The 121,247-nt window shown below is 50.4% G+C and overlaps 10 protein-coding genes, 2 long non-coding RNA genes and 1 pseudogene across 15 annotated transcripts; 10 read left to right on the top strand and 3 right to left on the bottom strand.

Moving 5' to 3' along the window:
- The first annotated feature begins 4,629 nt into the window (after positions 1–4,629).
- HOXA11 (homeobox A11) lies at positions 4,630–6,971 on the top strand. The gene is made up of 2 exons (XM_004418888.3): positions 4,630–5,341; positions 6,739–6,971. Exons 1-2 carry the CDS (start codon positions 4,630–4,632, stop codon positions 6,969–6,971), a joined length of 945 nt encoding a protein of 314 aa, XP_004418945.1.
- Positions 6,972–15,468: 8,497 nt separating this feature from the next.
- HOXA10 (homeobox A10) lies at positions 15,469–17,882 on the top strand. Its single transcript, XM_004418889.3, has 2 exons — positions 15,469–16,429; positions 17,608–17,882. Exons 1-2 carry the CDS (start codon positions 15,469–15,471, stop codon positions 17,880–17,882), a joined length of 1,236 nt encoding a protein of 411 aa, XP_004418946.1.
- Positions 17,883–24,243: 6,361 nt separating this feature from the next.
- HOXA9 (homeobox A9) lies at positions 24,244–26,315 on the top strand. The gene is made up of 2 exons (XM_004418890.3): positions 24,244–24,823; positions 25,863–26,315. Exons 1-2 carry the CDS (start codon positions 24,244–24,246, stop codon positions 26,099–26,101), a joined length of 819 nt encoding a protein of 272 aa, XP_004418947.1. The 3' UTR covers positions 26,102–26,315.
- Positions 26,316–31,463: 5,148 nt separating this feature from the next.
- HOXA7 (homeobox A7) lies at positions 31,464–36,483 on the top strand. The gene is made up of 4 exons (XM_087429104.1): positions 31,464–31,704; positions 32,311–32,458; positions 32,834–33,421; positions 34,341–36,483. The coding sequence occupies exons 3-4, from the start codon at positions 33,043–33,045 to the stop codon at positions 34,664–34,666; spliced, it is 705 nt and encodes a 234-aa protein (XP_087285230.1). The 5' UTR covers positions 31,464–31,704; positions 32,311–32,458; positions 32,834–33,042; the 3' UTR covers positions 34,667–36,483.
- A 439-nt stretch (positions 36,484–36,922) lies between these two features.
- LOC147918220 (uncharacterized) lies at positions 36,923–49,206 on the bottom strand. The gene is made up of 4 exons (XR_015551714.1): positions 49,038–49,206; positions 37,962–38,068; positions 37,595–37,822; positions 36,923–37,358 (listed from the first exon to the last, which is right to left on the bottom strand). It is a non-coding gene; the product is annotated as an uncharacterized LOC147918220 (long non-coding RNA).
- On the top strand, positions 41,876–44,149 carry HOXA6 (homeobox A6). The gene is made up of 2 exons (XM_004418892.3): positions 41,876–42,356; positions 43,695–44,149. The coding sequence occupies exons 1-2, from the start codon at positions 41,915–41,917 to the stop codon at positions 43,952–43,954; spliced, it is 702 nt and encodes a 233-aa protein (XP_004418949.1). The 5' UTR covers positions 41,876–41,914; the 3' UTR covers positions 43,955–44,149.
- HOXA5 (homeobox A5) lies at positions 45,404–48,510 on the top strand. The gene is made up of 2 exons (XM_004418893.3): positions 45,404–46,515; positions 47,495–48,510. Exons 1-2 carry the CDS (start codon positions 45,621–45,623, stop codon positions 47,743–47,745), a joined length of 1,146 nt encoding a protein of 381 aa, XP_004418950.1. The 5' UTR covers positions 45,404–45,620; the 3' UTR covers positions 47,746–48,510.
- A 176-nt stretch (positions 49,207–49,382) lies between the features above and the next one.
- Positions 49,383–82,802, top strand: HOXA3 (homeobox A3). 4 transcript variants are annotated; one of them, XM_004418895.3, is made up of 5 exons: positions 49,383–49,494; positions 62,632–62,811; positions 67,109–67,191; positions 78,666–79,308; positions 81,074–82,802. In XM_004418895.3, exons 4-5 carry the CDS (start codon positions 78,786–78,788, stop codon positions 81,877–81,879), a joined length of 1,329 nt encoding a protein of 442 aa, XP_004418952.1. In that variant the 5' UTR covers positions 49,383–49,494; positions 62,632–62,811; positions 67,109–67,191; positions 78,666–78,785; the 3' UTR covers positions 81,880–82,802. The 4 variants fall into 4 exon arrangements, with proteins under 4 accessions (XP_004418952.1, XP_004418951.1, XP_014641660.1 ...); XM_004418894.3 differs by lacking the exon at positions 62,632–62,811 and having other exon boundaries at positions 49,429–49,494; XM_014786174.2 differs by lacking the exons at positions 49,383–49,494; positions 62,632–62,811 and having other exon boundaries at positions 67,043–67,191.
- Positions 58,940–61,190, top strand: HOXA4 (homeobox A4). The gene is made up of 2 exons (XM_004419205.3): positions 58,940–59,567; positions 60,101–61,190. The coding sequence occupies exons 1-2, from the start codon at positions 58,940–58,942 to the stop codon at positions 60,445–60,447; spliced, it is 975 nt and encodes a 324-aa protein (XP_004419262.2). The 3' UTR covers positions 60,448–61,190.
- Positions 82,803–86,378: 3,576 nt separating the features above from the next.
- On the top strand, positions 86,379–90,304 carry HOXA2 (homeobox A2). The gene is made up of 2 exons (XM_004418897.3): positions 86,379–87,669; positions 88,311–90,304. Exons 1-2 carry the CDS (start codon positions 87,291–87,293, stop codon positions 89,048–89,050), a joined length of 1,119 nt encoding a protein of 372 aa, XP_004418954.1. The 5' UTR covers positions 86,379–87,290; the 3' UTR covers positions 89,051–90,304.
- On the bottom strand, positions 89,529–93,515 carry LOC147918218 (uncharacterized). The gene is made up of 2 exons (XR_015551713.1): positions 93,355–93,515; positions 89,529–89,988 (listed from the first exon to the last, which is right to left on the bottom strand). It is a non-coding gene; the product is annotated as an uncharacterized LOC147918218 (long non-coding RNA).
- LOC147918219 (uncharacterized) lies at positions 90,641–92,766 on the bottom strand (annotated as a pseudogene).
- A 130-nt stretch (positions 93,516–93,645) lies between the features above and the next one.
- On the top strand, positions 93,646–96,478 carry HOXA1 (homeobox A1). The gene is made up of 2 exons (XM_004418898.2): positions 93,646–94,470; positions 94,946–96,478. The coding sequence occupies exons 1-2, from the start codon at positions 93,819–93,821 to the stop codon at positions 95,299–95,301; spliced, it is 1,008 nt and encodes a 335-aa protein (XP_004418955.1). The 5' UTR covers positions 93,646–93,818; the 3' UTR covers positions 95,302–96,478.
- Positions 96,479–121,247: the final 24,769 nt, after the last annotated feature.

Here is a 121,247-nt window from a genome sequence, read left to right as displayed (position 1 = left end):
GAAGGGGAGACTTGGCTGGAAACAGGCAGGGCGGGAGACAGGCGAGCAGGAGCTGCAGGGAGACAGGACCGGCTAGGGACGGAATGTGGTGAGCGGGCAGCCTGGTATTGGCATTCGCTCTATGGGCTACACACTGAGCAGTCAAAGGGCTGTGAGTGTAGGCACTGAGGACCTTGTATTCTCAGATTTCGCAGACAATCAGCCGTGGCCAGCGCCCAAGCTAGCCCCAGGAGAGAAGAGGGCAGCATAGTAGCAGAGCCATTGGGGCTGGGAACCCCCAATGGAGTCTGTAGGTGCACCCTGCCCACAGCTCTATCTCCCTTGGAGTTAGCCGGTGTTAGGCTGCCTATCAAGTGACAGTCTTCGGCTCATGTCTCTCGAATGACTGTGCTGGAAACGCCCCCAGCACGACAACCCCGTTGAAAAGGCTTCATATTGCCTCAGCGCGCACTGACTGCGCCAAGGCTACCCTGCCCGGGCACCGCCAGCAGGCGCCCTCCCGCTGCTGCCCAGACCCCTCGGCTGCAAGAAGACGCGGAGGCGGCAGTGCTGGGCAGAGGCACCTGGACACACTTTATTCCGATATCCCGCCTGGGAAGGCGCGTGGAGCGCAGGGCGCACGAATCCTCCCGCCAGGGCGCATTCAGCTCGCGTGAGGAGGGTCGGGAGGCGCTGCAGAACCCCCCAACCCCCACCCCACCTTTAGGGCCAAATCAAACGAAGCCTTGGAAAGGCTTGGTCTGCTTTGCTGAGCAAGTCGCTTCGTTAGCCGTTTCCGTTTAATAAGGCTGGCGCGGGCGCCAGCCTTCTCCTTTCCGGGTGGCCATCTCCAAATGCTGCGCGCGGAGCGACGAAGCCGGCCCTGCGAAGGCTGACTGGACCTTGAAATTTGGAAAAACAACAAGAGATTGAAACGGCTCCCTCCCTTCTCCGCAGAAACACACGCACCGTCAGGCTGCCGCCACTTCCTGCCTTTGTTTTTCTTCCTCCAAAACATTTTTGGCCTCTTGCATTAGCTGCCGTGGGACTCCGGGTTGACGATAAGAGGAAATACACGCTGAAGACTGTTTTCTGGAGATGGCCCTGCGCTATGGAGCTCCTGAGAAAGAACAGCTCATGGGAAACCAGTCGCCAGGGCCAATGTCACAGCCTTGCCCGTCTCAGCCTCTTCAAGAAATGCAATTCGGACTTGGCCTTCCAGGGCTGCCTTAGCCCCCCGTCGGGTCTTTCCCTGAGCCGAGTGGGCTCAGCTCGGCTGTTGGGCATCCTGTAAAGCCGAAGAGTCAATTAGGCTCAGAGCAAAGTCAAAACCAAGGACCCGCAGCTCTGCCTCCCATGCTTCCTCAAGATTTGGTCTGATCCTCAGAACTGCGGCCACCCCCGAACCCCCTCCCCCAAACTTGCACCCCGCCAGTATATTCCGGCCAAGAGGGGCAGGAGCCGGCAAAGCTGGGAACAGTGCGCAGCCTTGGGGATCTGAGCACCCCCTCCTGTCCCTGCTGGGGAACTAAAAGCATTCGCCGCTCCAGGCGTTTTCCCTTCTCCTGGCATCAAAAGCCTTTTCCCTCGTTCATCTCACGGCAGCGCCCCCACACGCCCCCTTTCAGGCTGCAATTCCCTCCTGGCACCCCGCTTCGGTACAGCCTTCCGAATTGTCCTGCCAGCCGCTCCCGGAGCGCCTTTCTCCGCCCCAGCCTTTCCTCGGGAATTCGCCTTTGTCTCCTGCAGACACCCATGGGATCCAGAACTGCCGGCACCCTCTCGGCTTGGCTCTCAAGGACATGGGAGACATTGATTATGCGGAACAGCGCACATCCCTATACCAACCTTTCTGTGGGGACCCACTCTCCCTGGCACCAAGGGGAAAACCGATCTAATTAGGAGAAGGGCTGCATGCAGCTGGGGGAGACGGCCTGGCGTCCCCCGCTGGCTGGCCACCGCAGCCAGTCTGCTCAGGCACAAGCTGAAGTTGACTGCCAAAACTGCTATAAAACCCCAGGTCTGTCTAGAACTGTTTTCGGTTGTCCTAGACGCCCCCGGGTTCAATTATAGTCTTAAAAGCCCTAATACAAGTGCAAGAATTTGTTTGCCTTCACCCAGGGGCGGGGCAAGCCCTGAAATGGTGGCGCCTTTGTTATGGCAAAGTCACTGAAACCCCTCATGCATTCCTTTTGTTCGAGGGTCGGGGTGGCAGGGACTGGGTGGGCTGCTGGGAGAGAGTTTGGGAGAACCACAATCAAACCAGGGAATGGGTCAAATATTGCTGTTCGCAAACCTCTCCTTCTTCCTTTTTATATTCTGCCTCCAAGAAAGAGATGCTGTGGAAAAATATTTTGCCTTGTTGGTCGCCGCTGGAAATCGAAGTTTTTTCGCTGCAGAGCAATCCTGTAACTGTGATTCCCAGCTTTAGGAGGTCTCAAGCTACCTTTCCCCAAAAACCTTCCTTCTCCCCCAGACGATCTCACTCACATTGCTATTGCCTGCTGCACAAGCCACAGTGGACAAATATGTCAGGCTGAAGATGCACAAATAATTTCAAGTTCAGCTCTCAGGGATTCAAGGGGCATGAAAGTTCTTGCAGCAAATCCTGAATAAAGAGTTCATTAAACCAATGTGTCCGAGGAGTTTGATTTGTGATAAGCAACCCTTGTAAACGAGGGGAGTAGGAGCCACATAAACATTAATGCTAATAAATTAGTTTACTCCACTACAGAGTAATTACTCGATATTATTGATATTTACAGAGGGTATTCAAATGCAACGGTGGGCCATCATTTGAAGAAAATACATAACGAGAATATTTCTTTTCCAGTGCAATACATGATTAGATTTGTTATTGAGTCAGTTACAGTCAGCTCAGCAATAAATAAATAAATCGATGTTGACACTTAAATACCAAAGATCTTAGAGTTTATACTCTAAATCTCCCCAAGATATATAAATACCTTCGGCTAATTCCTGGATGGGGAAAGGGAAAAGGTTATCCTTTTTCATCTTTCGACTTTCCTTCAGCGACATCCAGCTTTTTCCCGGAAGATAGGTGTGGGGAGGCCTCAGGGCTGGGCCCCTCCCGCTCCTGGCCCTGCCTGGCTGCTCTATGCCCTTTTCTTTCACTTCTCCCAAACATTGTTCATTCAATCCTGCAGGATGGCCTGTATTTTTCACCATCTCAATTTTTTTCTTTCCTCTTCCCAAGAAAGCTAGACTCATACTAGCCACTATGGCCTCTGTCTCTATCTTTAGCTCAAACCTAGCCTTTTCAAGGCATCTTGTCACCCAAGGTGCTAGGAGTTTGGGGAGCATGTCTCTTTCCTTTGGCATCGTGTTCCTTCTGTGGGATGAGCAGCAGCAGGAAAAGCGCTGAGCCTGCTGAGTTTCTGCCCTGCACATCCCTGGCTCTCACGCTTTGCAAGGAAGGAGAAGCTTGTTACCCCTTTCTCGGCCAGCTCTCTCTTGTTACCCCTCTCCTCCTCCTCACTGCCCCCACTCTCCCTACAACTCTGGAGCTCCGCTAGCAGACTGATGGGCCCCGGAAGGTGCAGCATACCCAGGAGAAGGCTCCTCGAATGTCAGCGCCTCCAAAGCAGCCCAAGGCTCGCCTCAACTGCACGGTTTCCCGAGTCCTCAGCTCCAGATCAGGCGGGTGGGCGGACCAGTGCGCAGCGGCGCAGCCCCCGCGCCTCTGGCTCTGCCGAGTGACTATGAACCCCGGCAGGGAGCGAGGAGGAGTGGGTTTCTCCAAGGGCAGGGGGTGGAGTGAGGAGGCCGGCTGGGAGGATGAAGGGGAGGTGGATCCCGGGTAAGACGAAGGCCCTTCCGGGACCTGCGGATCTCTGACAAACCGCGGGGGAAGCCGCCCTGGTTGTTGGCGGTTTAGGGACGGAAGGCACTAAAGCGCTTCGGAAGTGACCATTAATGCGAGCGTGTAATCAAGTCACCGTGCAAATCGGGCAAGTCACGAGGCAGGCACATCCACAGCTGCGAACCCTGGCCCTGAAGGGGGTCCGGCCGGGGTCGGAGGCAGAAGTGGTTCCCAGAGCAGGCCTGTGGGAGGAGGTGCGAACGCGAGCCTCCAGGAGAATAGATTCCAAGACCACGCAAGGGCCACGCAGAGACACGCTCCCACCCCGCCACCCCCAGCCTGAGGCATCCCTCACCCAGGGAGTGGTGGGTGGCAGGAGTCGAGCTCTCTCACCGCCCTCGGGGCACTCGAGGGCCAGGACCGTGCAGCTGAGCACAAGCCAGTGGCATGGGGGCGCACCCCAGCCTCGCCGCGCGCCGGGAGGCCCCCCAGCCAACATGAGTTACACCGGCGATTACGTGCTTTCGGTGAGAACACCGAGTGACGATCTGTTGCTTCCCCTGAGGTGGCTACAAAGAAAGGAAGCCGGGGAGTGAGGGAAAAAAAAAAAAAAAGGAAAGGGGAAAAAAAAAAAGGCCCGGACTAGCTCGCAGCTTGTCAATTTCAACATCGGGTCACATGACCAGCACCTCCCTGCTAAGGATGGGGATAGATTTCCACGTCAGCTTACGTCTCCAAATTTCTACTTCACGGATCCGCTTCAAAGAGGCAGCTGCAGTGGAGAATCATGTTAAGCTCGGCTACTGCGGAGAGCCCAAGGTAGCCCAATGATGGATTTTGATGAGCGTGGTCCCTGCTCCTCTAACATGTATTTGCCAAGTTGTACTTACTACGTCTCGGGTCCAGATTTCTCCAGCCTCCCTTCTTTTCTGCCCCAGACCCCGTCTTCGCGCCCAATGACATACTCCTACTCTTCCAACCTGCCCCAGGTCCAACCCGTGCGCGAAGTGACCTTCAGAGAGTACGCCATTGAGCCCGCCACTAAATGGCACCCCCGCGGCAATCTGGCCCACTGCTACTCCGCGGAGGAGCTCGTGCACAGAGACTGCCTGCAGGCGCCCAGCGCGGCCGGCGTGCCTGGCGACGTGCTGGCCAAGAGCTCGGCCAACGTCTACCACCACCCCACCCCCGCCGTCTCGTCCAATTTCTATAGCACCGTGGGCAGGAACGGCGTCCTGCCACAGGCTTTCGACCAGTTTTTCGAGACGGCCTACGGCACCCCGGAAAACCTCGCCGCCTCCGACTACCCCGGGGACAAGAGCGCCGAGAAGGGGCCCCCGGCGGCCGCGGCGACCTCCGCGGCGGCGGCGGCGGCGGCAGCGGCCACGGGCACGCCGGCAACTTCAAGTTCGGACGGCGGCGGCGGCGGCTGCCGGGAGGCGGCGGCGACGGAGGAGAAGGAGCGGCGGCGGCGCCCCGAGAGCAGCAGCAGCCCCGAGTCGTCTTCCGGCCACACTGAGGACAAGGCCGGCGGCTCCAGTACGTATAAAGGCAGCGCCCTGCGCTTTATGAAAGGGGAGTTGGAAATCTAGCGCAGCACCGCTGTTAAATTTTTATATGCTGTTTTATAAGCATATAAGGTTTATGAAGGGCCTTTAGGTTTCCCCCAACAAAACTTTGTTATAAAAGGCGGGATCACGTGGCGAGTGCTGAAATTGGCCGTGAAATACCCACCGGCCAAGGCATGCCTGCAAAAAAAAAAACAACTCCCTTTTTCCCTTTTTTCCCTTCTCGGCTCCCAAGCCCGGCAGCTCGACCCCGCTCGGGGCCAGCTCGGGCTGGGGAGCCGGAGGTGGGCGCCTGTAAATTCCCCCTGCAAGGGCTCCGGGAGCCTTTGATAGCGAGGTAATCCGGAGATTTTTATAAAAGCCATGTGTTGCGCCGGGACTCCAGTCCCGGCCGGGATTCAAAGGCATCGCTGTTTAACGATGGCGCTAGGAGCGTGTTTAACAGATAAAATAGCCCGCTTAGCTCGAGCAATATATTAAAAGAAACAAATTAACCCAAAGTTGGCCTTTTTGTCCAAAGGAAGCCATTTTCCTCTGGCGCGGTGGCAATTAAGTGCTGCCTTCTGTTGGACTGCATGTTACTCACAATTGTTATTCAATCTGTCAAAAGCGGGTTTTTTCTTTACCTGTTGTGGACTTTTATTGAAAAGGGGAGCAAGTCAAGCTTGCCCGCAGCCTTGGGAAACCCCTCTTTCCTCCACTCTGTTTAACACAGCAGCCCTGCCTTGCGGGGAGCCCAGGACGGCTGTGTGGCCTTAGTGTTCAGGGAAAGCCCAGGATGCGGGGCTTCCGCTGCCACCTCCTCACCTCGCGGGAGCCAGGAGGCTGGCCAGGGGGGCAGGTGCTGGTGGCCAGGACTCAGACTGACAAAGACCCGGCAGCTGCCCCAGATGTTAACGCGGGGCGAGTCATGACCGCAGCCGGGAAAGACCAGGGCTGGGGCCGCCTTTACTGCCTCCAGAACCCGCTCCCAGGTGCTGGAAGGTGAAATGTCCGCGGGCGGCAGTTTGTTTAGTCTGGCCGGGCTGGAGGCAGCCGGCAACCCCCACTTGGCGGCTTTGAAAGCGGCTTCCGCGGCACAACCCCGCCTGTTGCTGTGAGGAGCCCTCCTTTCTGCTCTGGGGGCAGCCTGAGCAGCTTCCCTGGGGGCCTATCTAGGGAGCTGGCTTTTATCTGGGGCTGAACCTCCGCCTGCAGCCTGTCCCAGGCCGGCAGTAGAAGCTTGAAGGCAAGGGCCTGGGGAGACCTTGATGGGGCTTGGGCCAGGCCTCCAGTCCCTGGGGCCAGCCCTTTTCCTCCACTGGGGGCTCTGGGATGGATTGCAGCCCCCACACCTGGCTCACTCCCTGCCTCTTTTGCCCTCCACAGGTGGCCAACGCACCCGAAAAAAGCGCTGCCCCTACACCAAGTACCAGATCCGGGAGCTGGAGCGGGAGTTCTTCTTCAGCGTGTACATCAACAAAGAGAAGCGCCTGCAGCTGTCTCGCATGCTCAACCTCACCGACCGTCAAGTCAAAATCTGGTTTCAGAACAGGAGAATGAAGGAAAAAAAAATTAACAGAGACCGTTTACAGTACTACTCGGCCAACCCCCTCCTCTAAGGCTCTAGCCAGCTGGAATTGGGTGGGGGGCTTCAGACACATGAGATTATATGCAGATTTTGCCCTTGACAAGGTCAAGGCACACAGTGACTTCTGAAGAAAGATGTGCAAGAGAGGGGAGGCAACACGGAGATAGCCCCAAAAGAGGTGGCCTGGGACTCTCTTGGGCATCTGTGGTTAAGATTCCCAACAGTAATTGGATTTGGAGAGTTGTGCATCAACTAGAATGAACGGTTTTGGACCCCTGGTGGTTCACTCTTGGAGACTGCAGAGCTTCGGGCTGGGTGTGGTCTCCATCAGGGGCTCAGCCCCCTGCCAGGCCCCCCGGAGATCAACTCCAGCCCTGGACCCTCCACATGGAGCCTGCCCACCCTCAGGACCCCTGCGTCAAGAAGCTATGCGATCTCCAAAACCAGTTCAGCTTGGGGACAGGAGCAGGAGGAAAGGGCAGGATTCCTAGATGTCAGGAATGGGGCTACTTTCCAAAGCCAATGTGAAAGACGCTGGACTAAGAGGTAGATATGAGGTGGGAGAGGGCTGCTGATCCTTGAGGGAAGAAAAATCTACGATTCCAGGTGGCAGTAGTGGCTCTCCACCCCTCCTAGCCACTCATCGCACCGTCCCAGGCCTGAGCTTCTAGCAGTCGCCTCCTGTAGCCCATCTAGTTTTTCCTACCGATGAGGGTCTTCATCCTGGCCTGCCACTCAGGCCTAAAGCCTGGTCGCAGAGCAGACCGTTCCCCGAGGTGGAAGACATCAAAAAGCCAAGAGGCTTCGCCCAGGCCGCTGGCTGCGAGATCTCTGCAGGAAATGCCTGTGGAGTGCGGCCGCTTGGCAAAATCTCCCCCACACTTAATTGAAGCTTGGATTTGCTCAGAGGAGCAGCAGGCCTGGCCAGCGGTCCCCAGCTATGAGGGCCTCGAGTCTCTCAAAACACCCGGTTCCAGCGCTGCACTCCGTCCTTCACCACCCCAGAACTGAGCTTGGAAGCTTCCGGCGACCTTCCAAGAGGTCGAGAGTGATTTGGAATTATTTTAAAAGATAAATATTATATTATATATATATATTTCCCTGCAGGAACCAAAGCGAATTTTAAAAGATGCAATGTAGAGGGAAGAAAAGTTGATGAAGAAATATTTAAAGGCTCTATCTGTTTACAGTGTTCCACGGTTAAACTCACTCACTGCTAAGAATATTTGAATGTACGCTTCATACAGGGATGGTGTTCAAAAGATTTGTAAATAAAGGAACCATAACCTATTTTGTTTGAATTTTTTTTTGCCATTAGTTGATTTCTTTTGGGGTGGTGCAGGGGGTGGGAAGGGTGTTGGGAATGGTCTTTTTAATTTCTTTCAATGTTTAGAAAGCATTAGGGGGATGCTCTGAGGTAGTTCAGCCCGCCAGGGTCTGGGAACCTCAGCTGAGAAAGCCAGGCACCCTCCCATTGAATCTCCTCTGCCTTCCTGTGTTAAGAAGCGTCTGGTGGCTCTGTTTGTAACAGGAGTGTTGGCCTGTCCTCCGTTCTCGCCCCCGGAGCATGTCGCAGCATGTATACAGGCGACAGGGCACAAGGAAAATAAAGACGGTGGAAACTTGAGTATTGGGTCCTGGTGTGACATTCCTCTCCCTGCTTGCCTTTTACTGCCAAATGTCGGCCCCCTCATTATCCCCCCACTAGGAAAGGGGCAAGTGACAAGGCCCCTGAGGGGGGTGGGGAGGTGACTGAGTCAGGATTTAACTACACCAGAAACCAGGCTTAGGCAGCTAAGGTCCTTTTGGGAAGTGGGGGTCCCAGGAATGGGGTATCTCAGGGACTGGAATATGGGGCTTCGTCCTTTCCGACTGACCCCAGCCCTGGGTGAAAGCCTTGGAGCTTGAGGTAGCCAGTGGGTCTGATCCCAGGCTGGGCTAGCTCACCTCAGGACTAGGAGGCCTGAAGTGGAACCACTCCAGGATGCCCTGGGGAACCCTTCAGCAAGAGGGAGGCTGGTCTGGGTACAAAGACAGAGCAGACTCTTAGGAGCCTCTAAGGGCGCTTTCTCCCCAGCTCCCAGCTGAGGCTGCCTTTTCCCTTTGGGGAAAGAAAGATGCCGGTTTCCTCTTTGTTTCCTGCCTTTGAACTTCTGCCTTAAATTTGGACATCACCCATAACCTTGAGGGGCAGGGCGGAAAGGCCAGAGCCTTTTGTTGCCCACCCCACCCCCACTCTACCCTCTCCCCAGCCACCCAGGCAGGGCCAGAGCAGCAGAGAGGATCGAATTTGGAGAGAGGCCCCAGACCCCAGACCCCAGACCCGGCTTTGGCTTTGTTTATTTGTTTGTGTGTTTGTCTAACTGGCGCGACTGGAGAAATCGGGCTCAAAGGGGAGTGGGATAGACCCCGAGATGAATGTCTAGGTTGATAGACACACAGAGGTGAACGAGGACTCTCCTGGGGGGCAGGGAGGGGGTGGGCAGGGAGGCCTAGGGTTTAAGGAAAGACTTCCTTTGGGACGGTTAAAGATTAACCAAAGTCTCACAAGTTGCTAGAGAGAGTCTAGCCAGGAGGACTGTTCGAGGGCGGGCGGCGAGCGGGCGCGGGTTTGATTTCTGAGCCCTATAAAACCCCATCCTCCGATGGCTGTGACAATGTGGTCGTAAACCCGTCCGAGGCCAGCCAATTTGCATATTTGGAATGCGCCGCTATAAACCCGGCTGGGGTTTTGCAGCAATTTCTTAGATGTAAAAATGAGATCTCTTTAGCAGCGGGCTGGGCACATTCTCTCCCTCTGTCTCTGCCTGGAGCCTGTTTCCTTCTCCCGGCTTGGGTCCCGAGCTCCGGCCGGGCCTAGGCGCTCAGTCGCCACGAGATGGCGCACTTCCGATCAATGTCAAAGCCGCCGGGGAGCGGGGAACCCCAGCGCGATTCTTGGCCTTTGTTCGCTTCTGATACTAAGAGCAGCACGTTACATTATTTCACTTGTCCCGCTCCCCTTCGTATCAAAAAAAAGGGGGGCTCACCTTCAGGAAGTGGTTGGTGGTGTAATTTAAAGCAACGCACCTTGTCTAGGCCTCGCAGGCGTCGCGGCGCGGGGAAGCCAGCTCTCCCTTGGCAGTGATTTCGGAAATGTGTCAAGGTAAGAGGCCACAGGTTTAGCAATTTCAGTCTGGCTGGGGCGGGAGTGGGGAGGCGGCCGATGTCTGAGCAGGGCTGGGGAAAGTGGCTGGGTTTGTGCGCTCCGGGGTGACGCTACAGGCGCTCAGCCCACCCCCCACCCCCCTTCTCCCATCGCTCCCTAAGGTTGGAAGGCAGGGGGAGGCCTAAGTGGAAAGTTGACGGTTTTAGCTCCCTGCGCCAGCATCTCACCCAAAGCGATCTTTCGATTTTGTAGCAATATTCAGACTGGCATGAGCCAGGGATGGGGGGCATCCAAGCGAAAGGGTCCCGGGCTGTGCTGGGATAGGGGGGTTGTGATTCGGTAAAAAAGGAGAGGGCGAGATCGCAGAAAATAGAAAGTTTCTACTCCAAACAATGAGGTGCTCAGCGACCGTGGCTGCTGGGGCGGGCTTATTCCCTGGGGCAGACGTCCCGGTTGTCTCTGGTTTCCTACTAGATTCGGTCTCTAGGTCTGCCCAGCAGCCTGGGGGAAACCTTTGTTTAGAAAACGGCCAATTCAGAAAAGTTGCATTTGATTTTTGAGGCTGCCAGACAAGGCTGTATTGTTTATTTGGAATGTACCACTACAAACCTGGCTGGGGCTTTGCAGCAATTTCTTAGATGCAAAGATGAGAGCTTTTGCATATTTTGTAAATATGCAAAAATTGTATTGGTAAACACCTGTACATTTTCAAAAGCTGGCACTGAGGATAAACTCGGATCGAACAATCCCTCCGTCAGGATTGTCATAAAACAAGTTTTAAATAATCATTTCACTTACATTTCGGAAGCCAGCTTCAACTTCCCTCTTTTCCTATATTTAAATTTTTGTTCCAATATGTTTTCATAAGTTTCTTGAAACGGTTATTTTCTTTTCACAAACATACAGTGCATGGGTGAGTGGGGGGAGTCTCAGAGAAAGTAGGGGCTTCTTGTGTGTGATTTTTGCCTGTGAAAGTCACTAGTCTTTGTTGAGCAGGGGCCCTAAAGGCTGCCAGAATAAGCCTACCACAGGAAGGAGTGAGCGCCCACACAGTGCTCTCTGCAGCCTGAGCCTTCTCTAAAATCCCAGAGCCACCTCTAGTTTTAAGACCAGATGCAGTGTATTATGAAGAAAACTAAGGATATTGCCATTTAGGCGGTGGCTGAAAAGGCCATAACACTCGTCTCATCAGGAGAGCGGGGCCAGTTCAGTGGCTGGATTTAGAAAAAATTTAAAGTGGGTTGCTTAGGGATATATTGCACCTGATATTTGATTGCACACACCAAATATCCCTGGAAATGTTGACAATCTTAAAGATGAAGGAGAAAAGAACATCATTGCTTACAAAAAAGATTTCTAACTATGCAGTAAATGCGTGAATCGGAGAAGTCCAGAATATTTGTTAAAGCCGGGCACATGGAAGTAGTGTTTATTTTCCTCTGTGGGGCCACAGCCCGGCTCCATAGCGGGTCAGAGCATTCTGAGCTCTGAGAGTACTGAGAGCGACCTTCAGATACAAATTGTTTACTGGCTATCTCCATCTCAATACCTAGTGTTTCAAAAAAGAATTTTTTTTGTGATCGTTTATTATTTCTCATCGTTTGCAAGGGCTTACTCAAGAGGACAAATCTGATATCGGGTGAACTGCATCGTAATCCTTGCCACAGGGCTTATTCCGCCCGCCTGGCGTTTGCTTCGGCTCCATAGCCATGGAGGAGCGGGGAGTGTTATTACCCAGGTAGAAATGGGCGATATTTACTCCTAAATAAAACGTGGGTCCTGGCAGCTGCCACATAACCGCTCCACAGGCCTGGTTGAAGCAAGCAAGGCACCGAGAGTTTTAAGTCAAAGTCACCCAAAGAGCAAGAGAGAAATTCAGCAGCTGGAAGGGAGGGCGAAAGGGAGAGAGAGAAAGAAGGCAAATGAGCGAGAGGGAGAGAGAGTGTCCAGAAGCCGACTAATACTGCAATTAAATCGCTTTTCTTAATCTCTCTGGGGTGGGGAATCTGAGGAAAGCCAAGGCGATCAATAAATGGAATATTCTATTGAGGAAGCTAACACCTCTGTGAGTGTGGAGCCTTGGGGGCGGTAGGGGATGCTGGAAGCTCCGGGGACTGACTGAGAGGGCAGCCTTGTTTAACTTGAGCTTCTGCTGAGTGGATATCTTCTCTCCAAAACAGCAGCGAGCGGCAGGCCAGTCTGCGTCCCATGCGCACCCACAGGCTCTCCATTTGCTCTCCGCTCAGCAAGCTGGGTGGGGTTGGGGTGGTGGTACTAGGCCAGAGAGGGGCTCCCACATGAGCTTACACACTTTTTTTAGAGCATAGAACAGCACAAACCAAACATCCTGTTTGGTTTATTACAAGGGGGAAAAGATGCTGGAGAAAAACATCCGGCTCTCTCCAAAGGTTGGTGAAGCCCCAAGTGCCAATGCCATGGTCTGGGAGTCTGCAGCGGCCCTTCCACCTCTTCTACTCTGCAGCTGCAGCCGGGGCAGCCTTCTTATAGCAGATGCAGTACCAAGCTGACTTTGGTAACCTTAGTTGGAGCATGCACGCTCTTGGATACCCTCCAGGCTAGAAGCCCATTTGGCCACCCTAGAGGGCCCTGACCAGACAGGGCCTGAGCTGCCTACAATTAGGCACCCGGCTTGTCTTACCAGTCAAATTGGCCAGATCGCTGAATTTCCAGAGAGTCCTGTAACATTCTGGAGGGCCCAAGGAGAAGGCTTTGAGGGGTCTGTGAACTCCTTGAAAATGATGGGTCAAATTGTGGGAATGCACAGATGTGCATTTCTCACAGGATAAGAGTCAGAACTTGGCCTTAGATTTTCCAAAGGGGCCTTAACTTCCAAAAAGGTTAAAAAAGACAGGTTTAGATCATTGTCTTTCACTTTATTAGCCTCCACCATCTCAAGCATTCTCTCCTGTGGTCACTGGCCCTTCCCAACCTGCGGCCTGGGAAGTTGCTTTCTGCATTTAGTCTGTGAGGCACAAAGTCCCGGCCCACTGCCCTGCTTGGGGCTCCTTCTCCTCAAGAAATCCTCTCCTGTTCTTGGGACCTACTTCCAGTCGGCAGAGCTTTCCTGAGAGGCATGGACAGTGCTGAGAGGCAAAACCCCCTTCTCAGGTAGTCCTCAGCTTCGTGGCATTTCCCAGTAGCACTGCTGAGCCCTACCGTCCTGAGTGCCTGGCGAGCCCCCGGGTAAGGACCAGGCCCATCCGGGAAAGGGTCCTAGGCTGCGGTGCTCTGTAGCTTTTCCGCACTCGAGTTCGTTGGTGTTGTGGGCCTAGCCGGGTTAAAGTTGTCCTTAGCCTTGTGCGTGGGAGCAACGTGGACAGCGAAGGACAGTTCCTGAGCTCTCCGCATAGATTCTTGACTTGATTCGGCTGCGCCACTACTGCGGCCTCAAGACCCCGTGGGGTGGAGAGAACTAGTTCTCTCATGCTCTCTCTCCTCTCATTTCTCTCCCTCTGCCCTTCTCTCCCTCTGCCCCTCTCCCTCTTTCTCTCTCTATCCCCCCCCACTCCAGATGCCCAGTCCGCCGAGCCAGTCACTGCGGAGCGCAGTGCTAAAAGTGGCTGGAGCGCAGCGCAAACGGTGGCGCGGCCTCCGGGCGCTGTGCGCGGAGTAGCCGAGGCCGGCAGAGACAGCAAATGCTCGCAACTGCTTGCATCTCAGAAGCTGGCGGCAGAGCCCTGGCTTTCCCGTGCGCTCTCTCTGGGTCCTCTCAGGCCCGGCTTCTTCCTCGGACTGGGTTCATACTGGGAGGAACAAGGCCAAGTGCCTGGCAAATCACCTGGGATGCAAGGGTCTTTCCCGCTGCACGCAGAGGCCTGAGCGGTCAGCTTCCTGGGATCCCGGCGTTCAGCAGCAACAGTCAGGGCCTCTGCTGGGGTTGGAGCTGGCCGGGCGGCAGGCCTGGGGCATCCTGGAGAGCTGTAGCCCGCAGGCCAGGGGCAAGGCAGCGACCTCTTGGGCTCCAGTGGATCCGGCCTGAAAAGGTCACATTTCCTGAGACATGTATGAGGCCCACTCTTGGGGGCTAGCGCCCTGGGCCAGCCGTTTCCAGTTGACTAAGAGCGCGTCACCACGGCCAGGGAAGAAGGAGGCCCCAGTGTCTGCTGAGCAAAGGGCCTGGCCTCCGAACGCTCCTATAACTGGGCCAGGAGCCCAACCCGGCCTCGCAGGGAACGGATTTCCTCACCGCGGGCCTCGTTAAAATGCGCACACTGCGGGAGTGAGGGCTGCCCCAGCCTCGGGTTTGGAGGGGAGGGGGGAAGAAGGGAGGGGACGGAGAGGCACGAGTGTGGTGACACTGGCTCTTGTCATAGCCTCCGGCAGCGTTCGAATGCCAAGGCTAAATGGAGAGCTGAAGAAGAGTGTGGCAGAGGTGTCTGTCGGTTGCCCCCCACCGGGTTTCCCCCTCCAGGTCTTCGCCTCTCGGCAAGCCAAAGACCCTTAAAATCAATGTTTCTTTCACTTCCTCAAGACGGCGTATGAGCTTGGAGGCTGTCAGGGTGATGGGGCTGTGGGGTGTCTGGACCTGGCTCCAGCCTCGGAGTAGGGGTGGAGGAATCTTTCAGCCAAGGTTGCCAGTCGCTTCCACCCCTCACTCCTACCAGCCCATCAAGGCCCACCGACAGGAGCTGCAGAGAAGGCAAGCCAGGTGAGCACACCAGAGGCAAAAATCCTAACTGGGTCAACCGGCTAGCAGAAGAGAAGTGTAAGGGGCTGCGAGGCCAGGGCATTGCATTTTGGGGAAAATTCTGTGTGGGATACAAGAAAGAAGTGGTAATAGCCAGCTTCCAGTCGGCTCTGGATTCGGACACTCTGAGGGTCCTGATGGCCTTAGGACCAGGTCCGCCACTTTTGCGAGACCGCTTCAGGTCCAGAGCTGAATCGGAAGAGTCTGAGGCCCGACAGGCTGCCTTAGTGGTTAGAGTGCACCAAGGGCTAGTGGCTGATTCCGAAATAAGAATAGGGAGCACCCAAGGCGGGACGGGGTGCGCGCCATAAACACTCCACTTGTTAACTGCGCGGGGCCCAAGGGCCTTTCAAACAGACCCCGGAGGAGGACTCACGTCTGGGCATGGGCGGGGCAAGCCCAGGGGCCCGGCCCCCCACCAGCCACGCTGGGGCAGCCCCCACAGCTCCTGGCCTTTGGGCTGAGGTATCGGGTGTGCGTCTTGCGGCCCATCAATACAGATTACATATTTATATCAATCGCGGGCTCGGAGGGCGCCCTCGGAGAGCGGCCCCGCGCCTACGAAACCAAACTGGGAGTGGTCGCGCGGAAACTCTGGCTCAGGATTGGCTGCGGGCGCCCGCCGCGGTGCGGGGGGATTGCTAATCGTATTCAGCATGTTTTGCACAAGAAATGTCAGCCAGAAAGAGCTATCTGCTCCCTTCGCCAAATTATCCCACAACAATGTCATGCTCGGAGAGCCCCGCCGCGAACTCTTTTTTGGTCGACTCGCTCATCAGCTCCGGCAGAGGCGAGGCTGGCGGTGGTGGCGGCGGCGCGGGGGGTGGCGGCGGCGGTGGCTACTACGCCCACGGCGGGGTCTACCTGCCACCAGCCGCCGACTTGCCCTACGGGCTGCAGAGCTGCGGGCTCTTCCCGGCTCTGGGAGGCAAGCGCAATGAGGCAGCTTCGCCAGGCGGCGGCGGCGGCAGCGGGGGCCTGGGGCCCGGGGCGCACGGCTACGCGCCCGCGCCTATAGACCTGTGGCTGGACGCGCCTCGGTCGTGCCGGATGGAGCCGCCCGAGGGGCCGCCACCGCAGCAGACCCAGCAGCAACAGCCGCCCCCGCCGCAACCACCCCAGCCCCCGCCGCAGGCCACCTCTTGCTCTTTCGCGCAGAACATCAAAGAGGAGAGCTCCTACTGCCTCTACGACTCGGCTGACAAATGCCCCAAAGGCTCGGCCGCCGCTGCCGAGCTGGCCCCCTTCCCGCGGGGCCCGCCGCCCGACGGCTGCGCCCTGGGCACCTCCAGTGGGGTGCCGGTGCCCGGCTACTTCCGCCTCTCCCAGGCCTATGGCACGACCAAGAGCTACGGCAGCGGCGGCGGCGCGCTGCAGCTTGGAGCCGGCCCGTTCCCCGCTCAGCCCCCGGGGCGCGGCTTCGACCCGCCACCCTCGCTAGCCTCCGGCTCGGCGGATGCAGCCCGGAAGGAGCGAGCCCTCGATTCGCCGCCGCCTCCCACGCTGGCTTGCGGTGGCAGCGGCGGGGGCTCGCAGGGCGACGAGGAGGCACACGCCTCGTCCTCGGCTGCGGAAGAGCTCTCCCCGGCCCCTTCCGAGAGCAGCAAAGCCTCGCCGGAGAAGGACTCCCTGGGTAAGCAGGGCACGCTGAAGGGCCGCAGTCAGGCGGGCAGACAGACAGGCAGACCCAGAGAAGGGAAGGAGCAGAGAGCCAGGAGTCCGCCTAGCAGCCGGCCGGCCTTGGCCCGAGCTGCAGGCAGGCTGACCTTGTGAACTTGCTTTTTAATATTTGGGCGTGGGGACACAGTAAAAATTCACGTCTGGCTTAGCACCCCACACCAAGACGTCCTCTGCGGTGGCCTCAGCTCACCCCTTCTGGAGGCGAGGACACCGACGAGCAGCCCCCCTCTTGTACATGCCCTTCTCCGTGGCCCAGAGCACCCTAAGCCATGGTCTGGGCCCAGCCTGCTAGGCGCGGCCCACGCGGGGGGAGGGGGAGGGAGGGAAAGTAGCTCGCCCGCAGATAGCGTGGATGTTTGTAAGGCATCCAAAATAAGCAGCCGCCAGCACCAATAAATAAGCCCATTAACCGGCGAAGTTCGAGTTTACGATCCCCCATGCTTTTTTCAAAGTTGCTGGAGGGGCGGGAATCCTCGTTTCGGGGAGAAGAAAAGGCAAATCCGGCCCGGACGCCGGGGCCCTGAGCTGTGAGTCAGAGAGGGGCCGTTTCTCTTCCCCTGAAACTCGGAATCGCCCAGACTGCACGTCCCTGGCTCCTGGAGAGACGTGAGGGAGGGCCCTTGACCCCAAATCAGCTTTTCATGCCTTCCCCAAGTCCCAACTATTCTCTTCTCCCTCTCCTCAACGGGCGTTGGGCAACCAGGGGGCTGGAGTGAAACACAGCCCCGCTGCCAGGCCCCTTTCCAAGTAAGCATCCCACATCCCAGCCTGGGGGCTAGGAAATGCTCATCTGCCTTGGGGCAAGAAGCAAAGAAAGGCGTTAAGTTCACGATATACAGCCTGGTCTCCCAGGCCACTCATTTTGCAAGCACCTGGCAGCTTTGTGCTAAAACAGGTGTTTGGAAAAAAGTGGAGGAAAACGTATATTAGGAGGATAGGTGTAGATTGGAGGCCCACTTGATTTTGCACACGCCTTTTGGAGAAACTGTTCTTCCTAGGCAAGCTAAAGGGGCATAACTGTGTGACTCAGGGCGGCATCCCTCTTATGGCAGAGACGTCCTAAATTCACCCCTGCTTGCAGCCCGCGTGGCCTCGATTTAACCTTCCCCTCTTTATTCTCTTAAATGCCAGGCAATTCCAAAGGCGAAAACGCAGCCAACTGGCTCACTGCAAAGAGCGGCCGGAAGAAGCGCTGCCCCTACACGAAGCACCAGACGCTGGAGCTGGAGAAGGAGTTTCTGTTCAACATGTACCTTACTCGAGAGCGGCGCCTAGAGATCAGCCGCAGCGTCCATCTCACGGACAGACAAGTGAAAATCTGGTTTCAGAACCGCAGGATGAAACTGAAGAAAATGAACCGAGAAAACCGGATCCGGGAGCTCACAGCCAACTTTAATTTTTCCTGATGAATCTCCAGGCAACGCCGTTTTTTCGCTTCCAGAGAGCTGTTCTCCTCCCTCTGTCTTCGGCCTCTGCCCAGGAACTCGCACCTGTGCCGGAGCCCCATTCCTCCCTCCCACACTCGCCATCTCGCTGGCCGTTACATCTGTGCAGGGCTGGTTTGTTCTGACTTCTTGTTTCTTTGTCTGTTTGCTTGGTGCTGGTTTATTTGTTGTTTTCTGGGGGAAAAAGCCATATCGCGCTCAAATTCGAGAGAGAGAGATATTGTCCTAAGTGTCAAGTGGTGACTGGGATGGTTTGCTGTCTCGGGGTTCCAATGCTCGAAATGGCCCCTGTTTTCCCGGTGGAACTGGAGCTGGTTTCCTGCGGCCCCCCGGGGCAAACCTAGCCGGAAGGCAGAGGTCCCATTGTAGGCGCTGAGGTGTCTGGCCTGAGGTCAATGGTGCAAGGAGCCGCCACCGGGCTCCCTGGCCTGGAGTGCTGGGCTGTGTTTAATCAGGGGATACAGGCCTCTGGGTTCCTCTTTTCTTTCTTCCTTTCTTCCTTGGCAAAGAGAAGGACTTACAGGCATGGACTTGCAGGTTGGCAAAAGGGCTTGACTTTGGCTGATTGGAAAACCGAAAAAGTTAGATTAATTTTTCCTTCCTCTGTAAGATATCCCAGCTTTAAAAGAAAAAAAGAATGACCAGAAGAAAAGTTCTCTTCCAGTTTGTGTAAGGTCTTGCATTGTGGGACTAAATTATTTCACTTACCCCTGAATTTCCGTATCCTTCTGGCTGTAGATAAATAACCTAATGTAGTTTTGTTTAGATATGCAGATTTTGTGGATTTTTTGTCATTAAATAATTGTTACCAGTGGTAACACATGACAAGCACACCACAGTCCTCCCTATCTTGTGGAGGTTTTCTTTTTTTCCCCACTCTTTTCTTCTTCTTCTTTTTTTTTTTTACTTTCCAAAATTCACAGAGGCGGACTCCTCCGCTGGGGGCAAGCAGAATGGCTAGAGAAGGGAGACATTGTGAATTTCCTTTATACTGTGAAGTTACATGCATAAAAGGGTCAAACCTGTAGGTGCAGAAAAAGAAAAAACTATAAATACAAATCTGTATAAATGTCTATTATTATGAAAAATTGCCAATCTTGTTTTATGCAAATGCATTCTATCGTTATTATAAATGTTAGTTCTAGTTCTATTTACTTCTAATCTTAAATCAGAATAAATTAATATTGTAATGCTGCTGTGCGTGGAAAAAAAGACGATGTTTATGTTCTTATAGAAGAATAAAAGCTGTGGAATGAAGCTTTTTAATTTTACCTCTTTTTTTTTTTTTTTTTTACTTCTTATCTTCACCTTCCACTTTATCCCGTCCACCACTTTTACAACAGGAGGACTAGCCTGCGCCCCCTGCAATTACTTTAGGCATCTATTTAAATATTACCTAGACGGTCGTAATTTGTCTGGGCCCTATAGCCCTGGTGCCGTAAGGTTTGTCGGCTTTTGTTCAGTTTTATGACTTGCTAGTATATCTGGATTGTGGCTGTCTTGGACCAGTGGTTTCAGTTGAGAGGGGAGCTGCATAGACAGAGGAAGCCAAACAGGATTTCTATCGGGAGCCCTAGGGAGGCTCGCAGAGGCCGGTTATTTTGCGGGTCCCCTGGTCCTAGATGACTCCCAGCCTAGGAATCCGGGGATCAGGCTGGGCCCACAGGGCGTCACTAGCGTCCGCGCAGCGCTTAGGTAGACCGCGGCCGGGCGGCCTGGACCCCCCCTCACCCAGCACGGCCTCCCCTACCTGGTCGCCCTCCGCGGGGCCACGCGTTTCCTGCTCGCGGGAGGTGGGAGGGGGCGACGGCAGGGGGGAGGGGGCGCGGGAGCGCGCGCCCCGGCTGGCTGGCTGGCTGGCGGTGAGGGAGAGAGGGGGAGAGGGAGCGGCGGGGAGCGAGCGCGGGAGGCCGAGACCAGACAGGGAGCCGGGCTCGGTGCTGTCCCTGGCGCTTTCCAGTCGCCCAGGGCTACCGCCGCTGGGCGCCTGCTCGCTGAGCAGCAAAATTTGGGAAACCAGCACGCCCACTGCTCCTTCTCTCTTCTCGCTTTTTCCCTCTTTTACCTTCCTTCCCTCCCTTTCCCAGGTTCACCAAACTGGGGCCGGTGGCATCTCCCTCCGTGATGCCTTAGCGGCAGCGCGGGGCACGCAGTAGCAGCGGCGGGCGCAGGTTGGCGAGGGGCCGGGCCGGGCGCGATCTCAGGGTTCTCCCTTGGCGGCGGCGGAGGCGGCGGCGGGCGAGGCAGCCCCGCGCGGGCAGCACCAGAACTGGTCGGTGATTTAGGTAGTTTCCTGTTGTTGGGATCCAGCTTTCTCTCGACAGCACGACACTGCCTTCATTACTTCAGTTGAAATCGTCTCCAGGTACCTGTGCGCGCGGGGGCCGGGCCGGGCGGGGCATCCAGACCCTGGTCGTGCCAGGCCTGCGGTGGCAACCTCGGCTTTTCCCACGCAGGAGCCTCGACCCTGCCTCCTTCTCAGAGCTCTGCCTGCCTGCTGGCCTCACCCCCCATCTCTACCTGGCCCCGAGCAGGTATGGTCAGGTTAGCTGCTCCTTAGCGGACGCCGGGGGCGTGGTAGTAATTCTGGGCCCCGAGCCATTCAAGGTCAGGGGCGCACGCTTCCATCCTGGGCCTTCCCCGCTCCAGGCCTGCGCCTGGCCAGGGACCCCGCGATTCTGCTGCAAGGCTAGGACAACACTAGCCCCAATCCAGGTACGAGATCAGGAAAGATCCCTTTGCCAGTGGAGACTCAGGCCAAACTGGGGCGAACAGGGGCTGGGATCCCGGCCTTGCCACTTACCCTTCTGTCTGTAAACCACTCTCTACTCCTGGGAGTCGCCTTTGACTCTTTTCTTCCTTCTTTCTTTCCTTCTTTACTCTTTTTTCTTTATCCCTTCTTTCTTTCCTTCTTTTTAATTTTCTTTCATCTTCAGTCTCTCTGTGTCGTTTTCTATCTTCACCTCCCATCCTCCTCAACTCTTCCTTCCAGAGGGACCCAGGGCTGGCTTGGGGAGAGCCTGGGGGGGGGGTGTTATTTTTCTCTGCGTGCTCAAGTGGAAGTCGAAATCTGCCGAGGAAGGGTACGCGTGGGGCTGCTGTTGAGGGCTGTGGATCTGGGCCTGGTGTGCCGCTGCGCAGACAAGGCCTCGGTTACGATCACGACCGGATGGCGGCGGCCTTGCGTTCCTACTCCGCGGGCCAGTAATGGCAGCCTAGGAGATCGGATTAGGGGGCATTCGCGGCGTTTTTGTGTGCCCACACCGAGGGCAAGGAGGCCTTCGACAGCCTCCCTGGGGACCTGAGGCTGGGACCTGGGCTGAGGCCCAGCCAGTCTCGGTAGAGCCTGGCAACTGCAGGGAACTCCGCGGGGAAGCTTCCTCCGCTCTCCCAGGCCTGCCGGTCCCTGCTCGGGCTTTAACCGCGATAAGGGAGCCCCGCTAGGGCAAAGATTGGCTGTTTGCTTGCCACTAGCTTCTATCAGGTTCAGAGTATGTTAGAAACGGCATCCATGTGTGGACGGGTGTTGGAGAAGGGGACCCTTCCAGCGCGAGTCTGTTTCAAAAAATAGGGGAAAGGAATCCTAAATTCCAGAACCGTTGGAATACAAACTTGAGTCCTTGTTCCAAGTTGTAGTCCACCGTTGGAAGGTAGTCGGACCATTCTCGCTACCCAGAACTGAAAACAATCTCCATCCCTCCGTACCCCCCGACACACACACACTCGCGGGCCTTCAGACTCATGCCCACCGAGCGGTGCTTCCCTTCGCAGCTCTGGCCGAGGGCCCGCCGTCCTGTTATCTGAAAGGCCGGCACAGCGCGTTCCTCTCAACTCCTGTCTGCCACTTTCTGGACCCGAGCATTGGATTTGTTTTGGAGGCCGAAGTTTTAGAACTCGCAGGCGAGAAGAAGCGGTTTGTAATTACACCAACTTATTTCTTTATGCACACGCAATTCTTTTCACTTCTAAAATAAAAGCAGACACAAAAGCCTGAATATTCTCTCCCCAAACCTCTGGGATGAAGAGGGATAATATTTGGTTTTGTAATTTTCCCCCCTTCTTGGCATCAGTAAGGACGACTAAAAACTCAACGCCTGCTAATTGTTTAGTAACCATCTTATTTTGGGGGCTAAGGCTATTTAAAGAACAGCCTTTTTATTTGGAAAAAATGCTAATAATAATTCGTGTCTTCTCTGGGTACAAAAAGTGCAAAGGCAGCCAGGCGTGTCCAATTACAATTAGGAGTGAAGGTTTTCTCCAAGGTTAATTTTTCTTAGGGAAAATCTCAGGGGCTCCGCGAAGTGCTCGAGTGTGGGACACCTTGGGCTGCGGTGGGGGTGGGGATAACGCGGAGGAATTTACAGGGAAAGGAAAATATTAGGGGGGAGGGGGCCGAGGCGGCCAGGACCAGCCACGTCGGAGTTCATTGTGCGCACCACTTCCCTCTTCCGGCGCCGGCGGAGGAAGGGGCACCCGGTTGGCCTCCTCTCGGCTTCGCAGCCTCACTCTGGTGGAGAGCCTGGCATGTAAGGATCTCCACCTGGGATCAGGGTTTTGGGGGAGATTACTGGAACCGTTAGGGCGGATGAAGGCAGCAAAGGAGATGGAAGCGCCCGAGGCCGCCCGCCCTCGCCGCTAGGGAAGTGGGCTAATGAGAAACACTCTTGCAGGCACAGTGTTCACACGTGAATTTAATTACCTCATTTTTCGGAGTCGCTGCTTTCTGTTCGGATTTGGGCTGGGTTCCCCCCCCCCCCCAATTAAGAGAGGCGAGGTCTTTTAATTTACCCCTGACTCTCAGGAGTGAGAAATACCCTCCTCAATTTGGCCAAGTTAAGGGATGGGATTAAAGTCAATGCCCCGTGCCCCTCCCCGTTTTAATTTCTAGCCCTGGACTTGAGTTGCGGCCGCCTCCGCTTTGGGCCTTGTAACTCTGCTGAGCCGCCCCGCCGGGTGGGTAACCGAGGCGGGCCCGGGGCGGTGGCCAGGAAGGATGGAAGGAAGGAAGGTACCCTGAAGGACTCATACTGAGTCCCGAGGCAAGCCGCTCCGGTGCAGGCCTCCCAGCTACTGGAGCCGCGGGGTCTCAGGCGGGGCTGCCTTTTTGCAAGCTGGACTCTCCTTCCACTGGTGCTGCCGCCCGCCTTTTTTCGCAGCTCTGGTTCGGGGAGCGTCATCAGGCTTGCAGAGCTCAGTATGAGGGCCTTAGAGGTCGGAGCACAGGGCTGGATCGCCTCCTGCGTCCGCAGGGGATCGTGCTTCTCAGCGGACGATGAACAGTGCGCGCTGAGCGCGCGTGTGCGGGGGCTCGGGCGGAACACGCGGCACAGCTAGGCTCTCAAACCCTTCGCCTCAGGGACGGCGGCCGCTCCTCGGTGGGGCCCACGCTGGAGGCGCAGGGGAGAATTTGGGAGCTGCCCCGGCGCCCCGCGCCCCAGGCTGGCAAATTCCAGGGGCCCGCGATAGGCGGTGCCCTCTCGGCGGCCTGTCTCTGCCCAGCGCGCCCGGGCAGGGGCAGTGGTGTCTCTGTTTCGGACGGATACTATGTTGAATTTGACTTTTCGCAGCCGGTCCGGAGTAAACTCGCATCTCTGGGAACCGCAGGGGTTATTTACAGGGAGCTCGCCAACCAAACACAACAGTCTAATTTAACCTTTCCAAGTCCTCGTAAATTTTTACAGCTGGGAGCCACGGCGAGGAAAACGAATCTGTTGGTGGTTCCCAACTTCCCACCAGCCTGTGTGGCTTCTGAAACAATAACTCCTTATGAAATATCATAAATATAGATTTAAATACAGTAGACGGAGAATGCGATTTGGCTGCTTTTTTATGGCTTCAATTATTGTCTAATTTTATGAGGGGCTCCGCTGGCCGCACTCGCACGCAGGACCCGCGCCTTGCTGATGGCGTGATTAATTGTGATATAAAATAGTCCGCTTAAGAAGTGTGTGTCTGGTGGTGGCGGTGGGAGGGGAGGGAGGGAGTACAGAGGCAAGGCCAGATTTGATCTTTTAATCTTCGTTGGCCACAATTAAAACAAACCCGATCGTGGAGCGCCGCGATCCCTTTGCATAAAAACATATGGCTTTTGCTATAAAAATTATGACTGCAAAACACCGGGCCATTAATAGCGTGCGGAGTGATTTACGCGTTATTGTTCTGCCGGGCGGGCACGTGACGCGCGCGGCCAATAGGGGCGCGGGCGCCGGCAACTTATTAGGTGACTGTACTTCTCCCCCTGGTGCCACCAAGTTGTTACATGAAATCTGCAGTTTCATAATTTCCGCGGGTCGGGCCGGCCGGCCGGGTGCGGGGCACGGCGATGGCCACCACCGGGGCCCTGGGCAACTACTACGTGGACTCGTTCTTGCTGGGCGCCGACGCCGCGGACGAGCTGGGCGCGGGCCGCTACGCGCCGGGGGCCCTGGGTCAGCCCCCGCGGCAGGCTGCGGCGCTGGCCGAGCACCCCGACTTCAGCCCGTGCAGCTTCCAGTCCAAGGCGGCGGTGTTCGGCGCCTCGTGGAACCCGGTGCACGCGGCGGGCGCCAACGCGGTGCCCGCGGCGGTGTATCATCACCATCACCACCACCCCTACGTGCACCCCCAGGCGCCGGTGGCTGCGGCGGCGCCGGACGGCAGGTACATGCGCTCCTGGCTGGAGCCCACGCCCGGTGCGCTCTCCTTCGCGGGCTTGCCCTCCAGCCGGCCTTACGGCATTAAACCTGAACCGCTGTCGGCCAGAAGGGGTGACTGTCCCACGCTTGACACTCACACTCTGTCCCTGACTGACTATGCTTGTGGTTCTCCTCCAGTTGATAGAGAAAAACAGCCCAGCGAAGGTGCCTTCTCCGAAAACAATGCTGAGAATGAGAGCAGCGGAGACAAGCCCCCCATCGATCCCAGTAAGTGTCTCCTCCCGCCATACCGGCCGCCGCCTCCACGCCGGCCACCTGGATCTGCCGGCCCGCCAGCTTTCTCTCAAGTCTGCCTTCGCCCGCGCTGGGAGCCTCCTAAGCAGGGGCCAGAGCCAGAAGTTGCTGTTTGGGACGCCTCGGATGGGGCCCCAAGTCCAGAGAGCAGTGACAAGTGGGCCCACAGGGCTGGGGGGAGGGGAGGCGGCTGCTGCCGAGAGAGGGGGCGGGGCGGGCGCTGCGGGCCAAGCCAAGACCAGTCGCCCCTCTCCCTGGCTGCCCGGGACCAGGACAGAGATACTTTGAGCCGTTCTTCGAAAGCAGCGCGGCAGAGAGTCTTTTGTGCGGCTAGATTGTCTGGGAGCAGCGGCAGCAACTGCAGCCGGGACACTGGGGGAGAAGGCCGATTCCCTCCAGTTCTCGCCTTCAGCCAGTGGCGGCGTAAATCCTGCCCAAGATGAGGCTGCAGGCGCCCGGGCCCCGCGAGTCCCCATGCCAGATTATTCGAATAAACTGGAGAAGTGATCAACGGCCTTGGGCCGCCCAGGGGCACCGTGCTTGCCTGCCCAGCTCCTGCGGCCTTTCAGGGAGGTCAATAAGGAGTGGGAGAGTAGAAGGAAAGGTGGGGAAGGGAAGACAGAGAGTCAGTGAGGAGCGAAGAGAAGATCAATCCTGCTACATGAACAGGGCAGCGTGGATTCTCCCTGCCTGGCAAGAAGCTCTGTTTCCACATTTCACTCGTACAGTGTGCGGAGAGTGGGAGGAAGGAGAGGAAAAGACGGGAGGACAGAGGAAGAAGAGAAAGGAGGGCCTCAGAGGGGAGGGGGAGCCGAGGTTTTACTGCGTGCAATTGTAAGTGACCGTCCCTGCGTCTGTCTGCCAGGGTTCCATTGTGTCCGTGGCTCAGCCGCCTTCCCTAACCAATTCAGCAGTGTCCTGCACTTTGGTCGAAGACCCCAGGAGGTTCCCTAGCCCCCAGCGGAGGGGGGGTGTGCTTCTCCTTCTAAATTCCGTGTCTCTCTCCCCACAGACAACCCGGCTGCCAACTGGCTCCACGCGCGCTCCACGCGGAAGAAGCGCTGCCCTTACACCAAACACCAAACGCTGGAACTGGAGAAAGAGTTTCTGTTCAACATGTACCTCACCAGGGACCGCAGGTACGAGGTGGCCCGACTGCTCAACCTCACCGAGAGGCAGGTCAAGATCTGGTTTCAGAACCGCAGGATGAAAATGAAGAAAATCAACAAGGATCGAGCGAAAGACGAGTGACGAGACTCGACTTCGTTTAGAACACAGCCAGAGAGCTAGAGAGAAAGAGAACGGACTGCCTGTCCCCTTCTCCCACCCCCATTCCACCCCAGCCTCCACCACCCCGCACAAAGCGGGTTCCAGGCCTCATCTCCCCCTGGCAGACCCTGCTCAGGCTGGCTCCTTGGCCTGCCGTTTTGATGGAGGAGGTATTGTAAGCTTTCCATTTTCTATAAGACAAAAAGGGGGGGGGGTGCATTAGCACTGATGGCTGCGTGTGCTAGCTTGTATATATTAAAAAAAAAAAATCTACCTGTTCCTGACTTAAAACAAACAAAAAAAAACTACCTTTTTATAATGCACAACTGTTGATGGAGAGCTGTATAGTTTTTAGTCTGTGTAGTTAATTTAATTTGTTCTTTGTGCGGCAGAGCGATCTGCCCAGATACTTGAACACTGTCTTTTATTGTGGTAATTATGTTTTGTGAGTCAAACTTCTGTGCTGGGTGATGCACCCGTTGTGTTTGTGAAAGCTAGAATTCAATTTGAACTCAGGTTGTTTATGAAGGGGAAAAACAGTTGCATAGAGTATAGCTCTGTAGTGGAATATGTCTTCTGTATATTAGGCTGTTAACCTTTGATTATAAACTAGCTGTAAGGATTTCCCAGTGACATAAATTTTTTTAAAAAAGAGAGAAAGGGTTCTCCGGGATACATAGATTCACGGTTTTCTCCACTTTTGAAATGTGGGCATTTTTGTCTCTACATGCTCTGTACATCTGTCTTGTCCATGGTATATATAATCCACATATTAAAGAAAAAGTAATCAGGCAAGCTTGAATATTGTTTTTGCACCAGATGAACAGTGAGCAAATTCGGAGCTATACATATGTGCAGAAGGTTACTACCTATGGTTTACTTTTGATTTTAATTGGGGGAAAATGAATGCTTATTGTAATGGAGTTAATTTTATTGATAATAAATTATACGCTATGAAACCGCCATTGGGCTACTGTAGATTTGTATCCTTGATGAATCTGGGGTTTCCATCGGGCTGAACAGACACTGTATGTTTTGCAATAGTTACCTCAAGGCCTACTGACCAAATTGTTGTGTTGAGATATTTAACTTTTTGCCAAATAAAATATATTGATTCTTTTCTATTTTTTGCGGATCAGCTCTTTGCACCATCTTCTCTAGGGTGAGGGAGCCTGGGTAGAGTGCCTGGGCGGGGGCCGGGCTGGGGTGGAGGAGGACAGAACCTCAGTTTTGCCCCTGGCGGGCTTTCGGGAGCGGGACTTGCCAGCAGCCGGCGGCGGAGAGTGGAGGCTCCGCGGTCCCTCCAGGCCCGCCGCCTGGCGGTGCGGGCAGCGGAGAAAGGCCGGGAACCAGCGGCGGCGAGACCTGGGCTCCCCGCTTTGTGTCCATTTGCAGGATGGCTGGGAGGCCTCTCAGGAGGTGGGCTGGGTCCGGGTATCGCTGGCCACTAGCAGTGAAAGGCCACTTTCTCATCTTGGTGCCCCGAGAAAATTCCCAAACCGGGGTCCACGGAAACTCCTGGGGCCTTCCCTGTCATGGGGGGACGTGGGGGGCCAGGACCCAGAGCTGAGGGCCTGCCTCCTAAGGAGTCTCTGAGGAGAGAAACACGACCCCGACCGCCCCAGCCCCAACGTGGCCGCCAGGACAGACATTTGGGGGTTCTCAGGGGACTGAAGTCTTGTGTCCCCGCACCCCCACGTCCTGTCGGGCTGGCCCGGGAGATTCTGGGTCCTGCACCGCGCGCCCCTCCGGAGCACAAGTCCTGGCAGAGGCAGAGCCCAGGCAACCGACGAGCCCGAAGCGCCATAAAAGAAAATGAGGGCTGTTACCGTTTATGGGGTGTAAAGGGCTGAGGGGGGAACGGACACAATTGCGGAGGCCCGAGCGCCTTCTAGATGTGGCCAGAGGGTTCAGCCTCATCTCCCCTCCTCTTTTCTCGCCCTTCCCCCCTACTCCCCATCTCCCACCCCCCACCCCATCCCCACCCCCTACCCACTTCGACTTCTGCCAAGTTAGCTGTGTTCGGGCGTGTAAAAGGGGAACCAGGGCGCCGGGGGATGGGGCGTCCCCTCACATCCCCACCCCCACCCCGCCGCCAGGTTGGGACGCCCTCTGTTGTTGCAGACAGAAGGAACTTCAAAGAATGGGCAGTAAGGGTGTGCCATAAAGGCCGGGTCTGCGAACTGTCTGGAATTCGGCCCTTAATGAGTTTACAACTGTCCAGCCCCAATTAAGATTTTCCACCAAAGCCCCTTCATTTGTTTGTTCTGTCTGCCGCCGATAAAGCGGCTGCGGAAACAGCTCTCTTTTATGGGCACTCTCGGCAGCGTAGATTCCCGGCTCCTCGCAGAACCCCCGGGGACTGGGCCCTCGCCCCGCTTTGGGAGTGGGGCGCAGGGCGCGCGGCGGCTGCTGACGAAGTTCAGACCGCGCTGCTGGGACTGCAGTACCAAGATGTGGCCAGCAGATGGCAGTATGGCTCCACGCAAGAGGCGCCCGCGCCGCCATCTCCCGCCGCCGCCACCCTGGGACGGTCCTAAGATGTCGACTTGACGAGAGCCTTTCTGGAACGAGAGCCTCAGATTTGAGTGAACAGCTGTGGTATATTTTCGGTGCTGCTCATGCCGAGCCGGAAGCCTCGCTGGGAACCAAGCAAGCGGGGGGAGCTCGCCTGACTTGCACCGCTCGCGTCCCCCTTTCCCCCACTCCGGGGGCCTAGCGCTGCGGGGCTGCAGCTCCAGGCGCTGTAGGGTAACCGTCCCAGCCCGGGACAAGCCTCGGGGCAGCGCGGCGCTCGGAGAACCCGGCTGACCAGCGGACAGACACAAGAACTAAGGCCTACAGCCCCCGGACCTGGTGACACCCCAGAGGGTGTGCCGAGGGTGCATACCGTGGCCAGGAGTCCTCCGGTAGCCCGGGAGGCCCCCGAAGGCTGCGCTCCGGTACAGAACCGGCGAGCCAGCACCCGCGGGCCGCCCCGAATCCGTGACACAATTAGGCGGCTGAAAATTGGACGTAAAGGCACTCTTGGTGACTGTCTAGTGTGGGTCTGACGCCTGAGTTCGTGGGATGGGGAATCCTTGGGGACAGACCAGGAACTGCTTTGGTTATTCTAAAATAAATATGATATTTAAAATAATTATAACATCCTAGCTCCAGGATAGGAGCTCACGTCGTGAAAGCTGCCTTGCTTTCTCTCGCCTCCGAATTTCCTCGGCAGTGGGAGTACTAAGGCTCCTCTGGCGTCTCCTGCTCAGGTGGAGGGAGGGAACCCTAATCCAAACCCAGCCTATCCACGACCCTGGGCGGGGAACACGCCTCGGAGCCTTCCGAGAGGCGCCTCGAGCGCGGGTGCGAGGATCAGCTACGGGTGCAGAATGGTTTCAGACGGAAAATGCAAAAGCAAACAGAAAACCCTTCGAAGCACCCCGGAGCCCTGTGAACACGCCACGCAGTGCATTTATTTGGGTTGTAATAGTCTCCGCCAAGCCCACAAAATGTTTACAACCTGCTTCTCTGCTCTGCACACGCTGTAAAACTGGGGACTAGATTCTGGCTGACATCTCTCCCCGGGGTTGCTCTCTCTCTCCTTCCTTTTTCTCTGTTTATATACACGCTTTGGTATTACAGACACACGCCTTCATTATATTTCCTTATATAATATACAATATTTCACTTCATCTGATTCTAAGAAGGGTTTTATAACTTTCCGAGAGCCGCCAGTGGCCGTGTCTCCAAGGCACAGATACAAAGCTCGATTTATGTGACTACAAATAAATGGCAAAGGAGCAGATCGGTAGCGACCGCTTCTCTCTCCCCACCGATCACGGAGGCCCCAGGTAGGTGCTGGCCGGCTGGGATCTCAGAGGCCTCGGGGACTGCCACGAGGGGCCTCTGTTGCCCTTGGCCGGCCAGTGGCTGGGAGGCGGTTCTCCCTGCTAGGCTGCCTGGGAACGGCGTCCCTGCAAGCCGCCCAGACCAGACCCCGCGCCAGCCCGAGCTCTTTTGCACTCGTTGGCGATGTATCTGTCCCCGCACGGCGACCAGGGACTGCTCAGTGGATGGAGAACCGACGCGCAGCTCGGGCAAAGAGCGCGGGTGGAAACCTTAACAGAAGCAAATCGCTAGCCGCCCGATTCCCAGCAGCTTCCATTCGCTGCCCCGAGCTAGGTTTAAATATTGAAGACTATTTAGTAACAAGAAGCAGGGAAACGAATTCTGCTCCAGGAGAGCGGTGGAAAATGTCTTTATATAGAGACAGCTGGGCTGATTAGACCCCCGCCTACACGCGCCTGCTCCAGGCGGAGCATCAACCAGTATTTCTGTGAATATTATCACACATAACCCACTGCATTGGTGTCTTTTCAGCGAAATAATTAGGACACCAATGGCTCGAGAACATGCGATTAAATAGGCCTTATTGAAAGCCTAACTTTGGCCTTTTCGTTTTAAAACCCTGCCACAGAAAGCAGGAGAGAGACAAGCGCAGAAACGAAAGGGAGGTTTCGGCACCCGCGGGACTCAGCCCAGTTAGCTGACTTGGGCCCAGAAAGGCCGAGGCCTTGCCGGCAGTATCTGGATCATCCTTGGCCCAGGGGAAGGGGCAGCGCGTCCGGCCAGGACCGCTTGGACCCGCGCCTGACAAAATCCGGGCGGGGATGAGCCTGTGACGCGGGCTCCCAACCCTCTTGGCTGGGACTGCGTTCCTTCCCGCTCCTCAAAATCTCTCCCCACTCGGCCTGTCGGGTCGCCTGACTCAGGGCAGGTTCTACTTTAAACGCCATCGCTGTCAGCCGCTCCAGCCACCCGAGTCTAGACAGACGGCGGCGGCGGCGGGGCCCGGGTCTTTTTCTTTGCCTCTTGCTCTGTGTCACCCGAGGAACAATTTATTGGTCTAAAGCTGTCTGATTCCGCTTCTTTGATCTCCTAGCCTACTTCTTGTTTGTTTCCTCTTCCTTCAATTTTCTTAGGTTTTCATTTCCTGCCAGAAAGCGATGCTTTTTGGAATATTTGGTTTTTTCTTCCCTTCCCGTCTTACCCCCTCCGTTCCCAGACTGAGACACGCTATCATCCTGATCCGCCATAAAAGGCATCCCCGGATATTGCCCCCCCCCCACTATGGCCCCTGTACTCCCAGGGGAAACCACCCTGGCCCCACCTGCCCGGACAGCCCCTGCCTTCCCACCCATGCCCCAGGGCAGTCCACTAGAAAGGAGCTGGGATCCGTTGCATCCGGGTCTGAACCCTCTCGCTGCCTTTTGTGCTCCTGGGACCCCCGAGAGAGTGCGGTGAACGGGGACAGCCTGGACCCTCTGAAAGTGATGGGAAGCGCTTTGTACACGAGGAACCAAACTCTATAATTTAGAGGAGAATATCCGGGGCAATTCCATTGTGAGGTCGGGTTTATGGTGTGCAATCGAGCTGAGCAGTAAAAGGCGTACTGACCTGACGGCTGGGCTTCCAGCGCGGCCTGGGCAGTTTATGAGGCATTTAGAGGAAGGATTCGCCCCACCACCCTCCACGGAGCGGTGGGCGGCAGGGGCTTCGCTGTTCCAACCCTGTGCAGGGTTTGGAGGCTTGAGAAGGTAAGCTCCGTGAGTTGGAGGCCTGGAAGGGAAGGAGTGAGTCTACCCTGCGCTCCACTCTCTGCCAGCCAGTCCTTGGAAAAGAGAAGCCACCAGAGCTGGGTGGCCTTTTCGGGAGGGCTCCCCCTATTTGTTTTTGGGGTCTCCAAAAGAAATGGAGATCCATAATGGGCTGCAGTCCCCAGGCGCCTGAACCCTCCTCTGTCTTCTCCAAAGTGGCTCTAAAACATGTATTGCTCCCAGGCACCCACCCAGGCCCATGAGGAGCTGGCGGAGGCCCAGAGGTGGCCGGGGTGAAGTCTACCAGAAACCTCACTGTGCTAGGGGTACCTAGAAAGGTGCGGAGCCTGAGGTTCCTCCAAGCGGGGCGGGGGGGGGGGGAAAGGACTTGTTTCCCCTTCAGCCAGGGGGAACTAAGCGTTGCGGGGAGGATAAAAGAGTGTCCAGCCCTTTCTCCGGCTGCCAGAGGCCAGCCAGGTGCCCAGGAGCGAACGCACCGAGTCTGCGGGGCCAGCGTGTCCAGGAGGAGGGAGGGGAGCCCCACGTTAATAAATCTGTTGGCAAATGAGGCTCATTAATAGATAAATATTTCACTGCTTCCTTTAGAGCGGATAAACAGTGCGCCGCTGATTAAGGAAAGGAAGCTGGGAGACCTTGACTTTATTCGAACCACATGGTTCCAGTTTGCGGTGGCGTTCTCGCTGCAGCTGGAAGCGACGCTGCGCCTGCCTGCCCCATCTGGATCGGAGTCTAGGTCGGTTTATCGCCCACTGGATCTGGGCGGGGTAGACGTGGGCAAAGAGTCGATTTGCCCAGAGCTGAGACTTGCCCACCCGGCGACTGTGGGGCGGGCGGGTGTGCGGGGTGCAGAGACCCTCGCTGGGCTGGGTCAGTGGGCAGAAGACGGGCAGGGAAGAGCCGCAGGCTTGGTCCAGAGTTCGGTAATAGGCAAGAGGGGGCTGCTCGGGGTCGGGCTAGCGCGGCCTCTGCAGGCCCGGCGTCCAGACTGGCGGCGAGCAGAGCGCTCCCGCATAGCCTCGGGGTCCTTTTCCCGCAGGACGCGCCAGGCCGGCCCGGCGCGAGCAGATTCGTTGGCCACATATTTGAGCCTCTTCCCCTTCCATTCTAGGCTGTCGCCGGCCCCGCGGAGCGAGACCACCTGTGAGGGCTGCTGAGATTGGTGGAGGCGGTCATGTGGGCGGTCACGTGTTGCGGCGAGCTGGGTCCAAAAGAAAATGGGGTTTGGTGTAAATCTGGGGGTGTAATGTTATCATATATCACGCTACCTCGTAAAACCGACACTGAAAGCTGCCGGACAACAAATCACAGGTCAAAATTATGAGTTCTTCGTATTATGTGAACGCGCTTTTTAGCAAATATACGGCGGGGGCTTCTCTGTTCCAAAATGCCGAGCCGACTTCTTGCTCCTTTGCGCCCAACTCTCAGAGAAGCGGCTATGGGGCAGGCGCCGGCGCCTTCGCTTCGACAGTACCAGGCTTGTACAATGTCAACAGCCCCCTCTATCAGAGCCCCTTCGCGTCCGGCTACGGCCTGGGCGCCGACGCCTACGGCAACCTGCCCTGCGCCTCCTACGACCAAAACATCCCCGGGCTCTGCAGTGACCTCGCCAAAGGCGCCTGCGACAAGGCGGACGAAGGCGCGCTGCACGGTCCGGCCGAGGCCAATTTCCGCATCTATCCCTGGATGCGGTCTTCAGGTAGGCGCAGCCGCTAGGCGGGCCGGGTGGGAGCCGGGAGCGCGGGACTGGGGAGCGGAGCGAGGCGGCTGCGAGCCGGCGGCCCCGTGACTCCTGGCGGCGCTGCCTTTCTGGTTTTAATTAGAGCTGAGGCGCCATAGCGTGGAAAGCCCGTAGCATTGTATGTAAATGAGGCTCATAAAACTTTTTATAGCCCAATTAATGGGTTCGATCCTCGTAAATTTATTTAACTCCATTTGCCTTGGAATGTTAACGTTAAGTTTGTTCGCTATTCTCTCTCTTTTCTCCCTCCCTTTCTTCTCTCTCTCCCCTCCTTTTCCTTTTAGCCCGGCTTTTCTTTCTCAAAAGCAGAGAGAGCCAAACCCTTCAGGCCCCTTTATGCCAGAAGCCGTTTAAAGGCGGGAGTGGGGGAACAGGAGCGGAGACAGGGGTTCGGAGTGCCGTAGGAAGGTCCGGGGATGGGGGCGCGGGATGCTGGGGAGAGAAAGCGCCGCTGGAACCGAAGGTCGCCCACTTCCTTAGCTAGGCGGGGAAGCAGCCCGGCTCGCCTTTGAATGGCAAAAGCGTAGCGTCTCCCACTTGCCCACACTCTATATTTACAATTTCCCTTTGTCAGGGGGAAGCAGGACATTGTGGAAGCCTAGCCGGCTGGAAAGGGCGGTTGTTAAGTTGGGATCTGCGCCTTCCCTCCTCACAGAGCTGCCTGAGGGTCTGGCACCGCGGTTGGGATCTTCCACTCACACTCCCGCTCCTCCCCTAGCTCAGTTCGGGGGCGCAGGGCGGAGAGGGACGCGCGCCTGGGTCAGGGCCCGGAGGAAGGTTCGGGCTCTGGGATGGTGGCCTGGCTAATGACTGTTCTGTCTGTGTCTCTGTCGGCTTGTCTGTCCGTGTGTCCATGTGTCCGCATTTCTGCTCGCAGGGCCCGACAGGAAGCGGGGCCGCCAGACCTACACGCGCTACCAGACGCTGGAGCTGGAGAAGGAGTTCCACTTCAACCGCTACCTGACGCGGCGCCGCCGCATCGAGATCGCCCACGCGCTCTGCCTCACCGAGCGCCAGATCAAGATCTGGTTCCAGAACCGCCGCATGAAGTGGAAGAAAGAGCATAAGGACGAGGGTCCGGCTGCTACCGCAGCCCCCGAGGGCGCCGTGCCTGCCACCGCCGCCACCGCCGCCGCCGACAAGGCTGACGACGAGGACGACGACGACGAAGACGAAGACGATGAGGAGGAGGAGGAGGAATAAGGGGCCGAGCCGGGGCCCTGGCTGCACCAGACAGTCGGGAAAGCCGTCTTTAGAGACTCATTGATTTTATTTACGAAAGTGGAAAAAATAAAAAGAAAATGTAAAAAAAAAAAACCCAGCCCCCAACCTACACCCCATTTATCCTATTACCCACTCCAGCTGCCAACTTTTCTGGACTGAGCAGCCGCCTAGACTGGGTCTCCTTGAGGATCCCCTCTGCCTCTGAGGACCCCCAACAGACTCTCCCCAATCCCGGGCCGCCGGCTCTGCGCTGGTGCGGAAAAAATACTACCTAGCACAGGCCTCGGCGAGAGGCACCCCCAAACTACCTATGGGCCCAGCCCCAGTGGGCCTCCACTCCCAGGAAGCCCAGATGTGTCCCAACACTGGCAGACACCCAGCACCCCTTCCCCCCCCTACTGGCAAGGACCTGACTCTCAGTACTACCTACTCGCCCCAAACTACCTATTTTGTGCTCACTGGCTTGCTTGCTACCTAGTGCTGGCCCCTCCCCAGCCAGGCCCCTGCTGCTTCCTGCTGGCAGCCTTTGGGGTCCCACAGGCTGCACTGAGAAGGCATTGGGGTTTGGGGACTAGGGCATTGGCTTCTATTTAAATTGAAAAATAATATATTTATTCCAAAGCATTGTAAGTGCTGCAACCTAGAATCCCTCCTTCTCTGGCCTGGGCACCCCAAGTTCAGTTCAGGCCCATCACCCTCCAATTCTGGAGGGAGCATTCCCAAGCTAGCTGCAGATCTCTGGGTTAGCTTCTGCTTAGTAGGACTGCAGAGATGCTCCCAGCCTCCCTGCCTTCTCCCCTGACCCCTGTGTCCTAGTGTCAGGCCATGTTGAATATGTACACCCTGACTTTTACTACAATAGCAGATATTGTATATTTGGACAAGATTTTTTTTTTTTGTCCTTTATATAGTCTTGGAGCTCGTTTGTAAGGCAATGTCTTGACTTGAGAAGGATGTGTTACTGGGGTGACTTTGTAGCATGGTGTGTTGTCTTGAGCTAACTCGCTAGCGGGTGGAGAGGGCCGATGCCCTCTCCAATGCCCTTCATCTCCTGTGTTGTCCTGCGTCCCCCTAGTCCCCCTCGGCTCTAGCCTGGGGTTTCAGGAACGGGAAGGTATGCTTCCTGTCTTGCCCAGCTAACTGTGTTTTATGTAACAGAAAAATAAAGATGCTTGGTGACAAAGAAACAAACTGGATTGCTTTATCTAGAGGGTCCTGGGGAAGAGAGGGTGAGCATGACTGGAGAGCAAGCCGTGGTTGTGTCTGTGTCCCCTGTGCTGGCTTTGGGGAAGCAAAAGTGGAATGATGAATAGGTTCCAAGTGTTGGGAGTCCATGTTTTGGTGTATATGTGTGTTGAGTCCCTTTATGTGTGGATTTTTTATGTGTGGACTTGTATGGGTATGTGTGTACCTCTCTTTGTATGTGTATTTTGGTGTATGTCTGTGTATTTTTACATGAGAACATAATTGTATGTATTTGTGTCCATGATTGCGTGTTTGCATGTCAATAATTGCACGCATTTGTGTCCATAATTGAGTGCATGTGCTTCTATGTGTCCATAATTGTATATGTGCATTTCTCGGTGTGGAGATTTTTGTCAGGTTTTTGTGTGTGTGCGCAAACATCTTCCAGATTCCTTGAAAACACAGTCTTCAATGGATACATTATATTCTATGAACCTCTCTAAAAACCTTCATAAATTCCATGAGCGAATCCAAAATCCACCCTTTCTTCTAAGGCTCTGGGGTGGGCTTGGATAGGGGTATTACCCTGCAACTGATCCTGAATTCTCCATGAGCCCTGAACCCGGCCCCAGGCTAGGAGGTGGAATTCAGGGCCTCTGACGCAGCCCCCACCCCCACCCCGCATTCAGGCGAAGCGAGGGCGCCCCAGGGCCCAGGACCGCAGCTGAAGGCTACGAGAAGGGGTTTCGGGCCGCACTCCGGGCTGCAAGCCTGAAGCCTCGGTAAGGGCGTCTGGGTCCAGAGAAGCATAGGGGCTGGGGAAGGGGCTAGGGGCTAGGGGCCGTGGGGACAGCGCAGAACAGCGTGAGCTCAGCGGGCAAAGACTTCGATTCCAGTCTCCGGCCTGAGTTGGGCCCGCTTCTTATTGCTCTTTTAATAAAACTCGCCCAACTGGGTCTGTGAAACCTGCGGCCCCAAGTCGGGGCGGCCTCCGTGTTAAGATGGCGCCGGTGTAAGAGCTGCCTCCTCTTAGTGATGGGGAAAGGGTCATAAATCCGTTGTTGTTTATGAAAATTTACAACTTTGCAATACAACTTTATGAGTTGTTCGGCCCTTCCATTGGCCGCTGTCGGTCATGTGGATGGGAACCGTGAACATGAACTTTTTTATAATTTCCCTTGCGAGAATAGAGCCGCATTCTTTTGCTCCGCTCCATCCTGCCTGCTTCGGAGCTCTGCCTTCCAGCCCGGCTCGGCTATGCTTTGTCCGGGGATGGTGAGCGAGATGAGGCCCCCGGCCTGGCCTGGCCCGGCCGCTCCCGCTGGAGGTTGGGCGCGCCCAGTTCCCGGCGCCGTGGCGGCCGCTTTGCAACTCGCAACCTGGCTAATTTCCTGCGTCCTCTGGCACCAGGAAGGAGGACAATTCGTCTCCCCAGCCTGTCCAAGCGACAGCTGTCAGAGGTGCAGGAGCTTCTGGGAGCCGCCATCTGAAGGTGAGACATGTGGGGAGACAGGAGCAAAGGTAGTGAGATGGCAGCCGGCGGCAGAGGCGGTGGGAGAGGGCACCCAGGGCGGCTTTGAAGAGGGGCATACTCCCCCTCACCCACACCCGTTCACATTCGCCCCCCCACCACGCACTACAGCACACACACACACAGACACACACACTCTCTCTCTCTCTCTCGCTCTCTCTCTTTCTCTCTCCCCACTCTCCCTGGCTCACCATGGCAGTAAATGCCTGCCTGCCTTCCATGGCACAGCGCCCTGGCACAGGGCAGGAACACCGAGGTCTTCTCTCTCTCCCCTTCCCCAGCGACCTCAGGAAGCCCAAAAGGAAGTGGGCCTGCACCCTGCATTCCCTGCCAGCCTCTCGGGTTTGGATTTTTTAAATTTTCATTCATGACCCAATTGGTTTGATTGAATTCCCCAACAATTGGAGACAGTTCCAGACCTGGGAAGGTGGGAAGAGGTGAGGGCAAAAGTGAATTAATCGACAGTCGTTTTATTAGCATAAACACAACACCTTCTATTCCGTGGAAAATGGTTTCTGGAGGGAGAGGTAGAATAGGAAAAAACAAACAAAAACTTACTAATGCAGCCCGAGTCTTCTGCTGATTGCCTGCTTCCCTTTGCGCGGTTTTCCAATGAGAGAGGTGTCTGACGCACCGGGAGAGGGAATAAGTGCGTGGGTGCAATTCTGTGTTGGAGGAGAGGATGGGGTTAATTGGTTAGGTATTGCTTGGCGGGAAGTTTCGGTGCAGAGGATGTAGTGGTGTTTTTGCGAGTGGCAGGGGCCCGCAGCTAAGGATGAAGGAAGGAAGCAAACCGAGTCTGGGCGATAGGGGGGCCCCCCACTCACCTCGGCGCAGCGGGCTGGTGACCGCGTGCCCCACCACCCGCCAGCGGGAAAAGGACTGTGGAACCGCCCGGGAGGAGGCGCGGAGGGTGCCGCGGGCGTTCTCTTAACGTAGCGCGGTGACCCAGACCATGGCTTGACCTGGGTGCGCCTTGGCCAGATTTGCCCCGGGAGCTTCCTGGGACAGCGACCAGAAACGATCCTGAGGTTCTGGGCTCGAGTTCTTTTTGTTTGCTTTTTTTGGTTTTCCTTGTTATTTTCTCGCTTTAAGATAATACTTGGATATGCGTTGGATAATTAAGAAGGGGCTGTGGATGTTTGGGACGTCCACTGGCGCTGTGGGTGCGCTCAGGACGGAAAAAGCGGTGCATTTGCATCGCAGAGCCGCGGGCTGTCTGACTGCGGCTGCCGCGGGCGGATTATTTATTGCGACCGCGCTGGCGCTCGCTGCTGCCACGCTGTGGCCGTCACCGGGACCGACGCCAGCCACAGCCCCGCGCCGTGCAGCCTGGCGCGACTGCTGCGCGGGCCACTCAGAGATTCCCAAGCAGGCCAAGGAGCAGGGGGCCAGGGAGGACCTGAGGGGCGGCGTCCCAGGGCCTGACTGGCCGGGAACCTCCCCGGCCTTGGCCACCCCTGACAGGAGCTGGACGCCCGATTAGACTCGAGTCCTCCCCCCCAACCCCAGCACCATGGAGACTGGTTGCACAGGCCGCCTGGCACGTCATGGCTGCTTCTGTCCAAACTACGCGTCCCAAGGCGCCCCGGGGGCGCATGCTGGTTCGAGGAACGCGCCCGCTTTGGGATTTCGAAATCGGAGAGACCACTCATAGTACTGAGGCCTGCAGGCCTGGCTGGCCCTGAGGAGGATTGTCTATGGCGAGGAAGGCTGGCTTTGGCTCCAAGTGAGGGCCCGTGACAGGCAGAGGCCGCACCTGTGTGTGATGGGCTCTGGCCTGGGCTAGAGATCCCGGCAAACGGGGCGGCCTTCAAGGTCCCACACACACACCAGCAGGCCGCCCTCCAGGCTGGCGGAGGTCGAGGAGCTCGCTCAGAGGGCAGTCCAGGGAAAGAGCGGACTGTGGGGCCCTGCTCGCCATCCTGTCCCCCTTGAAGAGCAGCTGAAAGGTAAGTGGACTTTCTGTGTGGCTTTGACGGAGAAGAGAGAGCCCTGGTGGCCATTCTCACCATCCCAGGAGAGGCTCCCTCCAGCGTCTGGGGCTCCTATTCTCGCCTGAGTGGGTCTCTCTCTCTCTCTCTCTCTCTGTATATATATATAGGCACCTAATGCTGGTTGGAGAAATAAATTGGGCGGCTGCCAACACGATATGTATCAGCCTTGGCTAACACGTAGGGATTTCAATTTAATATATTTTTTTCCAGCTTAGTGCTTATAGAAGATAAAAATATGTATTTTGGCTCTTAGCTAAGAAATCAAATTCTCTCGTTGGCCAGTACAATTATTAGATCGAAAATTCAGGTCAAACCGTAACAAATAATAATAGTAGTAAACCGCCACCAGCCCTAACACTGTGTGGGACCTGGAGGAATGAAACAGAAATTATAAATGTAAACATTTGTCAGCATCTCCAAATAGTCGTTTTCATCTTACATAATAATAACTTGCTTAAAATCACTGTCATCTGATGGTCTTGTCTAGAAACAATAACTCAAACATGATTTTCTTTGAACATAACTTTTAGAAAACAATTCTCTTCTATTTTTTGACTTTTAAGCTTTCATTTTCACCTATCAGATCCTTCTCCTGAAGAAATGCAAGGGAAATGCTAAATTCTATCCGCTCCTGCGAGGTCCTTCTTTGTATATGCAAAGGAGAAACTTTCCCAGCTTGGATTGATCTGGGCTCAGGCAGAAGGCTTCTAGGAGAAGCCTCCATCAAGTGGGCAGCAGCCGCTTTCAGTGGTGCACACTAGGCTCTGTGGAGGGTGACCTTTCCCAATTTTTTCCCTTTGGGGGAAGTAAGGGCAGGAAAAAAAATCAAGAAGCAAGGAAGAAATTAAGGAAGTCATTGTCAGATTCCTAGGGGGGTATTGCCACCCTCCCCAATTCCTGAACCCCACCAGCCTGCATTCAGCAGTTTTACAGATCTTATAAACACCTTCCAGAAATTTGACCAAATCGTATAAATAGTCTTTCTTCAACCTCTACAGAATTGAGGATTTTAAAGCTAATTCAAGGGGTTTTACAAGCCCAACAAATACAGTCATAAAAATGCCATTGGCAAGATATCACATTTTACAAAATGAGATTGATCCATGTGCTGTAAAAGTCAACTATCTCCCAGGCACACCTCTCAGGCAAAGAGACAGCATCCCAGGACAGGCTTTTCATGTCCTGCCTGGGGAAGGCCAGGCCTGGGACCATGGTAAAAACAATTCAGACGATTTCTGGAGCCGGTGAGACAACTACTCCCGGTTTTTGGAGCGACTGGGGGTAGCAGGCCCCCCGAACAGTCCCAGGAAAGGCAAGAAAGAGGGCACACCCAAGGACAGTGCGGGCTGTCGGGCGCCCAGGAGACCAAGCACATCAATTATCCCGCAGCCTTGGGCCACCCGAGTTGCCCTCTATGCCTGGCTGGACCCAGGACCCTGGGTCGCCCGCGCCTCTGGAATGAGGACAGAGATCCCACATCTGGATCTGTCTCAGCTCTGAGCGGTCCGCGTCGTGGAGGGCGAGTCCCGCCCGAGGTGCCGAGCTAGAGGAGCAGGTTCCCCGGCTGGCGTCGGAGCTCAGTCTCACGGCCACTCCTCTGCAGGTCCCTTTCTTGTGGAAACCAGTGGTTTCTGGCCTCTCGGTTCCTGGGTTCAAAGGCGGGACGGGGGTGCGCAGCTGTGGGGGTGCTTTGAGGCCAGGCAGTCACTGGCCATTGGCCGGGAGCCCATTGGGACTCAAAGGAGATGTGTCCTATGTGGGCGGAGGGGGCCGGCGGGGGAAGAGACTATGTTTGGCCGCGCCCTGGTCAGATCAAGGTGAGCCTTCCGCTCTCGGCAGCCAGGCCCAGGCCCTTGGTGGGGTGGGAAAGGAGAGACAGAAGGGATGCACCGATTCCTAAGGCGCAGGAAGGCCTGGTTTCACAGAGCCCCTTCTCCAGCTTCGGAACCCGCACCCACTGGTAGAAGAGTGCAGGGGGAGGGGCAAACAGGGCCTGGCGGGGAGGGCAGGCCGGCAGGGAGCAAAGACATCCTTGTCACCGCCCCTCCCGGCGCGGGGCTGTCAGGTTTCCTGTTTGGAGAGAAAATCCAGCAAAAATCCAACAAGGCAAAAAGGGAGGAGGAAAAAGCGGGCCTGGTGGGGCCTTTGCAGCGGCCCGGACGCTGTGCCCCGACCCCGGCCTGATCGGATCGCCCCTGCCCGGCCGGTGTCCGCCGCTGGCGATCGGAAAGAGAGCCGGGCCGGCTGGCTGTGCGCGCCCATTAATCTGCCGGGCGGGCGGCGGGCGGGCGGGCTGGGGGCTGTTTGTAACTTTGCTGCCTCGGTCGCCGTGGTCCCCGGGGAGCGGGCTCCGGCGCTCGCTCCCATTGGCCGCCGCCGCGTCAGCTGGTGCGATTTGCTGCTGTCGCTTTTGGCGTTCGGCCATCCAGAAACAAACCAGTTCGATGACTACTAATAGTTATAGCCAGATGTACTAATACACAACAAATCACAGTCCTGCGGAGGGGCGCGCAAATGAGTTCCTATTTTGTGAATCCCACTTTCCCCGGGAGCCTGCCCAGCGGCCAGGACTCGTTCTTGGGGCAGCTGCCCCTCTACCCGGCCGGCTATGACGCGCTGAGGCCCTTCCCGGCCTCGTACGGGGCGTCGAGCCTCCCGGACAAGACGTACACCTCACCTTGTTTCTACCAACAGTCCAACTCGGTCCTGGCCTGCAACCGGGCGTCCTACGAGTACGGGGCCTCGTGTTTCTATTCTGATAAGGACCTCAGTGGCGCCTCGCCCTCGGGCAGTGGCAAGCAGAGGGGCCCCGGGGACTACCTGCACTTTTCTCCCGAGCAGCAGTACAAATCCGACAGCAGCAGCGTGCCAGGCAAAGCCCTCCATGACGAAGGCACCGACCGGAAGTACACGAGCCCTGTTTACCCCTGGATGCAGCGGATGAACTCCTGCGCGGGTAAGGCATGTCCCTGCAGCCCCCCCAAGAGAGTGGAGGGAGAGGGGGAAGGAGGCAGGGAAAGAAGGAAGGAAGGAAAAAACAGAGAAAATAGAGGAAATAGGAGGAAAGAACGAACAAAGTTTCTTTGGTTTTTTAAAAAAGATTAAAAAAAAAAAAAACCATTCCCAATGGGGCAATCAAGCTGTGGCAGTGAAGGCAGGGCATTAGTGTCCACGTAAGGGGATCGTGGGAGGTCACTGCCACACTATATGAGACCCGTGACAGGGGCAACCTGAAGAGAGAGCGATGCTGGATGGGAGGGAGCGCCTGCCCTCACTTCACCCTGGTAACATCCTGCTCTGATTCCCAAGCCGACATGGCCTTCTGCACCCATCACTGATAACTCCCCTTAGCCTCCCAAGCCCCTCTCCTTTCTGCCCTTTAGAAACCCATATAGATAGAGGCCCTCAGCTGGCTTCTTCCAGTGTCTCGCCAAAGCCTTGGAGGGCCACATCCCCAGCCTTAGGATTTTTTCTCTCTCTCCTCCCTCCCCTCCTCCCCCTTCCACTCAACTGCTCACTCAGCCAACTTCTGCCTCCTTCTGAGGCCCTGCCTGAGTCTCACACACCCATCTTGGGGGAAGGCCCCCACCCATGGGCCCCTTTGGCACCAGAACAGATAGCCCATCACAGTCCTACATTTCCAGAAACCTCAGATGGCCCATAGCTCCATCTCTTTGCCCCTGGTTTCCAAAAACTCCACAGGGAATCCTTGGAGCAGGACAGAGTCTAACAGTGTTTTGTTTTAAAATCCAGGTTTTTTTTAAAGGGAGCTCTGCGTTTCTCAGAAGGGCCATACAATTTGGGGAATTTGCAAAGATTTGAGAGGGCTGACCATTTTTAATTTTCCAAAAAGCGTGTTGAGTCCTGGCTGGCCACAGTAACATCTTCACGGAGATCCATATGTGAATTCAGTGTCTACCCTACTCACAGGGTTCCACACCCACCACTCCCAGACACATGCACACTACACTCCCACAAAAACACGACTTAGGTACCCCGAATGAAGAATGAGTCTTTCTATTCTTTTGCTTGTAATGGTTTTCTTACAGAGCAGATTTTTCAAAAACAATAACTTCCCACCCCAAGTGGTTTTAGGTGGGCAAACATCTCGCCTGGTATGAAATAATCTTCGCCCATCCAGCCCGCTTTCCGCCCGAGATATAGTGGGAGAGGCTGGAGTGGAGGCGAGTGGTTTCCAGTCCAGAGGCCCGGGGCGCGGGGCGCGGGGCGCGGGGCTGACTGGTTGGGCTGCCCGGATGCTAGCTTATCGGGACCGGGCCATTTCTGCCCGCAGGTGCTGTGTACGGGAGTCACGGGCGCCGAGGCCGCCAGACCTACACGCGCTACCAGACGCTGGAGCTGGAGAAGGAGTTCCACTTCAACCGCTACCTGACGCGGCGCCGCCGCATCGAGATCGCCAACGCGCTCTGCCTCACCGAGCGCCAGATCAAGATCTGGTTCCAGAACCGCCGCATGAAGTGGAAAAAGGAAAATAAACTCATCAATTCCACACAGCCCAGCGGGGAGGACGCTGAGGCAAAGGCGGGCGAGTAGACGCCTGGGCAGGGACTAGGCCAGCGCCGCAACCTCCCTCGGCTTTGCCCCTTCGCCTGCTCCCCAACTTTTCTCCCTGCCTGCTCCCATCGGGGAGCTTCCGCAGTTTCAGGGGAGCCCGGAGTTTTGCAAACGCCTGAGCATTTATTTCTTACAAAATAATAATAATAATAATAATAAAAATCACACACAGCCAATCCCAGCGGTGGAGCGGGGCGCACTGCACATAACAGTCCCGCTCTCCAAGGCTGCCCAAGGCGGCTCCGGATCCCAGGGCGCGCCCCGAATTCGTCCCCCGCTCTTGTGCTACCGCCTCTGCGCGCCTCTGAGCTCGGGGACGCGGGGTTGCTGGAGAGGAAAGAACCCAGGGCCGAGCCCATTTTGATGTCTGAGCGTTTCTGCTTCGGTCCCTCGCCACCGAGTCCTGGAAGATACCACCACATCGACTCTGGCCACTGGAAAGAGGGAGCCTAAAGGCTGGGGCCCCAGCACTGCCGTGGCCTCCCAGGCCGCCCCCAGACAGGAAGGAGCGCGAGGAACAAAGGGGGTCCTGAGAAAGCCTAGTTTCTCGGCCCCGCGCCCAACCGTCCGTGGAAGCGAAGTCGAGCCAACCTGGGGCGGGTGGAACTTGACAGCCCCGGGAGCGACTGGGCTCCCGAAGGCTCAGGGCTTTGAATTCTGGCTCCCTGCCTCCGACAGTGCCGGTGCTGCCACCACGGCAGCTTTCAGGACCAAAGGAGGGGGCCCAGGGCTGTGGGAGCGGCAAGAGCCCTGGCTTCTAAATGTGCCAGGGGCGCCGGCGACGCCCGGCCTCCTGCGGGGAGAACCCCCCATGCCTTTCGGCTGTATTTGTAATTTACTTTCGTCTTTCAGAACCCAGGAAAGTAACTGCGGAGATAGTTACTTGCATTGGCGTCATCATTATACTCCTGGAGGTCTAAGCAAGAACCTAATAACTCGGCCCACGGATCCCCAGTCCCCAAGCAGCTTCTGTGTCTACGGGGAGCCTGGGCCCACTCGTTGGGTTCACTGAGAACCCTCCGACTTGGGGCCGGCTGGCTCGAGGAAAGGGACCCTGTGTGAAGATTCTCCAGGCTGGATACTTAAAGCAAATCAAATACCAAACTAATGACACGAAAACCATATTTACACGAAAGAAAAATCAACTCCGGTTATAAAAGTGTATGGAATTTGACCTCGCCTCGGAGAAACACTACACAAAAGCTATCTTTAATAGACGCTTGTCATTTAAGAGCGGCAGTGACACTGTCCCTCATGCGCTCGCAAAAACAGAGCCGTAATTGTAGCTGCTGCTGCGGGCAGGATTTATTTCTCCAGTTGGTTAAATGGCCTCCCCGCTTCCCCGAAGGTGATATCTGTATTTTCAAATTTCAGAGTTGCCGGCAAGACGGGCAGAACCGACCCCAACCTCGACACAAAAATAAGAGGGGCTGCACAGTGGGGAAATAAAGTTGTTGTAAATAAAATCCAAGTCACCATCTCCCCCCAATCCTCTGCATCCTCGCCGGGCACGCGATCGGCAGCTGACGGCCTCACAATTGGTACATCCTAATGGAACTGCGAGGGAAATGCAATAATTTTGCCATAATGGGCTGTAACCTCAATTCGACCCCGGCCCTTGCAGCCCTGGGTCGGAAGCGGAGCGATGCGCCCTGCCTCCAGCGGGTGGCGCTCGAGTCCGACTGAACGGCGGCGGCGGGAGGCGGGCACGCGCTTGGGGCGCGCGCGCCACCCCTCTCGCCTCCACCCATCTCCCCCATTAGTGCGCGAGTTTACCTCTAGAGGTCATCAGGCAGGATTTACGACTGGACAACAAAAGCACGTGATTCGAAGTCGTACCCCATATTTGGGTGCCTACGTAGGAGGGAACCAAGTACATGTCCCAGTCATTTCCATAATTCATCATAAATTGTGCAAGGGTGCTATAGACGCACAAACGACCGCGAGCCACAAATCAAGCACACATATCAAAAAACAAATGAGCTCTTATTTTGTAAACTCATTTTGCGGTCGCTATCCAAATGGCCCGGACTACCAGTTGCATAATTATGGAGATCATAGTTCCGTGAGCGAGCAATTCAGGGACTCGGCGAGCATGCACTCCGGCAGGTACGGCTACGGCTACAATGGCATGGATCTCAGCGTCGGCCGCTCGGGCTCCGGCCACTTTGGCTCCGGGGAGCGCGCCCGCAGCTATGCGGCCGGCGCCAGCACGGCGCCCGCCGAGCCCAGGTACAGCCAGCCGGCCACGTCCACGCACTCGCCTCCGCCCGACCCGCTGCCCTGCTCCGCCGTGGCCCCCTCGCCCGGCAGCGACAGCCACCACGGCGGGAAAAACTCCCTGGGCAACTCCAGCGGCGCCTCGGCCAACGCCGGCAGCACCCACATCAGCAGCAGAGAGGGAGTTGGCACGGCGTCCGGAGCCGAGGAGGACGCCCCCGCCAGCAGCGAGCAGGCGAGCGCACAGAGCGAGCCGAGCCCGGCGCCGCCCGCCCAACCCCAGATCTACCCCTGGATGCGCAAGCTGCACATAAGTCATGGTAAAGCCAGCCTTTTTCTAAATCCACGCGGCCGCGGGGGCGCGGCTCTCAGTCCTCCCTCTCTCCTTTACCGCCCTCTCTCCCCGTCTCTCTCCTGGTCTCGCCTCTCCCAGCCCTGTGGAGCCTCTCCCCGCCGTTCTCCTTCCCCTGCCTTCCTCCTCCCTCCTTCTCTTCTCTGCAGCGCCCAGCGCTTGCAAATGGGGGGAAAGGGCCGCTGGCCAGGCAAGTTTAGACGTTGAAAGGGGAGGGGAAAGAAAAAACCCAAATCGAACCCCAACGCCTCGGAATGCGCTCCTGGGTCAGGCCAGCCGAGCAGGGCGCAGAGAGGTAGAGGATGGCAGTAGGGCTGTGAATCGGGCTTGTCAGGGCGGATAATTTATGAGGAGGGCTACGCTGGGGAAACAGCGTTACTAATTAGAGTCCCCGAAAAGGGGCTTGGGGGGGAATAATCGAGGCAAGAGCCGGAGGGATTCTGAAGTTTGGGGGCAGGAGGGACAACAGGAAAGGAAAGGGAAGAAAAAGAAAGCAGGCGCCCCAAGCGTACAGGCTGGAACAGGAGGCGGCTCATGGGGCTGGAACTTTAAGGGAGGGTGACCTGAAGGCCACTTGGGCGCTCAGCAAAGGGCCTTGCTTTGGCTGGTTTCTGGGCGGTGGGCAGCCTGGGAGGGCTGTGCCCCCGCCTCGGGACGCCAGGGACAGGGCCAGAGGGCAGGAGAGGGGCGAGGGAAAGCCAGGCGATCCTCCGGGACGCGGCTCCAGCCTCAGATGGGCCGATTGTTCCCTGAGTCTAAATCGTATTGTTTTCTCTCTAGAAAGGAAGAGGGAAGGAAATTCGGGAGGAGTGGGCAGGCGAGGAGGGAGGACTTGTTGAGCTTTTCTCCCCTGTTCTCTGCTCCGGACCCTGGCTCGTCCAGCTGGCAGACTTTGCTAGCCAGGGGCTGAGGAGTTGGTGGCTAAACCGCTGACTTTTCTGTTGCAGACAACATAGGCGGCCCGGAAGGCAAAAGGGCCCGGACGGCCTACACGCGCTACCAGACCCTGGAGCTGGAGAAGGAGTTCCACTTCAACCGCTACCTGACCCGCCGAAGAAGGATTGAAATAGCACATGCTCTTTGCCTCTCTGAGAGACAAATTAAAATCTGGTTCCAAAACAGGAGAATGAAGTGGAAAAAAGATAATAAGCTGAAAAGCATGAGCATGGCGGCGGCGGGAGGGGCCTTCCGCCCCTGAGTATTTGAGCGTTTAAAGTACTGAGCAGTATTAGCGGATCCCGCGTAGTGTCAGTACTAAGGTGACTTTCTGAAACTCCCTTGTGTTCCTTCTGTGAAGAAGCCCTGTTCTCGTTGCCCTAATTCATCTTTTAATCATGAGCCTGTTTATTGCCATTATAGCGCCTGTATAAGTAGATCTGCTTTCTGTTCATCTCTTTGTCCTGAATGGCTTTGTCTTGAAAAAAAAAATAGATGTTTTAACTTATTTATATGAAGCAAGCTGTGTTACTTGAAGTAACTATAACAAAAAAGAAAAGAGAAAAACCACACAAAAAAGTCCCCTTTCGACCTTGTTTAGTGCCAATGTTGTGTGTTGCACTCCAGTTGTTTAACTGTGCATGTGAGTGGAAGTGTCCCTGTCTCAGTAGCTCCAAGCTGTTAAAGATATTTTTATTCAAACTACCTATTTTCCTTGTGTAATTAATGCTGTTGTAGAGGTGACTTGATGAGACACAACTTAACTTGTTCGACATGTAGTGACTAGTGACTCTGTGATGAAAACTGTGACTCTGAGCGGTGTGTCCCTGCGTGCCTTTGTAGGACCCTTTGCACGAACTCTGGAAGTGGCTCTTATAAGCGCAGCTTCAGTGATGTATGTTTTTGTGAACAAAGTTACAAATATTGTCCAAGTCTGGCTGTTTAAGCAAACTGTGATCAGCTTTTTTTTTTTTTTTTTTTTGTATTTGTTTTTAAGGAAAAAATACTGACTGGAAACAAAAAATAAACTTTCTATTGTAAGTTCTCTTGGTCTGGTTTGTGCCAAATAGCAAGCGGCTCTTTCTTCTCTTCTGTCTGTCTGTCCAGTGCTAGAAGGCTGTGAGTCTGAGGCTACCTGAGCAGCCTGCCTGTGCAAGGAGACCTCAGACCCACACCCTGACCCACGGCCTCCCTAACTCTGACCCATGAGAGAGTTCAGGGCAGACGGTGGAAAAGCTGTAGCTGGTTGCAAAGCCTGAGTCCAGCCTACCCATCTCTGAGGAAACCAAATTAACTTGCTGGATACAAAAAAGAGAAAAAGAGAGAAAGGAGAAAAAGCCCAGGGCTTTGTTAGCTGCCCTCGGGGCCCACACAGATGGTGCCTCTTTCCTCAGGCCATCCTAGGCCTCCACTTGCTGAAGAGGCTGCTGTGCCAAGTTATGGCCCCCAAACCCTCTGCCCCTAACCCACCCAGACACCCCTTTCCACTCCTCACCCTGAACCCAGTTGGCTTCTTTTGCTACAATTAATTTGCTACAAATGGAAGGTACTTACCCCATCCTAGCTGGATTGGGAAACTCCTCAGAGCAGCTAAAGCGCAACTAGAGATTTGCACATTTATCGACTGCTTACCCTGATGCCGTCTTTCCTTTTAAAAGTTATAAAACAGTAAAGTTTATAAGCCCCAGTTCCGGCTATATGACATTTGGGTGCCAAATGAATAGGGTTTTGTCTATGAATTAGATCGTAAAATCATCCATAGCACAGACAGATCGGCTCACTGGCTATAAAACGTCACGTGGGGCCATTAAAGTAAGTTTTATGGTTTTGGGGAGTTGACATCCAACATTATATACCACATAACATATAATCTCACTGACGCTGGACTCCATTTGACTCTTTTGCAGGCTACGTGTGCCGCCTGGTCATTCAAATTGTCAATTTTAGGTCCAGAAGTGTCCAAACTACAAGTTCTCAAAACTCTCTGAAAAATGGCTCCCTCCGAGTTAAGGTAAGCTCGCCTCCTGAGCGCTTTCAACTTTATTTGTACTCTGAAAACTTTCTTCCTCGGTCTCTCTCTCTCTCTCTCTCTGTCTCTGGCTCAATAACTCTGAGGTTGCCTCTGAATTCAAGAGGGGAGAGCAAACTTTCCCTCTGCCCAGATTAGCAGCGCCAGGACCCAGCTTTGCGGAGGCACCACGGGGAAAAGCGCCTGTGGCCGCGCCGCAGCCCTGGCCTAACTTTAATTGCTGCACAACCGCGGATGTTAATGACTTCCGCTGCTCTCGCCGGCGTGCAAAAAGATGATTTTTGTGTGCGACTGGGCCTGTGTGTGCAGACATGGCAAGGTCGCCTCCCATTCGGGGACTGGCAGCGCCGGGATCTTCGGGGGTAGCGGAGCCCTAGGGTGGGGGCTGGGGGACAGTGGGTCGCCGGGCGCGGGCGCCGAGGGCCGCGCTGCTCTTGGGAGTGCTGGGGAGCTAGAAAGAAAGGCCCGGGCAGGGCCGAGGCAGACTCGGACGGATTCCTTACGGGGCTGTGGCAATGTGTCTTCGCGGGCTGGGGTCATCTGGCAGCACTGAATTGAGGCGGCTGCCTTCTAGGCCGGGTTTCAGGCCGGCTGGTGAGAGCCCGGAGGGTGGCAGGGACCGGAGAGGCGCGGGCTGCACCTCCAGGCTGGGCCCCTAGGTTGCGAGGCCGAGTCCGGGGCACTAGCGCCCATAGGACGCTGGGGACCGTGGGTCCCTACCTGGGGGGAGGGCTCAGCAGCCCCTGCCCCGCACCCGGGACCAGCCCCTGAACCTTGTTTGCCTGTACGTTCTTTTTATTTCGGTGGGACTGTTCTCACCCGCCTGTGAGTCTGAAGCAATAAACTTTATGGCCGGATTTAACTTTAGTCTTTGAATCTCCAGGCTAAATGAAAGGAGTTAAAGCGCTTTCTTTTCTTCCGCCTTGCCTTTCTTCTCCCTCTCTTCTTTCCTTTTCCTCTCCTCCTTTGTAGAGTTAGAACATCTAGGCACAGGACCCTCAAAAGGCAACTTACGCATCCCCCTAGGTAACACCGAAGATTAGAGAAATTTACTCCCCCGAAACATACAGACAAATTCTCTCTTCCAAAATGTGCTCTAAAGTTTGGGGGGAAATCGAGGTGTCTTCAATGCCCAACTTAAAAGTCCCCAGAGCCATTAGGTTGTTTTTCCTGACACGTCATAAAGGGTAGTTTAGGGAAGAAATTGGTCGTTTGTCAGTAGGAGATTTCCGCCTTTCTTTTGTTAGCTGCTCTTTCTGTTTGATCCCAGGAAATTTACATAATCTATGATTTCCAAAACAGTATCCATTATTGCGCCAACGGGTGAAGTAAGGTGAAATAAATTTTTCCTGGGTACAATTCCAGCTTGGCCTCAGCCATCCCCTCTGGCCCCAACCCCCCACATTCTTCAGTGGCAAAGCCGGTGACTGAGGATTGCTGTGGTCTATCCTGGGGTCTTTCTCTGGATGGGTACCCACAAGAGACCTAGCAGATTTCCCTGTATCCTTTCTGAAGAATTAAGCATATTCTCCAACTCAGAAATAAAACAAAAAATGGGATCTTCTGTCCCCAAATGCTTTTCTCCTTAGGAGCTGGGTAGTTTTCTGCAAGTGCTAATTGATAAAGATATTTACTAAGTGCTTAAAGTGAAAAAATTTAAAGTATAGATTTTGAATTTCAACAAACTTTATTGTGCAGAGACCACTTAGACTCAACATAAGTCCAACAGATGTCCCCAGAGTCAGAGGTCCAAAAAGTAAAACCTGGGAAGTTTTTTGAAAAAATGGAAACCCTCCCACAAGTCCCACTTCTCTTGAATAGTGGCAAGGTGAATCCCTGAAGTCGTTTTGTGTAACCTGTTAAAGCGAGCACTGATATTTCAGCACTCAGGAAGATATGTCTGCATCGTAGGGGGAGCCAGAATATAAACTCTGTTTGGGTTCTCTTTTATTATTTTATGTGTCTGTGAGAATTCTGGAGTCTTTGTTTTGCTGCTCTGAGTTTCAGATTCTTTATTGGAAAATATCGGTTGAAGGTTTTATTTTAGTTACTCATTTGGTGATCTTGCTTGAGTGATTTCTTGGTGACTAAAAGTAGTAGCAGAAAAAAGAGTGATAGGGCTGCTGGCAGGTTCATTTGAGTAACTTGCCTGGAGGAAGTGTCCACACCACCTCCATGGCCACATCCCACCCTGAGGTGTGGGAATGGGCAGAAAACGCTGTTGGACCAATATCCAGCATCACACAATATACAGAATCTATCTCATGAATTTAAAAAATTACAGGCTATAAATGTTGTCAGCCTGCTTATTCTGTCTGTTGTAATCTTCAGAAAACTTTAGAGTTTAAGAGAGCAGGCCAACTCACGTGGAGTTAAATGACCTTAAAAAAAAATACAGCATCCAGTCAAACTTATGGGAGCATTATTGGAGGATTTTTTTCTTTCTTCCTATTTTCATAGGAAGCATATAGTAAAGAGGATGGCTGGCTATCTGCCCATTTTGTAGATAAGTTATTTCTTCTTGTGCATTCTTTTGGGTTGTTTTTGCAGAGGAACTTACTCAGAAAAAACTCTGTCATTGAGGGCTTTATGAAGACATCAAGCCTCAGCCAGTGGCAGAAGTGTCTGTCTGTGATCAGTGGCAGAAGTGTCTGTCTGTGATCGTCTTGTAAAAGGAGAAGGCGTCTGAAATGTGCAGGGCCCCGTTTGTTTCTACAAGCTACAGGGACAATATTTCCTGAACTATAAATATAATAGGAAGCTTCTGGTCACACTTACTTACGGGTTTGTTAGGGTTTCCATGGTCTAATTTCACAACATTATGCCAAGATTCCTTTTCTCCTGCTCTTGCCCGTGCTTCATTGTTGGCGGCTCTGGGAGAGCAAGACAGAATTTTCTACCAGAAACGGAGTCATGTTCATTTGTTGAGTTGTGAAGAGTATTATATCCAAACAATTAGTGAAGAGAGAGCAAATTACATCCTGAAAGATGGGCTATTAAAAAGGAAAACAATCCTTTTAGCTTAAAAGATGCCCTTCGAAGCCTCTCCTGCCTTAGCTAGGGAGTCTGTCCGAGGTTTGCCCACCATGGAGAGTGCAGAATGTTGTGGGCTCCATGCCTTTGGCTTCTAAGGCAGAATTTCTTTCTAGTCAATGACAAAACTACAAACGAGGCTTCCAAACAGACTGAGGGGGTCAGCCTAGGCTCCCACTCACATAGAAGAGGGGAGCCACAATCCTAACCATTCGAAGCCCCAGAGCTAGAATATCTGCCTAGGTCTCTTTTGTTTGGTGTTTTTCACAAAGAAAGCTGTCCTTCTGCCACCAGGTCCCCTCCCTACAAACTGGTCTTTTCAATAATAATATTTGTTATGAAGGTTATTAGGTAATTATTGCAATTTTGTGAAGCAGCCCTTGCTGGAGGTGAAGTCTGTCATCGCCTAACAAATGATGCCCGCGCAGTTCACTGCCGGGTTAAGTAAATGCAGAGAAGATAAATCTGCACACCCTAGGAATCGCCAGCAGAGCACGCTTTAGTACAAGTTCACAGTCAACTGGCCTGCTTGGGCCAGCTCTCCCAACAATTAGGGCTGCGTCTTTATTTTTAAATAAAGAAAAATAAAAATGTCTCCAACTCCCACTGCCTGCTTCCTCCCCATCTTTTTCCTTTCACTTTTTGCAAGGTTCCTCCGTCCTACTCCAAATTTTCCTTGTAAATATAATGATGAGTAATTTCAAAATAATCTCATTCCTATTTAAGTGCTGACAAGAAAATACAGTCACAGACACACAAAAATATCCAATTCACCCTTTTATTCCAAAAAGCAGTGGCAAAAGCAGGGTATCCCTGAGATCTGGGGGGGGGGGCTTCCCCCTGAAAGAAGAGGCACAGCTTTGTGTATCTTTGTGGTTAGTGCATTACAACTGCAGGTCAAAAAGTTGAGGGTCAAAAGTTTACGTTGTGCAGCACTCTTAGTCATCTGCCCAGACAGAGTTTGATGTCAATGTTAGAGCTGCGATCTTGACTATCAGCACAAAAGATAAAATGGCTCGAAGTGACGCGTGTATCACAGTATGGACTCCAGGTGAACCCTAGTGGTTGAATGACCTCAATTATGGAGGAAAGGATAGAAAATTCCTCTTTTCAAGAGTAGTACGTGCTGTATTTCATCTTGAATTATCGCTCCCATTCTGAGGGAATAGCAGCAGGTAAATAGGCATAGATTACTGAAACACCAATACCTTAGATGCTGGAGACCCAGGAGTCTGTTTGTGGGTTTGTCACAAAATAAAAAAACTCAGACTCAATCAGTAGACATTATTTTAAGAAATAATGTAGCAAGTTTCCCATGTTCCATCATACCTTCAAAGGCAAGAGAATGGGGCAGGAAACGTCCTTTATGTGAAACCGGTGATTTTGATTGGCCATATTTTTTTCTTTTTAGTATATATAATGATCCCTAAAGTGTGTGAGAACAAGGGCAAACAGAGGCACTTCTTGTAAAATGTATTCTTAGCAACTTCCAAACACAGAATGCTTTTTCTGAAACCGCCACCCACTAAACGCAAAGGATTCTTATTGCTGGGAAGGGGAGGGAAGGAAATGAAAACTCTCCGAAAGCGACAGGATTCCTGCACCCCTCCACCAGTGAGAAAATGCTTATTGGTAGCGTGAAAATGTTCTTGTTGTTGGAAATTTTTCATTATGTTTATTTTTAAACCTAAACTGAATGTAAGAGAAATGCTACAATCTATAATTGAATAACTAAACTGTAAAGAATATGCCATCTGAGCAGGAAAGTGGAATCCACAAATGCCAGACGACTTCATAAGACCACCCATGACAGACTTCTATTCTCCAGAAAATACTCTTTAAAACTAAGGAGAGAGGAAGCAAGCTAAGGAGGAAGGGTGGGAGAGTAGAAAAGGGAATAGTGTCTTAAGGAAGCGACTGGAACCATGCCTCCTGTGAGAGCTGCAACTGGAGAGCTAAACGTTATTTTGTCTTGCACCTATATTAGCTGTAAGTGTTGGTGCCATTAGAATCTATTTTCTGGGGGACAAATTTTCCTTTTCTATGTATTGATCTTCAAGTAATTGATCTTCAAGTAATCAGTGTAGTAAAACAGAGAAGAGAAAGATGAAAAATTTTTTCCTAGATTTTTCCTTTTAACTTTACAGATAAGCTAATTCAACTATTCAGAATGTAGACTCTGGCAGGGACCTGTAAGATCATCCCAGTGTGTTCTGGTTGATTGGATTTGCTGGTGCTAGGTACATACAGTAGTAAATATTTCCCAAACACTGCCTTCATGGAAGTAATCAGATTGCTTCCACTGTGCAATGTGTAGAGTTTTCACACTGGTTGAGAGCTTGAAGCCAAATGGGGGTATGCCAGATGAAAATAGAAGAAAGGGAACAACTGTGGTGATTGCTGTAGCAGCAGTGAACACTTGACCACATCTGGGCTACTGAAATGAAGAAAACTGAAACCCCCTCTATTACTCACCAAGACAATTAAGTGTCTCTTTGAGAAAACCTTGTTATTGTATTATGGTTAAAAACATGCCACACCTTAGAAACACGTCAGCTTCAATAATAATAGATACTTCTTAACTAGTTTTTAAAGTAAAAGAAAACGGTATCTGCAAAAGTTATTGCTTTTAGAATGCTTACTTTTTTATCTGGAGGATTTTGATCTTTAGGCCTCTCACATAATCCTGGTTAAAATTCATGTATACTCCGAATATGAATTTCTATCCTTATGCCTGGGTCATGTTCATTACTATAAACTACTGCAAGGAAATAACCCGCAAACAATTAATTGGTCAAATGGCTGATAAAGTACTGCTTCTCTAAAATCATATGCCTAGTGTAGGTGGCGGGGGCGGGGGAGCCCTCAAATGCCACCATCAGGCATTTTGAAATTCAGCCATTCCGGTACGCGCTCCAGAGACGTGCTTCAGATAGAGAACAGTCAGTCTGGGGGACTCTCGCTCTAAAGAACAAAGGACAAATACAGTCAATACATTCCATAACGTTTACATTTCCTTTGCTTTTCCCCCCTTGGTTTTCCCTGAGAAGGAGTGACCTGGGCAAAGCACCCTGCTCTCTAAAAGACACTGTATAGACCTTTTAGAAGCGCAAAGTCCAAGGCCGAGGTGAACTTCAGGTCAGCGCGTCTAACAAATATGAAAATGTCGGCTGGTGAAGGGCGAGCCTTGTGATTTAACAAAGACTGTCAATGTTTAAGATTAATAAGAAACAAAATGCACACGGTGTCACTGTTCGGTCACTTTGAAACTTGGGACAGGGTTGCATTCAAGAGGGAAGGCTGTTCCAAATATATTCAAAATGATTCAAATCAGATTCAAAGTAGGCTGCAAACACTGTCTCCCTCTCGCCCTCCCTCTCCCTTGGACTCCCTTCGCTCTCCTTCTCCATCTGGGATTTGAGGACATAAAAGTTATTTCACTTAATGGGATTTTAAGAAAGCTTTTGTTGGGAATATATGTTATCCCTGCACGTGGAAATGAGCAAATGTGCTTACCAGTTTCCCCAGAAAAGGATCACGCTTTCACCCTGCTTGGGACTGGAGCCAGTTGGCGTGCGAAGATTAGCACGCTCTCTCTCTGCTCGATTTCAGGGCATCCCATCTTTTCTCGGGCGAGATGCTGCTGGTAAACTTCAGTTTATTTATTAATTGAGTCAGTTTCTTCCTGGCTTTACTTTGGTGACTTGGATCTTACGTGAAGGCAAGAGTTTGGTTGTTTTTTTTTTCCAAAATGTTTTTGAAAAGATTATTTCATTCAATGGAATGATGCTGTGGCTTGCAAAGATTGTGGAAGGATCAGCAAAGGTACTGAGATTGTTTATTACAGCCATAAATCTTGCAGTAAAATGTCAAAATGTCGGTGTGTGAGATAACACTTGGTGGTCCTGGCTCCATTTGTGTTTATGATACGAACCACAAAGACAAGTTACAGGCCTTGGGGGATTCTGTGTAAGCCCATCTTCCTCAAGTAATAGAACCACATGAAACACAGGCAGAGTTAACTCGTTTAGGTTAACCATATACAAAACAGTGCCCGTGCCTCGTTAATACTTTAAAATAGAAACTCGGTAGAAGGTTCTGAGGCTAAACAACATGAATTTTGTGTTTTAGTGTCTGTAAATAATATTAAACAGACATGGGCAAGACTTTAGGACTCAAGGCTGATGACATGAGGAGGGCAAAATTTCGTCGTCGTGTTTTTTCTCCCTCTGAAGCTTAGAGAGCCCAGTTTTGTAAACTACATTATGTATGAATATATTATTCATATTATATAGTATATATGTACATATTATTTTGTCTTGCTGTGGAGCGATATAGGTTTAGGCAGCTCTATCACAGGCTAGATTTTTCCCTACAGAGATTTTCCCTACAGAGGAGGTCTCAAGATTACACTCAGCGTTGATTTCTGTCTGTGGCTCAGATTTCATTAAAAAAAAATTCTCAGGGTGCCCCATATGGATGGACAGCACTCTTCACAGACATACATCCAATGTGGAAAACCTCTTTGTACCACTTCAGGGTGATTCCAGTTAGATAGCTAACATGATCCCTTTTTTAACCTCTTTACCTAAATTAGTTTAAAGATTAGTCCCATATAATAGGCTTTATGTAAGTAAGCATTAAATGACTATCCATCAAATGGATATATTCCAGCATTTAGTAACTCATATGAGTAACCGATATAAATGAAGATAGAATTGACATTCCTTTTGAAGTGTCTCCAGGCTTAGGCTATAACTTTCGTTGTCTGCCTTCCAGACTCAGTTGTGAGAAGGCTGTTTACACTCCTCTTTGAAAAATCAACTAAGGTGCACCAGCTGAAAAATCCTTGCTTTGCGTGCCAATATGAAAGTATTTTTAGAATGGTGACTATGCTAGTTTGCACTGCTTTAATCTAGGCTGAAAAGTAGAGGATCTAGGTGTGTCTGTTACTCAGAAAAGGAAAGAGAAAGTACACACTAGCAGTAAGGCATCAGTATTTACTTCAAAGATCAACATTAGGTGGAATTAATATGTAATTTATTTGTTAATAATGGCATAATTAGTTTACCCATCAAATTTCAATTACCAAATGGCAGGCAACAGTCCTCTCTCCCCTTTCTAGAGCTACTGATATCGTTAATACGCTAATTTTCAGCAATTCAGAAATTATAGACGGTCCTGTAAATAAAAGTTTAGCCTCAGACACAGCCTGAGAAAGCAGCATCCAAAAGACAAAACATAAAATTCTTAGCGGATCAAGACTCGTCAGCGATCAGACTGGGCACAGTGCCTATTCTATCCTTAGCTTCTTTTTGTTTGAGGATTGTTCCGAAATAGGAAGTTGTTGGTTTCAAAGCTCGATTTTATGGAGGGGTCGCTTCTCTCCATTCCCACCCTCGTGCCACCTTCTCTCTCACAATCGAACCTAGAACATGCGAGCATGTTTAACTCTCACTTCGCCACCTCCATCAAATGAGCTACCATTAGGAAAGTTCTGATTTTTCTTAGGGGAAAAAAAAAAATAGATTCTGTCTCTAAAAGAAAGAAAAAATAAAAAGTGCCCATCCGGTTATATTGGAATGCCCTCACTTTACATCCTCGGGACGATCTCTCAGCTGCTCACCCACCCACCCCTTGCGTCTCCTGCCGGGCTTCTCAAAGCAGGACATCTCGGGCGCGGACGGGGCGAGCACGATGTGGTGAAGGGGATGAGCTGGAGAGAAAACGGGTGTGTTGGGCTCATTCGTTTTTTTCCGGGGCCAGGATTAAAGCCAGGATACCTTCTTGGTCCCGACGCCATTCTCTCCCCCAGGCGGCCTGGAACCCTGGAGGACGCCAGGCCAGGCTAGGCTGGCCGGAGGTCAGCGCTGGGCCGCGGCCGCCCGGCTGCCCCGAGGCCTAGACCAGGAGTAGGGGACGCATAGGGCCCGGCCTGGGCGTCCAAGAGGATTAGAAGCCTCGCTGGCCCCGAATTCCCAGCGGGACTCAAAGTTGAGGGGTTGGGGGACCAAATCACCAGCTCCCTCCCTCCGCCCGGGGCCGGACAGGAGCATCCATCACCCACCCGCGCGCTTCCTGATCCGGGTTCGCGCGGGCGGCGCATCCATTGGCGAGACCAGGTCACGTGGGGGAGGGGGTATGGGGCGGGGCGCGCGCGAGGCCGAGACGGAGCGCGCGCGCGCGCGCGTGGGCGGGGGAGGAGCGGAGCGAACTTTGGTGGCGTTGGCGTTGGCGGCGGCGGGAGGGGGAGGGGTGGGCGCTTGACAGCGGGGGAGGGGAAGGGAGCAGAGGAAAGGGGGGATGGGAAGCGAGGCAGGAGGGGGAGGGGCCTCGGTGAGCCCAGAAAAACGACAACGCGAGAAAAATTAGTATTTTTGCACTTCACAAATTAATGACCATGAGCTCGTTTTTGATAAACTCCAACTACATCGAGCCCAAGTTCCCTCCCTTCGAGGAGTACGCGCAGCACAGCGGCCCGGGCGGCGGAGACGGCGGCCCGGGCGGGGGCCCCGGCTACCAGCAGCCCCCAGCGCCCGCGGCCCAGCACCTGCCACCGCAGCAGCCCCAGCTTCCCCACGCGGGCGGCAGCCGAGAGCCCCCCGCCTCCTACTACGCGCCGCGGGCTGCCCGCGAACCCTCCTACCCCACGGCCGCGCTCTACCCCGCGCACGGTGCCGCCGACGCCGCCTACCCCTATGGCTATCGCGGCGGCGCCAGCCCCGGGCAGCCGCCGCAGCCCGAGCAGCCCGCGGCGCACGCCAAGGGTCCGGCGCACGGCCTGCACGCGAGCCATGTTTTGCCGCCCGGGCGGCAGCCCCCGCCGCCGCCTCCCCCGCAGCATCGAGCGGCGCCCCCCGCGCCCCCGCGGCTCTGCGAGGCGGCTCCCGCCACCCCGGGCATTCCGGCAAGGGCCAGCGCCCCCGCGTGCCCGCTGCTCCTGGCCGACAAGAGCCCACCGGGCCTGAAGGGCAAGGAGCCCGTGGTGTACCCCTGGATGAAGAAGATCCATGTCAGCGCCGGTACGTGGCGCCGCTGGGGAGGCGCGGGAGGGTGGGCTGGGGCCAGGGCGGGGGTCAGGAGGCGAGGCAGAAGGGAAGGGGGCCTCGGGAGGGGAGCCCCCATCTGGCCCAAGCTACAGTGGGATGTGGGTGTGTGCGCGCCAGCCCGCCGCCTGATCCTAACGTGAGAACCCTTTTGTACTCGGGGTCCCTTTATCGGGAGATTTACGAGACGCCAAACTGTTAGGGCAGTAATTATAGCCCCCATAAATTTAATTGCCCTGGCAGAGGCTTCAGGCCATGTGTCTTTGAAGCTTTTCTTCAGCCCCAATGCCCAGCACCATTCTTTATGGCTCTCGGGTGTTTCCCGTTGTCAATAGCCTGTGAAACATTTTCTTTGCCGTTTTATGTATCTTGCGTGAACTTGGTGTCAGGTTATTATATAATGATGATGTCCAATTGCTCTTCCCCACCCCACCTTTTCTCTCCTCCTCCTTTCCCTCTCTTCCACTCCCTCCTCCTTGGCTTTCTCCTTCGGGGTTATGGGCTTTCAGTCAACCCCAGTTATAACGGAGGGGAGCCCAAGCGCTCTCGAACCGCCTACACCCGACAGCAGGTCTTGGAGCTGGAGAAGGAGTTCCACTTTAACCGCTACCTGACCCGGCGGCGCCGCATCGAGATCGCCCACACGCTCTGCTTGTCGGAGCGCCAGGTCAAGATCTGGTTTCAGAACCGGAGGATGAAGTGGAAGAAAGATCACAAACTGCCCAACACTAAGATGAGATCCTCCAACTCGGCCTCGGCCTCAGCAGGCCCGCCAGGGAAAGCACAAACTCAGAGCCCGCACCCGCATCCCCACCCTCACCAGGGCACCTCCACACCCATTCCCTCCTCCATATAATCTTCTAGAGATCTAGACCAGTTTCTTTCCCTCACCTGCTTTTCTCTCTTCTGAACCTTTTGCCTTCACCCCTCCCTGGTCTGGAGCATAACAGACCCCAAAACAAAACCCAACTTGATGAAAAGGATGATAAAAAAAGAAGACATTATCCCGGTAAGAGTGTGTGCTGGTTGCCATCCAGGAGAGGACAATAGCCAGGATGCTGGCTGGTGGAACAGGAACCTGCTGGCCTGAACAAGGCTGTCAGGCTTGGGTACCTGAGAAGGACCACTTGGCATCAAATACTTTTGAGATGGCTAAAGTCAGCAAGACAGTCCATGCTGACTGGGGACGTGTACATGTATATTTGTTGCAAGAAGAAGAAAACAGACCCCTTTCCCACCTTTTTACCTCCCCCTCCCTCATTAAGGCAGCTCAAAGAAGCTCTTATTGAACTGAAGAAATGAGTAGACATTGTGGACCTCACAAGATTATTTAATTCTCAAAATTTATAGAACTTGATGGTAAATGTGACCCGTGTTAGTTTCCCTTCTTTGCATTTATTTAAAATATCGTTGTAGAGATATTCTTGTCTTATTCTGAGGCACAATCTGGGGGGAGAGGGGAGTGCATTTAGACCCATGTGCAGCTGTACAAATCGTGGTGTGGCTATATAGAAAGCCATGTGCTAAGAATAAACTGTTTGAAAAAATTAAAGTTCTAAGACATATTTGTGTGTTTCCTACTTTTAATTAAAAACACAAAAGTTCTTTGAATTGAGATGCTTGACCTTGCCTGTAACAATCTTGTAGATGGCTTGACTTGTGTTCACTTGGATTCTGACTGCTCACATAATTTGCGTGAGTGTATTCAACTTGAGCTGAACTCTTGTCAAGCTTGACCCACTGTGGGAAAAGTTCCAAAGAGCATGAAGGCTCTTGAGCTCTGAGAGGGCTCCTCTTCTTCCCAAACTTGGCCAGGCTTTCAGGCTTCAAGTCTCTGTAAGGCATAGAAACGTGTCCTTCCCGGCAGTGAAAGGTGAAACCATGCAGTGCTCCGGGTCCAGGAGTTTCTGCAGCTGTTCTACACGCTGAACTCTGAGCACACTTGGAAAGAAGTGGTCCCTGTGGTATTTATTGCACCTTCACACTTAATCTGCCTGTTTCCCTGGAGATAAAAAATAGTTTGTGCAAAGGGTTGAGATTGCTTTTTGTTTCTTGGCTGTTTTTAAGGTTCTCTTCACTAACTACAGCTTGGGAATTTTTGTTTGTTTTCTTGTTTATTTTCTTTCTTTTTTTTTTTTTGAAGCAAGAACTTTCAAAATAAAGTGAATTTTCCCAGTACACCCTCCAAAGTTTCTTCTGAGGAAAAAAAAACCCATAATGACTTCCCAAAATGCACCCCAAGCAAGGTAGACCTCAGAGTATTAAGTGTTGGAAGAAAGCCAAACTCTGAACTAGGGTCACTTTCCTCAAATGCTCCCGGATCTTTCTGCCCAACCTAGAGATCTAGATTCAAAAGGTTGAAAATCAAAGCCCACTTCTAAATCTCCATAACCCTAGTATTTGTTTACTGATTTACAAATTGACAAGGAGGACTTAGACTTGGTTGTCAGAGAAGGGAGCAATCTGCAACAAGAGACAGAAAACCAACACACACTAGCCCCAGAGTATTAGAACTGTCACCTGGCCTTGAATGAGTGTGGTTTTTAGTTCACATAATAATTTTAGCAGAGATGGGAAGGGGCAGCACTCACCTACCTCTGCAATGTCAGAGGAATTTTAAACACATTTTTCCATCAGTGGCAAGTCCTTAGCCAGTGGTCACTGCTGTTACTCCTTTTGCCTCTGCTGCCCTATGTGTGATACAGGCACGGGTCATCAGTTCTCTACCTGTGAACAAACCAGATCTGAGAGGAAAGTGATGGACACTAGTCTCTGAGGGGCTTCCACCTCTCCCTAAGAAAATTCAGGGGCAAACAAATACATGCCTTCCCGAGTCAGGCCAAACCTGGCCTAAAGTGCATTTTATAAGGTGTGAACGGGTGCCAGGGATTTCTGGAGGCACTGCAACTGCTGCTGAAACTTATTAACCCTCCCCTACTACACGCACTTGTAAAACGAAATTAAATCACGCTGAAAATAGCAATTTTCCCAGGAATCATTAATCACCTCGTACAATAAATACTTCTTTGTAATTCAACAGCAATTCTGAAAGGCATTCTCTGGGAAAAGTCTGTGGAGAAGCGAGGGATCTTCTTGCAAATAATGTGGTCTCGGGCAAAGACACAGCATCTTGGCTGTCTGCTCAAAAAATGCCTAGACTCTTGGTGGAAATTGAGTGTTGAGCTACAAAACCTCAAATGGCAGATTATCATCATTTAAGGTAAATTCTTGTATTTCTCCTTTGTAGGGAAGTCTGGGTATGGGGGCATTCATTAGCTTCATACTGGAGGCAGTTGTTTAGGGATAAAAAGGGTAACTTTCTTTCACCTACTCGTATATCTGTCCAAGAAAGGAAGAGAGAATTGAGATTGTTTTTCTAATATTCCGGGACAAAATGGCATTTTTGTCCAAACTGTCTTTGGACAAACTGATTATTAAGGTATTGGTAAATTTTACAAAGCCAAAATGATCCAGAATGATCCAAATGATTGTGTCATTTCTTCACAGTGTTTTGCCTGTTTCAGTTTTGGGTTTTAAGGGAGCTTGTTATAACAGCTTAGAAAATCCCACTTCATGCTTTAAAATCGTGCATTGTCTGCGCTTTGCTAGGGCAACCGTAAGAGTTCACCCAGAGGACAAATTTTCTATCTCATTAATTGTTTTTTTTTTTTTTAAGCAAACCCTACTGGCCCCTCAAACCCTTGACCTTTAAAGACAGTATTTTGTGTAAGCTCTATAATTCTCCTACCCAAATGACCCTTACACATGCTCCCCTCTCCTTTCTCTCTTTCTCCCTCCTTCCCTCTAACGCACACTCATCTGCTTTAGTCACAGAGCCAAGCTGTGCATGACTCCGGAGATAAAAGTTTTGTTAACATCTGAAATCAACCTAAATCGGATAGGAGACACTTTAATGGTCACAGTTTGAATTAAGTACTTACCACTCTCCCCGCTGAAGAAAAATGGCACTTTGCAGGCTCTCTTTCCTAGTTTTGCTGAAATCTACGATATACCCGGTGTTTTATTACAGCAGGAATTCAACTGTGACAGACATAGTAGAGTACTTAATACCCAGGATGGAGCTCATGGGAGGATTACCTAGATATATGGTATATGGGGAGTGGGCCCTTGGCGCACAGCGTCTCTGACTTTGTACCCAGCTGTCCCAGGGTGCCCACATTCCCCACCCACCTCTTAGCCTCCTGTCCATGGGGTGGGTATCATCATCTCTCCTCTGTCCCCTTGCTCCCCTAAGCTTCCAAACTGTTCTGCTCTTCTCACTGCTGGCTTCCCTTCAGCAGTTTCAACATAGAAACAGATCAATGAGTCTAGAATGGAAGGAAAGAAAAACCCCAAAGAATCAATGTAGCAAACAGAAACGTGGGGCATCCTGTCTGAATGAGTGGGTTCTGTGTAGGCAAGAGGCTGTTCTTCGCACTCCCTTAGTCTCTGCATCCCTAGCTGCCATCCTGTATTGAAGAACACCCTTCAAGTCTCATGCTTCCCAACCACTGCTTCTCTTGCCCCTTCTCTAGATTATACACTGGCCCAAGAATAGCTCTGCTTCCTCTCAAAGAGTATAGGCTGAGAAAAATAAGAGGAGGAAGAGACATGAGTTCTAACTCTTTGATAGCATCAGGGAGGCTGCTAGGGCTGTTGTGAAACATCCTAGTCTGAAACTTCTGTCTTGAAATTCTAGCATCTCTTCTCCTTAAGAGCCCAAACTCATGGACTATCCTTCTCCCCTCTTTCAGGCAAATGCCACTTTCTCTGGGATTGATTCCTGTGACTAAAAGAGATTCCCTGATTGAAAGAATGTCCAAGGCCAAGATATCTGGAAGCCATTTTGGTTCAATCTTCTCAGTTTACCAATGAGGAAACTGAGGCACCTGAATGCTCCCCCCCCACCCCGTGCTCTTTATGTTAATATTTATGTTAATGAGTGTGTAGGTTGAAAGAGCCTTCCGGTCTCGCCTTGGTTAGGGGTAAGTGCACAGGCATCTTTCCTCTGCGGAAGCCTATTCTGCTTGGAATGGACGTGTGCATCTGGGCTTACACTTGACATGGAGGGCCACAGGTGTGCTGCGGCCAGGGAGGAAGGGTGGGTTCTTGCCTGTTGCGCCATCAGAGCGGCCCGGGAGATTATGTAGCCAAACCACCTTAGCCAGAACGCTGAGGCAGGTGGGCTGACCTCTGGGCTCAGGAGGGGAGGGACGTCAGGGTGTCTGGGAGAGCGGTGGGCACCCCACTGTCCACAATTCTCACAGTCCCAGAGTGACTAATTCTATGCTCACCCTTGGATTTCGGTGGCGGTTGCTTGCCAGGAGCCGGACCCAGGGAACGGCATCTGCGTTCCGGAGGCCTGGGAACTAAAAAAGCCAAACAAGGACCCTGGTTGCAGCAGATAAAGGTGTAGCGGCTGTTCGAGGGAGATATTGAAATTGTAATCTTTGAGGTCACGTGACTCATTAAATAATTAATGCGGATCGTCAGGAATGGATCGGAGTCGTCAGGGCCTCACTAGGAATGAATCTCTCAGAAGTGAGACCCCAACTTCCTATTAGATTTTTAAAAACACACTTCCTCAGATTTATCTCCAAAGGCTTTTAACTCCTTCAGGAGGGCTGAGAGAGCCCTTCAGCGGGGAGGACCGGAGCTGGCGGGCCCACGCGGGGTCTTGCGGCTTTTTCTGCAGGGTTTCTGCGAGTCCGGGGAGCGCGCCGAGTCCGCGGAAACGTGAGTTCGGGCTCGGGTTTTCTGCGGTCACATCCTGGCTTTGGTGATGAAGTGGGACGGATGCGGAGACAGTTGGTAATGTTGTGATTCACACTGGGGAAGGCTGCAGAGATGCCACAGGACTGGCGCGCGGCTTTGTTCAATTTTCCCGGTGTTCATAAATCACCCGCGCCGGGCGAGTGAGGGAGCAAGCGAGCGCCAAAAACGCCGGGAGAGAGGCCACAGCGGCGGCGGCGGCCATTGCGGAAGGAGAGACCTGGGCAGCATCTCTTTGTGACCATTAGTCTGAACGATTTATGGGGAACAGCAGCCATGAATATTTGACTTGGGGATAAGGAAATAGCAACAATAATAATAACCATAATAATTACAATACTCCTAAGCGTCGCGGAGAGGGGAGGAGTGGGCAGCGGATGGTGGCTTAGTGGATATTTCTGGGGCGAAGTTGAATGGCAACCTGCAGGGTAGCTAAGCCCCACCTTGCTCAGGGTTACACCAGGAGCCCCAAGGCCAGGGGGCACTCCCTTTGGGCACATAGAAGGGGAGTTTGAACAAGAGAAAGGGCCTTAGCATGGATTCTGAGTCGCGAGTGCCTGATGGAGAGTGGGGGCTGCAGGTTGAGGTGGTGGCAGAGGGCAGCTAGCTGCTGGTTTTCGGCCACTTGTTCAGTGTGCTAGGGAGCCCTGAAGCCTAAGGGTCAGGAGACTTGTCAGCTATTTGGTAGCCTCTCTTGGTGCTATCAGCAGGATTGCATGGATGCGGGACAGCCATGGAGGGCTGGTTTGGAGCAGGCTGGAGTATAGGGAGGCTACCTGGGCCTGGTGAAGGGGTAGTGGAGCAGGGATAGGGCTGTGGAAGCCACCTGTCTGGCAGAGTCCCAGTCCTCCTCCAAGCCAGGGCCCAGAGAGTCCCCTTCCCCAGCGACTTCTCTTCATCCCTGAAAGTTGGCTGACCATTTCCTAGTTAGAAGGCAAGCGAGGGTAGCAGATAGCTTGAGGGATGAGGTGGCAGCAAAATTAGGGCATCCAATGGCTTGTTGCTGTTGTGCAAGGTGAGGCTGGATAAGGCCCCCAGATCGGGTATTGTTGGATGCCCATGTCCTTCCCAGTTTCCCATTTCCAGCAGCCTTCCAGTTGGCCTGCTCTAAGGGACTGGGCGCTGCGGTAGTCAGGCCAGCCCACTAGGACCCAGAAATGATGCCTCCAGGGCTTGAATGAACCAGAAGACAAAACCTCTCAAGACTGCCCCCGGCCCATGCACTGAGCCGGGGTCTGATTTCGCGCCAAACATAAATGAACGCTATTAGTGAGGTTTCAGGAGAGTCGGTGATTGAATGCTCCCAGACAAGGGTTCCCTTTGTTAGCAAAAGAAAATAAAGCGTGCATTCACATTCTCCAAGTTGAGGTGCGTGAGGAGCTCTCCGAGCAGAGCCAGCACCAAGAGCCAAGCCTGTTCCACCTTCCTATCTTCCTCTGCCTCATCCATTTTCTTCCCCTTCCCCCTGCCCCACCCCATAAAAAGAAAGAAAAAGGAGAGTGTGGGTGCGGAGATGGAGTATGTATTTATTTTAAAAAAATAAATCACCATCTTCAGGCCATTTGTAGACTGGAACCTTTCGAGCAATGAGTGCGCCGCATGGACGAGTGCCCTGGCGACTCCTCCGTGTCCGCGTCACCCCGGGGGCCACCCTGGCGCCCGCGCCGGCCGCGCTTGCAACTCTGGTTCTCCAACTCCCTTCTTTGGCAGCCGCCGTTCACCCTCTGCTGTTTATTTGTCCGCAGTGCGCCTGGACACCGGAAAAGGCGATTCCCTGAGCGCCCGGAGTTGGAGACAATCTCTGGTTCAGTCTTAGACATCTTTCGAGGTAAGCGCTGCGCCAAAAGTCTTCACTGCGCCGGGCTATGCACCCGGCCTTTGGGAGGAGTTTACTCTTCCGGGCAGCTGAGCCCTTTGAAAGAGGCTCTGGTCAATATTTAACATCGGAGGAGTTGTGGAGCTGGGTTCCCTTCAGCTGCACGCCCCGCGAATTCGCGGCTTCAGGCAGACAAAGCGTCTACCCCCAAAGCCGGCGTTGTGCAGGAGGGGTGGTTGCAGAGATCAAAGATGTGTGTGTGTGCGTGGGGGGGGGGTCAGAAGGGTGTGTTTGTTTCTTCCGGTAAGCCCCAAACAAACCACTACACGGAACAGCAGGGCCAAAGCAAGTAGAGGCCACGGCCGCGGTGGCCGCCGCGTGGGCCGCTCTCCTTGTCGACTGTTTGCGGAGCCTGTGGAGACTGTGAGTTGGCAAATTGTCGTCAGCTCTGCGTTGAGGAAACTTGTCTCGCCGTCTTGCAGTTTATTCTACTCTTTTGCCTTGGCAGGAGGGAAGCTGCTGTATTTCAAATGTGTAGACTGTGGCAGGCAGCGGCTCTTCTCGGTTCCTGTAGCCGGGCTGATCCGCTGCTCTTCCTATGGGAAAAGCACGGATTATCTGTGTCTCGGCGTTTCCTTTTCCTATTTGGAACAAGGGAAAACTCTTTAAAATTCTTTTCAAGTTCTGGCTTAATTTGTTCTCTTAGTTCGGGACGCAGGGAGGTAATTACTGTGGTTTATTACCTTGTAAAAGATCCATAAATTTCGTGCCTATTTAGGGGAGGGGCTGCTGGAATAGCTTTCAGAAGCTTGGTGTGAAGGATTGGGTTTGCTTTGTTCTTTCAGGAATTATTTATTTTAAAAAGTTTTCTGAGATTTTGTTTTCTATTCCCTAGGCCTCAGTCTTTCCTAAAATTTGCTCCGCAAATAGATATCAAGTTGTTAATTAATTGCAACGTGCTCTTTTTTTTTTTTTTTTAAAGATTTTATTTATTCAGTTTTTCCCCCCAAAGCCCCAGTAGATAGTTGTATGTCATAGGTTCACATCCTTCTAGTTGCTGTACGTGGGACTCGGCCTCACGTTGGACGGAGAAGTGGTGCCTCGGGGCGCGCCCGGGATCCGAACCCGGGCCGCCAGCATCAGAGCGTGCGCACTTAACCGCTAAGCCACGGAGCCGGCCCAGCAACGTGCTCTTAAGTGACACTCTAAAGCCGATATGGTGTTCTGCATATGATTATTATTTTATCAGATAGGAAGTAAACAGTAATGTAAAGCTGGGTTACTTTCTCAGCTACTGTATGTCTATTTATATCAAATATAAATGGAGCATTTCAGGAATTTGCCACTCAATGTGTACATATGATTTGCATTTCTGCACATAACAGAACCATTGCAGGTATAAATAGTTGCAGGATTTTGAGACCATGTGTATAAAATGGTATACACATCTACATGTGTCCAGAGAACTTGGGGCCCATTTATACTGCAGTTGCACCCACAGGAAATGTCTCATGTTAAATAATGATCTATAACCTCCACCAAAAAAAAAAAAAAAAAGTGGGCTAAGAGGGCCTTACCTGATGGTGAGTAAAAAAACCACCAAAGTTAACTAAAGGGAGAAAAATGTTAAGTGTGTTTTTTGACAGAGAAATCAGATTGTAGTGTTTGAATACAGATATATCTAATCTGCCAACAGCCTTGCAAATATTGACTAAAGCTCTGTATCCTTGGCCACCTGCTCCTTCCAAGACAACTTTCCACCTCTTTTGACTGTGATGGTGTGGATCCAGGGCATGTGTCCCAACCCTGGCCAGGTCGGGTGCTAGGGGAGTGAGTGGAGGAGGACTGGCAACTGGGTTTCCCAACCTGGGCCTAGATACTTGAGCATCTCTATTCTTGTTCTCTGGAACTGAACTTTAAAAGGCCCACAGCCTTGCTCCAGGAAGGCGGATTTCAGAGTGGTGAAGGAGGACTCTCAGCTGCCGCTTCCTTGGTGGCTTGCCCAGACCAAGGTCTCTCTTACGGAATCCGTTTTCACCTCAAAAGTTAAATTTCCTTTGACTTCCTCAGATTTTTCCCTTCACAGCCCACCAAATCACTCCATCCTACCCCAAGTCGTTAACATTAATTGTTAAACAGCAGTTGGAGCATTAACTGGGCTGTTAATAGCGGCACGGAGGCTCCTGGCTGGAGCTGAGATGCCGCTGGGCCTTGCTGGCGTTAAGGCATTTCTCTGAAGCAGTACCAAAGACTTCTCTCATTGATTTATGGCCTTGGGAGTTTCGATGTGTTTCAGATTGTTCTGAGAGTTCTGAAGGAGGCCCCTTCTCATCTCTGAGTTGAAGCCTCTGCAGAAACTTTGCAGGGGGGAGTGGAGTTTGCCAGCAATTCAGCAATACTTCCAGGTCCTTTCTAGGCTATCTGGAGAGCTCAGTGTGAAATATTTGTGTGTCTGTGTGTGTGTGTGGGGGGGCAGGAGGTTAAGGGGAGCAGAAGACAGTATTTTAGTGATCTGAGTCCTTGGGGGACTGGAGAGTGCTTTTTGGGAGCTAGCCTTTGGTCCTGTCCCCCACCCCCCAAATCTGAGAAAACCAGGCTTTCACTTAAGGTTCTCACTTACTTTCCAGTGTGTGGCTTAGCTCAGAGCTGGGAAAGTTCACATAGAGCTTTTCTCCTAGCTATACCACAGACAGAACTTTACTGGAATACTGCCACCCGCTTAGGCCAGGGCTCACTTCCAAGGGATTAGGTCTCCTCCTCTTTTATTGCCCTTCTGATTTGGACACCTCCATGACCAGGCCCCCTTACTGAGGGCCTTACATTCTTACCAGGCCCCTTCTGTTCCCCTGCAGGGGAGGAGCGGAGGGGAGGAATCATGCACAGCCTCCTGCAGCTGCTACAAGTGAGTCCTCACACTTAGAGAGGCCTAGCCAGCTGAAGACCCACTCTTGAGGAACAAAAGAATATGGCATGAGGATCTCACCACCTCAGAGCACTCCCAAAGTTCAGAAACTAAGACCTGAAAAGAGGAACTTTTTAGACAGCTCATGAGAGGGTGAAGTGTTGAAATCAGTGGACAATGTCACCAAGCAGAAGGCAGGAGTAGGAGCGGGGAGGAGGGCTTGTTTCAGCCAGGTTCCTCCTGAGCACAGTTGGTCCAGTTCATTTTCTGCTGGTAGACACAGAGTTGCCTTAGGGAATGGTGGACAGACCCGTCTGCAGAGAGGGTCTCAGGTTGTCTTATAGGTTACTTTAAGGGATACCAGCAAAGGTTCGTTCTTTTTTTTTTTCCTCTTGCAGAGACAATTAGATCATGTCCCCCTTATATTTTTCATCATTAGAAGCCTGTAATTTCGTGTATCACCCAGCTATGCACTGAGGAAATGCGTAAGTGCAGGTTTGGTCAGAGCACAGGGTCCCTCTGGATTTTGCAAAAACAGTGACCCACCACTCTAGAGCAAAGGACATCTCTCCTAGGGGGCTCCCATGGAACACAACCAACTGGACTTGGGGGAGGTGCTTTAGCCTTTTGTCAGGTAATTATGGGCCTTTTGGGTTTCTCCAGTGGCTGTGGTGTGTGGCATGGGTGTTAGCAAACTCCATACAATGACAGGCCGTGAGGGAGTCCACAGTCATCCCTGGGTTTTCTTCTGGAAACAGTCACCTTGCCTTTTGACGTACTGGCCAGCAGGCCAGAGGAGACTGGAGTGTTTGGGTGTGCCGTCCGTGCTTGTCTGTGAGTGGAAGACTGTATAGAAAGTCACATGGGCTCTAAGAATGGGGACCGCATTGCTGTTCCCTTGTGTTTGGATCGTGTGTAAAGAAATATAAGCAGAGATAAGTGGCTTGTGTAGCACGTGTTAGGGGGGAGAGATGCCCCCAGTGTCCTACTACCGTAGACAAAACTCTTCCCCACTGCTGGTCAAGGTCCCCCACTTCACCTCCCCCAAAGCTAAGTGTTCTGCTTGGAAAGCTAGTTCCTTCAGTGATTCCCTATTTCAAATAAAAGGATTTAAGTTGACGTATGACCACGTGAGCACATAATACAGCGCATTATTGTGGCATTTGGAGCGGAGACCCGGGCGGGCTTTGCCTGTGATTACGTTTTCTAGATTCTCTACAGAGCGAGAGCTTTTTTCCCCCACCCCCACGCACCCACATCCTTCTTCTCCTTCCCCTTCTCCGGAGAGCGCTCTCCTAGCCGGTTGCAGTTTTCAGCGCTCATGGAGCGGTTCTGGATGAGCTAGCCGATGGGACTGGAGGCCACACCAGGAGGATGGAATTTATTTTAAGGTATTTCCGCTGATTGTTCATATCTAGAGTGAGTTATGGCTGTGAGAAACAAAGGTCAGGCGAGGAGATCCTGGTTCACGGACAGGACCCTCAGCCCCTCTCTTCCTTTGTTTCTCCTTTAGAACCGAAACCATTTGAATGATCCCCAGTAGCGCCTCAGACTGAGTTTAATTCCCTGGAAAGTGTTGGGGGTGTAAAGGAAGGGGCACTTGGGGGCTACCAGGTGGGCCTGGTGGCCTCCAGTGCTTGAGTGGCTTTGTCCACTGCAGCCGGGCTTGAGTCCCAGGAGCTGAGCCCCAGGCGGAGGGAGGGTCCCGAAGGGCCGCAGGCGCCAGCCAAGGTAGCCTGCGCGGTGCTGCGCTTGCTGGGAGAGACTGCCTGGAAGGGGTGGGGACTGAGTGAACAAGAAGGGGAATCACTCCCCGGTTGGCCCTGTTTGCCAGCCGGGGATGGAGGGTTAGGGCTGACCTGGGTAGCTGGAGCAGCTGGGAGAAGGAAATCAGTGAGTGGGCAGATGCGCTGCCATTTTATTGATGATGCTTTGGGCCACTTTGTTCAGTGCTGGGTTACAGGACGAGCTCTCCTACATGCCGGACAGAAGGAGCTGAAGAGGACGCGCCATTGTTCTCTGGAGCACCCTCTGCCCGGGTAGGGGTGGAGAAGGACAGCTCAGATCTAGGAGAGGCTTGGGATGGGGGAAAGCATGCTGGATGCCCAGAAGTTCTGTTATTCTAACATTCGAGAGACAGAGGAAGGCAGGAACCAGAGCAGGGTTTGGGCTTCATAATGCGCGTGGCCTGGGTGCCCCCTTGTAAGCCCCCAGCCGGCTTGGAGAGTTTGAGGACTGGCCGGTGTGCCCTGGGCAGGAGGGAAGTTCGGAGGCAGTCCACAAGAAGCAGAGGCAGACATTTCTCCGGCTTCAGAGCCCCAGAAACTGTGCTGTAGCTAGGATGGAGGCAGATGAGAGTTAAACTGTGTGCTTCCAAATTACTGGGAAAGCCCAATTGGGCTTTGGGGACCCAGCACTCCTGAGAAGGATGGAAACTCCCTGAAAAGGCGAAGAAACTTCACTTTCCTCTGCTCTTGAAGCTCTTGAAGCAGAGGAAAGGGGTGCCTACAAAGAGTTGTGAATCGGATTTGCCCCGTGACTTTTTAAAATAATATTTCTGTAATTGAAAAAAAAATCAAATCAGGCTTCTCCTACTTGAGTGGGATTTACTTCCCCAGAACGGAGGGGCTGCTTCTGCCCTCCCCCGCTGCCGGCCTCGGTGCTAACCATGTTTAACTGAGGCCAGTTCAAGTGCTCTAAAACACCCCTTGGAAATAAAATGTAAGCTTTAATTGCTGTTCAATTACTTGTCAGCATTTCGTATGATTTATGACCCAGTTCTGGCGCATTTTTGTCCCAGTTAAAGACTCATAAATAATATAGTTTCGCTGGAAAGAATGAAAGAGGTAATAGAGGTTTGTTAAAGGCATCTTTTTATTGTCGCTTCAGTGCCAGCAAGCAAAATAAATATCTAAGGATGGACTCTTGAGCTGGTTCTATATAAAAGTGTGCACGGTGAGAAGAGGCCGTTGGTTTTTTGCACTGGTTGGTTTTTCCTACACGGAAAGAGCTAAAGCCACTTCATCATAGCTAAACTATAGCTATAAAAAAGGCTAGTCCCCTTTTACCCTCAAAATGCCAGCCTCACCCTCACAGGCAAGTGTATTTCCTCATTGATTTTCCTCCCTATTCTGAGATTTCGATGCCTCTTCTGGCCAACAATTATTCCTTGCATTCCTTCCAGGCTGCACAGACAGCCTCCGAGCCACCGGCGGCCCTCTCAGAGGTGTTCACGAGGAGACCCTGTGAGAGGTGGAAAGGCACCAACACACCCTCACTGTTCCAAATATTCTAGTGCTGAGAAAATGTTTTCTCCTAGTCCCCATGAGCGAGAGATCTGGGAGCATGGGGACTCGAGGGAATTTGGGGAGCCAAAGGGTCCTCTCAGGAAAGAACACCTCAGTGGTTTTGGCGGAGCCGGGTGAATGGCTGTGGGCTTTGCCTAGAAAGGGCATGGCGGCAGCAGTGGGTAATTTCTGGCGGTGGAAATCGACAGGCGGTATTTTTCTCTTAAAACACAATAACAAACAAAAAACCTTCAGCTATTATATATTGTTGTTTTTAGTCACCTCGCCTGCCTTGCTCCAAAAGCCAGTCCTTTGGATTTCAGCAGAGAGGCCTGAATCCCATCAACCTGCGTGCCAGGGCGCCAGACCCTAGTCTTGAGGTCGGAGCGCCGCATCTGCCCGCTGCAGCCCGCCGCCCAGAAGCCACTGGTCGGGGCGGGCGGTGGCCCTGGCCCGAGCTCCCGCCCCAGCTTTTCCTCGGCTCCCACCGCTGGTGGGTCCCATCCCTGAGTTTTGCCCGTCACCGTGTTGGTGCCGGTGGAAAGGTATGCGCCCCGAGCCCCAGCCCTCACCTCGGCGCCCTCGGTCCCCTTGGCTCGGGGCCGTCCCCTCCCCCGGCAGGTTCTCACGGAGAGCTGGCCTTCCCTGCAGCTGGCTTAGCTGAGAAAACGGTGAGAGTCGCGTCAGCAGTTTGGAGGAGAAAGTGCGGGTTGATTATTGACCCACGCCTTCTTTCTTCAAATGCCACATCCGACCCGGCCGATTTGAAGAGAAATTGCCGCCGAGCGGATTTTTGCGGCCGGCTCTTGCCTCCTACGCGGCCCGGCTCCCCCTTTCAAGTCGCGCTGCCGCAATATGCCATAAGGAGCAAGTGTTTGCTGTTTTGTGCTCTGTTTACAGCTTTGGGGCGCCGAGTCATAAATCTTGCCCAGCCATAAATGACAAAAACCATTGGTATGCATGAGGCCACCCTGGCCCGGAGTGCTTTTTGATTTCTCCCTTTTCCCTTGGCTTTGTTTTTGCTCTAAGGTGACACTTTGACTCCCTGACAGTTTAAACATTCTACTTATATTTTTAACACCTTCCTTTGAGAAGGACCGGCCGTTGACACCTTGGAATTGCACGAAAGCTCCATTTCTCTCTTTTTGCCACACACAGACCCTTGCAGAGTTTGCTTCTGGATCTGGGGAGTTGAGGGAGGCATTAGGTGGGAGAAAGACCATCCTCCTTAAAGTTGTGGAAATTTTGCCGGGCACACTCGCGCCTTTCCTCTGCTCAGCGTCCCCGTATACCACTAACTAGGGGGAAAATATCGTAGATGTCGGTTCGTGTTGGGGTCAAGAGCTTTATTTGTCTTTTCCTGTGAGTCAGCTGCGTGTCTGTATGTATGTGAAATGGGCGCAAAAGAGCTGGAGACGCAGGTTTCTAGGCACCCTTGTGTGTACCTGAGCCCAGAGCGTCCCATTTCACTGCCGGGACAAATGTGCATCTCCCCCAGGATCCTTCCCTCCTTCCTGCCAGGGTTTCAAGGGTTTCTGCCTAACAATATAACCAAAGATAGCCCAGGTGGCTCTTGGGGAGGTCTCTCGAGAAAGGAGACCCTATTCCAGCCCCCCAAAGATGGCTTTAAGGTTCTTGGATTAGGGGTGGCAGGTGAGGTAAACTGCCCAAAGTCTGGGGAACTCGCTTCTCCTGGTTTTCTTTCCCCTCGCCCCCTAACTGGAAATGTCCAGGGCAGAGGGTTACGTGGTTTCTCAAACGGTTTCCTAAGAAATAGAGCCCGGCCAGAGAGCCCCTTTGTGAGAGCCGTTTGTCCTGATTAGCATAATTTTCCTGGACTTTAGTGACGCCTAGGAGTGAGGAGCGGGAAGGCTTGGGGGTTGGGGGAGGCCGCCCTCCTCCCGCCGCCGCCGAGCTCCCCCTCTCGCTCCTGTCCCTCCCCTCGCCTCAGCCCCATCCCCCACGCCGGCCCGCGCTTCCCCAGCTGCCTCGGCCTCCCCTCCCGCCCGCCCCCAGCACCCCCCACCGCACCCCGACCAGACGCTGCTCCGCGTGTAATATTCATAAGAAACATACCCAAGTCGGTGCCACTAGCCCCGGCAGAGCCCCGCGCCGTGCTAGCGCTTATCTCCGGGCCGCGGCTGCTGCCCTCGGGAAGGGCAGGGGGCGGGGGTGTGGGGGAGGGGTGGGGAGGGGGGAGGGGGGTCCGAGCCGCCCCAGTCCGCCCTGGGCGAGCCGAGTCGGAGCAGCGAGGCGGCCACGTTCTGCGCGGCGGCTTCCGGGCCTCGGGGTCTCCCTCCCGCCCGCTGTCTCGGCTGATGCCGAGGGTCGGTGCCCATCCCGTGCCGAGGGGACCCGGCCGGGCCGCCAAGCCGGGCCGGGGGCTGGAGCCCGAGCCCGAGCCTGCGCTCGCGGCGCTCTTCAGAAGTTAAGGTAAGCAGGGCCACAACCGGCCGCTCTCAGCGCTGAATGGCGGAGTTTACGTCTCGGTGATTTATGGCTGCAGACTTAAATCTCGGTTCAAGAAGAGTTCACAAGCCGGAGCTTCCTTCCCGGCAGTGACTGATACCCTTACACTTCGAGTTCAGGCCGCTTTCCCATCCCCGCCCCCACCTCTTCCCTCTGCCCTAGCCCAGCCTCAACTTTTCTGGGTCGGGGAGGGAGGGAGGGGTGGAAAAAGGGACGTGGGGGCTCTTACCCGATGTTCCCGCTTAAACTCGGGGTGAGGGCAGGCTGAGGAAGGGGCAGGAGTGGGAAGAGGGAGCTGTGTCTGAAGGAAGGAGGTTGAATTTGGGCAGATCTTCCAGAGAGACAATAGGGCTTGTTTCCTGCACTCAATTTAGCCTTCTCAACTCTCCTTCAGCTCTTGCACCTGGGAGTTATTGTCCAGAAACAGATCTTTTCGGAGGAATCTCCTCATATCCCCAGCCCTTGCTTGGGGGTGCGTGCGAAGCGAAGTTTCTTGGCTGGCAAATCTCCAACTTCTTTGCTAGGTTGCAAACTTTGGGAGCTGGGTTGGGGAGGGAATTGTGTGGGCCCCAAAGTGGTTGTCTGCTGACCTCAAACAATAGGAAGGAATTTGGTGGTATCTCCGAGGTGAATTCATATTTTAAGTTTATGGGGGTTGTTGTATGCTGTTTGATTTTTAAAGGTATTTTTGTTATTTTACAAGACAATGTACAACTTGATAAAAAGACTTAAGTAAGCAGCAGGCCGGTGTAGCTTGTGATAATGGATTAGCAAGTCGCTTGAAATGTTACACATTCAAAATCAACTTAATTTTGTTTTATCTAATATCTTGCTGTTCAAATGTCTGGAGTAATTTTCTTAACCTGACGTTTTATTTTACACAAGCCTAGTATCTTAAAAATTTATAATGGCAGACATTAACATTGCCAAATGTAATAGGAACTGTTTTCAGTGAAAGAACAGGAAACTGAGACATTAAATTGCTAATCAGTTTTAAATTTTATCTGTTATTTACTTTTGATCATGGTATCTATAGCTTCCTATCTATTTCCAAAAGAGAAATAATACTCCAGGGCTCAAGATCATGCACAGTAACTCCGGATAAGGGATGCTGTAATTTTTAATTGAGGTTCTGGAAAATTAATTGTGCCTATTTTCCAGATGTTGGTCAGATTGTTGGTTTAATAATGAAATCCAAAGGGGTCCGTTATTTAAAACGAAATTATAATCATCCATTGGTAGATGCTTATTATATTATTTTTTTTTTTCTGTTTAACAAAGTGGCTGCTATTCCTGGAAAACTTGAACAACTCTAGGACTCAAATACACATAGTTGGGGCATGAAGTGTTAAACCATTTTCTCATGAATTTGTCATTGTAATTTTCTTAAATGGTTAGAGAGACTACCATTCTGAGTGTGTGTGTGTATGTGTGTGTGTGAATATATGAACTCACATGGAACTTTTCTGAGCTGAGAATCAGAGCTTGACCATGCAAAGGTTGAAAATAAAAATAGAACATAGATTTCACTTCTGCCAACTGCTTTCTAAATAAAAAAGGGTTGAAAAGGCTTTCAATTGCTTTTTAGATTTCCAGGGTTGCTCTTTACTTGGTGTTTCTGAAGCAGGTAAATAGGCCAAGTAACAAATATCAACAACAACAACAACAGCACACAAAGATCAGGGAACTCTGGCAGGATTTTATGGCTTGTGCTTCCATCCCTAGTCCGGAGCCAAATGACCCCCATACATCAAATTACATAGCAGTTTCTAAGACAGAACCTATTATCGTTAAGTTGGAAGGAGAGTTCAAGCCGTGGTCATGGAGATGAACGCTGGTTTTTCAGGTTCCTGGTGGGTTGTTTTTTTCTCTAATCCATCATGTTTTAACAGGTAGAATTTGATAGTTTCCCTGAATAACAGCACCTCAGAAAGCCCAAGGCAGGAGGGTCTGGGGACCTTCTGTACCAGGGGAAAAGAGGTGGGAGTGGCTTGCTGGGACATGCTTGAGAAATAGGGAGAGGAAAGCAGTAAAGAACTGTCCAGGATTTGAGTTTGACTTGCTGGAGCGGGTGTTGTTGGTCCCTCCCCACACAGGATGTTCCATCCAAAGTTTTCTCTCTCCCCTTCTCGGCCACAAGGGGCTCATTTGGAGGAGGTGGATCATATCCCTGCACAAGGGTAGATAACTGCCTAACAAGCTCAGCTTCTGAAATCCAGCAGGGTCGAGAAGGGCAATTGCGTGAAAAATTTTCGTGCATACCTCTCTTGGGTGCTGGAAAGTCCAAGAAGGGGCTGGATGGGAAGTCACCCCGTGTAGGGGCTCTTTTGGCAAATACGAGTCCTAAAGCGAAGATTGGAGAAAAGTTTGGCGACCCAAAGCTCCACTTTGCTTCCTCGCCCCTTCCCCAAGATCCCCAGAGGGAAGGAGTCGCGGGGCTCGCTGGACGAGGCCAAGGAGCGGAGATGAAGGGACACCCCAAGTTTCTTCTTCCCTGGAAAAGAAGGATCCCAACCCTGTTCCTTTCTAGCCCATCAGGCCTTTCTTCTCTTGGACTCCAGCTCCCAAGACCTGGCTTTCAGCCCTCACTCACTCTCCTCCTCTCTCCCCGGAAAACCCCCCAACTGCAGACGCAAGTTAAGCAAATATTTGTAGCTGCCAGTAAATTCCAGCGGCTTTTTATAGCGCGGCTCTCTGCGCCCGGGGCCAAGTCGTGCTGCTAAATATTGCTGACCACTTTTTCTTTTATGGCTTTCATGTCACTTAGCTATTGAGAGTAAGATGGATTTGCGCGGAGCCCTCACCGCGCTGCGATTCTCGCCCCCCAGGTCTGCGCGGGGCGGCCATTGGCGGCGGAGCGTCACGTGACCGCGGGGGCGTGCCAATGTGCGCCCTCACGGGTGTCAAGCCCCTGCCAGTGTGTGCGATCGAGATCGTGAATCAACGCGATGCAAAAAGCGACCTACTACGACAGTTCGGCGATCTACGGTGGCTACCCCTACCAGGCAGCCAACGGGTTCGCTTATAATGCCAGTCAGCAGCCGTACTCGGGGCCCGGGGCACTGGGCGCAGACGGCGAGTACCACCGACCCGCCTGTTCACTCCAGTCGCCCGCCAGCGCCGGGGGCCACCCCAAGGCGCACGAGCTGAGCGAGGCATGTCTGCGAACCCTGAGCGGCCCGCCCAGCCAGCCCCCTGGCTTGGGCGAGCCACCCCTGGCCCCACCGCCGCCCCAGGCCGCGCCCCCAGCCCCACAGCAGCCTCAACCCCCGCCACAGCCCCCTGCGCCCGCTCCTGCCGCGCCCCCGCCCCCCTCTTCAGTATCCCCACCTCAGAATGCCAGCAGCAACCCCGCCCCTGCCAGCGCTGCCAAGAGCCCCCTGCTCAACTCGCCCACGGTGGCCAAACAAATCTTCCCCTGGATGAAAGAGTCTCGGCAAAACACAAAGAAAACCAGCGGCTCCAGCTCAGGTAAAGGGGTGCCTTCTGGAGGAGGGTCCTCTGGCCTGCTCCCGGCCCCCCAAGCCACCTCCAGCCACAGCCAACACTGCCTGGGAGGGCTGGAAGATTTCAAGAATTCACTGCTCCTCCTCTCCCCACCCCACAAAGGTTTCCAGAGTCTTTGCAACTAGGGAGATGACAGGACACTGTGTGCCCAGGAAACCCCAGAGAGAGACCTGATAGGAGTCTCCCTGGACTTCTCCAAGAGCAAGTGGGGTCTAGCAAGTTTGGAATCCCTTGTTCCACTCTTGGAGTTAGGACCTTTGAGCAGAGCAGACCTGAGCTCCACTCTCTCTCTCTTTTTTTTTTTTTTTTAAAGCAAGTTCATTCATTTATTTTTTTTATTTTTTTGTGAGGAAGATCAGCCCTGAGCTAACATCCGTGCTAATCCTTCTCTTTTTGCTGAGAAAGACCAGCTCTGAGCTAACATCTATTGCCAATCCTCCTCCTCTTGGTCCCCCAAAGCCCCAGTAGATAGTTGTATGTCGTAGTTGCACATCCTCCTAGTTGCTGTATGTGGGACGCGGCCTCAGCGTGGCCGGAGAAGCGGTGTGTCGGTGGGCACCTGGTTGCCAGTAGCAGAGCGCGCACACTTAACCGCTAAGCCACGGGGCCGGCCCTCTACTCTCTCTTTTTAGCACAATTCCTCATTTCCAGTGAAACAGTGACACCCACCGCACACTGAAATGTGGCAGAATAAAAGTCCAAGTAATCACCCTCCAAGTCAGAATCAATGCTTTCCCTACAATCAGAGCTTATTTTTAATTTTTGCTCCAGCAGATGGAGTGGCTGCCTTACCTCTGAAGGCCCAACTCAGACTTAGTATAATGAAGGCAGCCAGGGATCTCCTGGGGGAAGGGTTTCAGACTTGTCATCCTAATAGGAAACACATGGGCCTCCTGGAACCAGACTCCAGTGGAGGATAGGCCCTAGGTCTTGGGCTTCCCAGCATCTTGTTCACCTTTGCCCCTCCTTTCTCCAGTTGCCAATGCTTTGCTCTGTGCCTGAGCAGCTGGGACCCTCGAGCCAGGATTTGGGGGGCCAGGGAGGGCAGGAGGGTGTGAGATTAGTGGGCAAAGCTGGGGCAGGCTGCTTAATGACATGGAGAACTCTAATTAATAGGAACCAGCATCAGGGGCCTGGGCCTCCCCACCAGAAAGGGATACTTTAAATGGTATCTCTTCCTTTGGGTAGAGAAGGCCTTCTAAATTGGGGCTTCCACTCCATCCATCTCCGCTGGGTAAATTAAATAAGTGGCCAGTAGAGGCAACTTTCCAATCCTTCAGTCAGACAGTGAGGGAGGGAAAGGTTTATTGAGTATATATTAGGTGCCCAACATTCCAGTTACTGTGAAGGGAATGAAGACGGTGGGACCTGCCCACAGGGAGCTGGTAGTTTGATAGGCCTGAAGGCTCAGTAAAGGAGTCAGAAAGTGAAAGCTCCAGGAAGGAAATACCAGGAAGGCAAAGGAGGGGGGGGTCTACATTTCTATCCTTACCCCCTTGGAGAAGCCTATGATTTGCAATTTGACTGAATGAGGGGCTAGCTACTGTTACCGACACTGTTTGCCCACCAGGACAGAGGACAGCACCTAGTTCTTCCTCCCCATTTCTTGGCCCTGACGCATGAAGGATCTTTGGCGCCTGGAGCAAGGAGGGGCCTGGCTGGGTGAGGGGCTAGGCGGGGCCGCGGTCGGCCCCTGACGCCATTCTTCCTCTCTCCTCTGTCCTCGCAGGGGAAAGCTGCGCCGGCGACAAGAGCCCGCCTGGGCAGGCGTCGTCCAAGCGGGCGCGCACGGCCTACACGAGCGCGCAGCTTGTGGAACTGGAGAAGGAATTCCACTTCAATCGCTACCTGTGCCGGCCGCGCCGGGTGGAGATGGCCAACCTGCTGAACCTCACCGAGCGCCAGATCAAGATCTGGTTCCAGAATCGCCGCATGAAGTACAAGAAGGATCAGAAGGGCAAGGGCATGCTGACGTCATCAGGGGGTCAGTCCCCAAGTCGCAGCCCCGTGCCCCCCGGCGCGGGCGGCTATCTGAACTCTATGCATTCTCTGGTCAACAGTGTCCCATACGAGCCCCAGTCGCCCCCGCCTTTCTCCAAGCCCCCCCAGGGCGCCTATGGGCTGCCCCCCGCCTCCTACCCCGCACCCTTGCCCACCTGCGCGCCCCCGCCACCCCCGCAGAAGCGCTACGCGGCTGCAGGTGCGGGCGCCGGGGGCACACCCGACTATGACCCACACGCGCATGGCCTGCAGGGCAACGGCAGCTATGGGACCCCACACTTACAGGGAAGCCCCGTCTTCGTGGGGGGCAGCTATGTGGAGCCCATGAGCAACTCTGGGCCGGCCCTCTTTGGGCTAACGCACCTCCCCCACGCCGCCTCGGCCACCATGGACTACGGGGGTGCTGGGCCGCTGGGCAGCGGCCACCATCATGGGCCTGGGCCAGGGGAGCCGCACCCCACCTACACGGACCTTACCGCCCACCATCCTTCTCAGGGAAGAATTCAGGAAGCCCCCAAGCTCACCCACCTGTGATGGTGGGCTCGGGGCTGCGCGCCAGGAGAGCCCCCGGCCCCCCCACCTTTCTTCTTCTTTTGCATTTTTTTGTTTTGTTTAGGGTTTTTCCTGTCCCTCCCTTGTCTCTCTCCTCCGCCCCCCGGCTTCCCATCCCCCACCCCATTTTGTTTTCTTTGGTAACGCGTTTTTATAGTTTATGTGACGTAGCAATCTTGGTTGCTGGAATGGCTGTCAGTATCAGTAGCGGTATTTATCTCCTCCCGCCCCTCACTCGGCCGCTGGCCCTGCACCCTTTACCTTCTCTACTCTTTGATCAGAAACAGGGTATATGAACAAATTTTCTAGCCGAGTTCTTCAATGTGAATTTGTTCGTACATTATGGCTCCCGAGAGGAAGCGATTACTTTTAAAATTTTTTAAGTTTTTTTTTTAATTGCACTTCTTGTAAAGAGCGAGAAAAAAATCAAAGGCGCTTTGAAACAGGGGCTCCCTGTGCAAGGATGACTAAGTGTACGTCTTTCCGTGTGTGTATGCTGGTTAACAGTCAGATTTATTTATATTTTTTTTTGCAAGCATTGAATAATCTAAGTTTTAAATATTATTTATCCCCATCCGTTCGTATTTATATTAAAGAAATTCTGTACCCTGATTGTTCAGAAGGTTTCTTGGGCCTTTTGTTCAATGGTGTATTGGCGTACATAGTAAATTTTTTTATTTGAAAGGGAAATATAATTCCTTTATAAAAACGGTAATGATGCAATAATACCAGAGAGGATCCAGCTTTTGACAGCAGTGATTTAGGTTTGTAACATCCGGCGAAACTGAAAAAAACAATCTGTAAACGCGAAAAACGCTAGATTTGTTTTGAGAGTTCTACATTCCTTGCTGCTCACATTCTGAGAAACAAAACACACAAAAAAATAAAGTTTTTATTCTGAATAATATCCGTGTTCGGAAGGGGTTCTTTGGCCGAAGATGGGGTTCTGCGTGGAATTCAAGCAGACGCAAACTGGCGGACCAGGCCGCGGCAGCCCTGCAGTTGTGGCGTGGGGCCTGGCCAGGCGGCTCGCCTGGGAGCACGGCGAATTCTCGGGAGGGCAGCCGGAGCTCTTGGCGGCGGCAGCTCTGGAAACGCTGAGCGGCCAGTCCGCTGGGCTGTCTGGTTCCCAGCTGCCACGGAGGCCGGCCGCGGACACACGGGCTGCGGAGTGCTGAGTGTGGGAGAAACAAAGGCAGCCGAGGCGCGGCGGGGGGCGCACAGGTGCCCGGGCGGCCCCGCCAGGGAATAAGGCAGGGCTGTTTTCACGATCTTCTTCCGGTCAAAGCGGCCCAGCCAACGCCTTAACCCCGGGAATCGCCAGCTGCGCGGAGGATGCCAAGCACCTTCTAAGAGAAGCGGACTGTGCGGATGCTGCGAGGTACCTCGTCACGCCAGTGAGCGCGAGTCAGCTCGAAAGAGACTGAAGTTCACCCGGATCTCCAGCAAAAGAAGGGCTGAGGTTCGAGGAGCCGCCCTGAGCCCTTCTCTGGACTGCTTGAGTCCCAGCATGGGCTTCCTCCCGGAATTTGGGATTTGGCATTCTCCGAATTTATTTCCTCTCCTTCTTCCCTCCCCACTTTCCTTTTATGGCCCCAGGGGGAGGGGGAGAGAGGAAGGAGATTGGTATCTTTCTAATAAAAATGCAATTTTATAAGTACTTCTTTCATTTGATGCTACCGGAGTTAAACATTACATTTCTACTCCTGGATTTAAGAGAGGGCTGTGTACTGACTGGCTGGCAGAGGCAAAGGCAGGCACTGGAAAGGGAAATATTTTCATCTTCAGATTAAAGAACTGTTCAGAGAAGCAACCAATTCAGAAAGTGCAAACCTCAGAACTGCATCCCCATCAGCATCCTCCCTCAAAGCTGGAAGTAAGGAACCACCTGCGTCTGGGGATTGGGAGCATCTGATGTGAGAGATAAATCTCCCTTCTCCCTGGATTGTATCTTTCAGAGGCAGAAGTGAAAAATGTCGCCATTTTGTTTGCAATCCAAAATATCTATCATCATGGCCTCTATCTCCCCCCTGAGAAGCTCCCTCAGATGATCTTTTAGAAAGAGGCACTGGAGCCATCTCTGGGTACCTGCTGGGTCCACAGGAGCTGCTTGTAGAGAACCGCCTCACGTTTTAAGAAAAAGAAAAAGGCTCAGAAGATGCAAAACCAGGCAGCTGTAGAGATCTGGATTTTTCTCTCACAGCCAGAGTGCTTCCCCCACATTGTCCTGGGGTTCCTGATACATACTTTTTGCTTTTTAAAGAGTTTGGGTTGTGGAAGAAGATTTGCTCCCCACCCCACCCTACCGCACCCTCTCTGCCAAAATATGGCGCACCTCAGAAATACAGAGGCTGGAACATCAGTCTTTGTGAGAACTGGAGCTTCTGCCCTTTTGGTTGTTCAGATCTGAACTGAGCAGGCTGAGCAGACACAGGGGTCTTCTTTCAAGTAATAATTTTAGAGAAGTGTATAAAATTACCTGGGAAATAAGGAACAGTGGAGAAGGAGAGAAAGCTATCCACCCAGAGAGGAAAATCTTTCAGAGATACCACTATTTGAACCCGTTTCTAAAATCTACTCTTTAGCTGAGGAAGAACTGGTTTTGAGGCTTCCTCCTTCCCTCAGGGCACAGATTTTTAAATGAGATTCCAATATGATTTTGCATATCTGGCCAGTCAAGACGTCCATTTTGGCTTTCAAAGAAAAAATATCGATCTCATCCCCAGGTTCCTAGATATTAAAAAGAAATCCTTATTAAAATATCTCCTGAGTTAAAGTAATAGATTTGGGGATGATTTCAGTGTTGATGGTCAAAGAAAAGGGTTTTCTTCCAGATGGTATTTGAATTAAGGCAGCTGAAGCAAGCAGAAAGCTCTCACCCACGCGGACCCTGACAAAGCCTCAGCGATATGGGGGCAGTGCTGCTCCCTCTCCGTAGCCCCCCCTTAACCCCTCAATATTTCTGGAAAAACCAAATACCAAAAGCCACCATCCCCAGAGTCCGCAAAGCACCTTTCCTAAAAGCAGTCTTATAACTCTTTCCAGTGCCAAAAAATATCTTTAAAAAGACTAGTTTTCCTTGTTTACTTGCGTTTCCTGCTCTCCTCTTTGCTCAGCCACATTTGATCTTGGAAAGAGGTCGAAGCTGAAATGTGTTCTTAAGGGCCAGAAGCTGTCAAGGCTTTTGGTGAGCAAGATTGATCGCGCCCAGACTTCCTTCAGAGCTTTGTTTGGAGTAAAAGCAAGAAAACTGAAAAACTTCACATTTTCCAAAATAGCATCTCTATCTGTAAGGCAATGCTCTGGGCTAGTCAGCGATGGAGGCCACTTTATATCTAATTTCCAACCCAAGCCCCCTTTGATGCCGGCCTCAGAGATGGAGTCCTATCATTGTGCTTTGGTCGGCCTTTCTTGTTTTCTCCGTAGATTTTTCTCTCCCGCCAACCTCTCTCTCTCTGGCCATCAGAATGATTTATTTTCCTGCCACTGATGCCTGCCGGCCTGGAGGAGTCTGATCTCTTGGTCCATTTCAAAGGAAGCAAAAGCGAATCATCATCCTCAGAGTTTGGGGGAAAAGAGATACCTCCAGATTTCTCTCTCAGCCTCCTCCCCTCTTTCTGGCTTGGTGGATTTTTTAAAAGTTATTGTTTGGTACCTAAAGGTGTTATCTTTTGGACTCTCCAGCACAGTCCAAGATGCTCTCAGTCTCAAGCCTCCAAATTGGAAAAAAGAGAGAGTGAACAGAGAAGGAGATCCTTTATATTCTTCTTTGGGTCGCCCTCTCTCACCCGCGGTGCTGTTTCCCACAACAGAACCCGGTGCAAACATTCCTGGTGGCCAAGGAGCGGGAAGGTGCGGGAGGCAATTGGGGCTGCCAGGGAGCACCCACCGCATCTGAACCAACAAGCCCCCAATGAGAGCGACAAGGACAAGGAGAAGGGGAGGAAAGAAAAAGAAAAAAAAGAGAAGAAAAAGCACCTTCTCCCTCCCTGCTGCTAACTTCCAACAGACTTCCTGGAAATCAGAAATACTCACCGCACCCGAGCCCTACGGGTATGAAACCCAGAATGCCAGGAGCCGCACTCGCCTCCTCGGGCGCGGCATTTCTTTGGCTAGCCGCCGCCCTGGCTACAGGGATTTGGACACATGGACCTGGGGTTGTTGTCTCGCTTGGCACATGCATCTATCTTTCTCTTGAGCCACTCCTGAAAAGTTGATGGCGCAGGAAGGTCGGGAAGCTTCGAGAGCCGCCTCCCGTTTTCCACTTCCCGTTGGAACCAGATGCATAGCTGCCTTGAAAAAGCCGGCTAACAATGGGCCGGGGTCCGGGGTCTGGGGGCGCGGACTGCGAGCTGGGCTTTGGGAGGGGGGTGAGAGCCTGCGGGAGGTGGGGGAAGGAGAGACAGACAAGGAGAGAGAGGGAGGGAGAGAGGGGAGGAGAGGGAAAAAAAGAGAGAAAGACAGACGGACAGAGAGGAAGGAGAACAGAAATACGGAGAGATCAGTTCTGAGATCCAGGAACTGGTTTTAGAAAAGGCGGTGGAGGAAAAGGGAAATAAAAGGGGGGGACCCTAAAAAGAATCCTTTTTCCCCTCTCTCTTCTCTTTCTCCTTCCCTCTCTCTTTCTTCTTCCTGTCTCATCTCTCCTCTCCCTCTGCTCCTTCCTCCTGCCTTAGAAGAACTTATGTGGCTGGGATGCGGGGGCCCTCGGGTGTCAAAACTTTGAAGATTAATGGATTACTTTGTTAATGACTGCAGGCGTCAGACTGAGGTGCTTAAATGATTTGTGAGGTGCGAGGCGTCTTCCCGACAGTCCCAAACAATGCGCGGAGTGTGCGGGGGAGGCAGAGGGCAGCCGCCGGCGGACCGGCAGCACGGCTCACACTCACACACTCGCACACTCGCACACACTCCCAGGCGCACACACTAGATCCTTGCTGATCAAAAAACAGGCAGGCACCCTCGCCCCCACACACTCCCAGGCATCCCCACCCACACCCACACCCACACCCACATATATGTATTTTTGCCCTGAAAAAAGTGTAAATAAAGCCTCGCTGGCCCCCAATGAGGCGTTCCTTCCCGACTTTTTTGGATCAATCAAACAGACAGTGGCTTCTTTTGATTAAAGCCCAAATTGTCATTGGGCAGAAGCAATCATGTGACAGCCAATTCGGTCCAATTTCAACCTTGTCTCCATGAATTCAATAGTTTAATAGTAGCGCGGTCCCCATACGGCTGTAATCAGTGAATTAGAAAAAAAACACCCCAGCAGCGATCTTCTATGATAGATTTTTTTTTCCTCTGCGCTCTCCTTTTTCCTGGGCCTTGCCCCCCCAAAGCCCCTCCAGAAGAGGGAACTTTTTCTCCGAGGGGGCTCCAAGGAGAAGGCCATGAATTACGAATTTGAGCGAGAGATTGGTTTTATCAATAGCCAGCCGTCGCTCGCTGAGTGCCTGACATCTTTTCCCCCTGTCGCTGATACATTTCAAAGTTCATCAATCAAGACCTCGACGCTTTCACACTCGACACTGATTCCTCCTCCTTTTGAGCAGACCATTCCCAGCCTGAACCCGGGCAGTCACCCTCGCCACGGCGCTGGCGGCCGCCCCAAGCCGAGCCCCGCGGGCAGCCGCGGCAGCCCAGTGCCCGCTGGCGCCCTGCAGCCGCCCGAGTACCCCTGGATGAAGGAGAAGAAAGCGGCCAAGAAAACCGCGCTGCCGCCCGCCTCGGCCGCCGCCGCCACCGGCCCTGCCTGCCTCAGCCACAAAGGTCAGTCCAAAGACTTGGCCCCAGGTCCCCGGGACCCTCTTCCCCCTCTGGGCTGCCCCAAGAGCCGTTATGGGGGGAGGGGAGCGTGGGCTGAGAGAGAAGAGGGAGAGGGAGAGGTGCTTGGCTGCCTTCCCTTCCCCTGTGGGCTCAGGAGTGGGTTTGATGGAGAGAAAAGGGATCCTGCGCTCCACAATGAGACATATATATATTTTTAAGAAGGGGGGGGAACTTTCCCTAACTTGTGTAATGTGGGATGATTTATTTGAGTTGGAACTGACCTCCTCTTGTCTAGTTGTCTTAGAGTTTGGCTTTTTGACAGTAATGAAGAGTGATAGATCGCTCTTGCTCAGCTAAGCAGCTGATGCATTAATTATAAATTGTGGTGTGGCTAATATAAAGTTTGCTTCCGGATGGAGAGGTTGGGGAAGCTAAAGGCAGGAATTTGATGGAGGTGGAAGAGATGGGGTCTCCCCGGGCTGGGCTCCCAGGAAAGGCAGCACAATAGCTCTACTGCATCCAGGGGCGGCCATTTTGTTGCAGTTGATCTTTTCTGCTATATTTATTCTCCAGTGGAATAACCCCGCTCGGACCCCTCCACCTCCAACTGTGCGTGTGTCTCTTGTTGGTTTCCCTTTCCGCAGAATCCCTGGAAATCGCCGATGGCAGCGGCGGGGGCTCCCGGCGCCTGAGAACTGCTTACACCAACACGCAGCTTTTAGAGCTGGAAAAAGAATTTCATTTCAACAAGTACCTTTGCAGACCCCGAAGGGTGGAAATTGCAGCTTTGCTGGATTTGACTGAGAGACAAGTGAAAGTGTGGTTTCAGAACCGGAGGATGAAGCACAAGAGGCAGACGCAGTGCAAGGAGAACCAAAACAGCGACGGGAAATTTAAAAGCCTAGAAGACTCTGAGAAAGTGGAGGAGGATGAGGAAGAGAAGTCGCTCTTTGAGCAAGCCCTCAGCGTCTCCGGGGCCCTTCTGGAGAGAGAAGGTTACACTTTTCAGCAAAATGCCCTCTCTCAGCAGCAGGCTCCCAATGGACACAATGGCGACTCCCAGAGTTTCCCAGTTTCGCCTTTAACCAGCAATGAGAAAAATCTGAAACATTTTCAGCACCAGTCACCCACTGTTCCTAACTGCTTGTCAACAATGGGCCAGAACTGTGGCTCTGGCCTAAACAATGACAGTCCCGAGGCCCTCGAGGTCCCCTCTTTGCAGGACTTTAACGTTTTCTCCACAGATTCCTGCCTGCAGCTTTCAGATGCAGTCTCGCCCAGTTTGCCAGGTTCCCTCGACAGTCCTGTAGATATTTCAGCTGACAGCTTTGACTTTTTTACAGACACACTCACCACAATTGACTTGCAGCATCTGAATTACTAAAAACATTAAAGCAAAACAAAGCATCACAAAACAAAAACCCCTTTGACCAGGTGGTTTTGCCTTCTTTTATTCTGAGAGTTGATTTTTCTTTTATTTTCTTCCCAGCCTACCCTCTCCCTCCTTTAAATGTTGAAGATTTTCTGTTTAGTGATTCCCCTGACCCAGTTTCAGAGCCATCTTTTACAGATTATTTTGGAGTTTTAGTTGTTTTAAATCTCATCCAACAACCCTCTATGTGATTTCCTGAAAGCAATATATGAGGCCTGCAAGAAAGTGATCATATAATTGTATCTTCACTTTCTTTTTATTTTTGTATTACATTAGGATGCATTGTCATGCGTATTTTTTGGTAGAATAAATTCTCCTTTTGCTATAAGTAGCTTTCTTATTTTTTTCTCCCCCTCTTTCTCAAGGCTCATAATGTTTTCTTTTTCTTCGTTTAGTCTAACTTGGTAAATAAAATTCTGGTCACGATTCATCTTTTTCAATTTTAATATATTTATTAAGGGAGCATGTTTAAAGTCATCAATAAATAGCAACAAAAAAGAAAGCCAGAAAATGGTTAGGGCTTCTGAGAAATGTTTTGCATTTTTTTTTAAGGGAATGGATTTGGTTTTTTAGTGTAGAGGTTCAAGCCATAGATTTAAACTGGTAACAGAAACAGGATTGGGCAGCCTCCGAGTTGGGCCAAGCCCAAGCTTCTGAAAGTGGAGAAATAAAGTGCCTACAGAAACCCCCAATTCCAGGTTGGAGGAACATGGAGTTTCTTTAACAAGCTACCAGTCTCCAGTCAATAACATAATAAGTTATCAACAATTCATTTATTTATACACATTTGTTTCAAACATCTATATTCCAACCCCCTCTCCCACATATCCCGCACATTTTCAGTGTGGTGGATTAGTCTCCCAGCTGTTGATGGGTCCAGGCAAACAGACCTAAAAGAGAAAAACAAAAATAAAACAAAACAATGGTTACTAGCTGGAAAATGCATTTCAGAAGGGTTCTTTCCAATTCTCTGGTTCAGTCATTCTAGGATTCGTTTTTTCAGGGTCATAAAATCAATATTTCATTCTTAAATCTGTTTACATGGCAAATAATGGATCATGAAAGCTTTGAAGTCAGGTTACTAAATTGAGATTTCAAATGGAGTGTTTCTGCACCCTAGGTTATAAATTAATCCAGTTTCTAGAAAGAGAAAGAGAAAAAGCACTTTAAATGAAATATCAATAAAATGTGATCTAGGGTATGTTACTGGGTTGTTCTGGTTTTTTTTTTTTCTCCCTTCTAAGTCTCCCCATGTTTATTTTTCTCCGTACTGAGCTGTTCTGATGGCTCCTTACTTACCGTGAGAAAACGCAGCGTGTAAGCAACATGTGTGGGGGCGGGTTGATTTAAGAACCCGGCTCTTAATAGCAAAGGCTTGGAAGTTACAAGGAAATCGCGGTCTTTCTCCGTGGGTTTGCTCCCTACCTTCCCCCACCTCTTTGCCCCCTAAATCCCCGCAGCGGCGGAGGCATGTGAGGACCCCGGCGGGTCTCCTGCCCTAGGCGCTGAGCGGAGCAGGGCGGCCCGGCCGCGGCCGGGGCTGAGCCGCTGCCGTTTGCGATTCGTTCTACGCTCATAAATCAAACGCTTTCTATGAATGAGAATGTCATCAAAGAGATCAATTGCAGGAACACATGCACAAATAAAAATCCTCTTACGTATTTGCCGGGGATCCCCGTCCGAAAGCATTAAGTTAGAAGGCGTTTAGTCATAATTCATTTTTATTGCTCTTTTAAAACAACAGCTTGGCTGAGCCGCGGATGCCATGAACAGCTCCGGGCCTCGGCGGCGTTTTGTCTCCTCCTCGCTCCTTCCCTTTCTAGTAGAATAGCCCTGAAAGAGGCGCTTTGAGCCCAGCAAGCCGCTCGCAGGCGATCATTTAAATAGGGACCAAGCTCGCCTATTCACCCACTCTCCGGTGGCGTTTAAAGACACTTTAGCTCGAGTCGTGGGGCCCCGGCCTACTTGCCCACAGGACCGAGGGTCTCCTACGCGGGGGAACGAGCCCCTGGATTTCGTGGGGGTGGGGAAGGAATCGAGGTACGGAAGCCTGCGGGCTCGAGGCCAGAGGAGGCTGCCTTTGTGAGCGGCACCAGGAGAGCAGCGCTCTGGGCGGCCAGCCGGGGCGGAGCCGGCTCGGCCGCGAGAGCCCGGCCTGCAGGGAGCGGGAGGCAGTGCAGGGAGGCGGGTCGGTCGCCGACCCGTGTGTCTGCGGGCCTGTGTGCGACTGCAAGCTTGTGATCTCAAGAAAAACAGCCCACCCACCCTGGCCCAGAAAAGAGGCCTGGAGGGAGGAAGAGAGGTGGAGGGAGAGGCGCGCAGAGGCCGAGAACTAGCAGAGGAAGGAGAGCGGTGGAGGCCCGGGGCGGCTTTGTGGCGTGAGCCCTGTGGCCGAGGGGGTCGCGCAAACCTGGGCCGAGGAGGCCAACAAAAGGACAGGAATGAGGCAAGCGGGGAAGAACGTACCGACAAGCTTCGGCTCGGAGAGCATATTGTCCGCAGTACCAGCCCCTCACGTCCTGCCTCCTCCCCCACAGGAGCGCCTTCTCTCCGCGTCGCTAGAGGACTGGCTCTCCCAAGGAAGCCGCCTCCAGGAGGGCTGCCTTGCTTTGCCTTTTCCCTTCTCTAAGATGAGGTTCCCCAGGTGCAGAAATTGGGGCAGGAGTGACCTTTCCCGCCTCTGCTCCCTCTTAACCAAGATTGGGGATGGGTCAAAGGTCACAGGAAAATACCATTTCAAAAGGAAATGTTTAGGGAGAACGTTTCTCTGCTACTGAGGGAATCCATAGTCAAATGTTTGCAAGAGTTTGTCAGCAAATGTCCCTCTTGCGGGGACAGGTTTGGGGGGAACTTCTCTATGTGGAGAACAGAACGCAGAATCCTGAAAAGTTGACTAACATTAAGGATGTGCCTGCCTCAAGCAAAACTTCCTTCTTCTAACTGGGGAGGGAAAACTAGAGGGGAGTGGGAACCCCAAATCCACATACAATCCTCAGGTACATTTCATCTGTCAGATTACCATGGGGTAAACATGGTCAGAGAAAAATCTATACAGCCTTAGCTGCAAAGCTTCTTGGATGATCTCTGCATTTCTTTTACCTAAGAATGCATCAATTCTCGGCCTCCGTTTGGCCTTTTCTCCCTACAAGCCAAGGGTTGACACGAAACCTAATAGTAAACAGCAATTAACGACCCCATCAGCATCAGCATCAGCATCAGGGTAGGATGAGAGTGATGGAAAACAGGACCCCTGGCCTGGGATGACGCTGAGATTTGCACGTGTCTCTCTGGGGAAAGACTTGAAGGTTCACTCAAGGAACTACACAGTCGGTTACAAAGGGGAGGAGGTGGTGTTGGGGAAGAAGAAAACGTCCGGTTCACCATCAGCCATCTGTCCACCGCCCCTCCCACCTGCCAGCCCCCACTCCCACTTCAGACGTGTAGTAGAATGGGGTGTGGATGGATAAAGGAAGCTCTACCATGCCTAATATCCTCCCCCAGAAAAGGCGAAACGTTGCGGGGGAGTTCAGCGTACTTTGTTGGAGCTGTGGTCTCACCCCTTGAGGCCCCCACCGGAGCAGCGCTCAGGCTCCTGGATCCTGGGGAGCCGGCAGATGGCCTGCAGCTCACGGCCCGGCCCCCACGCTGGCCACGTCCGCTAGCGTCATCTCTCTCCCCCGCCTCCTACCCCTCAAAATCCAGTGTCCGAGTATCTCCAGATCTCGTAGGGCTCCCGGACCAAAGCTGAGTGGGGAGGAGAAAGGGGCGGAGAGCGAGGAGAGAGGGAGGGCAAAGAGCCGGGCCACCCGCGGCCTTTTCCGGCAAGCGTAGCTCCTAGGGCTCACCCGTTCCCGGGCGTCGAATTACAGAAGCTCCTTATTGCCATGTTAATAGCCAGTGTGTGTGCGTCGGGGTGGGGGGAGCTTCGGAGACCCTCCGCGGAGAAGGGAAGTTTCTTTTCTTGCCCTCGTCCCCTCCACGCCCACCCAGGTTCCTCCCAGCCAGCTCTCTGCGCACTTCCCTCTCCGTTCAGAGGTTGGAGAGCTGGTGGCCCAGCCTCGTGCTACGCCACCGTTCTCTGCGCTCCTCACTGCCCCACGGCACCACAGCAGGAACTGTGCAGTGAAAGCGCCCGGGGACCTGCCCTTCCAGCTCGGCGCGCCTCCGGGCTCAGCCTGTGTGCTAGAGGCCGCCAAGCGAGCTCCGGCCCACTGATTCCCGACCCAAGAGAGAACGGAGCCCTCTTTCCTTCTCACCTCTTGCCAGTTCATCTTTCTTTGCATGGTGGGGAGGGAGGCGGAGACGGGGGATGCCTCCAGGCCCCCACCTCCTGGAGGTGGGGGGGGGCGAGCGGCGTCGGCGCGCGCAGAAGGCAGCCTCTGTTCCCCTTCACCCCAGCGCTCCGAATCTGCCCTTGCAGCCACCGCAGCTGCTGCCGCCGCCTGGGGGGGCGACTGCGCGTCACCCAGACTGAGGAGCGCCGGGGATTTAAATGCCACTGAAACGGTGATCCATCACCGCGCGAGCCAGCAAACTTTCGCAGGAGGCTCCGCCATTGGTTGATTTAGTCACGTGCCCCTCCCCAAGCGCCCTCCGCCCTCCCGCCCCCCCTCTGGCGCACTGTACATTCATATCATTTTTCTTCTCCGGCCCCATGGAGGAAGTGAGAAAGTTGGCACGGTCAACCAGGGCTTCACAGGACCCGGTCACTCAGTGACAGATGGACAATGCAAGAATGAGCTCCTTCCTGGAATACCCCATCCTCAGCGGTGGCGACTCGGGGACCTGCTCAGCGCGAGCCTACCCCTCCGACCATGGGATTACAACTTTCCAGTCGTGCGCAGTCAGTGCCAACAGCTGTGGCGGCGACGACCGCTTCCTAGTGGGCAGGGGGGTGCAGATCAGCCCGCCCCACCACCACCATCACCACCACCATCACCACCCCCAGCCGGCCACCTACCAGACTCCCGGGAACCTGGGGGTGTCGTACTCCCACTCGAGTTGTGGTCCAAGCTACGGCGCGCAGAACTTCGGCGCGCCTTACAGCCCCTACCCGTTAAATCAGGAAGCAGAAGTAAGTGGTGGGTACCCCTCGTGCGCTCCCGCTGTTTACTCTGGAAATCTCTCATCTCCCATGGTCCAGCATCACCACCACCACCAGGGTTATGCCGGGGGCGCGGTGGGCTCGCCTCAGTATATTCACCACTCATATGGACAAGAGCATCAGAGCTTGGCCCTGGCCACGTATAATAACTCCTTGTCCCCTCTCCACGCCAGCCACCAAGAAGCCTGTCGCTCCCCTGCATCAGAGACGTCTTCTCCAGCGCAGACCTTTGACTGGATGAAAGTCAAAAGAAACCCTCCCAAAACAGGTCAGTCTTGCCATTCTGTGGATGCTCCTTGATGATTCTGGAAGGAGCTGGTATGCTTAGTTTCCAAGTAAAATTAATAATGGCTTTTTAAAAAAAAGTTCTTGCTTCCTACCGGTGTTGTAGGGCATGGGCACATTGCCCAGGTGTGTTGGGGCAAAGGAGCATCTGGGACTTGTGTTTCCAAAGAGGCTGACTTTTAGAGGTTCTGGGAGTAGGAAGTGGGTAGGTCTGTGGGTGTGTGTGGGGGGGGTTCTGTTAATATCTCCAGGCTCCATTAATCACCGGTCTGACCACGCTAATGGCTGACTTCAGATTAACACTTTACACCTCATCACTCACTCTCCCCAGCCCGGTTTGTGGAGAAATTCTTGATCTCGCCTTTACCTGAATGTTGCTCTGAAGAGTGTAGGGGATTTCATATCGATTGTAAAAATTTTATCTTTTTCTCTTTCATCACTTCCCACCCTGCCCCCAGGGAAAGTTGGAGAGTACGGCTACGTCGGTCAACCCAACGCGGTGCGCACCAACTTCACCACGAAGCAGCTCACGGAGCTGGAGAAGGAGTTCCACTTCAACAAGTACCTGACGCGCGCCCGCAGGGTGGAGATTGCCGCGTCCCTACAGCTTAATGAGACCCAAGTGAAGATCTGGTTCCAGAACCGCCGAATGAAGCAGAAGAAACGAGAGAAGGAGGGCCTCTTGCCCATCTCTCCGGCCACCCCGCCGGGAAGCGAGGAGAAGGCCGAGGAATCCTCAGAGAAGTCCAGCTCCTCGCCCTGCGTTCCTTCCCCGGCGTCTTCTACCTCAGACACTCTGACTACCTCCCACTGAGGCCGCCCCCAGCCCCAGACTCCACAGCCCAGGCTACTCCTCTGGCTGCGACTTCTTACCCAAAGCACATTCTTAGCTTATCTTCCTTTCCATTTACAGCCTCTCTCTTCCTTTCTGATCCTATCTGGGGAGCTCCTGGCTAGAATAATGTGTTTCCAGAGAATTCTAGACTAAAGGTTCAATTGGTGGTGGTGGTGGTGGTGGGGCGTTAACTCCTTAATGCAGATTGGGTGCCAGCATCAATTTTCTGGTGGTCCTTAATACCCCTCCCTACTTTTGGGAGATTTCCACAGAACTTACTGTTCCTTTCAGATGCCCTTTGGAAAATAGTCTTCTTTGCCAGCAGAAACATGTCAGAGGAAGGCCTCTCATCTTTTATCTATCTGTATATTTACAGTTCTCCCCTACTTTGCCCTTAAAGTAGGATGGAGAGAGAGGAGAGATTCCAGGAGCTCACGAAGAAGAGATGCACTATGATCATGTTTACACAATTAATTCATCTCTTAATTTAATTGTTTCATGTGTGTGAGTTTGCTGGTTGTAAATACTTTGTCCTGAGAGATTTATCTTTATACAGATTTTCTAGAAACATTTAGATTAAGCAACTAAAACAGGGTGGGGCAAACTCTCAAAGCTGGTACAATTTTAGATGTGATTATAGGTTAAACAATTAAAGCCCTCATTTAAACTCAATCAGATGCCTCCGAGGATAGTCTCAATTTCTTCTTTCAGTGAGTTCAGAAGGCCTGCAGAACACAAGGTTCAGAAACCTTGCTTCCTGTGCTGTCTCTTCATCCCCACCCTTTCTGGTTTCTCTGGCCACACTCTATTTAAAATTTGTGCTGGATTATTGGGAACCTAAAAGTATTCTTCAAATCAGCTTCTTCCTTCCACAGTTATCTTAGCTGGATATGATTTATTTTCAGCTCAGTTGTTAATGTGATGGGTGGCACAATGAATGTATATTTTGTGTGATTCGTGAATAGTCTTTTGCATGTCGCACAATGTTTTGATGTCCCTAAAGTACCACACTGAGTTCTATCAGTTATTCTTTGTGAGTCTATGATATTCCCCATTTCCTGTACAATCATGAACAGCTCTGAGATCCTGGAGTGATGTGATCCAGAGCAGAGTTTACGGGTCTTAAGATGTCTGTAATAAATATATTCAAGTTTCAGATATGTTTAAGCATCTGTTTGGCTTAGTTATAATCTGTTGGTTCCTACAAAGTTGGTTCATTTCATGCAGGGAAGGGGATAAAAGTGGTGTGCATTTTCAAAGAGGTGGGCCTTTTCTTGAAAAAAGTAAATGCTTTCCATTATGTAGCTGAAGCTTCTCCTAAAGAGTGTAATTGCACCTAACTGAAGTCTATTTAACAGATTGATTTTCTTTAAAATAAATAGTTCCTTTATTATAATCAAAATTCATAATGGAAAAAATGAGTGATAAAGAAATTTATGAAGCAGATCTATTTTTGAAACAAACATGGATACTTCCTGGGTCAAGTGCTAACCTTTTGACCTCCAACTGAATGTTGACGTATATATAAACAGAACCCCCTTCAAAAGCTGAAACTCTTCAGTCAGTCTTTCCTCACATCAGTGAACCAAGAGCTAAGAGATTCACATTTAATTAGCTCCAGTATAAAGCTGTTTGAGGATGGGTCCCCCACCCCACTCTTCTTCCTTCTTTTTGGATTGCCAGAGAGTGTTCCAATATATTCCACTCTTTTAAACTGAGTGTAGTCTGTTTTCAGTAAACCTTTGCATCTCTCCTCCCATTCCTCTGGTCAGTATCCACCCCTTCCTGCCACTTTCCACAGCTCCCCCCTCCACCCCTCTGGGTTACACATCTCATTCCCATCAGATTCAGCTTTGATTTCACAGTCGTCTTGGCTGTAATGGATCCGCAGTTCCAATTCCATGCCACATAACCCAGAAAAAAAAAAGTTTGTATTTTCTTCTCTGGGCTCAACAGGTTCCTCCAGGTAAACTTGTGGAAGCTGCTGTGAAGTCTTTCAATATTCAAGTTGCTTCCGATTAAGGCATGTCTCTGCTCTCAAACAGAGGAAGCCAGCAAATCAAAGAGTTCAAAGTGGCTCTCCTTGTAGACTTCTTACCACTTTTCCTTTACTTTCACACTTTTTTGGAGGCTTTAATTTAGCCCCAAGAGTAGAGCAGAGATTTTACAGCATCACAAACAAAAACAGACATATGATTCCTTCCTCTCCAAAGGGTGTTTTACAAAGGATGTGCAGGGGGCCAGGGGAGAAATCCTACAAAAACTTGGAATTTGCAGGCCTCCTAGAGCACCCATGAGATTTCCTGTACTTCCCTGTCAAAGGGGGCAAGCCCGGACTTTTCAGGCGCAGTTACTGCGGCCATATCAAGGGCATCGGGTGCTCTCTCCTCTGCTCCTGGGTTCTGGGGTTGCCTCTAAAAGACCAAGTGGATGGGGGAGAACTTCAAAGTCAGCCAACTCTTTCTTTCATTTCCCCGCCTGGCCTTACACAGTATCTTTTGTTTATTAGTGTAAGGCCATACAGCAAAACAGATGGCCGGTTTCCAAATACTTTAATGTGTTAAAATGTCATTTGCATGCCACTGCCCTGATTTCAATATCTAAAAGCAGGGCCGGACCAGCTGGAATCCCGGAGATTCTAATCTTCAAGGTGCTGTTTTAATGTAGCTGAGAGAGAGGAGAACGATAAATTATGGCTGAACATTCCAAGACTTCTCTAGGTCATGGAATAAATCAGTTAACAAGCAATGCATTTAGGAAACATTAATATACCTTTCAACAAGGAAAACATTTGTATCTTTTTAGTTGCCCCAATCGATTAAATCAAAGGCGCTTAACACATCCTATTTCAAGGTCTCTCTTTTTCTGTTGTGGTCTCTGAGGAGCACAGTTAGCTCCTTGAAAAATGACAGCAATGGTAACTGAAACGACAAAAGAAGAAAAACAGAAAATAACATTTTATGAATAAATTTAAAAAGGACAAGAGTCTCAATTAAGGACTTGAGATAATTGCAACATAAATTTCCAGTTTTCAAATGCTTTTTCCTCACTTCCCTCACTTTCATTCAAAGTACTCCTGAAATTCAGGGTGTTCCCAAACCAGGCAGAGTTGAGATCGGCTGCGGCTGTGAAGTCTGCTCTGGGCTTCACCTTTGAAAGTTTACTTTTGGAGGCTATTCAGATGCTGCAGTGTTTTCCTCTGGGGCAATCAGATTCAAACCGATCAATATTTACTCAGTCTGAAAGGGTTGTTGAAAAGGCTGCTAACAACAAATGCTTAGCTGCTCACCCCTGTTTAATCTCAGGTTCACCAAAAGTTCAAGAAGAGATGAATGCTGTGATGGGTCACTTTAGAATGAGTCCCAGCGGTTTATCTGAGCTCTCTGCTAAAGGCAACAATTATAGTTCCATCCCTCTTTGGGAAAGGGGCAACTTTCCTATTATTCTTTTGCTAAACAGTGTTTACTAGAAACTTAAAACACTTTCCTCTCCCTTCCTGGCTCTTTTTTGGGGGGAGGAGGGAGAGGAGCTTCCAGCTGCCCTTCTGCCTCCTCTCATCTAGCTTTCTGCCAATCCACTAGGTTTCATTTGACTTAAAATAAATTACATTGAATATTTAAAATACGTTAAATTAGCCTGACAGAAGAGATCCGATTTATTTCAGAAGCCATGAGCTATGAAATGAAGCTCTTTGGGCCATTAGAGTTGATCTTCTTTGCAAAAGTACAGGGCAAGATTGAATTGAAATCCGTTTGCGTTTGAATAATATCGACAATTAGAGCCCCAATACCCATCTGAGATGGCTGTTTAGACAAGAGTAGGGGGGAGAAGAGGGGGAATTGACTTGTGCAGAAGCAAATAACTCAGGTGGAAAGTCAACTTTAAAATTTTATGCCCTCCTTATGCCCTCCTAGTGCATGAAGTACTGAGATGAAAAAGGAAGACCCAAGGAAGCCAGTGGGGAATGGTGAGAGAAGATGCCGGACACTAAAGCTAATTGCTACAGCTCTTCAGAGGTCAAAGTTCATGTAATCACTGCATAAATGCATACTAAATAGGGATTTATTAAGCTTTTCTGATGGCTGAGCACGTCTGCGAAAAAACGGTCAGTGTTGTTTGTGTTTCTTCCTGAAGAATAATCATTCTTGCAGTAGAAGCTCTGGGAGTCTGAGTCCTTAATTTAATGTTTTGAAGGCAATCCTTCTGCTTTAAAATTTTGAAATCGGTGCATGGACAGCATCTTTCTTTATATTGGATGGGACTGTAAAATACCTCTCTCACTCTTAGAAATGCTATAGCTTTTTCAATACACACAAGCTAGCATGTCTTTATCAGATAAGCTACTCACTGGAGGGCTAACTTTGGTGAACCTCTGCTGTAGATAAGCCTACTTTTTGCCTGCATTTCTGAGAGCACACGAAAGTTCTGCCCTACGACTTCTTGTGCCTAGAAGACTATAATTGAAAGGGACCCATCTACCCAGCCTCTCATTTTATGAACAGAAACACAAGGCACTCAGAGGTGGGTTGATTTGACTTAGAGCACATAGTATCAATACAGTACCCTTACTCCCTAAACAAGAACCAAGGTTGCTTAGAACCTGAGGCCAGTCCACTTCCTAATTCTAAATTCGTGATTCAATTTTGCCCATTCCCATTTATTCTATGTGATTTGTGTCATGCTGGATATCGTTTACTTTTTTCCACTTCTGGTTTACTAGCCACCCACTCCGTCAAGTCCTTGATTTTGAGGCCATCAGGATCACTGAATCTTGGAAACAACCTCCCAGCTGAATATTTCTGCCATCTTGTTTGAGCAATACAATGTTGGGCTACTTACTGTTAAAGACATATGTTCTTTTTTTTTTTTTTTTAAAGATTTTATTTATTTATTTTTTCCCCCCAAAGCCCCAGTAGATAGTTGTGTGTCATAGCTGTACATCCTTCTAGTTGCTGTATGTGGGACGCGGCCTCAGCATGGCCAGAGAAGCAGCGCGTCGGTGCGAGCCCAGGATCCGAACCCGGGTCGCCAGCAGTGGAGCGCGCTCACTTAACCACCAAGCCACGGGGCCGGCCCAAGACATACGTTCTTAAGATATAAAAATAGAGATAGAGAGAGCAGGTAAAATTCAACACATATTTTTGTTGTCCTTGTTTTTAAACCTGCACTAGGGAAGAATAAATGAAAGAGGAGTTAACTGCACCCAAGTTCAACCTCCATTAAATTGTCAAAAATATCAGCTAGAAAGGGCTTAGAGATGCAAGGAACATTCCAGGAGGTATCTTAACCCTGGATCATTTTTCTGTTGGTTTCTGTTTGGTTTGTGGCACAGCATAGCCTCCTGAATTTTTCTGATCCATATTTCTTAATTTTTTCCATGACTCACTCATGTACCTAATACACACACACACACACACACACACACACACGCACACATCAAGCCCAAACAATTAACATAAAGTTTCTTTGCAACACAATTTTTCACATTTTCCTTACTCTGTGGGGTCCTTCTGATCTCAGCAGAATCTGCTGCCCAAAAGGATATCTATGGTTGTCAGTGTTTGAAAAGCTGAACTGGAAATTCTAGCGTTTTAGAGCCTTATTTTTAGTAACACCCGTCATCAAATATAGCTGACTTTTGATTGCAGAACTGCAAACCAAGTATCAATCAAGCAACTTTGCTCATAGACTCTAGCCTATAAATGCTCCTTCCCCCCCCCCCAATCCCAAAGCCCAGTCACGTCCTGCAAAGTCTGGAAAGACTGCATTTTGGGTTTACTGGAAAAAAGTGAAAAGACCAATGTTTCTTTTTCAACATTTCCAGGCACAACTAAAATATGTCTCCATTTTTTGAACAGCCCATTACATTTTTTCTCATTAAAATGTGTTTGTAAAACGTCTAGTCCCAAATCTTATCTACAGACATCAGATCGTCTTGCGTTTTTATTTTAGGCTTAGGTGGTTACTTGGTTAGGGAAAAACAAAAAACCGCAACTGCTTGCAACAGAAAATAAAGGGGAAATTATTGAATGACTTTTTTTCTTTTTAAACTAGGATACTTTTTAGCCGCGCTGGACATTTTACAAATTATGACCCGCTCGTTCTGAAAAGAAAAAACGCCACAGAACCGGAACGAGAATGCAGAAAGCGATGATTTAAAATGGTAGGGACGATCCTCCACCCCAGCCCCCGCCCCCGCCCCCGCCCCCGAAATATCAGCAATTGGGTTCTGGGTAAGTAAGAGCGGGAACTTTCCGTTCTGAGGAACAAATGGGGTCCTCCCCTGAGGACGCGCAGGGGGCAGCTGCCCGAGCCTCGGGGAGAGCTCGGCTCCGCGACCAGCTCGCCGGGGCCGCGGCGGCCGCGCCCACTCCGGCTCCGCCCGCGCGGCGTCGGGCGCGGAGAGCGGCGTCTGCCTCCGGGTGGCCGGCCTGGTGCAGCCGCCTCGGGGATGCCACCGGGTCTGCGCGGGTCCGCGGCGGGGGGGCGGGTCCCGACACCAGGTTGACACGCCTTTCCCTCCTGAGCTTCCCCGCCTTCTCTCTGGGAATTCTCGTCCCTCCGGGGCCCCACGCGGGGCACGGCAGGAGCGGCATCCGGGCCCTTCCCCAGCGCGCGGGCGGCGCGGTTCCCAGCCTGAGCCCAGGGTGGGTTGACAGCGAATGGAACGTGAGTTGCGTAGGGCGCATCCCCCGAGGCTGCGAAGAGCCCCAATTTGTCTCAGGGGACCACGGGGCAGTTTCCTCATTCTTTTCCCGCCCGCCTCGCCCTGCTTCCAGGTGCCCCAGGAAGTCGCAGGAGCTGAGAGGTGCGGCCCAAAATGCCCAGGCGGCTGCCTGACTCCTGGTGAGGGCCTCAGGGCTTCATCCCGCAGGACGAAGGACGGAACATTCCTTCCCCAAGAAAAGAAACTAGCCCCTTAGTTTATCTTTTTAAGGTTTGAAAGGGGGAGGGAGATTTTACTCCCTGCTCCCTCCTCCTAGATATTTTCAAAATATATTTAATTGAGTAACATATTCATTCCCCTTCTGGTTCAATTTAGGTGTTTTGAAGGGAAGAGAGGTGGAGGTGGCAGGTGTGATGAGTAGAAGTTTCCAAACATTGGATGTTCTAGAGAGACTAGTGCTTCTCTAGTTAGGGAAGTATCCTTGCTTCTCAAATGTCCTCTCCTCATTCAGTTGCAGAGTCAAACTCTGCCTTGCCTCAAGTTTCACTTCTTTCTAGAAAGTTTCCTGTACTACTTCTTGCTCTTTCAACTGGGCCTCTCCCCAAAACTCCACCTTTTACACAGGAAGCTTTGTTAGACAACACCTAACTGGGATTGGGACTAGACTATCCATGTGTGTGAGTCTTGGCTCCCCTAAGTGGATCTTAAGCTTCTTGAGGGCAGGGCCCTTGACTTCCAGTGACATGAAGAGGCAGTCCCTATGGAAAGAGCTCTGGACTGGAATTCAGGACACTGTGTTTAGTCTTCTGTCATTCACAGTAAGAGCTTGGGTAGGATACCTTAACCTTTCTATACTTTCAGATTCTTAAATTATAAAATAGGCGACTGTTCTTGTTGACTTTTAAACTGTCCTCTAAAATTTATGCGGTTTTTCACTATCCTGAAAATCTGGTATTTATTCAGGGTTTCTCTGAGCCAAGCCCTATGTCAAACACTTGACATACATGAACTCATTTAATCCTTAGCCCCAAGAAGGAGGTATTTTGATTATTTTGATTTTATAGTAAGGAAATGAAGGGGCTAAGATGTTAAGTAACTTGTCCGCTGAATCCAGAGCCCAAACTCTTACCAACTTTGTTGTAGTGCTTGTCCACAAGGCCAACCACGTAAGTCCTCTACGAAGAGTTATCAGGCTGTTGCTGTTTGATACAAGTACTATAGTGGGTAATTGCTCCCTGGTAAAGAATTAGGGATCTGGTGAAACTGACTGTTTAATATCAGACATACGTGCAGACTGTGGCTACATGTTCTTGGGAAAATAAGCAAGTGACAAATACCTGAATGAAAATGAAGCTAAAAAGAGAGGTCAGATTTAAGAATAAAGTCAATGAGAGGAATAATTTAACAGTAAAAGATTTTTATCCATATCTGACACTAATTGATTAAGGGAATTATTTGCAGAGAGAAGAAAGATATCCTTTATATTCACAAGTTTTGTCTGTGGCACGCCTAACATGTGGACAAAAATGGAAATATTCAATATAAAATACAGATGTTTTGTCTCTATGAAAGCTAGCGTCCATATGGTTGGAAACGTTTGAATGCATGATAGTACACCCCACAGTTTTTATTTGGTTACTTTATATGCAGGTGTACCTTGGAGATAATGTGGGTTTGGTTCCAGATCACTGCAATACAGCAAATATCGCAATAAAATGAGTCACACAAATTTTTTGGTTTCCCGTGAATATAAAAGTTATATTTACATTATACTGTAGTCTACAAAGTGTGCATAGCATTATGTCTAAAAAAACAATGCACATACCTTAATTTAAAAATATTTTATTGCTAAAAAATGCTATCCATTATCTGAGCCTTCAGGGAGTCACAGTCTTTGCTGGTGGAGGATCTTGCCTCAACGTTGATGGCTGCTGACTGATAAGGGTGGTGGTTGCTGAAAGTTGGGGTGGCTGTGGCAATTTCTTAAGTTAAGACAACAATGAAGTTTGCTGCATTGATTGACTCTTCCTTTCATGAACCATTTCTCTGTAGCATGTGATGCTGTTTGATAGCGTTTTACCCACAATAGAACTTCTTTCAAAATTGAAGTCAGTCTTCTCAAAGCCTACTGCTGCTTTATCAACTAAGTTTGTGTAATATTCTAAGTCCTTTGTTGTCATTTCAACAATTTTCACAGCATCTTCACCAGGAGTAGATTCCATCTCAAGAAACCATTTTCTTTGCTCATCTGTAAGAAGCAACTCCTTATGTGTTAAATTTTTATCATGAGCTTGCAACCATTCAGTCACATCTTCAAGCTCCACTTCTAATTCTAGTTCTCTTGCTAGTTCCATCACATCTGCGGCTAATTCCTCCACTGAAGTCTCGAACCCCTCAAAGTCATCCAAGAGGGTTGGAATGAACTTCCAAACTCCTGTTAATATTGATATATTGACCTTTTCCCATGAATTACAAATGTTCTTAATGGCATCTAGAATGGAGAATCCTTTTCAGAAGTTTTTCAATGTAGTTTGCCCAGATCCATCAGAAGAATCACTGTCTATGGCAGCTATAGCCCTATGAAATGTATTTCTTAAATTATAAGACTTGAAAGTAGAAATTACTCCTTGATCCATGGGCTGCAGAATGGATATTGTTTTAACAAGCATGAAAACAACATTAATCTCATACATTTCCGTCAGAGCTCTTGGGTGACCAGGTGCATTGTCAATGAGCAGTAATATTTTGAAAGGAATCTTTTCCTCTGAGCAGTACGTCTCAACAATGGGCTTAAACCAGTCAGTAAACCATGTTGTAAACAGATGTGCTCTCATCCAGGCTTTGTTCCATTTATAGAGCACAGGCAGAGTAGATTTAGCATAATTCTTAAGGGTCCTAGGATTTTCAGAATGGTCAGTGAGCACGGACTTCAACTTAAAGTTACCAGCAGCATTAGCCCCTAACAAAAGAATGAGCCTGTCCTTTGAAGCTTTGAAGCCAGGCATTGACTTCTCCTCTCTTGCTATGAAAGTCCTAGATGGCATCTTCTAAGAAGCCAAGCTTCTTAATTGCCCTGCCTAGCTACTCAGATGGCATATTAGCTCCCTGGTCACTGCTTGATTCAGGCACCATGGAAGTTGAGGGGATTCTGGCTTCATTGATGTGTTCCCTATGGACTACAAGGACTTAACTTGCAATTCATTATCTTACATAAAAAATACTCCTTCTATGAGAGAGATCTAGACTTTAACAAGTTGTGACAACTTATTTTTTTATATTAACATTTATTGAAGGCTTTCTTTGTACCAGATGCTGGCCCAAGAGTTTTGTATGTGTTATCTCAGTTATTCTCCTGAGATATTCTTCTGATGTGGGTTTTATTATCCCCATGTACAGGTGGAGAAATTGAGGCTTAGGGAAGTTCTGTAAGTTTCTTACCATTACACAGTGAGTGATTAGTAAAGTTGGAATTTGCAGCCGGTGCATTTAATCCTCACACGTTGAAGCCAAATATCTTAAGAATGTGAGAGTAATAATGTAATTAGGACTAACTTTAATTTCAGATTAAAAATGTTTATATTTTAGAAGACTGGTGTTAGGTTGTTATGTATATGTTATATATGTACATTATGAAAGATCTTAGTTTTTTAAAATAAAAAATATTAAAAATATATAACTATACACATGCACAGAAAAAAATTTATTTTTCTATCTGGGGTTTTATTGCAAACAGAATTGAAGCTCTCAGAATAACAATGACTTGTTATGCTTGCAATGCTCACGGTGTAGTGAAAAATAGCATGGTTCTATAATGTCATAAAGATAAAATTATTATAGAAAGAAAGAAAAAAAAGACCAGCTACCATCACATTCCCCAAAATATAGCTGTTTTCTATAGTCCAGTCTTTGTCCCTATGCAGACTTTTACTTAAGGGCCATAATTATGTGCCACAATTTTGAATTCTACTTTTTTCAATTGTGTTATATCATAAACATAATCGTGCTTGTGTGGCATAATTTTTATTTAATGATGGGTTAAAACAGTGGATGTACAATTATTTATTGCATCAGATATTTTTCTTTCTTTTTTTGGGGGGGGTGTATTCCAGCCAACATCTGCACCTTTTATGTTTAGGGAATTGCTCACTGTGAGTCAGAAAAGGCCATATCCTTGCTTTCTCAGTAGCCTCATCTATTTTCAGCATAGCCATGGTGAAGGTGCCAGAGATGGCATCCAGCAGCAACCAGGTATAGTAGTTTGGCAGGGCAGGTGGCAGCATCAGGGTTTGGGGCAGGGACAGTGGTCTCCTCATCAGACTGGCTCTGTGATGACATTTAACTCTGGCTCTGGCTGCCAAGCTTTTCATTTTTCAAGCTTGATTTCCAGTCTTCCTAGCAATTTACTGAGCTACCCATGTGTTCCTTTTCCAATTAAGTCACCAATAGTCATGTTCCACTGCTTACAACTAAGAATCCTGATACAAATACCTTGTGATATACCAAATGATGGTGCTTTGACAGTTTTTAGGGCCTGTGGGCTGTGGCCTGGAATTGTGGAAGGGAAGTTGGACTATATGATTTAGAAAGTGTATAAGATGGGCCAGATGGCAACTTCTTCAAATTCCACTTTCTCTCCTTCCTCTGCTTTGGGATCTCTTAGTGTACACGCTTTTTCCCTTGTTAAGCATAAACAAAGACATAAAAAGAGCCAAAGATGGCCCTTTGCCCACCAAGAAAACACAAATTTATCTAAGTGAGTTGTAGAACAGAACTTATTCCCTATTTTATTTTACAGCTTCCCTCTCTTATCATCTTGAGTAGTTATTATGAGGCTGAGCCTGTGTGTACAAGAGTCACTGATACTTGTTGAGAGCTTACATTGTGCTGGGCACTGTGCTAAGCACTTTGCATGGATTGGCTCCTTTAAGTCCTCTCCACAATGCTATCCAATGTAGGCACTATTAGAATCCCTATTTTAAAGAAGAGGAAAGTGAGGGGAAAGGTCACCCAGCTCAAAAATGGCAAAGCTCACTTTTAAACTTAGCAGTCTGGCTGCTGAGCATTCATTCTTAATAACATTGTGTATAGTCTTTCCTCTGCCTGGCTTGACTGACCTGATTTTTCCTTTTCTTACCTTTCCTCTTTCTCATCTTCTCTCTCTCTAATTTTTTTTCTTTTGTTTGTGAGGAAGATTAGCCCTGAGCTAACGTCTTTTTGTTTGAGGAAGATTGTCCCTGAGCTAACATCTGTGCCAATCTTCCTCTATGTTGTATGTAGGATGCTGCCACAGCATGGCTTGATGAGCGGTGTGTAAGTCCACGCCCGGGATCCGAACCAGTGAACCCTGGGCCACCAAAGTGGAGCACATGAACCTAACCACTATGCTACCGGGCTGGCTCCTCTCTCTCTGTAATTTTTTCTTTCTCATTTGAGAATGACATAAAGGCATCCAGTCCAGCCCCTAATTGAGCATCTATAATTGTGAAAGGTGCAGGTACCCTTGAGAAGCACCTATAGATTTGTTCTTCTGGCTCTAGGAATTCCTTTTGGCTTCACCTCTTCCTGATCTCCACTAATTCTATCCCTCCCCCGACTTGGAACTTCTGTTCTCATCTCCTTACTCTGGTTTCTTTCTTGCTGCCTTATATTTGAGTCCTGTCTCATGACTTTGCTCTTTCATTAATTAAAACATTTATTCAGGGCCGGCCCCATGGCTTAGCGGTTAAGTTAACTGGCGGCCGGGGTTCAGATCCTGGGCGCGCACTGAGGCACCGCTTGTCAGGCCATGCTGTGGCGGCGTCCCATATAAAAAAAAGTGGAGGAAGATGGGCATGGATGTTAGCTCAGGGCCAGTCTTCCTCAGCAAAAAAAGAGGAGGATTGGCATGGATGTTAGCTCAGGGCTGATCTTCCTCACACACACAAAAAAACATTTATTCAGAGATGATGTAAAATTTTACAGAGAGAAGATACCATCCTTTTTCAAGGAGTTTACAAATCATTATGAAGCATATAACCTATTACCTAATTTATGTTGTATTACATTATTTATTAATATTTTTGTTGGAATTTAGTTAGACATTTAAACTTCTAAGATTTTATTATAAAAGTCCTAGAGTAATTGAGGTGACCTTCCTGGTTGGGGCAGTGATCAACATGTGATTTGAGCCAAATGCTAAGGTTTTACGGTGACATTTGCCGGAGAAGACAAGGTGTCTGGGAAATGTTAACATAAACGTCATGCCTCCAGTTTGACTGTGAAAGCCAATGGAATGGAAAGAGAAGAGAGCAAGAATTATAGAAACTTAGGGTTTTTTAAGTGTTTGTACATCAGAAAGGATGAAAAGGAGGATAAGATAGGTGGAAATGACCCTGGGAAGATTGTGTGCTTAGGAAAAAGGGGATCTAATTTTGGGAAAATTCTGTTATGGAGTCTAAGGATGCTACCAAGTCAGAGTTCTTATGGTTCTTATGGTGATCAGATTTTCTAGATCCGGTGATGGAATATGTGAGAGACTAAAGAAGTTTTAAAAAAAACCTTCAGTTTTAAAAAAGAAAATAGAGTTAGGAACAATGATAAAAGCAAAGATAATTTACCCATAATTTAATGTGTCTATGCAATTATACATATATATATGTGTACATATCTCTTTAGGTAGAGCCTTTCCTCCTAATGCCACACGGCTCATATTGTTCACCTGCCTTCTTGAGTTCAGTCCAAAGAGCCAAGCTCTTTCTTGCCACAGGGACTTTGCAACTTGGAATCAACACCGCTCCCCCCGCCACCGCCCGCCCCATTTCTTCCTAAGATCTGAGGCCTTAGCTAAATGATGGTTCCTCAAAGAGGCCTTAACTTCGTACCCTCTTTGTTTCCTTTACACGCTGTCACAGTTTCTGTCTCTCCTTCTAGACTATAAACAACCTACGTCCAGAGAACTTTTCTGTCTATTCACCACTTTATGTTTCCCCCGTATACATTTCCTGTCACATAATAAATGCTCAATAGACATTGAATGAATATTTATATTAACTAGGGTCCGGCTAAGCTGCTGTAACAAAGAAACCTAAAAATACAGTGGCTTAAATACGGCTGGCAGTTTAATTTGCATGTAAAATTTCAGAGGAATGTGAGAGCCCAGACTGGTGGGATGCCTTAGCACTATGAAGTCATTCACAATCTGGGTTTCCTCCATTGTGCTGCTCCAACATTCCTTAGGTCTTGTCTAAATGATTGAAGCTGTGTCACCTCCACATTCTCACTCCAGTTTTTAGGAAGCAAGATAGAGTGAAAGTGGAGAGAAAGCAATTTCCTATAAAGTAAGTGACTGGTAAGTGGGACACATCATTTCCACTCACATTTTATTGTGATAAACTTAGTATATGGCTACACCTAGCTGCAAAGGATACTAGGAAATACTGTCTCTGGGTGGGTGGCCACTGGCAAGCCATCTAAAATGGAAGGAGAGAATGAGTATTGGAGAATAACTAACCATCTGCTTCATTGTTGGATAAATGCTTGTTGAAAGAATGAATATTCATTCTTACATTATCAGAAGTTGGAATAATATAGAGGTTTGAGGGCTGTATTTTAGAACTCCAGAAAATATTGATGTGATACCAAGATGTTAGACACTGACTAAGATAACATCAACCTGTTCCCGTGCAAATTTGGGGGCAAGGGAGGGTTAAAGATCGAATAAAGTTGCTTAGGCCAAGAAATTGAGCAAAGGCAGGGCAGGGCAGCTCTGGGTATTGTGAGTATACACCCAGCTTTGTTAGAATTTGGGGACGAAGTTTCTGCTTTCAGCAAGCTTCCAGAAACAAGCCTTCAACTGCTACAGTGAGGTAAGACTTCCCTCTAATCCTTCTCTGGCCAGAAGGAAGCTGTGTGGAGGCAAGAACATTATTTGACTACCAACCTTTTCTCTTTGTTATCCGAAATTTGACACTAACAAATCCTAAGGCCAAAAACAGAGCAAAACCAAATAGTAACTATTTTAGAGGATATGGATAAAATTTATGTTTCACTGCTGTATCCTGATACAAAAATAACATTTTAATAAGTGTAGCCTAAGTATGGAGTTGTATGACAATACTTGCCCCTGTTCTTTCCTATAAGTGGCTCAGCGCATCTTGGCAAGGCTTATCATCAGCTGGCCTCTCAGGTGACTGCAGATGGGAGGAAGGGGCCCAGCTGCTGCCGCAGCCTGAGTTATCTTGACGTTTGTGGCTGCAGGAGACCCTGGGCTTGGTGTTAGCCCCTCCTGCCTTAAATTCCCTTTGTTCAAAAAAGGTAACCATCTCTTTCTCATCTCCCTTTATATTTGGGCAAAAGATTAGGGAACCCATTTTACCACTTTTCCTGCCTTTTGGCCTGTGAAAGTCTTTTGAGCTGAGGTCACTGGTCTGTCTTCTGTGACGCTTGCCCCAGCGAGAGTGAATCCCTACTCTGCTGTCCTCCTTTAGCCTTTTATTTGTCAGACCACTTCTCAGTTTTGGACTTCAAATTCTTTTAACCTGTTTGTCACTCTTCTTTGTAAACTACTCCAGGATAGAGACCATATCTTATTAATCATTGATTCTCACTGCCTTGTACAATACCTGGCACATGGTAGGCACTTGACAAATGTTTGCTGGATGCATAAATGAGTGAATGAGTGAATGAATGAGGGAATGAGGGAACAATTCTTTGGGTTCTTTCTGAAGCCTCTCGGCTATTCTAATATGGTTCATGACTTCCCAAGGCTAGGAACACAACATGTGATTTCAAGTTCTTCCTTGTTTCCGAAATATTTTCTTACTTGCTTACTGAAGTTAAATTGAAGTTCGAAATTCTTTAATGTAGAATTGACCTTTCATTATACAATGAGGTGTAAAATGGTTTAAATGTAAATATTGCTTGAATTAACATACTGACTAAAGCTCATTGAAACTAAAGTGTAACCAATCGGTCAATCAAAAAGTGTAAATAACTGATACTAGAGTCTTTTCTGTTTTGACAGGGGGGTGGAGGTCAGAGAGAAGTTGGTGCTTGGGCCTTACTGGGGGCGGGAGAGAATGGCAGGTCAAGAGTCATCTAGGTAGAAACAGCCTAGCAAGGGGAACTAGAGGCCATTGATTTAGCACTTCCTTAATGTTTCCATTTTAGAGAGAAGTATGACACAGCTGCTCATGTTTGCAGTTGTTGGAGAACGTGTTGGGAACTATAGGACACATGAGTACTGCTTTATAGGATTTGTTAGGATCTGGCTGTTTGTGCATGTGTGCACTTTTAAAAAGTTGACATTGTTGCAGAGGAACTATGTTTTCAGAGGAGTTAATTAAGAGTCATACCCCAAAATATCTCTCCCAGAAGTAGAACAATTTGGGTACTTTGCATGACTAACTAAGGGATGTTGGAGATGGCCCTGGACAGAGAAGGGTAGAAGATACATCAAGATTTGATTTTGAGTTGGAGCCCCCTAAATGGGGACTGCCATAATCTACATTTTATGGTAAATTGCTAAAATCGAAGGATCTCTGATACTTCAGATTATTCATGTAGAGCTGCTTAAATAGCTTGAGGAACTTGGCAAACTTCTGGTTAGTTCTCTCAGTACCTTGAGAAGTGGAGAGCAAATATGAACAGAGGCCCAGTACTACACAATTGGTTGAAAAGTTGCTCTTATGCAGTGCCGAATGATCAGTTTGACTTTTTTTTTTTTTAATCTCCCTTGAACTGGAATTGAACTAGAGTATTGGTTTGAGAGTCAGATGTCCTAGGATTTAGTTTCTGGCTCCACACTGAGTAGCTGTGTGACATATCACAGATCATTTCTCCTCTCTGGGCAAAGTGAGATTGTATGAACCTCAGGGCTTATTCCATACCTAACACTTTCTACGTTTCTACTCAGTTGCAACAACTAGAGTATTTGACATAGCAAACCAGTAGCAGAGTTTAGACTGGAACACATGTCTTATAACCCGTTTAACCTCTATTTTTTTTTACATTTTAAACTTTTTAATTGAAGTATAAAATATACATAGTATAGTTAAGTGCATAAAGTGCACTAATCTTAAGTGTACAGATTGTTGAATATTTTTTTAAGGTAGGTGTTGAATTATAATTTAGCTATGTTAAAAATGATTAAAGAAGACAATTTAAGTGATACAAACAAACTTTATTTAACACTTCAAGAAGTGCATAGTTTCCTTTCAGAGAACTGCAAAATGGGGCAGAAGGCAAGAAGCTTTTATAGGATAAAGAATAAAGAATAAGAAGAGACAAATAGAAAATATCTGATTGGCTGGGGCTACATAATCAACCTTGTTTGGAGTGAGAAGGCCCAGAGTTGGCTTGGCATTTGGGGATTGGCTGACTGAATATACTGTGTTTCTGGTCAAGTGGAACATCTACGGGGACAGGAAAATTATCTAAGTTTCAGTTTGCTGACGTGGTACCCTGGGTAGGAGCAGCTCCATCTTGGGTCTAGAAAGTTATTTCAGGAGCTATAAGAAGATTCAGCTTTTTTATTATTTATTTATTTATTTTTTAAAATTTTATTGTGGTCACATTGGTTTATAACAATATTTTTAAATGCGTAGTTAGATGAGTTTTGATAATGGTATACTGTTGTATAACACCACCATGGTCAAGATATAGGCCATTTCCATCATCCCAAAAAGTTCCCTTGTGCTGTTTGCAGTCAATCACTTCCTTCCACCTGAAGCTCCTGGCAACCACTGATCTGTTTTCTATCCCTATAGTTTTACCTTTTCCAAAATGTCATATAAATTGAATCATACCATATGTAGACTTTTCTGTCTGACTTTTTTCTATAATGCTAAGATTCATCACATACCTGTATAATGGCCACCTAGATCAAGACATAGTACTTTTCCAGCACCCCAAAAGATTCTCTCATGTCCTTTTCCAGTCAATACCCTCCTCCCCCTATTCTGACTTCTACCGCTAAATTAGTCTTATCTGTTTTGTATTTCATATAAATGAAATCATACAGTAGATGCTATATTGCTTTTTTCCTTAATGTGATATCTGTAAGTTTCATTCATGTTATAGCTAGTAATAATAGTTTGTTATTTTAAAAATCACTGTATAGTATTCCACTGTATGAATATACCACATTTCATTTGTCCATCCTACTGTGATGGCATTTGGGTTGTTTCTAATATTTGGCTATTTTGAGTTAAAACTGTTATGAACATTCTTGTCAGTGTCCTTTGGTGAGAATATGCACTCACATCTCTTGGATATATTCCTAAGGGTGGAATTGCTAGATCATAAGCTAGGCATATGTTTACCTTTAATAGATGCTGCCAAACAATTTTCTAAAGCAGTTATACCAATTTATATTCTCACCATCAATGTATGAGAGTTCCAATTACTCCATACCCTTGCCAACACTTGGTGTTGCCAGTCATATTTTAGCCTTTCTGGAGAGTTGTAATGTTGCCACTGCTTTTTTCCCCCCAATTTTTCTTATTGTGGTAAAATACACATAAAATTTACCATCTTAACCATTTTTAAGTGTATAGTTTGGTAGTATTAAATACATTCATTATGTTATGCTACCTTCACAACCATCTAGCTCTAGAATTCTTCATCTTGTAAAACTGAAACTCTGTACCCATTAAACAATAACTTCCCATTCCCCCCATTCCCTCCAGCCCCTGGAAACCACCATTCTACTTTTTGTCTCTATGATTTTGACTACTCTAAGTGCCTTATATAAGTGGAATCATGCAGTATTTGTCTTTTTGTGACTGGCTTGTTTCACTTAGCATAGTGTCCTCAAGGTTCATTCATGTTGTGGCATATTTCAGAATTTCTTTCCTTTTTAAGGCTGGATAATATTCATTGTATGTATATACCATATTTTGCTTATCCAGTCACTCATCAGTGGACAGTTGGGTTGCTTCTACATTTTAGCTATTATAAATAAAGCTGCTATGAGCATGGGTGTACAAATATCTCTTCGAGACCCTGGTTTTACTTCTTTTGAGTATATATTCAGACGTGGAGTTGCTGGATTATATGGTAATTCTATTTTTAATTTTTTTGTGGAACCACCATACTGTTTTCCACAATGGCTGTGTACCATTTTACATTTCCATCAACAGTGCACAAGGGTTCCAATTTCTCCATATTTTTGCTAGCACTTGTTATTTTCTGGTTTTTTTGACAGTAGCCATCCTAATGAGTGTGAGGTGGTATCTCACTGTAGTTTTGATTTGCATTTCCCTGATGATTGGTGATATTGAGCATCTTTTCATGTACTTACTGGCCATTTGTATATCTTCTTTGGAGAAGTGTCTATTCAAGTCCTTTGCCTTTTTTTTTTTTTTTTGGTAGGAAGATTAGTCCTGAGCTAATATCTGTGGCCAATCCTCCTCTTTTTGCTGAGGAAGATTGGCCCTGGGCTAACATCCGTGCCCATCTTCCTCTACTTTATATGTGGGACACCTGCTACAGCACGGCTTGATAAGCGTTCCATGCCTGGCATCCGAACCTGCAAACCCTGGGCCGCTGAAGTGGAGCCGCTGAAGTGGAGCACACAAACTTAACCACCACACCATTGGGCCAGCCCCTAAGTCCTTTGCCCGTTTTTTAATTGGGTTATTTATTTTTTTGTTGTTAAGTTTTATGGATTCTCTGTATATTCTGGATATTAGTAACCACTACTTTTAAATAGAATGAAATTGCATGTGCAACACGAACAGTGCAGTTCAGAGGTGTGGAGAATCCAGAGTGATCACTAACAAGGCAACCAACACGAGTAAGCAGTAGTTGTGCCACTTTTTCTTGCCAAAAAGACCTGAATTTTTAAAATTTATCATTCCTGTATCACTAAGAAATAGCGGTGGTCGAGGCAGAGCCTTTCTCCCTGATTCAATCACCCCTCCTCCTCTTTATTATTTATTTAACCCCAGTTTCCCTGGAAGAAAATATCTGGGGGATTGGTTGGTGAGGACCCCCCCCTCCTTCAGCGTTATCAAAAGAAATAGATGAGTTTATTCCTTCTTCACTCGAGATGGCCTTCAGAAGCCTGTATCAAACCTCCACTGAAATCAGGGTAATAATTACTCAAGAATGGCAAGGTGGCTGCAGGGGATCCACAAATGGAGTGTGGGTCCATGTGCATGTCTGGAGCAAAAATATGCTTTATATTGGCAAAGATAGTAATTTCCAGGAAACATAGTGAGGCTGAAGGATCCATTTAGGATTCAGTTGTTATTCATTTTTTTTTAATTTTATTTATTTATTTTTTTCCACCAAAGCCCCAGTAGATAGTTGAGCATCATAGTTGCACATCCTTCTAGTTGCTGTATGTGGGATGTGGCCTCAGCATGGCCAGAGAAATGGTGCTTCGGTGCGCGCCCGGGATCCGAACCCCGGGCCGCCAGCAGCGGAGCACGTGCACTTAACCGCTAAGCCACGGGGCCGGCCCTCAGTTGTTATTCTTGATGTTGATAGCACGAGGCAGGTTTTTGCTGGTGGGCTATGGGTGGTCCTTGCAATGTGGTTGTTCATCTAATGACATGCCTATGAAAATACACCCCAAACTGCCAGATTTTTTGTATTCTAAACCTAATGTAGACTGTATAATGGAGTTTTTCTGTGTACCTAAGAATCACTATGCATTTTAGAGTATTTCTGGCCACTCTACAAATACATGAATCAGATTAAAGGATAGTCAGTCAGACTTGAATTAAATATATATTGCCATAATGGTGATTATCCTTTTTCTCCTGGCTTGACATTATTATAGCAAGCTAAAATAATAGGAGATAAGTAGCTATTATAAATGAACCATTAAAAGCAACAGTAAGCCAAAGTTATCATTGATCTCTCCTTGTCTCTTACTTTATAAAAACTAATGTAGTGAATTGCCATGGAGTTACCTACTTTAATAATAAATCTGTTGTGTCAGGGCAGTGACTTGATGTTTTCTTTTACATATAATTTATAGTCTATTGATTTAATTCTCTGAATACCTCGCCTTATTGGTATAGCATAAAACCATTTCTTAATTGAAAGACAAAGGAAGCTTGGGATGAAACCACATAGCAGAATGTCTTTATTGAAGATTTCTACTTGATCAATAGCCAAATAAATATGAGCTTATTTTCAATGACAGTTTCAAGTTTCAAAGGCCAAAAAAGGAGATGCTTTGATTCATCATCTATTTGAGTAATTGATTTATAGATGTATTTAGAAATTTAGATTTTTTCCATGGGCAGGGGAAGGAGGCTTATGGAGACATTTTAGGAAGACACTAGCTTCTTTTTTTAGTGAGTCATAAACTAAAATGCGGAAAATGAACTCAAGTAGCAGACAGTTTAATGTGACTACATAAAACATTGATGTTGTGCTGCTAAAGCCCTTCCCTCAACTTGTGGAAGACAAAGCCAGTACTTTATGCTTTTCCAGCCAATATCTGGCACCTTTCCATTTGGCTACATGTGCCAGGGTGCCAGGCACCACATCACCACTTTCTCACTTGACTAGAGCTGCTGACTTCCTCTTACTGCCAGTTTTGAATTGCTGGCAATGACTGTTACCCTGGCCCTGTCATACCTCCTGTTCCTCTGCGCAGTTCTTGAGCTTAGTGTCCAGCTCCTGAGTTTTTTCACTTATCTCAGGCATAAGCATAATGAATACCATCAAATATCACTGATAAAAAGCTGAGACATAGCAAATATAATAGAAATTAAACAGGATTAATTTGGTAGAAGGCTTTTCTCCGTTTTTGTCCACTTGCCTACTTATTTGTTTATTTTTCTTTAGATATCACAGATCTTACCCAAGTAAGCTAAAAAAAATGACCACGCATCATTGTCATATCACAAGCATAACTCAGTTTGGAAGGAAGCAATTTAAGGATGGCTATCCTATTACCATGCTTGATTTTTTCTTCACCTAATGTAGATAGCTCTAGAGAATATGGAAGAACACCTTAATACTCACCCTTTGAAGAGAAAGCAGTAATTTTTTATGGTGCTTGTAACTCATGCCATCAATTTTATCTGTGGTAGGTCTATGTCAAAATCAGAGTAATTAAATGGAATGACAGTCCTGTTAAATGTGTTCATGCCATTGCATTGGCAATAAAGCATGTGCAAATTTACAATTAAGGCTTGTCTTTCTCCTTAGCCATAGAGAATTGTGACAAACATTAAGTTGCACAGGCATAGGGATCCAAAAGGGTATTCATCAAAATAAAACACCAGGTAGATACTCTCAGGATTATAATGTCTTCTTATGCAATTACTCTTTTTCACTGCATATTTTTTGACTGAATAATAATTACTTTTGCACCGAGAAAAGGCAGGATCAGCTAGTTTCAACTTGTTTTATTATATTCCCCCCTTTTCTAAATTTGCAAGGCAGTGTAGAACCATTACTGTTTATTCAGATAAAAGTATATTTGTTCCAGTTCTTAGCTTTCAAAGGGTAACAGACTCTTTCAAATACAGCACAGTGAGCTTTTAATACAGTCACTTTGGTGCTATAAAACACACCATTAAGATACATATGGATGGTGTGGTTAATTTCTTAAGCTATCACTAGGAATCATCAATATAATAGAGATAAAGGAGACTTGAAACCTAGCCCAAGCAGTGAATTGACAGCCATCTTTAACCATCATGACCTAAGAATGACCCTGAGCTCTGCTGGGTGCAGGAGTTAGATATGTTGCTGAGCACAGGAATCAGATATCTAACAGACCTGGAGGCCCCCACTGTGTGGCAACTGCAGAATCACTTGCAAGGTCTGATATACACATAGGTGACAAACAGTGATGCCAACTCCATGCTCTTTTATTTTATATTTCAAAATAGAGTTGTCAGTGTTTAATGTTTAACTGCTCCCTGCTTTGTAAAGTTAAGATTCATAAAAAAATTAATGAATTTTTATATTATTTAAAGTATTCTAATTTGACCATGTCTTCAAATATTGGTACTGTATATGTATACATTTTGCACATACACACAGCAAGATGTAATTTTGCAGCAGTGGAACAAATATTCTAAAGTACTTAAAATCACACACGGCATTTTATGATAAAATGTACCCTTTGTCTTGTTTTTGAAAGCTCTGTATCCTTAGGTCTTGCTTACATTTAAAATTTCTTCCTTAAATCTTTATAATTTGGTCAGTAATGATAGTTTAGGGGAAGCGCACACACAGAGCTGCAGCGTATGGATTTGGGCTTGATTGCCATACTCCCTTGTTTCAGAAATGCTATGTGAAGCAGTTGTTTTAGTAAAGCAGAGTTGTTAATAAGGGGATAGACATTTGGAGGAGCTAAGCAATGGGAATGCAGGTTACCTCATTAGCTTTCAGTGACTCAAGTGGAGAGTTTTGGGTTGTTTTCTCTTTTATAACACTTCTTTTCCTAGGATTCTCATGAATGAAACGGATACACTCACCTTAAAAAAAAAGATATAAATCACATTATTTGTACTATTAGCATATGCATACTGACTAAAATGTTTACATATCAGTGAACATGCAAATGGGGTGATGTCTGTACAATCTCCTCCAAGTGTAAAATGCATTTAAAAATTATTCATATACAATAAATAATTATAATAAGCCTCTGTTTCTCTAAGGTCTCTGATTTTCAGTTTCAGACCACTGCAGCTCGCAAGTAAATCCTGCATTTGGAATTTGCCAGAGTCACTTTGGAAGTTCCATGGGCAGCACCATAGGAACTGGATTCCCAGGTCTTTTTGGGGTCTATGACCATGAGGCAGTGCTAACCACACGATAGAACTAGAGCTCCCGCCCTGTCTCCATTGGAAAAAAAAAATCTTCTGCCTCCTACCTGCAGTGCTGAAAAATGGTAGAGGTTTTGAATCAAATCTTCACAAATACCAAATTTTAGCTGAATCACCTTCCCTCCAGGGCCAGTACAGGATGCCAAATTGAACTGCCGCATTTCCTTTCAAGCTCATGCTTTTCCCAGGATGGCATTTCATGGTTATTATTCCTTGCTGTGCTTTAAGTGAGAGAAACAGGTAGTGATCTGCATACTCTAATTGGTAATGCTTTCTAATAATATTGTAATCTGGGTTTATATGATAGTTCTCCTCTGAAGGGTATGGAGGAATCTGTGACTAAGAGAAGAGTATTGCCTCCCTGGCTCTGTGACAAATGAGGATTTTAATCTGATTCATAACCTTTTACAAACAGCTTCATCTTGACCAGACCACTGTATTTGGTGACATATTCAATTTATTAATGTTTCACATCGGGCCTAAGTGCCTACAATGGGGAAATGACAACAAGTGAGTACCAGTGACCTCATTAACTTGACTAACACTGCTAGACGGATGGCTTGGCATTATGGAAGTTTGCCCCGTGGAAACCCTTCTACCTGAGGACAAAGATAGCAAGACACAACCTTACTATCAGCTTCTGCAGAGATTTATATGTTCTGCTGCTTTGTTCATTTGCATACACCCAATGCTTTTTCTTTTATAAGTACTAACTTTTGTGCCCAAATGATACCACCCTGTAAATGGGATTCATCTTTGGCTTGACTTGTTTATCATCACAAATCTGTAATGCTTTAGGAAGTAGAATGTTTCATGGTTCACTTTCAGGAAGTAGAAACCATTTTAGCTCCATTAAGAAGAGATTTAAATATAGGGCATTTGTCCTTATTGGAGTTCTGAGCTCAACGTTGGGCCTACAGGAGTCACTCTCAGAACAATACTGCTGAACTGGCCTGAAATTTTAGCTGCTACTTGATCAGGAAGGTAGGGAATCAGGAGGCTGCCACAGAACTGTGGAATTCAAGAGCTCACCACAATAACTTCACAAAGTTAGTGACTAGACACTGGAACTCTGCTGCAGAAAAACCCAATATCTCCCCTCCCTAACCCTTCGAGAGCAGGGTGATTGCTCTCACTTCCCTTCCACCTTCCAGATCTCATGTGATTGCATCTACTTGGTGGGTCCTGATTCCAGAACTCTTGCTACAAGGGAATGGAAATATGTTTTTTAGCTTTCTAGTCTCTGCAGTACTGGAATGCACATTAGAGGGTAGTTGGAATAGATGTTGATTGCTAATTCACCATTTCCATCTCACAGCCTAAAGAAGCAAAATGTGTAACAGGATAGGAAATCTGTGAGTTCTTTCTCTCGCTGATGCCCTTTGATTTTCACTTAGACCAGTTAAATTTTTTCACTAATGTAGTAAAAATGATGATTCTGCAATATTTGTCTACTATTTGTCTGATATAGCTTGGCACCTTCACAGCCCTGTCCCATGTGTTGATTGAAGATATAATAACCTGAGTCTCTGAGATTCTCCATCCTCTTCCATCTTCTGTTTGAACTAGTTGCTCCTGACTTCTCCATTTGCTCCCACTTGTTTCTGTCTCACTTGGTGCCCATTCCCGTCAAATTATTTCTTTGGTGGGATTGTGTTACTTGGCCTCAGCTTTTTTTTTGGGAGCTATCTTTGGGATCTTCCTTGTTCTAGGCTCAGGAACCAGAGGAAGCCTTAAGCAAATGCCAACCCCTCTTCTTCAAACCCCAGCCTTGGACCTCCAGTCATCCAGGAGGGAGCTGGGCCAGTAATAGCTATGTTGCTGAAATGCTCTTAAAATTTTTTGTTATAAAAATTCAAACAGAGTTAGATATGTCAGTTGAGCAAATGGCAACATTTAGGGGTTGCGTTTATTTCCCATTGCTCAACTGCCCTGACCTTGCTGGAACTGGCACCTAGCACAGTTGGAGTAAATGTGCAATGTTGGTTGAATTAATCACAGAATTTAATGACTATGAATCCACATTTTCAGAATTCATTCATGTACTTTGATAGGTAAGACTTATACTTTAAGTTTATGCATCTTCCTTTGGAGAACAAACCTTACAGAGTGCTATGCTATCAAGCCATCTGACTATACAGTGTGGCTTAATTACTAAAGGGAGGGATTAAGCTATGTATCAGTTGGAGCTGTTCAGGTAATTTATTGACTCACATAGCTGAAAGGTCAGGGACAATCTTCAAGAGCAGCTGGTCAGGGCTCATATGGTGTCATTAGAACCTGTCTTACTTCCACCTCCAATGGTTATATGGCTACCTTCTGCTCTATTCAATACATTGTCAGGCTATACGTGATGGCTTCAAGCAACTAAGAACACATCAACCCAATATTAATTCCAGTGGGAAAGAGAATTCACTTTCCCCATGGTACAAACAGAAGTCTAAGATCTAAACCTCCTTAGCCCTGCTTGGCTT

This window comes from Ceratotherium simum, chromosome 1 (genome assembly GCF_057802395.1).
Source record: "Ceratotherium simum simum isolate JZ-2026a chromosome 1, ASM5780239v1, whole genome shotgun sequence".
Classification (NCBI taxonomy): Eukaryota; Metazoa; Chordata; class Mammalia; order Perissodactyla; family Rhinocerotidae; genus Ceratotherium; species Ceratotherium simum.
This window is presented reverse-complemented; position numbering and strand designations above follow the sequence as displayed.

Bases quoted from the DNA above. Each gene is read 5' to 3' on its own strand.
- HOXA11 (XM_004418888.3), top strand. From the start codon at position 4,630: ATGATGGATTTTGATGAGCGTGGTCCCTGCTCCTCTAACATGTATTTG. The intron at 5,342-6,738 runs GTACGTATAAAG...TGCCCTCCACAG, and splicing joins GGACAAGGCCGGCGGCTCCA to GTGGCCAACGCACCCGAAAA.
- HOXA10 (XM_004418889.3), top strand. From the start codon at position 15,469: ATGTCAGCCAGAAAGAGCTATCTGCTCCCTTCGCCAAATTATCCCACA. The intron at 16,430-17,607 runs GTAAGCAGGGCA...CTTAAATGCCAG, and splicing joins GCCGGAGAAGGACTCCCTGG to GCAATTCCAAAGGCGAAAAC.
- HOXA9 (XM_004418890.3), top strand. From the start codon at position 24,244: ATGGCCACCACCGGGGCCCTGGGCAACTACTACGTGGACTCGTTCTTG. The intron at 24,824-25,862 runs GTAAGTGTCTCC...CTCTCCCCACAG, and splicing joins CAAGCCCCCCATCGATCCCA to ACAACCCGGCTGCCAACTGG.
- HOXA7 (XM_087429104.1), top strand. From the start codon at position 33,043: ATGAGTTCTTCGTATTATGTGAACGCGCTTTTTAGCAAATATACGGCG. The intron at 33,422-34,340 runs GTAGGCGCAGCC...TTCTGCTCGCAG, and splicing joins TCCCTGGATGCGGTCTTCAG to GGCCCGACAGGAAGCGGGGC.
- HOXA6 (XM_004418892.3), top strand. From the start codon at position 41,915: ATGAGTTCCTATTTTGTGAATCCCACTTTCCCCGGGAGCCTGCCCAGC. The intron at 42,357-43,694 runs GTAAGGCATGTC...TTCTGCCCGCAG, and splicing joins GCGGATGAACTCCTGCGCGG to GTGCTGTGTACGGGAGTCAC.
- HOXA5 (XM_004418893.3), top strand. From the start codon at position 45,621: ATGCGCCCTGCCTCCAGCGGGTGGCGCTCGAGTCCGACTGAACGGCGG. The intron at 46,516-47,494 runs GTAAAGCCAGCC...TTTCTGTTGCAG, and splicing joins CAAGCTGCACATAAGTCATG to ACAACATAGGCGGCCCGGAA.
- HOXA4 (XM_004419205.3), top strand. From the start codon at position 58,940: ATGACCATGAGCTCGTTTTTGATAAACTCCAACTACATCGAGCCCAAG. The intron at 59,568-60,100 runs GTACGTGGCGCC...ATGGGCTTTCAG, and splicing joins GAAGATCCATGTCAGCGCCG to TCAACCCCAGTTATAACGGA.
- HOXA3 (XM_004418895.3), top strand. From the start codon at position 78,786: ATGCAAAAAGCGACCTACTACGACAGTTCGGCGATCTACGGTGGCTAC. The intron at 79,309-81,073 runs GTAAAGGGGTGC...CTGTCCTCGCAG, and splicing joins AACCAGCGGCTCCAGCTCAG to GGGAAAGCTGCGCCGGCGAC.
- HOXA2 (XM_004418897.3), top strand. From the start codon at position 87,291: ATGAATTACGAATTTGAGCGAGAGATTGGTTTTATCAATAGCCAGCCG. The intron at 87,670-88,310 runs GTCAGTCCAAAG...CCCTTTCCGCAG, and splicing joins TGCCTGCCTCAGCCACAAAG to AATCCCTGGAAATCGCCGAT.
- HOXA1 (XM_004418898.2), top strand. From the start codon at position 93,819: ATGGACAATGCAAGAATGAGCTCCTTCCTGGAATACCCCATCCTCAGC. The intron at 94,471-94,945 runs GTCAGTCTTGCC...CCCTGCCCCCAG, and splicing joins AAGAAACCCTCCCAAAACAG to GGAAAGTTGGAGAGTACGGC.